The 108,016-nt window shown below is 33.8% G+C and overlaps 5 protein-coding genes and 1 pseudogene across 8 annotated transcripts; 4 read left to right on the forward strand and 2 right to left on the reverse strand.

Annotated features, from left to right (window-relative positions):
- The first annotated feature begins 678 nt into the window (after window positions 1–678).
- Window positions 679–2,419, forward strand: LOC134282771 (tetraspanin-17-like). The gene is made up of 3 exons (XM_062765164.1): window positions 679–730; window positions 1,430–1,561; window positions 1,973–2,419. Exons 1-3 carry the CDS (start codon window positions 713–715, stop codon window positions 2,081–2,083), a joined length of 261 nt encoding a protein of 86 aa, XP_062621148.1. The 5' UTR covers window positions 679–712; the 3' UTR covers window positions 2,084–2,419.
- Window positions 2,420–3,754: 1,335 nt separating this feature from the next.
- On the reverse strand, window positions 3,755–8,740 carry LOC134282775 (E3 ubiquitin-protein ligase RNF103-like). Its single transcript, XM_062765166.1, has 4 exons — window positions 8,318–8,740; window positions 7,124–7,370; window positions 6,213–6,310; window positions 3,755–5,851 (listed from the first exon to the last, which is right to left on the reverse strand). Exons 1-4 carry the CDS (start codon window positions 8,541–8,543, stop codon window positions 4,494–4,496), a joined length of 1,929 nt encoding a protein of 642 aa, XP_062621150.1. The 5' UTR covers window positions 8,544–8,740; the 3' UTR covers window positions 3,755–4,493.
- Window positions 8,741–16,219: 7,479 nt separating this feature from the next.
- Window positions 16,220–24,723, forward strand: LOC134282776 (succinate--CoA ligase [ADP-forming] subunit beta, mitochondrial-like). Its single transcript, XM_062765168.1, has 10 exons — window positions 16,220–16,309; window positions 17,713–17,869; window positions 18,759–18,870; window positions 19,387–19,546; window positions 19,851–20,021; window positions 20,447–20,546; window positions 20,768–21,072; window positions 22,823–22,943; window positions 23,470–23,558; window positions 24,123–24,723. The coding sequence occupies exons 1-10, from the start codon at window positions 16,241–16,243 to the stop codon at window positions 24,195–24,197; spliced, it is 1,359 nt and encodes a 452-aa protein (XP_062621152.1). The 5' UTR covers window positions 16,220–16,240; the 3' UTR covers window positions 24,198–24,723.
- A 5,526-nt stretch (window positions 24,724–30,249) lies between these two features.
- Window positions 30,250–64,001, forward strand: LOC134282777 (uncharacterized). 4 transcript variants are annotated; one of them, XM_062765170.1, is made up of 28 exons: window positions 30,250–30,375; window positions 30,728–30,930; window positions 31,260–31,352; window positions 31,496–31,607; window positions 32,094–32,250; window positions 35,523–35,613; window positions 35,788–35,865; window positions 35,958–36,112; window positions 36,868–36,920; window positions 37,397–37,502; window positions 37,664–37,813; window positions 37,986–38,130; window positions 38,722–38,850; window positions 40,175–40,226; window positions 40,986–41,180; window positions 41,649–41,737; window positions 41,943–42,065; window positions 42,473–42,524; window positions 43,406–43,476; window positions 44,484–44,606; window positions 45,269–45,320; window positions 45,526–45,666; window positions 46,457–46,606; window positions 48,662–48,732; window positions 51,145–51,267; window positions 51,480–51,531; window positions 51,787–51,930; window positions 52,421–52,871. In XM_062765170.1, exons 1-28 carry the CDS (start codon window positions 30,276–30,278, stop codon window positions 52,519–52,521), a joined length of 3,111 nt encoding a protein of 1,036 aa, XP_062621154.1. In that variant the 5' UTR covers window positions 30,250–30,275; the 3' UTR covers window positions 52,522–52,871. The 4 variants fall into 4 exon arrangements, 3 of the variants coding, with proteins under 3 accessions (XP_062621154.1, XP_062621155.1, XP_062621153.1); XR_009995351.1 differs by lacking the exon at window positions 52,421–52,871 and having other exon boundaries at window positions 51,145–51,314; window positions 51,787–51,846; XM_062765171.1 differs by lacking the exons at window positions 51,480–51,531; window positions 51,787–51,930; window positions 52,421–52,871 and having other exon boundaries at window positions 48,662–48,737; window positions 51,145–51,253.
- Window positions 64,002–66,932: 2,931 nt separating this feature from the next.
- LOC134282774 (melatonin receptor type 1B-like) lies at window positions 66,933–71,968 on the reverse strand (annotated as a pseudogene).
- Window positions 71,969–84,152: 12,184 nt separating this feature from the next.
- On the forward strand, window positions 84,153–89,057 carry LOC134282773 (uncharacterized). The gene is made up of 2 exons (XM_062765165.1): window positions 84,153–84,292; window positions 87,366–89,057. Exon 2 carries the CDS (start codon window positions 87,380–87,382, stop codon window positions 88,037–88,039), a length of 660 nt encoding a protein of 219 aa, XP_062621149.1. The 5' UTR covers window positions 84,153–84,292; window positions 87,366–87,379; the 3' UTR covers window positions 88,040–89,057.
- The last annotated feature ends 18,959 nt before the right edge of the window (window positions 89,058–108,016 follow it).

The raw sequence follows: 108,016 nt of genomic DNA on the forward strand, positions 1-108,016 counted from the left end.
ATTTATTACATTTTTACCCGTGAAATACTGTAATTTATTCATTCAATAAAAATGATATCCTGTCACAGTGTGAAAGGATATCAAAGTGATATCCTGTCACAGTGTGACGAATATCAGAAGTGCGGGAAAAATCTCGATTTCCCTTCCCATAACGAAGATTTTTGTAAAAAAAAATCTTCCTTGACCTAATATAAGTTAAAGATAGATGGAAATAAATAATCCATTCTGACAGCGAATAAAACTGTCAAAATTACCTAATATATGTTGCTAAATCCATGTTTACAGTGTATCTACGTCTCAACCGCTCAACTATGACGTCACGAGTCTATGACTGTATTACAAAAAGACAGGGGCAAAGGAAAAATCAAAGAATATTTTTTGAAAAATGTAATAAACAGAAAATTCAATGTTTTGTAGTTGAATATGGAATTTATTTCAATCGTGAGACAGGATCTTTCGATATTTTCACTCGTGAAAATATCAAAAATCCTGTCCCACTCGTGAAATAAATTCCATATTCAACTACAAAACATTGAATATCCTCTATAAGCTTGATAAGGAGGTGATTATTAGATTAGTTAATATTTTAAATTAGGATGCATTTCTTCACTACAAGAAGTACGTGTAAAAACCATATACTATTAAATCAAATGTATATACATGTATATTTTCCCAGGGAGAGGAAATAAACGTCTTATGTGGTCGAAAAGTGATGCAAGCAAGTGAAAATGTAAGTATCATAAGGTATTAATTTACCTATCAATATGAAATTGCAATGACGTGTATTATAATTGTTCTGGCAAAGTTAAGAAAAGTAATTTAATAAACATTATACATTTATTGACTGAGTTCGAGGACAACATGCGTTTTGTCGGACCCAAGAACCGAACTGTCTGCCTGAGGCCGTTAGGCCGAAGGCAGACAGTTTGGTTCGAGGGTCCGACAAAACGCATTTTGTCCGAGAACTCTGTCAATAAATGTTTTGTTATACCTTTCATTTTATTATATATTTTTTGACATACATATATTTTGTGCTATATTCCGTAATGTAACATTAGATCTTTCACTGTTTAAAACCAAAGAATGAAAATGAGATTAAGCTCCGCCCATTCTGTGACGTAAGCGGTCCAACATCTCTCCGAGCGGTCCAACATCTCACTCAGCGGTCCAACATCGATTTTTTTATGCCCGCTCAGCAAAACATTAAAAATGTTAGACTTTTTTCTGTATAGGTTTGTATAGGAACAAATTTTTAAAGGTATAACAAATATCTTCAATCAAAGATTGGGCGCTTCACATTTATCGACTGTAAATGCATATTTTTTTCGCGATGATTTGATTGTTCTAACCAAGGAAAACTTTGACACTGCAATTGGTAATGAGTTTTCACTCAAGTATTTATTTTTTTTTTCTGATATTTCGTTGTTAGGATAAAATCATATCAGACGGTCCTTCTATAAGCCGCATTAACAAGGCTGGCTGCGTCAGGGCCTTGGGGACGTGGATTCAGACCAATGCTATGGTGTTAGGGGGCATCCTGCTGGGAATACTTCTGCCACAGGTAAATCAAGTTGTATTTGTCGACCGAACTCAAAAACAAATTGTCTATCATCTGTTTAAAATTATATGAAGAATTTACGCATGAAAGTCTACAAAATTGTCATTTTTGAACACATGAATTCAGTTCCTAGAGGAATCTATCATCCTTGCAATGCCAGAGGTAACGATTGATCAACACATTGGACCCACAGCAATATGCTGACTCAGGATCTCAGGCACTGTGAGGATGGGAATCTAGTGACAGCAATATTTTATTGATAAATGTAACTTGTACACGAACATTCACGTGCGCATATTTTTGCCGTTCAAGGTGCCTACGTATTACATAAATTAATACTAGTATATATATACAGTAAAGCACAAAGTTACTCATTATAAAAATTAATGATTATTTTTTTACTCTGTAATTTAGATGTTTGTTATGTGTCTTTCCCGTACATTGAGGGATCAAATTAAAAGCCAGAAAGCAAAGTGGGGACGTCAACGTCGTTACCAAGACAACCCGGCTTTTGACAGACATTGAGCATCAACAGGAGGGAACGTCTTGTCTGAAGGGCATAGAGAACTGTGATATACGAGATTACAATAGTGATTCTGGGATTCCGAATGATTATGTTTTACAGTGAACGATACAGTCTATCAATATACACGGTACTTGTACATGCAAAATGGATTCCTGAAATTATAAATCTGTAGTATACATGTACGTATCATACCAGTTGTGTGTGTGGAGTGTGTTTTGCAGGTGCTTGTAAATTTAGAGAAATAGAGGGGATGAAAGATAATTTTTATTACATGTTTTAGATACATTAATTGTTCATTTAATATGAAAAATAAAAAAAATATGATATTCCAACAAGAGATGACTGCAAAATTTATTTTGTGATTGTGCAATCTGTTAACAAAATAGCCAAAAATCAGCAAAATAACAAAGGATTACAACCATTGAATGATACAGATATCCAACTGTTCTGTTGTTATGAGGAAGTACTATGAACATGAGGAACAATCATATATCATTCTCATAAAAAGACATTCCCGGTATCTAAATATAGATTCCAGGGATTCTAAAATTAACTTTGCAGAATAAATTATCACAATCATTTTTTTCCCTCAAAATTAAAATATTCAAATAATGCAGTAACATTGTATCAGCACTATAAATATAGTTAATATATCTATTTAAAGTGAACACTGCATCAGCGATATAAATAGATGGAAATTTTACATCTTTATTAAATACAACTCAGATGCCATTTTATCAATAAAAGGTGCAACTCAAATATTCAACCAATAATTCTCTAAAACTCATCTTCTCTGAGATTATAAATTTTTATCACATATTTTTTGGATGTTAAATGTAAAAATAGATAAATTTATACATAATAATTTACAATTTATACATTCTGTCCTTGTTTTAGGAGATTCAGGAGACTTTTATAATTTAACTTGAAAAAATAAAACAAACAAAATCACAGAAGAAAAAAATATGAACAAATATTTAGCAGTACCAAGTACACTGTACTAGTATAATCAAAGAAGTCACCCAATATGAGTGGATGATTATTAAAATAGCTAATAATAATTTTTAACAGTACACTCTAATAATAATACATGTTGTTTCATCAACAAAACAATAAAAACACATTTCCTATAAACCTCCCCCACCCTCCATTAATAACACTTGATTATATTAAAAAAAAAAAAAAAACAAGAAAAAAGGTCTTAATTCACTTGATGAAAAGGCTGTGCTTAATTTTTTTCTGTGACCTAAGATACTCAGTACATGTACTTAATTCTTGAAGTATGAAGAAGTTAAATGTGAACCTCAAATAATAAAATGAATATATACATGAAAACATGGAAAACCAATATTTTTAATGTGTATCCATATTAGATATCTAATGACAAATATTTAACAGAAGGAAGGCACAGGGGCTGATAACAAACTATTTAATTTTCATTAATGATTATCACTACTAGTACACCAGGTATATATACAAAAGGGATTACGTAAAATCAAATATAGAATGTTACCAGCCCCTTTGAGGGTTGGGTGTAAATATAGATAAATTAACCTTCAATCAAAACCAGTTTAGAAACATACATGCATCAATTAAAGTTAAATTCATACATTTCTCATTTCTGAAAAGCTAATGATTACTTACTTACGTAAACATGAAAATTGTCAAAATTCTCAAATAATATTTCATTTATTAGTCAAAGAAAAGAGCTGTGATCAATAATGTTGATTGTTTTAGAAATGATGCTGTTTATAAAAGCTTTGGTTGGTAGGAAGCAGATGCTTGTTTGGGGAGGGAATATGGATGTGAAAAGTTTTCATAGGAACTATAACAATGTTTTAGGACTGAGTGAATGTTGATGGGTGTAGTGATTTAGGAGTATATTCTGAGTAAATGTGGGTTGGTGTAATAATGTTTTAGGAGTTTATTCTGGGTAAATGTGGGTGGGTGTAATAATGTTTTAGGAGTTAATTCTGGGTAAATGTGGGTGGGTGTAATAATGTTTTAGGAGTTAATTCTGAGTAAATGTGGGCTAGGTTTAATAATGTTTTAGGAGTTTATTCTGGGTAAATGTGGGTGGGTGTAATAATGTTTTGGGAGTTAATTCTGGGTAAATGTGGGTTGGTGTAATAATGTTTTAGGAGTTTATTCTGGGTAAATGTGGGTTGGTGTAATAATGTTTTAGGAGTTTATTCTGGGTAAATGTGGGTGGGTGTAATAATGTTTTAGGAGTTAATTCTGGGTAAATGTGGGTGGGTGTAATAATGTTTTAGGAGTTAATTCTGAGTAAATGTGGGCTAGGTTTAATAATGTTTTAGGAGTTAATTCTGAGTAAATGTGGGCTAGGTTTAATAATGTTTTAGGAGTTAATTCTGAGTAAATGTGGGTTGTGTGTAATGTTTTAAGAGTTTACTCTGAGTGAACATGGATGGGCATTTGTTTGTTAGAGGGCCACCTACACACGGGGCAGTAGTGGTTATCCCTCTGTAGCCAGGTCAGGATACAGCGCTGATGGAAGCTGTGCTTACAGGGCAGCCCACACAACAGGACCCCAGCCTCATAATCCTCCAGACAGACCACACACTGGCTACACTCCAGGAAATCCCCCGGGGTCAGGCAGGGCCTCAGGCTCCTATCATAATTCTGAGTTAGGGTCTCTGATCTTAAATTCTGAATACAAGAGGAACTGTCAAGGTGTGTAACATTGTCTCTCTCTTTGGTGTGTCTGTCTGTTGGTGTATTGTCCTGTTCAAAAATGGTGTATTTTGAATGATGCGATGTACAAGTTTGTTCTGGTGTTACATTATTTGGGTCCACTTTGGTGTAGGGCCAGGTAGGCAGGTATTTAATGTACTCAGATGACATGTGAGCGGCCATCCAGAGAGATGGGATTTCTTGTTGGTTCCACTCCAGAAATGCATTACGATCCAGGTGACTCAAGCTGCGAGGATGTAAGGGGTAAAACAAATGTTCTAAAGTTCTGAAGCGGGCGAAATTCCAGTCTTGATTGGAGTCTTCCTCTGTACTCTTCTTATAAAACCCTACTCCTAGAGCCAGTAAGTACAACCCTAACCAAACTTCAACAATGATCATATGGTGAGAGTAAAATTTAAAATCAGCCCTGACCAAAGCCATGGTGTCGGTAACACCCAATAAACGGATCAGCTTAAGGCCATAGGGAATAAAATCAGCTAGAAAAGGAATCTGGAAGAGTGTTAAAAGGCCCATCCAAACAAGGATGTGTATAATATTATACTTTATGGCACAGAACAGTAACATTACAATCCTTTTAATAAACGAACCTTGAACTAAACTGATCTCAAAAATAGTGAGACTATTACAGATGAATAGTGTTAAAATAAAAACATCATTAAGACTTGGATATAAACATTTTAAATATGTTTCCATGGATTTAAAAGAAATTGATTCTGAAGGCCTGGTCCCATATTTGAACACTTTTTCTTTGGTTATAATGAAGTATGCTAAATTATCCCTTTCTGGAAGAAGCTTCCAAGCATTGCTTTTAACCAATACTTCTCTAGACGTTACTCCAAAACGAATTCGTCCTGGAAAACGTACACTCAGTGCTGAATAAAAAAGGGGAACTTGCGTTTGTTTTGAAACCATAATGATACGGATCTCAGGGTCTTCTGAAGGTTTATAAGAGATCCAGTTCTTGTTTAGTTCCAAGGGATCTTTAATGGTAAGGACTTTATGGTTGACTGTGTCTTTGATCCAATTACTGATGCTGAACAGTTTATAGTTACCTGAAAAGTACATAATTTATAGTAACCTTTATAGTTTGTAAATGTTCTGTCAAAAGAATATCTCCATAATAAATACTGTATACAGGGAAATTTTCATCCCCATTCTTTCCCCCCCCCCTTTCACACTTGTCACAAGTGGGTGAATTTAAAAAGAGGTGAATTTAAAGAACACTGCTTAATTTCTTAAACAGAACTGTGACTGGGTGAATTTAAATGGGGCAAAATTGTTAAACAAGTGTAAAAGGGCGAAAATAACACGGGGCAAAAATAATTCTGTATACAGTAAGAGCCTGCATAAGTAAATAGCAATACTGTGTACACCTGTGTCAGTGTGCAATACATTGTAATACATTGTACTTACCTGTATAGGTGTACAGTTGGACCTGAGATTTAGACTGAAATTTCTGAGGCAGGCCGAGGATAAGGCGAGTGGAATCCCAGTTCTTCCAATGACAGAACCTGTGAACATAACAAATTAAATGATATTATCTTTACAGGTGACTCATTTCAAATCAAACAATGGAAATTATACAATTACAAGAGACCCATGGGCCACATCACTCACCTCAGCACTGTGGCAAGTGGCAACAAAAAAAGTATAAATAAATCCAGTTTTGAAAAGCTGAAATGCATGTGGTCACAACCTACCCCTAAAAGGCAGAAGGGGGGTGGGTGATTGGAATTAAATTGAATCTACTAATGATACTTATATAATTTTTCCTGTATATTCCTATGTAAAACTTTGATCCTCTATTATGGCCCCTTCCAACCCCCGGGGGTCATCATTTGAACAAACTTGAATCTGCATTACCAGGTACCTGAGGATGCTTCCACATTAGTTTTATCTTTCCCGACCAAGTGGTTTTCTTGAGTAGAAGATTTTTAAAACAGGCAACCTTTGAACAAACTTGAACCCCCTTCACCCAAGAATGCTTTGTGGCAAGTTTGGTTTAAATTGGCCCAGTTGTTCTGGAGAAGAAGTCGAAAATGTGAAAAGTTTACAGACTGACAGACAGACAGATGGACAACAGACAAATTGTGATCAGAATAGCTCACTTGAGCTTTCAGCTCAGGTTAGCTAAAAAAGTCTAAGAACTGAGAGTTCTGATAGATGGATACAAATGGATAGATGATATGCAATATAAAAATGATTCACACACATCCTATATACGGTACATTAAAAACAACATCATAACTTGTTCAAGTGAATCAAAACTAACTGACAAATGAATCATGGATTTGAATGATGTAGGTAGCTGACTGCTTGTTTACCTGTAATCTGTTTTGCAGTTGAAGTTGCCCACCCTGACCCCAAACTTTGTCACTTTGTTGATGAGAGCTGACCAGGAGGCGTCAGAGAGAGGCTTAAATTCCCACTGTTTGGTGAGAATCCTGACCAACCAAACACTGTCTTTAGCATCCTCCACCTGTTCCAGAAAATGAGATCCCCCAGTGAAGTTTGTGGGGGTGGTAGATTCCTCCATGGCAGCATCAGTTACCTCCCCCTCCGTCACCAGTCCTGAACAGAAAAAACAACAACATATGAACAAGATACACATCAAAGGAATAGACAATTATTTATTGAAAATTTAAAGTACATGTGTTTTCAATTGGGTTTTAGATTGATTTACTTCTTTTTATCTTTCTTCAAACATTTTCAGTACAACGAACTAATAGAAAGTATCATCTAACAACTCATAACATAAATAGAAAGAATAGAGAACCGAAATTATTATTTTTTTTACTTGAATGATCTGGTGATGTTAAATTTATTGTATAAGGCATAATAAAAAAAATTTTGTTAACAATTACCCAACTGACCCTTTATTTTATCAATGACCTAAATTTTCGTAAAAATTCGGAAGTCACTCGCGGGTCAGTTTAACATTTTCATGCCTCTTAATTGGTCAAGAGTTTGATTCCTCAAACAAGATCCATTGTATATAGCAGACATGTAATCAAAATGGTGTGTTCTTGAAATATCTACATCAACGCCCGTATGGCACATCCAAAACCAAAAGTAACATACCACACAATGGTAAAACTTTTGTATTCCAACAAATTCATGTGAATTTGTGTGTATGAAAAGAAAATGCAATTAAAAAAGCCTACCTACCGACCCTCTTTTTTTTTTGCATGTAACCATAAACAAACATTTCTTGATTATGTCTTATTGTACATAATTTATCATACTACCGGGTATTTTGAATAGCTGCATTTAGTTATCCAGCTAAGACAAGAAATTTCAGCTGAACCGGACTGATCTAGTTATAGACTGCATGTTTTTTCTTTAAAATAATACATTTTATACCAATGAACCTGGTGATCAAGGGCTCTAGGCTTGTGCTGAGACACAGATTATTCTACATGTAACTGTAATATAATAAATCATGACTAATTTCAAAAAAGAATACACATTTTATTAAAAAAGATGAGTAAGGATTATAATTTATGATTGTTGTGTACCTGTGGCGTCTACAAGCTCACTGAGCTCGTGTTTCTCCACTACACCCTCATAACTGACCCCTCTCTGCTCCAGAAGCGTCTTCAGCTTCAGAACAGACAGGGTCATGGGGTCAAGCAGACGGTGTGACAACACCCCCGTCTCCACCCAGCTAACTGCCTCAAGCAACCGCGCCAGGATAAACAACACAGCTACATAGATCAGCAACAGAACTAACTTGAACCACATTATCTGATAATATGATCAAATGCACTGTGACACGTCAGCTCTAATCTTCTTTCACAGAATTCAAGACGTAAGATTCCATTCAAGAATGAAGAGAGCGAAAGTTGGGATCTAACTAAAAATACATTGCCTGTCGCTCATGCCAGTCTTTGGAAGTTTGAGAAACGGCGAGGAGGGGGCCAGAAATCGAACTTGACGAAAACTGTCAAAAGTTAACCGGAAGTAAACAATCAAATGAAGTACAAACTGAAACCACACAGTGTCCTTTAAAAATCCGGAATACATTTTATTCAAAGTATCGTGGAAATATTCAACTGAGTACATTATTCGTTTAAGAGTAAATTATATTATTACTTGAAATTTTCTTTATAAATCCCCTGCTATCAGACTTGATTAAGCATAACATTTCATTGGGGATGTTTTACAAAATTATACCGAAAAAATTATCGTGATTAGGGAATGTAGATTTACAGCTAAATTAAAACATCAATAATCTTTCTTTCCATAGGCGTCGGAAGCGGGGAGGGGGGGGGGGGGGGGGAGTCAAACTTTTTTTCCAAATATATACTTAGTACAGACATTGAACATATCTTCGTAAGTTTAGCCCCCCCCACTTTCCACTGATACGTCTCAGTATAGGTTAAAAATTGGGAAAGTGGTGGTGTTTGGAAGAAAATTTTTGGTACTGGAGTTCGAACCCCCCCCCCCCCCCCCCCCCCCCCCCCCCACGAAATAGGATTTTCGTGTTTTTTTTTTTTTTGCTTGTCAGGTTTATTTGGAGGTATAAAATTTTTTTTTTTTACACTTAGCCCCACTTTCAATTTGCTCCCGACGCCAATGTTTTCTATTTGTAATTTTATTCCCAGGAAAAGGAAGTTTTCGGGGTTATATAGTTTTTGTCGTGTCTGTCTGTCTGTCTGATTTCCGTACTTACAAGAAACTGTAACCTTGGTCATAACTTTTGAACCGTACGTAAGGGCTAGAGCTTTCATACTTCATATATTGTGAGAAGATCTTGTTCATTGGATATCAACAACTTTGACCCTTTGACCTTGATCTTGGAATTTGACCTACAGTATACTTTTTACAAACTTTAACCTTGGTCATAACTTTTGATGAGTAACTTAAGAGCTAGAGCTTTCATACTTCACATATGTAATCTTTGAGACAAGGCCTTTCTTTAGAAACCAACAACCTTGACCCTTTGATCTTGACCCCGGGGTTTGTCCTGCCTTAATTTAGGTACCAACATATTTGATCTGCATTTAAAGACCCAATTTTTTTACCGTACGGTTACCTGAGGAGGGGGAGTGGTCCAAGTAACAGTGGTGTTATTTACCTGGAGACCCCCAATACCCAAGATGTCAAAAATCTATATACATGTAACAGTACACAGGAAGTCTGTGTCTGGTGATCAGGGTCAACATTCCGTGTTTCGTGTCTAAATTTGAGTGAAACTACTTGAAATAATTGAAATATTTCAATATAAAATTTATTTATGAATACTTTCAGCGATATCTAATGAAGAAAAAAATTATAAAGAAACATCGTTTTTATATTTTAAAAAAAAATGACAAATTAAAGAAAAGAACACAGAGTAAATTAAACTACAAAGTAAGCATTTTTTTTTAATTAAACTTATAAATATCAAAATTAAAAAAAAAAAAATATTCCATTCATAGGTAGGCCTATCCGCCTAAAATACAATATAGCCGTTGAGATTAAAAGCAAATATTTTATGAAGTCATGTTTTAATTATCTACTCTCAATTGTTTTTAGAATAAAATTTTACCAAGTTTCTTTTTTTGACCCCCGTGTATACAAGGCGGCTACATGAAAGTGTTTGACGCGTGACCAGGCAATCGTTTTCAAAGGACACAAACTCAGACTATCAGGTAGCACGGGTAGCTGGCCTGTCAATCAAATCAGAAGCTATTGTTTTTTTAATGATTGACAGGCGGTAAATTATTGATCTTGAATCAGGTAGATTTTGGGGGCGTTAACATAAAATTGGGTGTTTAAAGACCCAATTTTTTTACCGTACGGTTACCTGAGGAGGGGGAGTGGTCCAAGTAACAGTGGTGTTATTTACCTGGAGACCCCCAATACCCAAGATGTCAAAAAGCTATATACATGTAACAGTACACAGGAAGTCTGTGTCTGGTGATCAGGGTCAACATTCCGTGTTTTGTGTCTAAATTTGAGTGAAACTACTTGAAATAATTGAAATATTTCAATATAAAATTTATTTATGAATACTTTCAGCGATATCTAATGAAGAAAAAAATTATAAAGAAACATCGTTTTTATATTTAAAGAAAAATGACAAATTAAAGAAAAGAACACAGAGTAAATTAAACTACAAAGTAAGCATATTTTTTTTTAATTAAACTTATAAATATCAAAATAAAAAAAAAAAAATATTCCATTCATAGGTAGGCCTATCCGCCTAAAATACAATATAGCCGTTGAGATTAAAAGCAAATATTTTATGAAGTCATGTTTTAATTATCTACTCTCAATTGTTTTTAGAATAAAATTTTACCAAGTTTCTTTTTTTGACCCCCGTGTATACAAGGCGGCTACATGAAAGTGTTTGACGCGTGACCAGGCAATCGTTTTCAAAGGACACAAACTCAGACTATCAGGTAGCACGGGTAGCTGGCCTGTCAATCAAATCAGAAGCTATTGTTTTTTTAATGATTGACAGGCGGTAAATTATTGATCTTGAATCAGGTAGATTTTGGGGGCGTTAACATAAAATTGGGTGTTTAAGAAGATTTAATCTTACGGGGGCATCAGTGTTTCAGGAACACATCTTATTTTTTTAATTTTTTTTTGCTTGTCAAGAAATTTTCGGTAGTTGATCCGACTGTAAATATATGACTGTGCCCCCCATCCCCCCGGCCACCCTAAAATGAATTGTTTCCAAAGGGCCTGTACTGAGCGACACAGTACATAGAGACTGTCCTTTATGCAAGATGAATCTAGAGGTACTGTGAGCACTGAGCTCACTAAATGATACCCCCGTCCCCATATGATTATACTGGCAAAGTCTATGATTTGCTCTAGGAGACGCGAAAAAAGTGTCATTTCAAAAGTTGCACCATGGCATTATGTACTAAAGAATCTGTGAAGGTATCATTAAATTTTATTCAGTGGTATGGGGGGAGTTGTGGATAAAAATGGGTACAGTCAATATGATAAAAAAAAAGAATGGCAGTGTCAATGTTTTGCCACGGGAAACCTGCAATATGTGTCTGATCAAAAATTAAAATATAAAGAGGTGCACAAAGGCACTATCATGACTATGTAACAAAAAGTCTGTGAAAGTTTCATTCATTGGTATAAGAGGGGATAGCGGATAAGAGATAGGTACCCCAGAGCGTAACAGACAATCGGACGGACGGCTATCCTGATCATTACCGGTATATACCCTCCCACTTTTTAAGCGGGGATATAACAAACAATATGTGTTTGTGAAACACTGATGCCCCCATATGGCAACATAGCGAAGGTTAATTAAGCTTTCTCAAATGCAGATCAAAAATGTTGGTACCTAAAGTAAGGTCTTTTCACAATAATACAAATGTGAAATTGAAATATAAAACCCTAGCACCACCTTTTCAAAGGTTATGACCAAGGATAACGTTTTAAAGGACGGACAAATTCCGCGGTCAAGGTTTTTGGTTTATAAAGAAACGCCTTGTCTCAAAGATTACACCAGATATTGGGAAATATGAAAGCGCTGGCTCTTACCGTTCAAAAGTTATGACCAAGGTTAAAGTTTTTTTCGTAAGTTCGGAAATCTCCAAGGTCAAGGTCAAAATTGCTGGTTTCAAATGAAAGGTCTTGCCACAAAGAATTATTTGGACTGTGAAATTCCAATAGTATCTGCCGTTTAAAAATTAGGGCCAAAGTAAAAGTTAGTATTCCGTAAAATGGGTCAAAGTCCAAGGTCAAAGGGTCAAGGTTCTTGATATCAAATAAAAGATTTTGTCACAAGGATTAAATATGTGAAGTATGAAAGGCCTAGTCCTAACAGGCCTAGTTCTACCCCATCAAAAATTATGGTCAAGGTTATATTTTAAAAGTAGGTCAAACTCCAAGGTCAAAATGTCAAAGTTCTTGATATCCAATAAAGCGTCTTCTCATAAGAATGACAATTACATGTACATACGGCAAGTATGAAAGCCCTAGCCCTTACCGTTCAAAAGTTATGGCCAAGGGGTTAAAGTTTTGTTTTTCATAAGTTCGGAAATCTTCAAGGTCAAGGTCAAAGGTCAAAGTTGTTGGTGCTCAATGAAAGGTCACGGCAAAAAAAAAAATACATATACATGACTTTGAAGTATATAAAATTCCTGGTATCTACTGTTCAAAAGATATGGTGAAAATAGAACTTTGGGATTTTTGTGTAAAAGTGGGCCAAACTCCAAGGTCAAGGCCAAAAGGTCAACTTTGGTGGTACGTCTTGTCACAAGGAATACACAAGTGAAGTATGAAAGTTAATTATAGGCAAGGTTAAAGTTTTTGCGGACAAACAGACAGAAAGAAAAACAGACGGGTACACACGATAAAAACTATATACTCCCCGAAACTTCGTTTACGAGGGTATAAAAAGTCTGGCAACAGATTTCATCTACGTTTATTGAAACGATGTATTAAATTGGGATGTATGGAGAGTATCGTTTCCACATTGTCCGCAGTTCAACACCAGCTGCAGCAGCCAAGGAGAATACAAGTACCTGAAAACATGGTAGCCCGAGGTGAATGACAAAATTATAGTCCCTAGAACATGGAGATCTAGAAGGAATTCTTTTTAAAACAAAGACGTGGATCTAAAAAAAAAAATGTTAAAAAGATCAAGATATCAGATGCATGGGTGCAAAAGATGCAAAACAAAATTAAAATTCTTTTAACTTTAAGTTTTAACTTTATACCTCACATAGTTTTGGAGCTATGGTAAAAATAAATTTCTGGACATGTACGTTGAGCAATGATAAAATCTTAATAAGAAACATGACATATGTTCAATTGCATGTAGATCATATGCAAAAGCACTTACTGTGGAAAATCTACAGGGAGCTTTTAGTAAGACCGGAATCTATCCTTTAAATGAAAATGCAGTCAACAGAGGTTATCTCCTTTCTTCTGAAGCATTTTAAAATCAGCATGAAGAAATTCAGTCCCAAGAAGTGCAGACTACTGAAGATGGAGACAGTAGGCACATTCCCCTTACACAGGGCCAAGATACACCAACTTTGGCGGGGGACTTCTTCAGTGACAAAATCGAGAAATTAAAGAAGATAAAATCAGAGAAGAAGGAAAAGAGCAGGAATACGTACATTATCGAAAATAACATCAGGACACTGTATTACTAAGGAAGAAATTCACAAACAGATCATAGAACACCAAGCACCTGCATGTACCAAGAAACGTAAATCATGTCCGAGTAAGAAATAAAACAGAAGAAAAGTATCCAAAAATGTTGATAATGATTCACAAGAAGCTGAGCCCAGTACATCAGGTTATCATAATAGTTATGCAAGAACTGTTCCTACAGATTCAGATACAGATGAAGAGGAAATTTCTGTGAAAGATAAATGCTGTGTGTGTAAGCAGTTCACCCCGGATGATGTGAAAAACAGTATATATGTTTCATTTGCCAAGCGGGTACGGTGTGACAGATGTACGCACTGGGTTCACCTAGGAGACTGTGCTGGGAGAAGGGTTGTCAGAAGAGGGGATGACTTTTTATGTCCACAATGTCAATGAAAAAAAACCTGAAATGTAAAAAATATTAATCACCATTTTCATGAATATTTAAATTAGGCAATTACTGATCTATTTAATCTTATTTCATCAACTTTGTCTAAAATATATCAGTAAAAACCTTTTTTGAATGTTAACGAGAAACAAATCGTACAGTAGGCTTGGCCTTTGCCAGAGGACGAAAATAGGGTATGACGTCATATAGTAAGTATAGAATACTCCATTTTGAATACGGCTCTAAAAACATCCAACAAGGTACGGTTGAAAAAAATGATAGGCACACATGATGAGTATGTTGATGGTAATGGTGCTTAAGAAAAAAGTTTATTAAATAGCACGTGCTGGCCGTTGCCATAACGCATATTGTCTTAGGGGGACGATTTATGGGTACTCTAGGATAGGCATTGAAATTGGGGTTTAACTTTTTTTTATTGGATTAGCCCCCCCCCCCCCCCCCTTTAATTTACATCCGACGCCTATGCCTTTACACACAGTCACTGAGCCAGATAAAGCCAAGCCAGAAAAAATGCCCAAAACAAGGATATTCAACAGATATCTGATATGACCTTGACCTCTGACCTAGAAAATTGGTTCATGAATATTCTATGCGTGAAATAAGATTCAAAACGAGAAAGGAAAAAAATAAGATCCATGAGAAGAATTTTACACAAATATTTACATAAAGTACTTGTATTTGATATATAGGGGAGATCCGTCCAATTCTGGACACTTTTGTCATGTTTTAATATGTTACACCCAACAAACGAAAATAAACACTCAACACACTCTGATTTCAAGTGGTAAAGTATGGAAACATTTTTTGGCAACAAACTGCAATGAATATCATCATGAAACACAATTAAATATCTTTTATTGATAATAAAATGAATTCAGGTGGTGAAATAGTGCAAGTCCGGACAACATGGGGTAATTCCGGACAGAGGCGAGGTAAATCCGGACAGGAGAGCAATATGTGCTTTGAAAAAAAAATTGTAAATCCGGACAGGAGAGCAATATGTGCTTTGAAAAAAAAATTGTGAGAAAATACATTCCAACAACATGCCACTTTGGTAGACAAAGCATGCTTGTTTTACATTACTTAGCATGTATATTGCACATTTTCACGAGAGAGAGAGAGAGAGAGAGATGCCAGTTAGGGACTTGCATAGAAATCATATTATAGAGCCCTCCCCCTTCCCAAATTGATTTTTATAAAGAAAATTGTAATTTTTTGGGGGGTCTTTAATATTGGCCGATGTGTCAATAATTTTGGCCCGACCTGTCCAGGCCTAGGTGTCAATCGTCACGGGCCGATGTGTCGTTAGGCCGAGATATCTGTCTACCCATAGAACCAGCGTCCGGAATTCCCCCACCTAGAAAAAAATCAGTGGGGGAAATCGGAACACATTGTTTGATAAAATTTAATGAAAAAATTAAATAACATTATTTTGTATTATTCGTCAAATTCTTTTCTTTTTAAATATATGCTCTCTACATAAGAAATTTTAAAATAATAAATGGAAATAAATATTTGTCCTAGATGTTGTTTGAATTTTATGTCAAATTGACCTTAATTTGATCAAATTTTGCCGCCTAATGGATTTCAGGAACATAAGAGTCCAAAGTCTAACTTTTGACGTAATTATAGCATTCAGAATACCCTAGAATCGTTATAATGTTTTTAAAAAAGACAACAATGAAACACCCTTTCCGAATGTACTTCAGTTATTTATGTTAAACAATACAGAATTACCAAAAAATATGACAAAAGAGAAAGACTGTATTATTTGTCCGGAATTACCCCGTGTCCAGAATTGGACGGATCTCCCCTATATCGGATCGTACAGTCATGTACACATTGTGTATCCTTTGATCCGCCAACATATTGAACCGGAAATTACGTTTTATTTAGGAGCAACAGCAAAAACATGGCGGCTGTTCTCTTTCGAAAAAGCAGACGGTTAGCGTCAAAATTAAGATTTGAAAATGTTTCAAAGGTATGTAAGCAATTTATGTTCATATTTGATAATTTATTTGTTTATAGATAAGTTTTATAGAACCTGCAGTAATTGATAAAGTTCACAATCTGAATGACTTTTCATGTCCTTGCTGAATGATCGGGACCTCGATGCCGATCATAATTATAAAGAAGGAAAATATGTTTTGCAGTATCAAATAATCTTTTATCTAGAATATAAGGTCCATTTAAGAGGGTTTTTAATTTTTTAAAGCTCAAAAACGTCTTAATTTTGGTATTGGTTGTAAATACCACTTGGACGACAATTCAATTTTATGTAGGCCTAGTTACAGGTCACAGGCGCTTGTTTCATACAATAGGCTATTTTTTATACTATATATAGTATAAAAAATAGCCTATTGTATGAAACAAGCGCCTGTGTTACAGGTGCTAGGGTATCACATCCATACAAGCGCTTGACTATGTTGATTTCAATCATAAGACATTATTAATGATCCAGGTTTAAATTGTCACGAAATTTACTTGAAGGAGAAGATGAATTATTTGTTCTATTTTATTTCCATATTTGCTACATTTTTTACCAGGTCTAGGCAGGGAGGGGTCTGTATGTGTGTAATGCTGTAGCCTGTATTAGTATCTTATAACAAATAGTGACCAGGTCTAGACAGTGAGGGATCAGCCACAAACAATGTTGCTACTATTTGTTTCCTTAATCCCTGTACAAAATTTATTTGTAACTTGGTAACCAATAAACGATTTGTGGTAATTTCTTTGTAGGGAGTATAGCATTGAAATGGATATATGTTTAATATTGTATTGAAAGTCCATGTAGTGTGTTTATCTATTAGACCATTACTGTAACTGAACTATGATATAAGCATTCAACATCGTTCTGCTGCAAATCCAATATATTAAAATTAGATCTTTAATTGCTCCCCAATTTTTTGTTTGTTGCAAGGATCTTCAAATAAAAAATGGGGGAGCAGATGGAAAATCTAATTTTAATTAGATTAATGCAAATTATATCACCTCAATATTATGCACAGCATTAACTCACTCATCCACAAAAACACACACAGAATTGCATAAGTGTATCCCCTCCAACTTTGTTAAGAACTGATAATAATATGTATAAATGTTAAAGTCATTTATTCTAGTAAGTTCATTTATTAATTACATATTTCACCAGAAATTGAAAGGTTTGCAGTTATGTAGAATCTAAATCAAACACATTCTTATGATAACCTTGTGCTCTTTATGAAGGAAAAGTAATAGATTAGTTTTTATGAGTTTTACCATTATGTGTGCAAGTATAAAATTGGAAGATTATAAATTGTTAAGTATCACACAGGGACATCAACACATCATGGTAAACATGTCCCAACTCCTTTTTTATACATGATTAATTTCTGTACATTTCAGGTGCTGGGTACTACTGGAGTTAATCACCAAGACAGACGCCACTTGTCGCTTCATGAATACCTCAGTTTTGGACTTCTGAAAGAGGCTAAAGTGCCGATTCCCAGGTTCAAGGTCTGTGACCATACAGAGGAAGTGGAAAAAGCTGCCATGGATTTGTGTATGTAAACAATGAGGAGAAAACTTCTTACTAGTAATATAGCTGTATAAAAATTCGGGCTGGGACGATATGGAACTTAGCCGATCTGATACATATCACGATACCTTAGGTGCAATACGATACATATCTTGATACATTTCAAACCAAATAAAACTAGATAATATTTTTTAGAACATTCAATTTGAACATAATAAACTAATTCAACAAATGAACTGTCGCTTACTGCCATTGGGTTTGTTAATTTAACTTAATCCGGCATGTCTGATGCCATTTGATGTTTATATTTTGAATTCTGTATCACCAAGACATTTGTACTTTATTTCTGTTTGTTAATTGTTTAAACGTCTTGATGAAACAGACAAAGGACTAAAAATTTCGAACTCTAAAGCCTGGACATTTTTGGAAATTAAAAAAAAGTGTGGTCATGCAGGTATCGTGATACTGAATTAGATGAATCGATCCGTAGATCATCAAAGTGAATACTGTGATGCATCGGTGCACCGGTGGATCGTCCCACTTCTAATAAAAATAAATATATTCAAAGTATTACATGAATATTTATCAAAATATTATACACCTGTACATGTTAGAAGAAGATTGTTATCAAAAACTTATTGAAATGTGGTAGAAGTTATGCTGAAAAAGTCATGTAAAGTTAGGACCAGTACATTAAATACAATGAAATATTTCTGTATGCTTATTTCAATATACATGTTTAACTATTATCATCTATTATCATCTTTAGTGTATCTGAAAGTTGAATACTTGTATAGAATTGCGTTTCAGAGATTTACTGAAAATTTCTACTCTGCCATGTTTTTAAATTACTCGTAAAATATGAATAGTCAGTTGAATAACTATTTAATGTTTATTTGACTTCTGTAAACAGTGGATCATACTGGATCTCCTGACGTGGTCATTAAGGCACAAGTTCTCAGTGGAGGGCGGGGTAGAGGGCATTTCACCAGCGGTCTCAAAGGAGGAGTTAAAATATGTTTCTCGTAAGTTAGTTATGATAAAACCAGCAGTGAAAGATTAAAGCATTAGGTTTTTTGTAGCTAGTTATTCATAGAATAGCATAGACTGCCAAGGACATGTTAATTCTTTTCATTTTCTTAATGAAAGTCTGGCATATTCCTTCTCAGAAAAGTGCAGACATTTGTACATAAGCATGTGTAATTTGTTGCCACTATAGTACAACTGTAGGGACAAGTTGACCTTCAGACTTCACATGTACAATACAAGATCACTAATCCCATTTCCTTGCTGAAAGGAATTAAGTGTGACCTTTGAATGCTTTATTGCTACTCACCATTATATCAGCTTTTGATTTTTTAGGGACATTCAGGAAATTCTGTCACAATGCTCTGAGTTACAATACAAATCATTGTTCAAACAATGTTATATGATCGAAGGATTTATGTGAAGTGTTTATGTCATTAAGAATATGGATAAGTAAATACATTTAACGATCAGTTTATTATGAGTTCTGTACTTTTTTTGGTTACACTTTTCAGAGCAGAGGAGGCGTCAGATATTGCATCCAAGATGCTTGGTTCTAAACTGATCACTAAGCAAGCTCCCATGGGTAGGATCTGCAATCAAGTCATGCTGTCAGAAAGACTGTACTCTAGGAGAGAGTTCTACTTTGCTATAGCTATGGAAAGGTCATTTATGGTAAGGAAAGACAATTAATCTGATCCATATGGCAGAATCTTCACATCTGTCCATGATGACCCACTTAAATGCATAAATTTTCCTGTTTGCTGTAATTGTCTGAAAGTAGAATTAGCAGGTATGCAGATTTTAAAAATATGAAAAACAGATTCAAAATATGAAAGGTAGAAGTTAAAATGAAACACTTTAGCAGAGCAGGGTGTGAAATCTGAATCCCAGTCATGCAATCTTTACCATCCATGTTACATGGATGTGTGTATATTGCATTAACTACACATTTATAAGTTTATGCTTTGACTTACAGGGACCAGTTATGGTCGGCAGTTCACAAGGAGGGATGAGTATCGAGGACGTGGCACAGGAAAACCCTACGGCCATCCTTAAAGAACCAGTGGACATTTTTGCGGGACTGACCAGACAGCAAGCCGTTAGCATGGCTGGTGAATTGGGCTTCAGTCCTGCATGTATAGATCAGGTACATTTTGAGTATTATTAATTGATTTTTTAAAAGTTTATTTGTTCCTAGATGTATACACAAAACTTAAAATATATTTAGTACAAACACGGATATTGCGAATTTATGGTTATAGCGAAGTCATCTTGGATCTCAAGCTATGTTAATTTAATGAATTTCTTGTATGGTTATAATGAATTACGGGTATAGTGAAGTAGTTTCATAGGTCCCAGTGACTTCGTTATAACCGAGTTTTGCTGTAATGGAAGAATTGTGATGTAAAACAGAGTAAAAAAGAGTAAAAGTGTAAGAATATTTCATAATTTTTCAAAACATGAAATTTACAGTCCAGTTTGAAAAATGGCAATGAATAGAGAAATATTGTTCAAGTTAATATACAAAGCTTCAATTCTTTGTGTTCAAATAAAATATACTTTTTTTTGTAGGCAGCAGATATATTTTTGTCACTTTACCATGATATTTTCATCAAGTATGATGCAACTCTGATAGAAATTAATCCAATGTCAGAATCTAATGATGGCACAGGTAACTAGTAGTATTTAGTTCAGAAATAATGATTTGCACAAGTAAATGTAGTTTGGTTATGTTTCAGGAATGATGTCTTGAATTAGTCACGGTACTTAGCTTTGTATTCTCCATTTTACATCATTATGCTTATTCAAGCATTATACCGGTAATGTAAAGCTGTGTATTAAGTTATAATTATTGCTAAAGTAGCTGTAATGACCATTTCTTTATGATTTCAGTTTACTGTATGGACTGTAAAATCAACATAGATGACAACTCTAACTTTAGACAAAAACAGATTTTCCAGCTGCGTGATTGGTCACAAGAAGATCCCAGGGAGCAGAGAGCAGCCCAGGCAGACCTGAATTATATCGGTTTGGATGGGAACATTGGCTGTCTGGTGAACGGGGCGGGACTAGCCATGGCCACAATGGACATTATCAAATTACATGGGGGAAGTCCAGCCAACTTCCTGGATGTTGGGGGTGGGGCCACAGCCAAACAAGTTATGGAGGCATTCAGACTTATCACATCCGATCCTAATGTAAGACTCAAACTGAACCTTAAAGTTGTAAATGATTTTAAAAGATCACTGTTGTAAACTAAGAACATCTCTATAGACTGTTTCTAATGACATATTTTGCCTCGGATATTTCTCCTTAGTCGCCATCTTTTAGGTCAAAGGAGTGAATTTTCCTCTTTTAGCAACCAATTTTAAACATATATGTAAGAAATATATGGGAGAAAATACTAACAATCTTAAAATTATAAATTATTAGAGGCTTTAACAAACGTATTATCATAAGAAAAATAGTGTTATCTTTACCTTAGTAATTAGCTGCAATAATGTAGCCCTCTCCCTTTTTTTTTTTTTTTTTTTGGGAGAGGGCTACAACTCCTTAGGATCTCCATAATGGTGCAGCTGCGGGAGTGATTTGCTCCCGCACGGATTTCGGCTCAAATTAACAGTAAATGGCTATTCTATTAACATTTCTTACCTTGACTCCAAATAAGTAGTCATCCAAGACGTAAACCAATGCAAAAATATACAGAACGATCCCTATATCGCTTATTTTTCGTGTATGTTAACATCACAACTCGAATTTATCCGCCATGTTTACTGACCTTGATAGATTGTATTTTGGGACAGCCAATGAGAATTTAGGTTCTATAGGAGCGGATCTTTTTGGAATTCCCTTATTTTAAACATAAATATCGCTGCTTGCATAAAAATAACACTTAAAATGGTTTTATATACGTATGTTTTTGTGATGAAATTCAGCACATACATTTATAAACACCGATAATTGCTTTATTCAGTTGTTCTAAATTTCAAGCGAAAGTCTCATTACGTCACGCGTGAACTGTCATGGCTGCTGAAGTAAACTACCAGGAAACATGCAGAGTTATTTTACAAGTTTTTCGCATTTAACTGGGTCTACTGTTGACAGTGAATAAAAAATTCGTCTTATTAGAAGTAAGTTGAATGTAAAAATAATTTATTTTGCCTGCAGTCGCTCCTATTAAAAAAAAATATTTGCACCATTACGGAGATGCGATGGAATTGTAGCCCTCTCCAGAAAACATCAGATTAAAAAAATCGGAGAGGGCTACATTATTGCAGCTACTTAGTAATCAGTATAACAAATTGAACTTGGTTGAATAATGAAGGGATCTGGGAATATTGACCTACAATATGGCAGCCATGGGGAATAACTCTTGCTTAAATTTACTCAATGGAAAACTATTATGAGGATCAAGTACATTCCTTTATCATTAGTACACATAATGCAGATAAATGCATGAACTAGTTACACACTAGCTTATGGCTTTTACATGGCATAATCTTTCATACTCACATTCTTTGATCCTCCCTGCTCTATATGTACACACAAGTTTGTGAAGTTATGATTGAAAAGAGCACATTGTATTACAAAAAATCGCCGTATATACATGTATAAAAGTCATTAAGAAAAGAATAGCTTATAATGCAAAAACACTAAACCATGATGAACAAACCAAAGAATATGATACAAAAGCACTATCATAATGAAGAATACATGACATTCAATGCACTTGTCCTAATGAAGAAATTACAGCATATAACGAAAAAACACCTTCAATGTCCTAATGAAGACACGTACCACAGCATATATTGAAAAAGCACCTTTTCCTAATGAAATAACCTTAGTTTAAAATTTAAAAACACCATCCTATCACTAATATCTGCAAGAGCATTTTGACCATATATACATACTTAACGAATTAATTTAGTTGTTAGATTTATTTTCAAGGTACAAGCAATTTTGGTGAATATCTTTGGCGGCATTATGCGCTGTGATATTATAGCTCAGGGCATCATTGCTGCTGCTGAGGAACTTCATCTAAAAATACCAATCATGGTGCGACTTCAAGGTAAGACTTCTTTTAATCAAATTAGGGATTCAAGAAAATATATTCTTAAGTATCTTCATGCAGTACTGTGGAATCATCTTAATTCATGGGGGTTTTCTTGGTAAGCAAGGGTTTACATATTCGTGACGAGAGGACATGATTTTGTTGGGACTTTGTTCATATGATGGATTCAATGACTCTTAATGCTGACAAAATAAGTTTTTTGGGATTTAAATTTGTGGGTAAGGGTGACCAACAAGATTCAAGAATATTGGTTTACCCATGAACAATGAGTTGACAGTATGCATGTTAAAAGTGTATAAATTTGATTGAAAAGTATAGATCTATCTGCCTGTTTTCTATTCAAAAAGTCTCTGTTTGTACACAGTTGATACTGTGGACTTAAAAAGAAAAATGGAAAAAAATATTTTGCAATTAACTTTTATTGAAGTTGACTGAAAATAAGTCAAACTTGTAATATTTGTAATTAGGCCTAATGCATTTTAAATCCATGGTAATGTTTCCATATTGACCCATTTAATCCTAGGAACAAAAGTAGAAGATGCCAAAGCACTAATGGCAGCCAGTGATTTAAAGATTATGGCTGATGATAACTTAGATGCAGCTGCTGCTACTGTAAGTGGATTTAATGTCAACATACATGTGTAGTTAAGGGAAAATCAAGCACAGAAAATATTCTGTAAAATAATATCACTTATCAGACAAAACTTGTATTACTTCAAAGAGGTGGCACTATATGATCCTTTAAAGAATTAAAAAAAGTATGTCAATATGCACATGTCAAATTTTAAACTGACTTTTCTTTTCAAACACCTACTGTATATATTTATAACATTTACTAATGCAGGAAAGCAAATTTCAGGATTTCTTTGTTAGTAAAATGTTTTATTTATATCCCCTCATCTACCCTTGGCTGATTAAGCTCATTCAATCAAATTTTGTTACAAAAAAATCACACACATTAAACTTTTGTTTACTATATCTGTTTGTGTCAAGAATGATAACAGTAATTAATTTGCTCGATGGAAGTAATGGATATATACCTACAAAATCTGCCAAGGGAAAGATGTGGGGGTACAAATCAGACACTTGACAAGCAAAGAGGAAAGATATAGAGATTAAACATAGATCTTTTGTAATGTAATCATCAGTGCATTAAATGTTTTCTTATTTTTCCAGGTTGTTCGGCTAGCTAGGATTGTTGGCCTTGCAAAAGAAGCAAACATTGGAGTGAACTTTGAATTGCCCCTCTAGAATAACCTTCTTTCAGCTTTTTAAGTTGCTTTTATGTATGAAAAAAATAAGAACTCCTGATCCAAGATTGATGTCCTACATGACACATACCTACAGATTGGTAGGTGATACATGTATAACTGAATTTTGCTTGGAAACTGATAATTTCTCAGTCATAATAAGTTTTGGTTGAAATTTATAATAAAACAGAATCTCTGCTTTTTTGAAAGCAATAGTTGAAAATGTAAACAATAATTTGCCATACAAATGAACAATAATTATGAATCACTTTCATTCATTTTCTTCAGATTTTTTTATGAAGTTTTATTTATAAGGAGACATGCAAATCAGGCTTATATTGCAGTCTTTGAATAAGAATACACCATTTATTGCATGCTGCAGTCATTCTTCTGAAGTTATAAATGTGATATCCAAAGAACACTTTAGGACATGTTTTTGTTATTTATTAATGTATGCAATGACATCTTGAAATTTGTTGCATATTTGATATGATAGGTTTACATAATAATAAATTTACAAAAATGTTGATTTTTAATTTTTTGCTGGGCTTCACTTGAATCCAAGGCATTACCATAGATGAGCGAGTATCCCCTGCCAACCGGCCACACCCGTCCTGTGCTCCTTGTCATGATGGGGAAATAACGAAAAAATCTGCAGAAATAGTATAAAAACGTTCATTATCATTTGACTTGATAATAAATTGTATATTTGCTGACAGGGTCATTGTAATTACCATCAGATTTGCGAAATGTTGATTTCAAATGACTGTTGATCGCGAAAATTTTAGTGAAATAATGTGATGCTTTACTCCCCATTTGTTTTGTTTCGGTTGACTTTTTCGGCTTTATTAGTCCCCTACCAGTGAAACCAGAGGGGACTATAGGTTTCCTCTGCGTCTGTCCATCTGTCTGTCCGTCCGTCTGTCTGTCCAGCTGTCTGTCAGTCTGTCCCACTTGGTTTTCCGCACTTTTTTTCTAAACGCTTGCAGATATTGAGCTGATTTTGGGTACGTGGGTGTATCTTGATGAGTTACAGATCAAGTTTGAATATCGTTCCGATTCAATGACTTTTTACGGAATTACGGGCTTTTCAATTTTTCAGGGCTTTTCACACTTTTCTCCTAAATGCTTGCAGATATTGAGCTGGTTTTTAGCATGAGACTTTACCTGAATTAGTTATAGATCATGTTTGCATTTCGTTCTGCTTAATTGATTTTTGAAAGAATTATGGTATTTTTATTTCTTTAATTTTATAATTGGGTTAAATATAGGGATCGTGATGCACTACATTTATGTCGTGATGCACTCAATTTATATTCTAAACGAGATTGTCATGAATTGAAACTTGCTGGATAGCTTGTATAAATTGATTAGTTATAGATCAAGTTTGCATTTCGTTCTATTTCATTGATTTCTCAAGGAATTGTGGTATTTTTTTTTTTAAATTGGGTTCACAAAAGGAGATTATCATGATTTGAAACTTGCTGGATACCTTTATCATGTTTATAGTGACAAATATAGATCAAGTTTGATTTTTCCTGGTATAAAATTGTTGTTCAACCATGTAAAATAAGTTGTTCTGACCAAAGCATTTGTGTGTGTTAAATGGCATTCTAAGACGTCACGAGTCTTTCTTTGTAAGGCAGGTCCAATACATTTGAATTTCATTTCTATTCAAGTAATAACTGAAATGTCCATATTTAAATAACATTTTTTTCATACACAGGCTCCAATAAAATGACACCCCAAAGAGAAAAGGGAACCCGGTAGGGGACATGTATTGCTTATGCAATACTCTCAGAATGCTTGTTGCGGTTTGTTATCTCCATAATTCTTTTTACACCTTTAATAAATTACGGTCTAAATCAGAATAGTACCATACACATCTAGCAGTATGGTCATTATTAAGAAAAAAAACCATTTGTTTACAAACTCTATGGACAACTATCGTATGTATACAATGCATATACAACAATTTTTAACAACAACAAAATAAATAAATAAATAAATACGGGATACTTGTACAGGGTGCTCTGGGTGTCCTTCCGTATGTCTGTTGGGAATCCATCTATTATCCTCCACTGAATCTTTCGTTTTAGTAATTGTACAAAAGTAGAGCATGCTCTTGCGTATCGTATCAACTGATAGATATAAAATCCGTATGCAGGTGATGAAAGTGCATGTACATGTATATTAATTGCTGCATAAGTAAGGGAATTAAAGATTGAAAAGTTAAAGTCATTTTTTTTTGGTTGTTAGATTATCATTAACGTCTTTTTCAAGTTAAATATCCAACAAGCTAATTCAGAGAATTCGTGTCCCCCGCTTAGGGAAAAAGTCGGATCCCCCTGACTGAATTTGTAGAATTATTAAATGTATACATGTATACTGAGGCAAATAAAATACATGTATGTCAATATGCATATAAAGATTTGATTCTTTATTATGTGTATAGAAGATTCTTTTTATATGGAATATTTAGCACACTGTAATGATGATTTTATAACCTCATAAATTTTTCATTTCACATGCTGAATACTATCATTTAGTAAAAAAAAAAAGAAGAAAAGTATTTTAAAAAAAAGAAAAAAAAAAGAAAGGAGGACCGGGATTCGATCCCGAAACCTCTCTCGTGTGAAACTAGAGACATAACCACTAGACCACGGAATCGCACTACACAGTGTCAAGTATATGCAGAACTAAAGTCACATACATGTATATATTCATGTTCGGTATTCTCAAAATTTTACACAGTCCATGGTGTTTGATTTATTTAGCCTTTATTGAACAGTTCTAATAGATGTAATAAGAACATAAAGTCCGCCGAGAACCTGTTTTATACGCAATAACTCTCCTCATGCCCCTGCGCTAAAAATAGCGACATGTAATACTATAAATACTCTTTGAGAGGGGCGAGAGACGTCATAGGGAGTTTTGGTATAAAATTACATTGCATAAGCTCAAAATCTTCCTGAAATATCGCCCGGAAATGATAGTGTTACACACAGACAGAATGTATAAATTTACGACCTTGAACTTTGACCTTTTGACCTCAAAATCAATAAGGGTCTTTATTAGGCCACAGGGAGTTGTTATGTACAAGCCAGAGAACTTAGGGAAAAAGCTCCCCTGACTGAATTTGTAGAATTATTAAATGTATTGTATACTGAAGCAAATAAAATAATGTATGTCAATATGCATATAAAGATTTGATTGCTTATTCTTCATTATGTGTATAGTTCTAAGATTTTTTTATATGGAATTTTTATCACACTGTAATGATGATTTTATAACCTCATAAATTTTTCATTTCACATGCTGAATACTATCATTTAGTAAAAAAAAAAAAAATATATATATATATTTAAAAAAAAAAAAAAAAAAAAAAGATATCGTGACCTCTCACACTTGAAGCGAGAGACATAACCACTAGAGCACTGAATCGCTTTGACCTTGACCTTTGACATGTGTGAAGTATATGCAGAACTGAAGTCACATGCATGCATATGTTCATGTTTTCATGTTCGGTATTCTCAAAATTTTACACATTCCATGGTGTTTAATTTATTTAGCCTTTATTAAACAGTTCTAATAGATGTAATAAGAACATAAAGTCCGCCGAGAACCTGTTTTATACGCAATAACTCTCCTCATGCCCCTGCGCTAAAAATAGCGACATGTAATACTATAAATACTAATAGGCCACTAGGGAGTTTTGATATAAAATTACATTGCATAAGCTCAAAATCTTCTTGAAATTGCCCGGAAATAATTGAACTTTCACCTTTTGACCTCAAAATCAAAGACGGAAGACGGACGGACGGACGGACGGACGGACAAACCCAAATTAATATCCCCCACTTTTCAAGCGGGGGACAAAAATGAAAATAACCATTGTTATTTGACAGTAAGTCGTTATAAAATAACCATTGTTATTTGACAGTAAGTCGTTTATATATCTATTTATTATACCTCTACTGTTTTTTTTATGTCCCCCTTCGAAGAAGGGAGGGCATATTGCTTTGCTGCTGTCTGTCGGTCCACTTAGTTTCTGTTCATTTTCTTCACAACCGTTGCCCATACTGAAATGAAATTTGGTATTCAGATATATCAGATGAATATATAGATAAAAGTTCTGTTTTGGGTACGATCGCATGCGCAGGTCTAGAGGGGGGGGGGGGGGTATAAAATTACATTGCATAAGCTCAAAATCTTCCCCCGGAAATGATAGTGTTACACACAGACGAATGTATAAATTTACGACCTTGAACTTTCACCTTTTGACCTCAAAATCAATAGGGGTCTTCATTAGGCCACAAAGAGTTGTTATGTAAAATTTCATTGCAATAGCTCAAATGGTTCTAGAGATATCGTGTACAAGGTGGGAAAAAGTAAAAAGTCACCCTTGCAGACAGATTCCGTAACTTTGTCAAAGTGTAAATTGTTTATGAAATAAAGTCTTGTTGGTACTACTTTGTATCTAATTGGTTCAAATGCAAAGACCTTTTATTGAATGTATTTATTTATTTTATCTACATTCAATATTGTCCCCCGCTTGAAAAGTGGGGGATATTAATTTGGGTTTGTCCGTCCGTCCGTCCGTCTTTCTGTCTGTCTGTAACGCTTTCGTTTCCACACGATATCTCGAGAACCCTTTGAGCTTTTGCAATGAAATTTAGCATAGCAACTCCCTATGGACTAAAGAAGACCCCTATTGATTTTGAGGTCAAAAGGTCAAAGGTCAAGGTCATAAATAAACAAATTCTGTCTGTTAAAACACTTTCGTTTCCACACGATATCTCTAGAACCATTTGAGCTATCGCAATGAAATTTAACATAACAACCCCCTGTGGCCTAATGAAGACCCTTATTGATTTTGAGGTCAAAAGGTCAAAGTTCAAGGTCGTAAATTTATACATTCTGTCTGTGAGTAACACTATCATTTCCGGGCGATATTTCAAGAAGATTTTGAGCTTATGCAATATAATTTTATACCAAAACTCCCTAGGACCTCTCTCACCCCTCTCAAAGTGCCCCGCCCCGTTTGTTTTATTAGTATTTATAGTATTACATGTCGCTATTTTTAGCACAGGGGCACAAGAAGAGTTGTTGCGTATAGAAAACAGGTTCTCGGCGGACTTTTTGTTCTTATTACGTCTATTAGAACTGTTTAATAAAGGCTAAATAAATCAAACACCATGGATTGTGTAAAATTTTGACAATACCGAACATGAATATACATGTATGTGACTTCAGTTCTGCATATACTTGATTCTAGTTAAAGTGACTCCGTGGTCCAGTGGTATGTCTCTCGCTTCACATGTGAGAGGTCCCGGGCTCTAATCTCGGTCGCTCCTTTTATTATTTTTTTAAGTACTTTTCTTTTTTTTAATATGATAGTATTCAGCATGTGAAATGAAAAATTTATGAGGTTATAAAATCATCATTACAGTGTGATAAATATTCCATATAAAAAGAATCTTCTATACACATGATAAAGAATAAGCAATCAAATCTTTATATGCATATTGACATACATGTATTTTATTTGCTTCAGTATACATGTACACTTTTAATAATTCTACAAATTCAGTCAGGGGGACACGAATTCTCTGAATTAGGTTGTTTCATTTATTTCCATTTCCTTTATAATTGCGCTGCGTTTAAAATAGAATTGTTGTTAATGGTTTGGTCTAATTTTTGTATCGGTATAATAAAACAGTTAAATTAATGTATATCTCTGAGGGAATCAGCAAGATTCCAGTTCCCCTCGAGCAAGCCTATTTCCTACGGATGCGCCTCGGGAAGTAGACTTGCTCTTGGGGAAATGGAATCTTGCCGACTCCCTCAGTGATAATTGTAGAATGTCGCATTAAAGGAGCAGCAAGTGTTTTCTCCATAAGATTTTGGACAAACATACGAGTGTAAAAAAGAAAAAAAAAGATGGAGGACCTCCGAGGATGTATTATTGAATAGAACTGAATTTCCATTCTTTGCGTAGAGTCTCTTATCTTGGAAAGATAATGTACATATAAAACCAAGAATTCACGATTTTTAAAGCGGAAGTTAATTCTAGAAGATGGTTCGGTATCTAGCGTTCGTGTTATGTGTACCTCTCTGCTTTTCTTTGGATCTCTTCGAAGTTTTCCACAGAAACATAAAGGATGTTGAACATGAAGGTTTAAAATATTTTTATTTCACTTTCACAAATATGTTATTTAAATTTTTAAGAATTTTAGGATAGTGGTTTAAAATTTGGATGTTGAATCAAGTGATAACAAATGTTATGAACGTAACACGTGCAATTGTTCCTAATTATATTACTTAACAAAATCTACTTATTCATAATTAAATACGTTCTTTATGAATTTTTAGTTTCTTTTTAATAATTGAATTATCTTTCTTTTTCAAACTGAATAACATTCTGAGGAAAATTACACGCCAATAATAAACGTTTGATATCAATGACTTTTAAATTATATAATAGCTCAAAATAAGTTTAAAAATAATTGTTTTTTAAATAATTTACAGAATTCTCAAAAATACTTTGTGAACCTTCTTCTTCCTCCAAAATATATGGCATGCCCCAACATTTGAAGTGCAATTTGAATTATCGTGGGAAGGAAATAGATCTGAGTCTAAATAGAAACCATCACGACAGATATCGTCTGCCTGTTTACTCAATGACAGACGGTAGTTTTGAAGAGGAAATACTAGAAGACCTTCAGACCAAGGTCAGAGAGCACTATCTTTAGTAAAGTTTAGATATGTCATTCTGAATTAGCCATGTACGTCTGATAAGCCTCACACCGAAAATTTCACACATACACAAAGTCATTCAAGATTAATATGAAGTTTAACATGAGCATAAAGGCTATAACATATTTACACGAAAGGTCATACATGTATACTACATGTAGTACTGAGTATATGAAAAACTGGGAACACTTTTTCCGTCTCTGGTTTGTGGAATGGAATTGTTTTTATGATTCGAATTATTGGTAAAAACATGAATGATGCTGAAAAACAAGAGATCTGTTTATTAAAATAATATTTTTCCCAGTCCACATCAGTTGCCTTCTACCAAAACCATGACAGCACAGCAACATTTAAAGTCGAAAAGATTACCAGCCAATCTTCCGTTCATTTTACTCTGGTGAGAACACTTTTCCTTATTGAATTTTGCTATAAATCATTTCTATTTTGATATATTTGAAACAATCGATATTCAATTATAATTTAAAACTGTGGATAGAACAGGTATTCTTGGATATTTATATAACTTCCATTTTTTTCCAGACAGGTTACATGTTCAGAGGAATGAGGCACGTAATAATTCACCCTGTACCAGGACAAATTGAGCATAGGATAGCATTGTCACGTCATAATGAAACCAAGTTTGATGTTGGAGGTAGCGCACAATTTTATTTTTCACTTAATCAAAATATTATATCCGAAAAGCTCCTAATATAAAGCCTGACCAATATAAAGCCTGACCACTAACTGTTCAGTAGACCGTCATGAAGAAAATTATTTAAAAGTTATTTGTACAGACCAGGGTAGTTTAGACTCGCAAAGGTTCATTTTAATTTCATATCTCAAATGCTAAAGATTTTTGTTTTGTTAATGATATATGCGTATGTTTTTGGCAATAAAACGCATCAAAGAATTACTGTAAAATCACTTATTTTCGCGGAGTCGATTTTCATCGAGGAGAAAATTTTGTTTGATTGCTTTCAATTTGCAATTCTTATTGGTAAAAAAAAAACGTGATACTATTGTAAGAAATTAACATTCTTGTGGACAAAAATGGTTTTTATACCACTAGATAACGAAGTTAATAGTAAACATCCATGAAAATTAGTAAATTCAGGGAATTCTTATACTTCCTTAAAAGAGCACTTGAAGAAACCTCAACCTACAAGTGGGAAAGCGGTACCATCTGACGCTAACACCTCTCGTCTCGGTATAAGGGCGGCACCACATGGCACCACTAACGCTCAGCTCAACGTAGCAGAGATTCTCGTCATGGTGGATTACAAGTTTTACAGCAAGTAATTCAACACTTCCAGTGGTTCCTATTAAAAATTGATCTCCCTGATAAACCATCCTAAGAAGATTTTGATTCTTAATCTTAATTGATGTAAAATGCAAGCGAATAATGTCTTGAAAATTTCAACTCACTGTTTTAGTGTTAGCCTAGGCAGATTTGTTTTACAAAATATACATGTATTTGAAACCTTATGCAGAAAAAAGGGATCTATCTCAGCAGATCATATTACTTGGTATCTGTTTTTACTAAGATTGCAATTTAACAAACAGAAATAAAAGTTGGTGTATTTATATATATATATATATATATATATATATATATATATATATATATATATATATATATATATATATATATATATATATATATATATATATATATAAAGCACTAAAAAACCAACAACACTGTATATCCTAAATGTCGGATCTACCAAGTAGATACAAGGTCACGGATGGAAATTTATATAAAGCACTAAAAATGACCAACGACACGAACAATAAAAATTGTCAAATTTTCGGGACGCCCTGTCCCTTCCTCAGGACAAAGAAAAAAGTTAAAAAGTCATAAGAACAAAGGAAAAAGAGAAACAAAAACAACTAGCACTACTACTAAACTACTAAACACTAGATATTTACATACTTAATTACATGTTGAATTGGAAATTTTTAAGAACACTAATAAAGAAAGAAATCCGGACCGCTATGAAATGCGTCCGGTCTATCGGGTATACTCGGGTGAAGTGCGATTTACATAATTGAACGAATTAATTATGCTAATTAATTACGAGAATCAGTAGATCGTACATTGTTTCATTCTCTCAAAATGGCGTAACTTTACTAAATAAAGAATAATCAAAGAAAAATAATATAGCAGGGATATTTAAACATATGAATTATGATCAGTTATAAATTTTGAAATATTTAAGGACTTATTATCGGGAAAAAATAATTAACAAAGGTGTAAGCAATACATAGTTATGTGGGTTGTTCGAGAGTTGGTGATGCAAATTAACTGTAGAGTTTACACTAAATTGAGAGAATAATCTTGTTTAGTATCATCAGGAATTGGGTCTAGTTTACGTTCATTCTGGTGAAGTCATTCAGTTTGTTAATACCATTAGGGCGGAATGACTTCAATCTGTGCATCCAGAACTTTTCTTTGCTTTTTCTCTGAGCATCTGTCCATCTTGGGTTATGGTCAATCACCACTACTGTCATGTCCTCCCATTTGTGACCCTCAAGGTTGAAATGTTCCCCAACGGGTTCACTCAGTTTTTTGGTCCTAATGGTCGAACGGTGGTTATTTACTCTCCTGCGGAGATCTCCTGTTTCACCAATATACTGTTTGGAGCAAACTTTGCAACTGATGAGATAAATGCAGTTGTCAGTATGACAGGACAAATTCTCTAGTATTTTGTTGCTGCGGCCTGTAACAGGGCTGTTAAAACTGTCTGTGTCACTGCTGTGCTTACAAAGAAGACATCTCCTGTCAGAGTAAGTTTTAAAGCCCCCGTTAGGTAATGGGTTGTTCAATCTGGTTCTTACTACCATGTCCTTTAGGTTCCTTGGGCGTCTGTATGCTGCCAATGGGGGTTCCTTAAAGACCTCTGCCATTGTTTGTTTGAATGGAGAATTAGTAGGTTCTTTTGAAGGATACCGCTAAGGTTCTTAAGGACGGGATGGTATGTGGTTACCAGAGGGACCCTGTCGCTATTGTCTTTTTCCTTGTAGCGTAATAGGTTTTGCCTGTCATGTTCCGCCATCTCATCAATAGCTGTTTGTACGGTGCGGGCATTGTAGCCTCTTTTGCATAAGTGGGACTTAAGAAGACCACTTTGCTCCTGATATAAGGCAGGGGACGAACAGATGCGTCGAATTCTGGTGGCTAGACCTTTAGGCACTCCCTTAAAAGTGTGTGGGGGATGACAGCTAGTGGACATAAGATATAGGTGGGAGTCTGTGGGTTTGGTGTGGAGACTGAATTCGATTTCACCATCAATCAGGGTAGATGTAGTATCTAGGAATACGTTTTTCGAATTAGATATGACTACTGTAAATTTGATCGACTGATCGACTGGCAAACGTAATGAATGCTTCGAGGCTCTCGCGACATTCCACCAACTTCATCTCTATATCGTCAATGAAACGCAACCAGCTATGGGGCCTAAATGGTGCTTGAAGTAGCAAGTTGCGTTCCAGTCTACCCATGAAGACATTGGCATAAGACGGTGCCATTTTCGTACCCATAGCAGTGCCATTAACCTGCAGGTAATGTTCTCCATTAAACATGAAGTTGTTGAACTTGAGAACATGTTCAAGGAGCTTAGCAAGGGACTCGGTAGAAGGAATTTGTATGGATCTACTATCCCAGACTTCTCTACAAGCTTCGATACCCTCATCGTGCGGAATATTGGTGTACAAAGACGTGACGTCCATAGTCACGAGGAGGGTATGATCTGGGAGGCCAGTAGAGGGCGTCTTGTTAATGTAGTCCGTGGTGTCCTTGAGATAGGATGGCAAATTCTCTACGTGTGGACGGAGATGTAAATCAATGAATTCAGAAATTTTCTCCGTGGGGTGTCCAATTGCACTGACTATGGGGCGACCTGGCATCATCATAGATCATAATTCATATGTTAAAATGCCCCTTCTATATTATTTTTCTTTGGTTATTCTTTATCAAGTATAGTTACGCCATTTTGGGAGAATGAAACAATGTACGATTTACTGATTGTCGTAATTAATTAGCATAATTAATTCGTTCAATTATGTAAATCGCACTTCACCCGAGTATACCCGATAGACCGGACGCATTTCATAGCGGTCCGAATTCTTTCTTTAATAGTGTTCTTAAAAATTTCCAAATCAACATGTAACTAAGTATGTAAATAAGTGTTTAGTAGTTAAGTAGTAGTAGTGCTAGTTGTTTTTTGTTTCGCTTTTTCCTTTGTTCTTATGACTTTTTAACTCTTTTCTTTGTCCTGAGGAAGGGACAGGGCGTCCCGAAAATTTGACAATTTTTATTGTTCGTGTCGTTGGTCATTTTTAGTGCTTTTTATAAATTTCCATCCGTGACCTTGTATCTACTTGATAGATCCGACATTTAGGATATACAGTGTTGTTGGTTTTTTTTAGTGCTTTATATATGTATATATATATATATATATATATATATATATATATATATATATATATATATATATATATATATATATATATATATATATATATATAATATTTGTACTGATATTTAGTTAAGATTTCTGCTCTTCAGTTTGGTTGTTAATGAGACTGGATTCACACACGCTACATCTGCTGGTGTGGCCGCTTTCCTGAGCGAGTACATAGCACTCATTTTTGACAGTGTACGTTGGAATCTTTTTTCCCATACATACCAGGAAAATTCAGTGAAATTGTAGATAAGTTGCATTAAAGGAAAATTATTCAACGCTAATACAATTTCATTTTTATTGCAACTTTCTATATGATACAAGATGAAAGCGTCTGTAATATGAATACATTATTAATATCCATTGTAGACTAATATCCCGTATAGAAATCTAGCTAAAAGTGGATTACACATTCTTCTAAAGCCGGTTGGAGTAATAGTTGCAAAGGTAGCCAACTCTTCTTTTAAAAAAAACCCATATACAATTTCAAAGGTAAATAAGAAAAAAAAAACAATGAAACTGTTGTGATATCTCTTCAGACAAAATCAGCATCGACATGGACAGAAAAGAATTTGATGACATCATCGCCTTTTCCCAATATGGTCAACGCCTCGCTTGCTTTAGATAATTTCCATGACTACATTGTTGGACACAAGGCTCTTCCCCCTCACGACCACGCCATGCTTTTGACAGGGTAACGTCTCCCTCATGTAAACTAAAGTTTCAGCAGGGTCACTGCAATTGGTCTGGGGATAATTAGAATATATGTAGTTGAATGAAAAATTGGGTTCATTATCTCAAATTATGTGGTTACATCAGCATTTAATTAACACTGATTTTCTCATCAGACCCTTTTTGTACATGTATACCCAAAAGACTTTAAAAGGACACCCTCCCCTTAGACTACTACCGGGTATATGTCAAACTTTTCACTCCTATTGTGTTTCTGAATATAGGTAAATTAAAATTTTGGCCCCATTTTTTAGATCCTTACACAATTCAGCCGATTGACTTATTTCTCTCTTATATAATATAAGGTAATTATGATAAATCGTTTCGAATTTAGCTTGTATCCTGGTCACGGCACCATATATATATTAAGAAGATTAAATAGGTTAGAAGCACTTTTCCTTTACTTGTTGATGTGATTTTCTTGTCTTTCATGTATCGTTTCATTTCTAAACTGAAGAGAGTGTCTTAAGAATTTGACGGTTCATCTTGTTCCAGTTATAATGAAAATATAGCAAATTGGTTAAAATTTTCGTGTCTATGATTTATTTTTTGAAAAGAGATATCCACTGCAAAACTGTCCAAACACTGATAAACATTTTATTGCTTATGATAATTTTAACTGTTTTTAACATTTAATACGTTCAGATAAAACCTTCATAAATATATTCAGATAAAACCTTCATAAATATATTATAATAAAAATATTTTTTCTCTTAGATATGAAATGAAGGATAGCACCATTGAGAAAAATAATTACACGGATATTTTAGGTGAGTCGTGCAACACACTAAATAATATAATTACACAAATATATAAGTTAAACGATCTGTTTTAACTGAAGGAAATAATTATTCAGATATATTACATGTAAGCTATCCAATATGCTACAAAAATGCACAAATATATCAGGTTAACTATCCAAATAATCCAATATACTAAAGGAAATGATAACAAGGATGTACTAGTTACAACATTCTATATACTACAGAAAATATTTACATGGATATATTTGGTAAAATATTTAATATATCAAATAAGATAAAAGTGAATTTTTAGATAATTCTTTTTGAAAAGTATAATGAGAGACTTAAAATTGAATAATCAAGTTTGTGCCAAAAATGACTGAATGTTAAAGTTAAAATTCACAACTTCAAAATGGTATCCTTTTTCAATATATGAATGTTTAGAATACATTTAGAACATTGTATTGGCATTACCTTTTTTATTACCTCTATGAAATCTTTAGGTATGGCGTCCCTGTCAGCGATGTGTGGATCTTATTCTCAATCCATCGTTTCCTCCCAAGTAGATTTTTCACCAGCTTTTACCATTGCACATGAGCTTGGACACAGGTGATTGACATTCAAATTTCAAAAACCTCCTTTCTTAGTTTGTAAAATATACCTGTTCCACCTTGAAAATATTACAAAATTATTTACAAGGGTAAACCTGTTCTGAATGCTATGATTATTTTAAAGAAGACCTATGTGTTGAAATGACTTTTTCTTGGCAGTCTAGGGTCAAAACATGACGGACAGAATAACACCTGCCTTGAGGATGGTCACGTGATGAACTCCACTCAAGCCCGGAACACGTCGCTCGTTTGGGAATTCTCGTCTTGTTCCGTAACCTACATTAAGACTTACCTTAATAAACTAAACAGGTTTTAGAATCAATTGAATTAATAACTTAAATAAATAATCTCTAACATTAGCAAACCAAAACTTGCTTGAATGCTGTAAAAATTGTGATAATGATTTAGACAATTCAACCATCTCATTGTTATTGGTGACGTGTTCGAATAATTTTCTTTGTTACGTTGGGAATACTTCCAGGTCCCCTCATAATTGTATGGTAACTCAGGAAAACCACGCCAATGACCACAAACTGACCGTCCATGAACACGAATGGTTCGGTCAGATCTACTCCGCAGACCAGCAGTGCCATCTCTTCCTAGGTCCTGACTCCTTTATGGAGAGGGTAAAACTTTGGTTTCCATAATAGCTTTAACTAAGCGTGAGATAATTTATTAAATGCTACAGATTGCAGATGATGATTTTTATACTATATATGAACATTTTTCTTCTTATAATATTTTTTTACATTTCAAAGCGACGCTCAGAATTGTTTTTGCTGTTAAAATACAAAGGCTATTATCAATTTAACGTGTGTCAACTGTTTTTTAACAATACAATAGAAAGTTTTTGTGTTAACATTTTTAAAAAAACTGAAGCTTCTTCAACAAAAGTGCTTTTAGTTTAGGAAAATCAATTTAGTAGTACAATTTATTTCAATAATGTTGTCACCCCTGGGAAAAAAATAAAGCCGACATCACGTAAACATTTTCCAGCAGTTGCACGTAAACTCTTTTGCATCAGCACATTGACAACAAATATGCAAGTCGTGAAGATTGATCTACATTTGTCAAGCGTTCACTACGTTGAAAATTAGTAATTGAAAATAATGTTATAAATCATGAATAACATAGGACAAATTTAATTTTTGGTTAATAGCTCAAAATTCTCATAATAATGATTGAAATATGACGTTGGTTGTTAAAAACTATTTCAGGACGAGTATAACTATACTGGAGCCTACCAGACAGCCTTCTGCCTACAGATGGTGTGTTTTGATCCTTTGGACGACGACTACAATAGGTATGCCGTGCCGGGAGATGGAACAACCTGTGGTCATCAAAAGGTAAGCATCCATGAAGGACCTCGTTATATCTCTATAAATTAAATGCTCCTTCAATGAGTTAAAGAAAGCGTATAATACTTTTTGACGTTGCTTGCATTAAAACAGAAACATTTACATGTATTTATAATCTCACTGAAGCTTAGGAAATATTCTTTAACAAAAAGGTTATTGAGATTCTACCCTAAATATAGGAAAGGGAGATTTGCCAAAAATGCTGTAAGAGTTATGTTAAAAAACAATAACAGTAAAAGATTTTTTTATTTCAAAGATTGATTTTCTTCCAAAATATTTCCAATTCTATTACACTTACTCAAAACTTTTATGTCTGATGAATAACCTAACTAATCGCAAAATTTCAAACATAATGTCACATTATGCAATAAATTAATTTTAGCTTGCTCTGAGTACGATAAATTTTTAAACTGATGCAAGCTATTTAAGAAATAAACAACGTTATTCAATGAACATGGCGTTATGAATAGCAATTGCTCTGCTGGCATATTCCATAATGCAATGTTTACTGAATAATAGAGGTGGGATCAGGGTAGCTGCAGATCGTTTTATATATTTGTCTTTGACCATAACGCTACAGATCCCGTAATGTAAAAAAGGTGCAATTTACGGCGCAATATTTTTTGCGCAATTTGGGGGGGGGTCTCCACTTTCTAGCATTGTCAATCAACTACCTTACACTCCCTAATTCTAGACACATTTTGTAGACAATATGTATATTTTATCCACCTCCCAACCATATACCGGTAGTTATCTCTACAGGCAATAAATTCGCTTGAAGTGAACTTTCAGCAATCTAACATATAATTTTAATCAAGCGAGTTTATCACTCGTAGAGACGACTGTAAAGGGTTGGGAGATGGATAAAATATACAGATTAGTTAAATAATGTGCCTAGCAGTTAGGGAGTGAAAGGAATTTAATTGACCGATGCTGGAAATTCTCCTCAAAAGTGCGCAAAAATATTGCGCCGTAAATTGCACCTTTTTTTGCATTACGGGATCTGTAGCGTTATGGTCAAGGACAAATATATAAAACCATAACGCTACATATCTGCAGCTAGGATCAGGGGACATGGAGAAGTTAGAATTCCTTATCGAATGGTAACACCCGCCGTGTACTTCTTTTCATGATCGGGCAAGAGGGAAAATCCGTACACAAATCAGTTTGAAAATTAATCATGAGCCAAAAACTGTTATGATAAACAGCAGTGAACACTCGACTTTAAAATAGAAATGTATTTATTAAGGCCATTAAAGAAGAAAAAGTGAGTTTAGATAATTCATGTATTTTTGTGTAATCTATTTTACAGTGGTGCATGGCAGGAGCTTGTGTTCACCAGCCAACTCTGACACACAGCAACGGTATCCTCCCCATCTTACTTAAATCAATTGAATTAGATCATTTATTATTACAGTCACAAGGGTATACAACATATACTTATGTATTTCAAAATTCATATATTTTGTTAGTTTTATAATAATATATTTAGAATACAGAATTTTCGAAATTTTTACTTGAAAAGTTTTTTTTGGAAGAAGCCACTTCTTAATTAATGAACTTCATTTTAATTGTCTATTTAATAATAATTCTGATACCATAAATAATCAAATTTGATTAATTCTGATACCATAAATAATCAAATTTGATTAAAATTCTGAGGAAAAATCAAAGTCCATCTGTATGCTTGCATATAACAACAAATTGAGGTTTGACATTTTCGTCTGATGATTTAATTATTCTTAATATTCCCTTCATCATAATATTGTTTAGCATCCTCTAACTTTTTCTACAATTTTTATAGAAATATTGAATCTTCATGGACTTCAGTGGTCTCTCTTATGGAACACATTTAAGTCATCCTAACGATAACTTTCAATGTATAGGTTCACTAAATTTTTTCTTCATCCGATTTATCCACAAACGTCAATAGAAATATGGACATATCCAGGATTTTTGACCCCAAGAACTTAAGTGTACATGTTCAAGTCATAATTTTAAGCTAAAATTGACTCAATATAAAATATATTTTAAAAATAAATTTAAAATAGGTATGTCATGGGACATACATGTATATCAAAAAAGAAATGATGACTCAACTGACCTATGGTCCTGTTGTGTAGATGTGTGCCCCCAGGGAGATGTTCCTGATCGCTGGTTGAGAATGGATTATTATGACGACGATCAGGTGATGCAGGCGTTCAACTTCACCTCCTCCTGTAAGGCCTACATACAAAACAGACGAGAACAGTGCTACATTCCCAAATTCAAATATTCTTGTTGTCAGAGTTGCAGTAACATGGTGTCTTATTCCAATGGTAAGATTGGGTTTCAAAAATTACATCAGAGAGAGAGAGAGAGAGAGAGAGAGAGAGAGAGAGAGAGAGAGAGAGAGAGAGAGAGAGAGAGAGAGAATGCTCTGGAGTCCAGTGGTAAGGAGTTGTTCATTACTTCTTGGGTTTGAATCTCGCCGCGAGACGTGAAGACTTGAGCGTTTCATGAGACCATTACATGTACACCGAGGTCCCTTGTTGCATTTCTCACTGCTAAAAGGCTTTGGTGCCGATTACTATGTGTACAGTTCAAAATTTGCAGCCCTCTCTTACCAAGTGGTGACATCTCAATATGAGTAAGAAATTCTCGAAAGGGACGTTAAACAAGCAAACGAAAAATAACTTTAAAAGCGGAGAACACATACTAAATCACAATATTTATAATGAAAGAGTATATACATGTACATGTATATACAATTGGTGGTATATCTGAAATGCTATTGCTATTTCAAGGTGCTCTTCCCGCTTCTGTGTACAACTCTGTTCTCCCAGAGGACTCTCAGTGTAAGCAGACGTTTGGCAGCAGCTCCTACTTCTGTGGAGTAAGTCATCCGTGCTGGTATTTCATTTTCCTTGACTGAACCGATACATTTTTATTAATGCCTATATGAATGAAATGAATTTCTCAAACCAAACACATTCTTTTAATAAATTTAATTAAATTTGTTTATTAAAAGAAGAACGCCTTTCTCTCTTTATTTTGAGGATGTGTAAGAACATTTCTATATTCACTCCATTTTCTGATAGAGAAGGATTTACGCAGACAACGAGACGGTTGACTTCTGTAGCGCATTAAGATGCTATATTCCTCAGGACGATCTGTGTCATTATATCGCGGCACAGGACGGTACAAGGTGCTCCTTCAACAAAGTGAGATTCTTATTTGTCTTTTTTATACCGTAAAAGCAGAATTTTTAGCGAAGATTTAATTTTGGCATTATTAGCGAGGGTGCTGAGATCGCTAATATTTAATATCGCTAAAATTTCATTGCAATTTATTTGTTATAACTTCTTTAGTGAACATTTTAAAAATTGCTAAAGTTACATTACATCTCGCTAAAAATAAAATACCATTTTTATGGACGAATTGCTAAATTTGCGCCTCGCTAAAATTTCCACTACGGTAGTCTTTACATGAAATCCAAACAATAATAAAATTTGTTTAAAGCTAGATATGTTGTTATGCATTTAAAATTTGCTCTCATGGTATAAATAAAACTTGATGGTATCGCACTTCATGCGTTTTATCAAAATGTTTAATTGTGAAACAATTGTAGTGGTGTGTCGCTGGAGCTTGCGTGGATGACCCTAGAGCGTTGCTTCCTCTTGGTAAAATCTCTCTTTCTTGCTTTCTGTCTATCTCTCTTTTTCTCTCTTCCACATCTAGAAATAATCTATTCAAATGAAGCAGAATTTGTCCAAAATTTTATTCGTGAAAAGAAGAAAAACTTGCAGTGGCCTTCAACTCGACATTTAGATATATCGACGATTCTCTTCTAATGTCGACACGATATATTCCGGAGAGCTTGAAATAAAAGATACCACAGAGTCATGTCACAAGCTTAGAAAGTTTGAATTTTTTCTCCTTAGACTTGGAACATGAAATAAACTTGAAAAATATTACATGTAATTAATATTTCAATAAATTACAAATTTGGACAAATCACACTCGGTAGAGTTTTACAGATAAAAACAAATTTCAGAATATGTTAGCTTGGTGCTAAAGGTGAAATATACACTTCAAAAATTATACCAAACCAGGTGAATTTTATGAGGAAAAGCAAAATGGTAAGAATCAGCCTATGTGATTTTTCTGATTTTTCACCATTTTGTGTTTCCTCGAAAAATGTTGCATAAAGGCAAAGGGAACAAAAATAGTCAATGCTGTAAATTCTTAGGTTACTGAAATAATCCTGTATTCAAATGCATCATTTTCTTGATCGAGTTTGATTAACATATTTCATACCAGTGGCGTGGTATATTGTTTCTTACCATTTAGAATTTTAATTCTGATGAATATAAAGGTCTCAGGGTGAATAAGACCTGTCGTTAGATACATGATCTCCCAGAAACCTGAACCCACTTTGGCGATCAAGAGGTCCTTGTTTATTTAATTAAATTTATTTACTAGTTTGAGATTTATAATTTTGTTCTTCTGTATCTGTTCACTAATAGTGAAATATTTACAGGATTTTCATTTCTTCTTGAAGATTACAGTGCGACCCCAAGTCCCCAGGAACAATGTCAAGTATCGTATGGTTCTGATGCCAAATTCTGCGGGGTATGTAAAATATACACCCGACTAAATAATGCTTTTGCAGAGGGCATAAACTTATACTGTATAAAAAAAACTTACAACGACACTAAGTCATGAATGTGTCAATATAGTGTTAAGGAGGAATGGAGGATATCCTTTTCAATAAGTCTATCGACCCGGAATTGTTCTCCTTCGTCTATTTTTTCTTTTTCTACAGTGTACTTTTCAACTGAACTTCTCTAAATTTTAAGCAGTATTGATGGTCGGCATATCAAGGCAAAGAAATGCAATAACTATCAAACTTAAATTCTTATTTCAATGTTCTAGCTACCATATTGTTAAATGAACGTCGTATGCATGAAAAAAATGAATACCATTTTGATGTGAGGTTTAGACCCTTGGGTGATTTGATTAGATAATTAAATCTGTAAGTATTTATATTATCTTTATACAAGTTGATGGAACAAGAATTTCAGCAATCTCGTTGAATGTCATCATTTCGTAAATTCTTTGGTCGATACAAAGACCTTGTCAGCAGATACAATTTATCATTGTGTCAAATACTGAGTGACGTTTTTCATACTATTTGTTAGTCTATTATTTATACACTGAATTGACGACGGATTTTCCTATTTTGACAAGGGGCACACGGCGGGTGTGACCGGTTAGCAGGAGATACTCACTCCTCCTTGGCACCTGATCCCACCTCTGATGTTTTGAATGTCCGTGTTTGCTCTGCTCCTAGTTTGAATTGTTTTATGGACTTTTGATCTTGAATAGTGTTCGTTATCTCCATTTATTTCATTTTATACACTTGGAGGTCTAGCAAAGCGAGTTACGAATACTGAATAATTTTCGAAACGTGTTCAGGAAATAAATTATAATGCAAAGCTTAACTAATAATATAATTAATATCCATTATAAATATTTTTAAAATAAATGATTCATACAAAAATTGATGTGAATGCTTATCCTTATTCACAATTCATTGTAATAATATACAAAATACAATAATATACTTTCATTTGCAGAATACGGATACATATGCCGATAGTTACCACGCCATTTGCGAAAAGCTGTATTGCATCCTTCCAGAACAAAAACTTTGCCATGCTATATTTGCTTTAGATGGAACTCCTTGTGGTCGCAAAATGGTAAGTTTCATACGAAGTTTTACTCACTGAGTATCTTGGTATATTAAAAAATATCCAATGTTATTTTGACTGATTCTGAATCAAATTTAATTAACTTTTGATATTACCAGATTATCCGTAAAAAGACAGGAAAGTAATTGTGACTTCGTTTACGTCCGTGGACCACAAAGTAGAATTCAAGTTTAAGATATTAGCTCTTAGCTCTTTCTTTTTTGAAAACCGATTGTATTCAGAGTTCTTGCCTACCAGGTTTTGTTCACTGCGGTTTCAGACCCATTGGAAGTTAAATTAACAAAAAGTTTATGGTGAATCTAAGTTTTAAGTTTTTGCTTTCACGTTCGGTAGAAAACTTTCTTTTTACTTAATCACATTTAATATTGTCTGTCAATATTATTTGGATAAAGTCCTCAAATAAGAGTATCGTATACAATATTCAAGCTTTTGAGACTAGAGACATCAAAAATTCATATTCGGTCCAGATTAAGTGTAATATGTACATAGTACATTGTAAATTTAAATAATGAAACATCAACGTTTTGTTCACGTGCGTTAATTATCCAAGTCTGAATATATTTTGATACAATTTTTACTACAAAAAAAACAAAACATTCCATTTCTTTGCAATGCCTTTGTATGGTTAAAAATCATTTTTCTGATCGTAGATTTGCAGGGAGGGGTCGTGTGTTCATAGTGAGCATGGACTTGATCTTCCTGGTAAGAAAATAGAAAAACAGCGTAATATTTGTTTGGAAATAAGAAATTTTAATACATGTATTCGTTGTGAAAGAAGTTTAATTAATCCCGGCTTCAATTAACAAAAACAGATCTCTACTTCACCGGGTACAACTTTACATATTTTTACTTAACCGAATACATTTTGAGATCGATATTGTAATATTAACGTGTTTTTCTGAATCAGATAACTGCCTATATGTAGACAAGAGTACTTGGTGCCCACAAAATATCATGGGGCCAGATACGGCTTATAAGTGTTCGTTTGGACATAACGCGGACCTCTGTTGTTTTACCTGTCAGAAGTATGCCAACATGTCTATGCCAGGTGAGCACATGTAAATAAGTGAATTTATAAAATTAGTTATCTTATTTTGACAAAGAGGTGAAGCTACATGTTGATTTTACCAAAACATAAAGGCTTGTTTTTAATTGAATAAGAGCTTTTCATCCATGATCTTCACCCTAAACATTTACACCATATATATGAAATAAATATGATAACAGTTTCCCTACTTACATGTATAACAAAAATGTTTGTCTAAGTGTAACCGAGCAGTAAGGCAGGTGTTATGTTTTCTTCAATTATTCACGAAATAAAGGCATTGATCTAAAATAAATGGTAAGGAAACACATAATCAAATATATCTGTTACATACCATAAGATGCGTATGATGGACACTGGATTATAAATATACTTCTTTCTTGAAAACGTAATACTACTCTGACATACATAGGTAAAGCGCGGCAAATTTATACTTATGAAAATGTATTATTGGATGAAAAAATAGGAAATAATCAGTCAAATGAAAGAGCCAATGAAATCATAGAATAAAACTTTACTCAAGCAACTCAATCCAGATGCGCAGTAGAACTTTTGGTTAATCAAATTTTAAGATTTTATTTCTCAAAACGATATGAAAAAATAAATAAAATTGAATAAATACATATAGAAATAGATTTCATAGTATCACATAAGGAGAAAGGGATCTTTTGTAACTTAAGTCTTTTTATATTTCTTCAGAATGCTTGATATAAATAACATATCTATTGGATTATTTGAAAATAGATATATTTTCTTAGAAACTCCAAAGTAAAAACTTAAAAATATGCTGTAGCCGATTGTCGCTTTGGAGACGAACTTTCCTACACGCGCTACGGATTAACCTGTATGCAGCTGGTATCACCGTCCCCTCAGCAGTGTTACGAGCCGCATGTTAAGGAGAGATGCTGTCAATCATGTTACAACGCCGCCCATTCTCTACCAGGTATATCGCCACTTTGCCACTCTATGTTGTGTCACTCTTTCTAATTTATTATTTCTTTAAAGGTGTTTGATCTCCTCACAACGATCTTAATATCATAACTACAAAAAAAAAACTATAAAAGGGAATAGAAAAATTGGGAGGAAACAACACGTTGCCAACGTAACAATGTCTCCTTCAGATTGCATTGCTGAAGCAAAAAATGAATTGCACGAATTTGAAGAAAAATATGGGGAAAAAAGTCTTGTTGATGAAATTTTTCTATTGCCTTGCAAAAGTTTATGTAAACTACAGTGTACTTTATCTATATTGCCACTAAGAAGAAAAAATAAAATGCACATGTATTAGTAAACAGGTATCACAGTACAGTAATTTTTCTTGTGGCAAATTCATCTTAATTTAGAAAGTACAATTTACTAGTAATCAGTTACTTTGTCTTTATATTCTAAGGGGTGTTAAGAATTAAAGTTCGTTCCATACTGAAATATTTTTGAAAATGTCAAAGAAATTTTTCACTACAGAAATTAATTTTTCATATAGAATATACTTTGATCTATATAACCATTGGTGTTATTATTAACTCTAGATATCAATTCATTTTTAGTTCACCTGAGCCGAAGGCTCAAGTGAGCTTTTCTGATCACATTTTGTCCGGCGTCCGTCTGTCCGTCTGTCTGTCCGTCTGTCTGTCTGTCTGTAAACTTTTCACATTTTCGACTTCTTCTCAAGAACCCCTGAGCCAATTTCAATCAAACTTGCCACAAAGCATCCTTGGGTGAAGGGGATTCAAGTTTGTTCAAATGAAGGGCCACGCCCTCATTCAAGGGGAGATAATTGGCAATTAATGAAAATTTGGTGGCATGTTTTAAAAATCTTCTTCTCAAGAACAACTGTGCCAGGAAAGATGAAACTTATGGGGAAACATCCTCAGGTAGTGTAGATTCAAGTTTGTTCAAATCATGACCCCCTGGGGTAGGGCGGGGCCAAAATGGCCGACCAAAGTTTTTCATAGAAATATATAGGAAAATTCTTTAAAAATCTTCTTAAGAATGACCAAGCCATAATTCATCATATTTATATGGAAACATCCTCAGGTAGTGTAGATTCAAGTTTGTTCAAATCATGACCCCCTGGGGTAGGGCGGGGCCAAAATGGCCGACCGAAGTTTTACATAGAAATATATAGGAAAATTCTTTAAAAATCTTCTTCTCAAGAATGACAGAGCCATAATTCATCTTATTAATATGGAAGCATGCTCATGTAGTGTAGATTCAAGTTTGTTCAAATCATGACCCCCTGGGGTAGGGCGGGGCCAAAATGGCCAACCAAAGTTTTATTTAGAAATATATAGGAAAATTCTTTAAAAATCTTCTTCTCAAGAATGACAGAGCCATAATTCATCATATTTATATGGTTTACATGGAAATATATAGGAAAATTCTTTAAAAATCTTCTTCTCAAGAATGACAGAGCCATAATTCATCATATTTATATGGAAGCATCCTCAGGTAGTGTAGATTCAAGTTTGTTCAAATCATGACCCCCGGGGGAAGGGCGGGGCCAAAATGGCCAACCAAAGTTTTACATAGAAATATATTGGAAAATTCTTTAAAAATCATCTTCTCAAGAATGACCAAGCCATAATTCATCATATTTATATGGAAGCATCCTCAGGTAGTGTAGATTCAAGTTTGGCGGGGCCATAATGGCTGGCCAAAGTTTTACATAGAAATATATAGGAAAATTCTTTAAAAATCTTCTCAAAGATAGAAAATCCATGATTGTTTATGGGACTACTTTTGGATTTTACCTTTTCAATAATAAACTAATTCATACTTTTACAAAACCACAGTGCTCAGGTGAGCGATGTGGCCCATGGGCCTCTTGTTCTTTTAGTTACAGTTCTTTGGTTACTTTGTGGAATGAGCAATTCTAGATAGAGCTGATTACCAAATATGCTCTGAAAATATTTGCAGATTTACTTCTAACTTGGAATACTGATATATGATAATATACTGAGTATTTGATTTACAAAATATTGGCAATTGAATTTTTCAGGTAAAATAAACCCTCCAAGTTTAGATGACCAGTGCCGTGTTTTATTTGGTGCGAATTCTCATTTCTGTAAGGTAATGTACGTGTATATATAAATGATATGTTCAATATATATGCTAGTTTTCATGTGTTATTGATCCATGATCATTGTGTATTGGGTAATGGCATAAATCTGTATTAACGGAACGAACGTCCGTGCCATTTACATGTAATGTATTTTATTTATTATAAACAGTATTCATAAAATAAACAAATTGCCATCCACACACAAGTCGCTTAACATAAAGTCTCCCTTTTTAAGGTCAGACGAGACGTTCCTCAATTGATTTTAAAATCTGTTTTGTGTACCTTCGTAATGTATAAAAAATATTCAAAATTTTAATAATATTCTGATTTCTAAACCAGTTTCTAAACGTTTTTTTAAAAAAAATCCAAACACCAAACATTTGAAATTGGAAAAAAAAAATTTCTTCCCCAAAAGATTATAAAAAAAATATATATGGTATATATATAGAAATGCCTATATATATAATTTTTTGTATAAACATGTTTAAGTAGCAATACTTAAATGACAAACTCCTAGAAAAAAATTATCGATTATTAAGGTAGTCCGATCCTCAGATGTATAAAATTAGCAGTTAAGTAATAAAAAATACTCATAAAAGTATATCTGAATCCACAAATTTACATAAATTTATCCACAATGTTTCTTTTAAATTAGAGATTAAAGTTAATCATATTATTTAGGAAAAATTGTCAAATTTCCAATATTTTTTCAGAAAAAGCGAATTGGAATATCAGCAATGCATTTTCTAATTGCAAATTAATCAGCAAATATATTTTAGGTTAAAAAACAATAGGTATCCAGGCATTCAGAGAAATTGTCATGATTTTTATACTTATTTTGGTATTTTTTGTTTTCTATTTTCGTCATGTATTCTATAATACATAGTGTAAAAGGCTTTTGCTATTATTGCAAGACATAACAAATCACTTCTTATTTCATATCATGCTAATAAGCATTGGTATCTAAGGCTGGATTCAAGAAAATCTTATTTCTCTAAAAGTATATTTTTTTTCTCCTTTTAAAGGGCACAAATGTCAACTTTTATAAGACCTTTTCTAGGACTTCCTAGGACCTTGAATCTTATAAAGATGAATAAAATGAAAATTGTTGCATGAAAAAATTTCATTTTCAAGCTTCAGTTTGATGCATTTCAAATTAAATATTAATTTTAGGAGTTATCCTTAAGGAACGTCTCGTCTGTCCTTAAGTAAACATACAGTATATCGTTTACATTTTATTTAAAACAGGTTTTAAGTTCTGATTTATTTCCCTTTCACCTTCATTGAACATTTTCAATATGAATTTCATCACATCGAAGATGAAATATACATAGAAAATTTGCAACAATTTGTTGCTATAAGGAACTGAATAATGGATATCATTTCATAGCATCATCTAGCGTCATGTATCAATATTTAATACACTGCTGCTTTAAACTCTAGTTAAAGCCAACGATGTAAAATTTGTGTCAAAAGATTCCTTCCTCCGTCGTGTTTGATTGTTAAGAATTAAAAGTACATAAAGTAGTAAAGGATACATTATTAATTTTTGCATATGGAATTTTCTTGCAAGAGATAATGAATCAGCAAATCATTACGATGAATCTTGATTATTTCAAAATATAAACAAACTAAAACAACTTTCAGTTTTCTGAACTGAGCTTGCTTACCAAATGTGAAACATACAACCTGACATCAATTCGTTATTATCATACTTATATAATAAAAAGAAATTGCCCAAAGGATTTATGTTCAGATGGAAAGCTTGATTGTTTTTTAGATTGCAAGCACAGAATATCAAGGGGAAAGCTATGCAAAAATATCTCCAAAGAATGTCATTGCGATAAAAAATGTCCATGTGAAACTTGAGGCATTTAGTCACATAAGATATATCATCAAATGTGCAAATAGCACTGCAACCATCAGATCTCAACCCCCTTTTCTGTTTGTTTGAATTTCATTGGCAATGCATCAAATTCTTTTGATATAATATATTTAGACATAAAATGACTTATACCGGTAATAATTTTGATTTAATGGACCCGGCGAAATGATTGAAAACTGCAGAACACCATAATATACAGATAAAAGTAACACTCTCAAATATTTTTATGGAAAAAAAATTAAATTTAAATATTTTTAAAAATCCTTAAACGAGCAAAATTCAAATAACGACAAGGCCAAAAATCTTTTACATGTATCTCAACATAAATTTTCTGGCTGATTTTTCTGACAGTCATTTGATGTATTACAGTATATGCATACTTGTGTGCTGAGCATTTAAAATAAAAAAAACATAATTAAAGGAAATATAATAAAAGGAATATATTACTTTGGTATGTGAAATTACGGTAACTTATATGTTGATGAAAAAAGTTGCAATATATATTTGTTTAAATAAAAAATGTAAACGTTTTCAGACAGTAGATACGTATTCTTCTTCATTTGAACCCCTGTGTGGGACTATGTATTGTGCTGAGGCTAGTGGTAAAACGTGTCACGGAATCCTAGCGGCGGACAGAACACCCTGTGGACCAAGGAAGGTCAGCTCTACTGGTTCAAGGAGTATTTAACATTTCATGACGCCATTGTAATAATTATAACAGTTTGAGTTTTTATTTCAAAATTTATACTTTTCTTCTTCATGTTGGGGTAATTTCAAGCAATTGAAATTTATCATTTCTTGAAATAAAACAAATTGAGTTTATCTTTCATTCTGTATTATGGCTACTTTATTCTTTAATATTTATATTAGTGGTGCTTGAATGGAACTTGTGTACATGATGATAATGCTCCAAATATACCCAGTAAGTATCAAGATAGGAATTAACACAATTTCTTTCACAGAACTGAAAATTACCGGTATCAATTACACATAGAAAATAAACAATTAAAATTGACCAAATTAATAAGTAAAAAGACTGTATGAACAATTAAAGGAAGGAATAAAAAAAGGAACTGTAACGTATAAATTCACATTCTTTTACAATTAAACACAGTTGACTGAGATGTAGAAATAATTTAATATGAAAATATATAAACCGCTCTGGTGTAATGTTTAGATTCTTGTGTGGCTGGTGACGTACAAACCTGGTGTTCCACAAAAAAGGCAGACGGATCATACAAATACACTTATGTCTGTTACACACATCAAAAGGATGAGTGCTGTGATATGTGTAACAAAGTCCATAATCCGTCTCACAAAGGTACAATACCCATACACAAAAGTGGCTTACATAAATTTTACATCAAATTCTAATGAAATTCATGTGAATTCTTTGCATGAAAAAAAGATATGAAAAACAAGACATGTGAAATTTATGTAAAAACTTCATTTGATTTTGACATAATTTTAATATGAACTTTACATGAGGAGCATATCGCATTAATATCGTGCAAACAAAATGTTACGTGAAAATTTTAAGAAAAAAATTACTCAAATATCATACAAATCAAGTAACATATGCAAAAATATCTATATAATTTTTACATTTTCACATGATTTTGTGAAAATTAACGTCCCAAAGTGAGATTCATACTGACAACCTAAGGATTGATCTTAAATCAGCGATTCAAAAGCAAACGCTCTACCACTGCGCCACACGTATTGGTTGACTGTCACAGATAAATTATTTCCCGCATTGTTGTTTGCATCTTTGCATTAAATAAGTTTTAGTTAATTACTTCTGATTTTAGGTTGTGAATACGGGGATCATTCGAGTTCCTGTGAGAGATCGAAATGTTCTACGTACAATGACCATTCCAGAAACGTACTCTGTTGTCGAACATGTGCTTAACCTTAAACACCTCTAATAAAGATATTTTACGTCTAGATACTTTTTCTTCAATTTAACATGCGTATGTTATATCATTCTAAACATGTCCAAAACATGTATGTGCAAGATTTAGAAGTATGGTGTGATAGTTTTGTAACCGTATTTAGACTCTGCTCGCTCAAGTAACTGGGACAGTACAGTTGTACAATACTCCTACACCCCATCCGATACTTATTAGCTGATACTATAACAAGCTTCTTAGTGTTATTAGCATTTCTGTAAAACTCATAAAGTCACACTTTTAGACCGTGCGGTCTACTACGGTATATTATTAGTTTCAACTAGCAAAGCCTAACCGTATCATATACAGTATACCGTCCATTGTGTATTATTGTGTGTATTATCTTTGAAAAGAACCACTGAAAATAACAGCAAATCAACTCTAACATATTTAATGTCAGGGGTCAACGCTTCGAAAACATAAAAATAAAATTTATTTAAATCAAAGTTAAACAAAGTTTACTTATTGATTTGTTGTTTTGTTCAAATATTTAAAAAAACTGAAAATTAAAAAGAACAAAAAGTCTCGTTGCGTCACACGACGAGTGAAGTTCGCGGGAATATTTCACGAGATTTGGGTGACTGAATGTCGCGGTTCTGAAAGGCAATCTTAAGAAAGATGTTTAAGCAGAAACGTAACGTTATATACTTTAAGTAAATTGTAGCGAGAATCTTCGGGTGTAAGATGTCAAATATCCTGGTACCTGCATGTTATCAAGTGTCTATTTGAGGTCTTGTTCGAATTTCCTCTAGCACCAGAGGAAATAACGTGTAATATATGATCAGATACAAGAATTATATACAAGCATCACAGGCTCTTAAGGTGCCCCCCCCCCCCTCCCACAGCACACATTTGATTTAGAAAAAAAGAAACAGTTGCTTTTTTAAAAAAAAAAGAGCCTTTCCATGTCCGAAACAGGTCAACAATAATTTGTTTAATAATTATACTTTCTGTGACTTTTAGAGATTGCCCATACACCAATAAGCATCAATGGATTGTTTAAATTTTACCATGGGTTAACACCTGCATGGTAGGCCTGCTGGTAACATTTTTTGGGGGCGAGGGGGTGTTTCTCTTCAGCAAAAACAGACTTCTATGAAGATGACCACAAGTCCCTGGCCTATGTCTACATGTAGCTTAGGTTTTCCTTATTTCAGTTAAAAGAAATTGCTGTCTAATCAACCAATTGTCAATATAAAGTAATGGCCCATTTTCTTCCTCCCCAATCATTCAAAAACTTACAAAAATAAGAGATGGGGAGGGCTTTTTGTTTTTAGGCCACCAGAGTCACTCAATTGGTAGAGCACCTGACTTGTAATGCAGAGGTCCCTTGTTCGATTCTCTATATTTTCTTCTTTCATGTTGCAGATTTAGTGCCATTGACAATCCCTGGAATTGCAGGTGAAAGTCCTGCCATGGAATAATAAGAACTTAATTAGGTCGTGACTTTGACGGCAAAACCAATTTTAGGAGGATGAAATGTAATGGCTTGGGACAGTCAGAGATATTGGCCTAATGGTAGCTCACTAGGCAGAGCACCTGGCTAGCAAGCAGGAGTCCTAGGTTTAGTTCACTGTTCAGTCCTACATTTTCTGCTTACCTGTTTCAATTGCACAATTTGTACTAAAGCAACACCCAAGTTACATGGTCAGTAATTCACAAGTAAGCGTGAACTGTTGCTGTACAGAAATAAAGATTAAGGATTATAAGGATAAAAGTAAAGAAAAATTCATCGAATATATACCTGATTAGGAGTTTACACAGTATTTCATAATGCATATGTGCATCGTGATACAGATTATACACGCATCTAAAATGATCAAAGAGGACTACATGTATATTGCCAGTATTACTAACACAAACGTAAAATACTTATAACATGAAAAACGTAATATATTGGTACTCTTATGCCCGTAGATTGAAGACATATTGTTTTAGTTTCTTCTGTCATTCCGTATTGCAGTTAATCGTCCACAAACTGTTACTTTTCCTTCTGAAACTGATTTGATTGAACCTCTCTTTATTACATAAACGTTTCAATGGCGTTGTACAATAAAACTGAAAAGAAAAATTCCCAATTAATATATACAGATATCCATGGAGGGTAATAATTAAACTCAGAATCCCTAAAGAAGATATTTTTCAAGTTGTTTTAATAGATTTTGTTTGTTCAATATGCAAAGGTAGTTTGTTCCATGAGACATGGCCCTCTGAAACACTTCCGGCGCTGACGATATTCCAAATGGAGGTCTCTCGAACTTAAATCTTCCAAAGGGTGTATTGAATGTGGTGAGCCACGAACTCTCCTCGGTCAGCTGTATTTGATAGAATCCTGAAGCACCATCCAAAGTTGTGAAATGCTTGGCATGCTTAAGGTTAGCAGCCACTTCTTCGACAGTCTGAAGTGGACAGTGTTCCCTTAAAATAGCCTTATTCAGTTCTCGCGGATCCAAACAAATCCTGACTTTCCCATTTGATTTCTTGACGACTACAATAGGGCTGACCCACTGAGTTGGGGTTTCCACTTTTGAGATAATCTTCATAGATCCTTCCTCTGTAGTTCTTCTAAAACTTTGTCCTTCAAAGTGTGTGGTATTCTCCGAGGTGGCTCAATAATTGGTGGTATGCTGAGATCAAACTTGATGTTATCTTTTCCTGGTAGACATCTAATTCAATGAAATAAATGATTGTATTCTTTCAGCAGTCCTTCTGCACTTTTAATACTTTGATTCTTCTTCACTGTAAACACACGATTCACTAAATTCAAGTCACTGGACTTGAGTCCAAGAACAGATTGGACGTCATCATCAACAATCTGTATTTCTAGAAGAAAATACTGGTCCTTGTGTCTCACTGACGTACAGACTTTTCCACAGGCTTTCACAGCATTTCCAGAGTAGGGAACTAATTTACTGTTGCTACGCATCAATTGATTAGTGTCAATGTTGGCATATTTGCACGCTTTGAGACTCATGACGTTGCACTGGGCTCCAGTGGCAGTGTCAATTTTAAAGTTTATAGGTTTTGCGTCATTGACCAGTAGCTTCACTGTCCAATCATCATCCTTGTGTGTGTCAATTGAATACATGAAAAAGGCATCATCTGAGTCTTCACGGCTCTCTTCAATATGATGAACTTTTGCTTTCCTAGGGTGTCTGTGTTTCACGGGATGTGTCCGCATCTTAGACTTGCACACGATTGCAAAATGGTTCTTTTGTTGACACTTGTTACATGATTTTCCATATGCTGAGCAATGATCTGACCCCTTAGGACGATTCAAGCCACATTATTTACACTGACCATTATGCTGGGGTTGCGCATCCTTCTGTTTGTACCTCTGCTTCTTGTCTCTGAATGCATAAACGTTTTTCTCTTCTCTCATTTCTCGGAGCTGTGATTCCGACACTTCCGCTGCCCTACAAATGTCTATGGCACTCTGCGAGTTCTCGTTCTCGTAACAATCTGGCACGCACAGTATCACTTCGAATTCCACAAATGATTCGATCTCTTATTAAAGAATCTCTCAATTCACCAAATCCACATAAACTTGCCTTTTGTTTGAGTTCAGTCACAAATGCGTCGACCGGTTTTCCCTCCTTCTGTGGTCTCGTGTTAAAACTGTGTCTCTCATAGGTTACATTTTTCCTAAGATTGCAATATTCCTTAAATTTCTTTTTGATATCTGCTTCGTCGTTTTCCGTCCACGTGAATGTGTTTTAAACATCAATGGCGTCCGGTCCCAACACGTGGAGTAGGGTCATCCCCTGGACTTTGTCTCCTTTGCTTGCGACACCGCTTGCTACAGCGTAAACATCGTACTGCTGTTCGAATCTTCTCCACTTCTCCGCTAAGTTTCAAGTAAGGTTAAGTCCGGGTGGCGGCGGTAACCGATTTCATTTTCAAGATTTTTTTTCTTATGAAACCATGTAGCGCTAGCGGTAGCGCGCATCATGGAATATGCCAGCAGAGCAATTGCTATTTATAACGCCATGTTCACTAAATAACGTTGTTTATTTCTTCAATACAACGACTAAATTCGCTAAATATAAATATAAGAAATAAAATCTCATTTTTAGAGTTTCATTGGGGTATGACATGAAGTCGGTACGTTATCAAATTGACTATAACGCCCTTCATGTCATACCCCAATGAAACTCTAAAAATGATATTTTATTTCTTAATTGACAGGAAAGGCATAATTTGTCGTATCTGAAAGAAACGTCGTAAACACGCCCTTAGCATGCATAGTATTCCATATTGGGTTCAAGACATTACTTTTATTTTGCTCTCTACTAAAAGCGGTTGTTTTCCTGATAGGTTCTTGTGTGGCACAATTCGAGCAAAGGGATATTTCTAGAAAAAAAATGTTTTCCTTTCAGGGTAAGAACAAATTAATGTTTATATACGATTTTTTTTATTTTCTAAGATTATCCAATATATTGGTTTTTTTTTTAACATTTCCCTCATTGTTGCTGAAGAATAAAAGGTAATTAGCTGGGATTTTTTGTCCTTGTAAAATAATTGGTAAATATTTGAAGAAACCGAAATTTCAAGCAAACTTCTCATCTTGTTAATTAAGAAAAATAAGTAGAATTAAAATATCTTGAATATTTTTTATTACATTTTTGAGTATGACATTTTATATGATAAATGATTAGAATTGAGGTTTCAAGATGAAGCAAATTACAATTTCTCACATTTACATGCATTTTATTTACACTTGCTTTGGCCTTCAACTCGACATTAAGATATATCTTCGACGTATTGTCAATAACAATTGTAATTTCCATTCTTATGTCGATACGATATATCCTGGTCAATATGAATATTTTTCTGGTGAATAACAAACCATATTCAACACCAAAAGAGTCCATAATTGTTTTATTATATAGTCGGGATTTGAATAGATAAGACATTGAAGGCAGTATGACGACACAATTTTCATTAGCAATATTCCATTGTTAAAAATGAAAAAAAAATCTCCAGATTACTGTTTGTAACCTCCTTGTTTTCCTTTCCGAGTTTCGCTATGTGTAAGATGTCAAGATGTTAAAAAATAATCCTGAAATAGGTTTAAATAATTGTTTTCCTGCTCATTTACGTAGCTCGCTGTGGCCGTTGCAACCATTGTTTACAACGTTGTTCGATGTTTTGATTGTGACGTCACAATGCCGCTGCACGCGCATTGACCCTCCGGTGAATACGGCCTAAAATCCGGTGAATATGTAGTGTTATGAAATGTTTGTGTTTGTATAGATTATATAGGGACTATAAATAGACTATATAATAATTTGAATTCTTTCCTTAAGGATGACGTTTACTCAGGCAATGGTATTAAAATTAGATGTTAGATCCGCTTGCATACTCGCTGTTTCAGAAAACAGATAAGAAATTTTTGATTTAATATTTTATTCTTTATTTAACATTCTATGAAAAAAATGCTCAAAAATCCACAAAGAAGCAAGATTTATGAGGGACTATTTTTTGTGGTGCAAGGGTATTTAGCAGAAAATTAGGATGCTTTTAATGTATTTATCCTTTTTTTCTTTCTAACAATATTCACTTTAAAACGTGACATTTATTCGTGACGCGGCGACACCCCTGATGTTTAATGTTTTAAACGTCTATAAAATTAATTTAATAAAACATTATGAAATGAAACTTTCAATTTTGATTAGATTTATGTTGATGTATCTTTTGGTACATTATTTTTGATAATATGACGACAAATATTATAGATATGGACACAGTGACATTACTTTTGGATCAACCCGCGTATTTGTAAGTCCATTACTTATACACTGAACTGACGACGGATTTTTGCGTAATTCTTCCGCTTTTTATACTGAAATTACGCAGTTACGTTATTTCTATTAATTTTACGCTTTTGAAATTTTGGTTTAAAAATCTTTAATTCTTCATTATGTGTCGGCTAACGGGAGGGGGGATAAGTTACAACTCCAACATTTTTCTGTAATATTTTTACACTAACTTTTAAAATACATCAATTACATTAGCAAAGAGTGTGGGGGTTTCGACAATCATTTCTATAGTAACAAGAATAGATATGGGTTACCCCATATCCAAAGATATTCGACTGTTAGATTTAATATGTTTAACAGTGTTTATAATGACGTTAATAAAAAAAAACTGCACTGTCTAATTATGGAACTGTTGTAAATATCGTGATTCCATAGCATTACGGTCACTCAGTCTCCTAACAAACAGTACACATAGGCCTACATGTACCTATAGCCTTGGTCTACACACGTGCAATGGAGCTGTCACACGCATCCAGCGAGATCGGAGAAACACGTTTTGTTTTGCCGAGAAGTTACGGTGTCAGACAAAACTTTTCTTTTCTTAATTAGATCATATAAATACGAATTCTGATTAATAAAAATTATACAATCCCTGTTGAACTTTATATAGTTTGTTCTAACATTTGCATCTGCAACAACTTGTGTTTAAAATGGCCGGGTTGGGAAAATCAGGACCGGGTCGGAAAATTCTAAACTGAATTTAAAACATGGAAAACCTTTTTTGTTTTGAAAATAACTGAAATATACTAATATATTTGTCGCAGAAATTACTTACATTATTCAAGTTCTATATATAATGGTATGCTGAACTTCAACACGAACCCGAATCTCCAACCCATGCAGTTCTCGTTTTGCCACACATACCCTACAGTTTACGAAGTGTACACACAAGCAGGCCAGGGATTGAAAATTCCGTCATTTAATAATACACACACACAGAATGATTAATTTTTTCTTTAAGAACAAATTGTATGATAATTAACGGACTATAAACATGTACTTAATACAATTGTTGATATAGTATTATCAATTCATTGGTGAAAAGATATGAATCGAAGAATGACCTAATTATTCTCTGTTATCAAACACGTAAAAAGGCTCAATAAAAAAAAGGAGGGAGCGAGCGTAGGAATATTGATATTTTTTATTTGCATTTCGGGGGGAAAGTGACTTTCTAATGATATTTTGACGTTATTTTTGATTTCTTTAACGTATGACATACACAACTTTACTCTTATCATGAACAATAATGTTGTATCTACTTATCATGATGGAATTATTTTGGTCGGACCAATATGTGTGAGCTGCCGCTGAAAACAGTTATATATCTTGCAAAGATAGTATGCATTGATCGAATATATAGAAAAGGTTATGTCTGTTTGTGAAACAATATGCGCCCGGCGGCAAAAAGGCCAAAAAGCTATTTTTAGAATATAGGTCACAGTCAAGGACAAAAAGTCATTGATACTGGTGACATTAAAAAAGAACTTAATTAGTGGAGTATGCATACAAAATATGAAGTCTCTAACTCCTATGGTTCAAAAGTGATGGCGAAGGTTAACGTTGACAACAGACAGACAGATAAACAGACAGAACAGAAACAATATCGATTCGGACGCATAAAAAGGGAGTATTTGATATCGAGATGGCAAGAGAAATAGTCTGTTCCGATTTACAGAAAAAAAAAAACTTCTAACGGCAAAATTAAGAGAAAATTAGAAAAATTGGATGTCCGCCATTTTGAATCGCCATTTTGACCTCTTTAATGCCATTTTCATGAAAGCCAGCATATTTTTTTCGGATCTAGCATACTCGAAATAGGTTAAAAAACTATGCTGGACCAAACAATAATTATTTGCCGTTAGAAGTTATTTCTAGCCTTCTTTTGAAAAATCAGGACCAGACCAAAATAAAATGTGAAAAATTCTAAACATTACGATTAGAGCAAACCTTTTCGGCAATCTCTAATCACCCCTACTAATCTTGTCGGAATTTTATTTTTCGGTGTTCTGCAAAATATAAAACCCGATGAGTTCAGAGTAGCTCTGGCAGTGGCTCTGGCGAGAGTTAGCGAGACTACAGCGAGATAGGATAAATTATTCACGGAAATGTGGCTAGGAAGTGTCTAGCACGTGGAAACATGGTAAACAGAAAAGTTATGTAGCGTTTCAGGTTTCACCACCCTATAATATCTGTTTTCACCACTCTATAATATATGTCTAGTTAGTACGTATTTTATAGACCATCGCATGAACACGTGCAAGTTCTAATTAAGGGTGTGCATGAGTCATGAAAATATAGTTTACGGTAAATTTTTATTAGATATGACGAGTCTTCAATATCAAGAATATTGCTTTAATATCTGATTTATACCAAGTCTAGCTTATTTCTTATCAATAAATTTTCCGTTTTTCGTTCCGTTCCGCGTTTCAGAAACACCCGGCGATTTTGTGCAGTATTTCGAAAAGTCTCTTAATTGTCCGTTACGTGATCAACAATCATGTGACATTACAGAAATGCTTTACAATAATTCTTGATTAAATTCCCGTGAGCGGGCTGACAACTTCACTGTAAATTCATACCAAAATTGCATAATGAAAATATATTCTAGCCCCCCCCCCCCCAAAAAAAATCCGTATTACATGTAAGCCTATATATTTCGTCTGCCTTAACATAGCTGTATATCACGAACATTATGTGTTTATTTTTTATGCTAAGTACACTGAAGGAATTTTGGTTAAATCCGCATGCAACTGAAACAGGTGTTAAAAAAATACTGTCCGAATTGTGCAAAACTGATTGCCAAGTATAGCATAAAGGTAGAATTGATGGGAAAATTACACATTTGCTAGAACATATAGATTTAATATCGCTCGTATTGCTCATATATAAAGGATATCGAATACTACCTGTTTATATTGATCAGACTGGTTTTCAAAAAAAGTTTTTCCACACATCGATATTTTATCACGGGGACAACGCCATATAACATATATTTATGACATTCAATATTTTTCCGTACATTATACTTTGCCTACGAGTATGTTTAGGGATCTTGATAATGAGCATGACTAAATTAACTCACTGAAAGGTTTGATAATCAAGGTTTAATTATGAAATTTATAACTTATATACTAGTACTTTCTATTTTTTTTATTTTAAGTGATTTAACCTAAAAATATGCTTTCCGTTCCGTTTTCTGATTTACTTTAAGCAACATTCAGGGTAGCCAAGTAATTACCTGGGGGAGGGAGTTATGCCAAAACAGATCACTACTTTTATCAATTTAACTCCTTCCTTTTTGCATAAAATGAATAGTAAAGCCTGTAAAGAGATTTTTCTTTTATTATTTTATTTTCTTTCTTAAACAGGAAACTTGAAAAGAGTGCTGTGCGCATGCGTCTACATAATGACGCTTTTATTACAAGCTTGTCCTTATCCTGAAGGAACGACGGAGAGGACAGCCGTTCCATCTGAGAGATCCTTGCGTTTAAAAGTCGCTGCAGATTTCTTTCCTTCTAATTCATTATTGTTGTCCGAAAATGGAAGAAATGACTCAGCGTCTGAAGCACGATTCCAAGAGGTATTTAAAAACATTAGAAAACAACTTGAAAGATGTTTTAAAAACGGGTCTTTGATGTCTGAATGCCTTCTCCTAGTTCAACCAAATACCACCTTCAAAGTAGGTAAAAAGGATAACTCGTTGGATACTTTTTTCAAAGATTTGTGTTCCTCAACTTCATCCGAACCCCCAATTGGTCGGAAAAATTCAACTCGATACATGAGAACAAGGTCGGAAAACTACATTCCCCACTTTTCCGAGAAATTTGACTTACTGACATTGTTAGCTTCGACTTTTTCTGGCTTAGGAATCATTTGTAACTTATCAACTATTATAGTGATTTTAGGGAATGCAAAGCTTAGAAAACCATTTTACTTGAGTATTCTAAGCCTAGCCGTTGCTGATGTATTGTATCAGGTCAATTTTATTCTCAATGAATTTCTAAAACTTCCTTCGAGTATCTGTGAAACTTTATGGTATAAAAACTTTTTTGATTTATCGACATACACAACGAAAATGTTTTCTTCCTTGAAATTTATGGTACTTTTAACATTGAGATACATCATGTTCGTGCATCCATTAAAATGCCGTGCCTACGTCACAAATCGTAAAATATATATCACTGCAGGTATTTGTTTGATTATAAGTATTGCATACGGGGTCCTTATCGTAGAAGTACTATGGTCTCTGAACATACCTGGAATGCATTTCTTGTTCATAGCAGATGACGGACTCATGCTCTTCGTTATCGTCGTTCTTAACATCTATTTTGTCGTCAATCAATGTAAAACGATCAGATCATCGTTGGCCGCCAGGAATTTAGAAAAACGGATGATGTTTATGGTTTTGTTAATTCTTTTTCTGAGAACTGTCGGCTCTATATTTTCTATTGTTCAAAGCACCTTTTCACATGGAACCAGGACGGAATCTGCTTGGAATTTCGATGACGATATCATTATGATTCATGCATGTAAGGTGTTGAGGGTTCTTATTTACTCGGTAAATCCATTCATTTACTTCTTCAGCTCTGCGCGTGTGTTAAAAGTATTTTCGTCTTGTTTCCGATGTCGTAATGAGTGACGTCTTCTGGAAGATTTCATTGCTGCTTATACGCACAGTTAACTATTTGTATGATGATTCTTTGTATGTTGCTTAACGTCCCTCTCCAGAATTGTTCCTGCATATGGAGACGCCACTACTTTCGACAGCTGCAAATTTTGGCCTATGCTCGGCACCTAGGGTCATTTAATAAAAGGGGTCTTTTTCGTGCAGGAACCTACTGCGACCTCAGTGTATACAGTCTCGTCCGAAAGACCATTCGTCATGTCCCACATTAGGGTTCGAACCTGCGACGTAAGGATCAATTCCTTACTTCGCGATTCTAGAGTACGATTTATACAAGTTGGCGATACACAATGTCAACAACCCTACTAGAGTCATCAGAATGCAAATAATGGGAATGTTATGACGCACATTGAGATGCTTAACACTAAATTTTTGTATGATTAATGTGAAGATTTATCATGCTTAAGGTAGCTTTAAGCAATATTGATCGGAATCGGATCAAACTGAAACTAAGAACATTGGCAGAGGGATCAGGTGCCAAGAAGGATATCATAACCTATTTAGTGAACTTCCGTTGTCATTTCTGATAATGTATACAAAACATTTTTATGGACCGAGATTGATAGATCCGAGGCGTATATTGTTTTTGTCTTTTCTGTTCGTTTGTCTTTTTGTCTGCAAACTTTAACCTTCACCATTACTTTTGAACCATGAAACATAGAGACTTCATATTTGATATACATACTGCACTAATTAAGCTCTTGCAAATGACACCAAGGTCAATGACCTTGTAACCTTGATTGTGACCTATATGCTTAAAATAGCTTTTTGTCTGCAAACTTTAACCTTCGCCATACCTTTTGAACCCTGAAGGATAGAGACTTTATAATTAGTATGCGTACTCCATTAATGAAACTCTTCCAAATGACACAAAGGTCAATGACCTTGTGACCTTGACTGTAACAATATGCTGAATATAGCTTTTTTGAACCTTCACCATAACTTTAATACCATGAGAGATAGAGACTTCATATTTCATACAGATAAATATTTGATATAGAAACCTCATATCTGGTATGCAAACTCCACTTATTAAGTTCCTTCAAATAACGCCAAGGTCAGTGACCTTGACTGGTACCTTTATGCTAAAAAAGCTTTTTCTAATTTTGTTGCCGCCGTGCGCATAGTGTTTCACAAACACATCTTGTTTTTTCTTGTCTAGAAAATGAACACTGCAAACTTACCTGGATCCTCTACGTCATTGATACAATAAATATAGATTGAAAAAATACTGCATACCAGAAATCGGATATCAAAAATTAAACAAAACCGGGTAAAACTGGAGTTGTTTACTTAACAATGTTTCTTAGTTACAATATGTTTGTATTTCTTTCTGTAGTGGATTTATATTTATGTATTTTTTATTATCTTTCTGCAAAATAAGAAAACATGTATGATTCCAATATTGAATGAGTGTGTGAGAAAGTGTGATTAAATGGCGTGTAAAAATTATTTAGCGCTTTATATTGTTGATTTGTTGTAATGATGCCTGCTGGGATCAGCCCCGGGCATGGTTTTCTTGCTCTCAGATGCCTGCTGGGATCAGCCCCGGGAGTGGTTTGCTGTTTCTTTGATGCCCGCTAAGATCAGCCCCGGGCGTGGTTTGATGTTTCTGTGATGCCTGCTGGGATCAGCCTCGGGCATCCATGGTTATTTGTTTATTGATGCCTGCCGGGATCAGCCAGGGGCATGGTTGGGTTACTTACACTCCTGGGATCAGCCCGGAGCGCCATCATTGTATGTTAGCCTCAGGCAGGTTTTCACCTTACTATTGCAGATAAGTCAATATTAGATTCAATTTAGATTTTTATTTTTCACTAGTGGTAAGAGTTGTTAAAGAAGGAATGAGTAGCCCCCAAGACGCCAAATTGTTAAATACATGTATTGTAATGTCAGTGTATGTATAGAATGTTATATTACAGCTTTGTTTTATATGTAGTTGTATTGATGTTTGAGGTCGTAAAGACCCAATAAATTCTAAATTGTACTCTCTGGTTAATTGTTTATAAATATAAATTTAATAGAATTAAATTATTATTTATAAACAATGTATTTTCTATCCCACTTTGTCCCTGTTTAACTATTGTTACTATTAAATATGTTATATAACATGAAAATTTGCATAATTCTGTTGTGGGGTAGCATTTCTAATTACAGAATTTTTGGTCAGATAGGGGAGATGACATTGACCAATGAGAATGGAGTAACCGGGGGCATTGATGCCTAGAGGGGGAGTCTGTTATTGTTCCATTTGCATCTAGACGCTTGTGTTTGCAGCTACCCACCCTCCATCCCCATCAACATCCCTGGTTCTCTATGGGGCTACTCGTCTATTCCTGGGGAATTCTACCCCATAGTCTATGTTTGTTTTTGTTCATAAGTATGATATATATTACACCTTTATCATGCATTTTTTATTCATGTACATAAGTAGTTGGTGAATTTTTTAAAGATTTAGACTAGTATTTAGTTTCCACTGGAAATTACAGAAATTTTGTTTAGGTCTGTTCTCAGATGCCTGCTGGGATCAGCCCCAGGCATGGTTTTCTCGCTCTCAGAGGCCTGCTGGGATCAGCCCCGGGCATGGTTTTCTCGCTCTCAGATGCCTGCTGGGATCAGCCCCGGGCATGGTTTTCTCGCTCTCAGATGCCTGCTGGGATCAGCCTCCTGGCATGGTATAAATAAATAAATCGCTCTCAGATGCCTGCTGGGATCAGCCCCGGGCATGGTTTTCTCGCTCTCAGATGCCTGCTGGGATCAGCCCCGGGCATGGTTTTCTCGCTCTCAGATGCCTGCTGGGATCAGCCCCGGGCATGGTTTGCTGTTTCTTTGATGCCTGCTGGGATCAGCCCCGGGCATGGTTGGGTTACTTACACTCCTGGGATCAGCCCGGAGCGCCATCATTGTATGTTAGCCTCAGGCAGGTTTTCACCTTACTATTGCAGATAAGTCAATATCAGATTCAAATTAGATTTTTATTTTTCACTAGTGGAAAGAGTTGTTAAAGAAGGAATAAATATCCCCCAAGACGCCAAATTGTTATATATTGTCGGTGTATGTATAGAATGTTATATTACAGCGTTGTTTTTACATGTAGTTGTATTGATGTGTGAGGTCGTAAAGACCCAATAAAATTCTAAACTGTACTCTCTGTTTAATTGTTTATAAATAAATAAATTAAACAAAAAACTTTGCTCCAGTTTTAAGAGGACAGTCATTCGAAAAACGGTATTCTCTGCATTTAAAGTTACATTTAACATATATGTTTGCTCCTATACGGCAGACATTTAAATTTAACTTGAATTTAAAAAAAAGAATTTTGATTAAGACAAGTGTATCATGAAACAACTTTCAAACAATTGAATTTGGTTCGTGTTTTAAACAACAAGCCATGAAATTCAGAATTTTGAAAGATGACATCATTGTTACCATAACTATACACTTAGCATGCTTTTTTTGGTTACTCAGTACTTAATCCCCAGAGGTAGATCAGAGTATCAAAGAGAAAATGCATTTCCACTTTAATTTATAACCACCAGTTGTGCAACCCTGCCCACAGGAACCACTGATCCTAGGGCCACATATTTCAGTTGATATTTTATCATAAATTTTATGTCATCATAAATGGTTGATCAATATCAGAGAGCAGATTTCAAAGCGTTAATTTATTTTCAATAGGCTTACTAAGTGATACCCTCGCCTCACATATGAATATAGTGGCAGTGTCCATGTTTTGCTACGGCAAACCCAAAATATGTGTCGGATCAAAAAGCGACGCAGACAGACGGACGTAAAGACTGGCATGCGGTGACGTCTCCATATGAGTGAAAAATTCTCGAGAGGGACGTTAAACAATATACAATCAATTAATCCAAACTTTTCTCATTCTCAAAGGATTGTCAATGTCCAAAATGTATATAAATGTTACGTTTTGTTTCCCAAATATGCTTAAAAATAAGGAGTTAGCAAACAGCCATTACAAAGAGTGGCGCACCAATCAAAATAATTGAAACAAACATGATGTACGATAAACTTGCAGTCCGATCTCAGATGCACTGGTGATTTCTGTGGTCGAAGAAGTGTCCTCCCTAACAAACAAAATTAGGTAATTCGAACAAGAAAGCAACCACCCAGCATATAAAACAAAGCAAAATGCTGGTGACACGCTTGAAAACTCTGTCATACACATGGTTGTGGCGCAGGTATATAAAGCGTGACATCGACATAAGGAACAGGCTGAAGAATGCACAAAATCAGGCAGTCAGACAAAGGCTCGCCACAAAAATACATAGCAGTTTCCTCCCCTGGAAAAACTGTTCTCCATGTGTGACACCTTAAATACAAATTATAGCGTAACTATTTTGTATTGATATAAAAAGACTGTGGTTTCATCAATATTCGTCGAGCACCAATTTTCGAGGAATTCGTTGTTGAGCAGATCCACATAATTAGATGTTCATTGAATTGAGATATGTGTTATTCATTTGTATAGACAATGCTTTCGTCCACGAAATTACGTCTCCTCGAAAATGTATATTTCACATAATCCATGAAAATTGATGGCAACGAACATTGATGAAACCACAGTAATTTAGCTTTAAACTCAGCTATTCAAAACAAAGATAAACATGACAAAATATTAAAATATACCAAGGATACACATGGGGTCGGCTATGGCAGTGACACAGAGATCCGCCAGTGCCAGGTTTACGGTGAATTCTTTCCCACGTTTGTTGAGGTCTCTGAGGACGGTCCATACCAGGATAATGAAAGTGTTACCAAGTGTCCCTACCAGTAAGGCCGTGCTGGTTATGATGATGTACAATACAGCTAGCCGCGTGTCAGTCTGTAAAAGAGGCGGTATCCTTTTCTTTATGGAACTGTTAAAGCTCTCGAGGTTATCGCGGGTATCGTTGATATAAAATGTTCCATTCTACAAACGAATAAAACGATGCTAATTGGTGCTGTTCTTTTTATGATTAATGACTGCATCATATGGACAAATGAAAACGAACATTCTTTTAAGGTATTCGATGTATAACCACCATATTTTGTACCCAGTAAATGAACAGTCCGATAATTTTAATCAAAGTAGCAATTTAAAGAGGTCATCAAATAAAAATGCTCCACCAAAGGAATGTACAAAATTCTGATTATTGTCCAATTAATTGCACCTTGAATTTTACATTGAAGTCTATAGGCAGCACATGTTTTTATCAAATATTGTAAAAAATGTAATTTGAATTTCAAACAAATCTCTTGGTGAAAATATGCATAAACTCCCTCTTTATTATACTATGAAATTTAAATTATTTACCACAGAAATTTTGAGAAATCAAAAATTTTCTTATTTTCATCAAGGGCAGATAACTCTTCAAAAACTTTTGAACGTGCAAAATGACTGTCTCCTTACATGTACATGTTATCAGCCGTGTGAATTTGGTTAATTTCACTTTTATCGTTATCTAGCAATGCATTTTAACTAGGTTAAAATTATTTCAAATCGTTCAAAATCCCTGCATTATATACATTGAATACCTTAATGAAGAAGAAAAGTACATTTATAGACGGATTCATTCAATAATCGAAGATTTCTTAATATTGAATATAAGAGTTTTTGACATTAACGGTATTCAACCAAAAAAAAATATTCCCGTATAAAATAAATGCAGTTTTCTCCCAAGACATTAGTTTAAACAGTAAAACTTTTAAAAATGTCTGTTATAAAGTCACAAGGGTGATTGTCATTGCTTTTTTTTTTTTTTTTTTTTTTTTTTTTTTACAATATTTAAATCTTAAAAAGAATGTTGTAATATTTAAGGAAAATTAATCTCAATATTTTATTGTTAGTCGACCAAAATTAAAAAATTATATTTGCTTTCCCTCTCCCGACTCGGGTAAAATTATTAGGTCGGTAGATACAATGTAGGTTGAAACATTTTTCCCCCGGAAAAGCAGAGGAGAATTAGAGGTAAAGAATTGTGTCCTTGAATGTCCGCCAATTTTTAAACGGTCGGTCGGGATTGAAAGGGAAACAAAATACTTTTAAAAGATGACGTTAGTATGCGTTATATACAATAAGTAAAATGTCACTGTAAGAAAATGTCGTGTTCTTAAAAGGTATTACTATGTAAAACAGTGTTAGATATACCGGTAGGGAGTCATATCCGTTATATTGCAGATTATCTCCCATTTCAAGAGGGCAAACTTGTTGATCGTTATATTATGGAAAAAGTACAAGTGAAATATCTTACCAAGTAGTTTACCAAGTCGCCCATAGTGATAAGCACTAGTCCTGCGACTGCAGATAATAATTCGAAGAAAAAAAACCCCACTGGAAATGACTACATACTCTAATTAATCAAAACACAGAATCACCTGATTCCATCTACTAGATCACAGTAAGAAAATGAACTTTTTATATATGAAGCAAATTACGTATCAAATGACGCTGCAAGACCAGATTTATTCCGGATTTTTATTATGTAAATCTTAGTTATGTACAATTTTTTACTACACCGGAAAATAATGAATACATGTACGTGATGTATTTATAACACTATCTTTGGCAGCAATTAGTTTAATTATTCGTTAATTTGATTATTACACCGTCTACAAAAAATACATTAAGTAAACGTAAAAAAAGTAATGAAGATGATCCTTTTTTAAAATGTATAAAGCCTTTTTAAAATGAAGAAAACATATTCAATACGAATACAATCCAATGCTCAGGGTTAATATGGTTTACTATTCCTTGTAAGGTTTTGTAAAATATCTTTGAAGTCCAACCATGGCGATCAAGTGAGAAAATTGTCAAAAAAAATTTAGGCATGACCATTCCTTAAAGTATTACTCGTATGTTTCCAATTATTACAGATTATTGAAAATTCACTATTACAGAAAATGTTCCAAAACAAAAATATTGCATAAGTTCTTCATTCTTTTTGTATGAATAAGAAGAAATTAAGTTACCAAGACACAATGCATGAATTCAGGTAGTTCTTTCAATACTTAATGGAAAATTATCCAAGGAGCAACAATTAGTAAGGTTTCTTTTTCATTGATAACCTTTCTAATGAAGAAAAAATATCCAAATAACTGCATTCCACACATTAAGCTTATTACTCGAAATAATGCATAATGCATATGTAACTTACCTTTAAATGGCTATATAATCGATAAAGAATATATGAGCGAGATAGTCTAGAAAGAATTGTGTTCGACTCGCAATCCCACACTGCTTAGTCGAAGGTTCGAATCCGTGTTTTAATTTCACCTATCCTTTATTTATTTTTTTTACTACGTATAACGTATTTTTAATAATTATAAATCATTTAATTTTGTTTCGATTCTAGTCTCTCATTGGTTGATATCCAAAAAGGAACGCAAATTATTTCTCAGTAACCTGGTTTGGTATGGGGACACATCCCCTTGACAACCAGCTGTATCATTTGTATCCATGCAATCCCCTCATTTCCAGTCCTTGGGATTCATGGAAAATTCCAGATTTAATAAATGTACCTTTAACTTTAAACAGTAGCTCGATCTTACCTCATGTAAACAAACATCATGGCTTCTAGATCTGTGTTTCAGTTATTACCTCCCCTTGTTTCATATCACTTCCGTTATTAGTAATTATTACTGAGCGGCAAATTTGAACTCATAAAAAGCAGCACAATTTTACACCCACAGTTGTTTAATTATTTTTAAATTAAATTATAAGGAATGACTCAAATTCTTGGCCAAATTATTCGATTATAACCTGGTTTGGGTCAGTTTACGCTTTTTTATAATCCGCTTCCAACTTATTTTGAAACTTAAAATTGTACTTACTTTGTACCATATGAAATTTGTCATTACAGTTAAATAAAAGATGTATTATATTTTCAATATCTCCATAGTTAGCACAAAATTTCTGTACATTTGGATTCCACATACTCACACTCAGGTTATTGTAATAATTTGTGAAATATTCTGCTATATGCTTATCAGACATTTTCGAGATTTTCACATTATGAATGGGGGTCCATAGATAGCTAGGAATATGAAACAATTCACTCCAGTAATTTTCCGTTGGTCTCAAAATTTTTTATTCGATGAATACGAGGGCCGTTCAAAAATTACGCGGACTTGTTGCACAGAAAAAAAATATTTGACATAATCCAGCAAAATGTCACACATAATATTAAAGAATCTTTATTTACATGGTCTTCAAAATTTCATATCAAAATGTTGTAAATTGGTATCAATTTTGAGTGATTTTTCCGGACATATCATTAAGTCAAAGAGCAGGAAAATCGTCGACGTCACAGGCATTTTAAAAAAAAATGTGATTGAGCTTTCATTTTCTCAAAATTTTCCCAAGAGTACCTGAATAGTTTGAGTTACCTCATCTACTCAACATCCAAACACCATTTCTTGTCAAGCTTAAAGTATATTAAACAAGTAAAGAATATTCTTTTTTTTTGCTTTAAAATAAAAAACTACAGGTATTTATGAGATATACATGTAGTGTGATATTGGTGACTCAATCACGTTCTTTACAGTCCGGATAAAGTTGTTTTTTTTTTGTATAGTATAGTATAGTATAGTATAGCCAACCACTGTCGAATCAGCATACATGGTCAATGAGTCAAACAGAGGAGTGGGCGGTATACTGGTAATCAGGGGACAGATTCTAGAGTGAAGATGGTATTCAATGACTCAAAAAATCCAACATACAGGTTTCCATTCTTTTCAGACCGCCACATGATTTCAGTTAAGTGCCCTTCAAACTTTGGTCCCAGACATGCGCCGAATGAAATGCTCTTTAGCATGTTTCCAGGCTCCCTCTATCTGATTGGTGCAGACACTGACAACCTCCTCCTCCAGGGCTGTGGCTTTTTTGAAGGAGTACATGTGCATTTAAGGGGGACTTTGAAGTGTCTGGATCCAAGGTCATTTAGGTCACAGTAGGTGGTCCAGCAATCACTGTAAATGGTAGCAAATGCAATGGGTTCAAAGTTTATTTGGATGAGGGGTATTAAAGTACCCGCAGAACGATCTGTTTCCGGGTAGATGATTGCGGCGTTGAACTCGCGCTCGACCATCCCTAAAATTCAAACTTGGAAAAAAGAGGGTCATTAAGAAAAAGTAAGCAGCATCATTTATCCTAAAATTTACTTTTTTTATATTTTGTATAAGTGTTCTATGTTTATTTAAACCATGCATGAATTTAAACCTTATCCTTGTATTATTTGAATATGCAAAAGAAGTTACCTTACTAAAAATGTATTTATTTATTATTTATTATCATAGTCGTTATTATAGATTTAAATAATATCATTCCTCCAAGTGGATTTGCATCCCCATCTTTATAAGATACTTCTTATAAAAGTTCTCTGAAAATAATACAGTTTTAGAGAAATAAGAGGGATACCAATGTTTTTTAACATAATATGAAATACAACAATGCCAGAAACCTTCTTGTAAAAAAAACCTTGTATGTCATGAAAATTCTCTTTACAGTTTTTAAACCTCTCTCAACAGAAAACGGAGATCCTATATACATGTAATATGATTAACTTTAATCTTTAACTTTAAAGGGGTCAGAGATGTACTTAACTGCCATCCATATGCTATGCCTACGAATTTAGAAAGTTGCAGCAATGTTAGCTTGTCCAAGTAACTATTGTTGAAAAGCATGCAGTCTGGGATGGTTAGTGTTGAGCCCTTAAAGAAAGAATTCACTCTCTGATTTGCCCTCTGATGGCTGTGGTTCTTAAAACAGCGCAAAATATCCCCTCTAGTTCGGAATGCTGACTCATGCATTTCCATTGCATATCTCCCCTTCAGAGCTCCTGCTGCTGAAGTACGTGGAAGCTGTGTAAAAAGGAGGTCATTTCTTCTGCAGCATCCGTTGACTTGGGCCTCTTCACTCATGAACAGCCTGAGGAGGTTCTGCGGATTTTCAAAGTCAGCAAAGGTGATGTCTAATTTATTATATATTACTTTGTGGAGCTCGGAAGTTTCCAACAATTTTTTCTTCCATTCACTGCCATGTCTGCTCTAAGTGCTAAATTTTAAGGGGGAAACTACACAATTTTTGTTGAAACACTTTACTTAATATCTAGGATATTAAATAATGTCTTTCATTACTGTTGGCAATTTCTGAAATGAAGAATGAATATAAATAAATTAGAAATTCTTGTACTTAACAAATTAATGAAATATAATTTACTATAACAGAATGTACATATCCTCATGTGGAAGATATCTTCCAGGTATGCCGTCCAGTCACTTGTATCGTCCAGTTGACACATTCCATGAGTCATGAGTCCTGCCTCTTTCCACAAATCAAAAAAGTTATGGATGTGCCTAATAGCATAGTCGTGCTCCACAAGCTGCTTTTACCGAATCTATTCCCGTAAAACCTCTGGATTTGGTATATGCAAAGGTACATATTAAAATTCTGTCCCAGTGGCGATTTGGTCTGATCCAAATCAAACGGGGAATGAAACGCAAGCATAGATTTGCTAGACCACCTATATCTTGAATGTCCATCCAGAGACGACAAATATTCGAGTTCCTCGATGCCATGATGTGAGAAAAGGTGGTCTTTCACACTATATACATTTACCTCGCAAACAGGTTTTCTAATGTCATAATTGCACGATAAAGAACCCTCACTGCTCAATGGCCCTCAGTGCCGAGTATAGGCGGTAGACTTGAGGCCCTCAGTGCCGAGTATAGACCTGTTTTCTCTGTAATTAGAGCTGAACACGATTCGTAAAAGGAATCTGTCCGCCATTTTTGTTCCCGACTCTCCCTACTCTGCAGACTCCTATAAATAGGGCAGAATTTGGTCACTGTTCAGTCTAATCAGTCGACACCGGCGAAGACGGACGTATGGTATAAAGAACTAATGCAGGAAAATAAGATACCAAATAAGTTAAATTATAGTTGTATAAGTCAGTGCAGTATACAAACATCACAGATAAACGTAACTGCAATAAAATATAAACAAAGGTAATGCAAGATAACCAGTACGAACACGGGTCGCCATTCCACGCCGATACCCGTGACAATAAAGCAGTCAGGTGTAACGAATTCGACGAGTATACCCCAGTATTGATGTATCGTAGATAATGCTATCGAAAATGGCGTATGCATATTTACTAGTCGTGTTCAGCTTTAAGTTTTCGTCAAGTGCAGCTTCGTTCGAGCGAGTGACCGCTGTTGCTCTTAAAGAGTGATTGGTAAAGTGCCCCTTGAACCCTGCTCGTTCACATGGATTGCCTATTGTTTTCGTCAAAACGTGAACACCGACTGGAGAATCTGCATACCATGTTTCGGCTTGTGCGTACATGTACATGTAAGTACAGGGCGTCGCATTTACCATCCTTTGGCCTGAAAGAAAATTCTTGTGTTAAGTTGCGAATGATCTGATACTTTAATTTTTTTTTCAGTAAGTTGTAAATTTTTCATTAGAGTAATAAGCTTACAATAACTTGTACTTGTCTCAAGCTCAGGTATTTCTCGTATATACATGTAAGAACAGGACATCTCTCTGGTACTCGATGATTCTCTTAGGCACGTGTTATTTTATTTCAGATTTCTGTATTGTAGTCCACCTCTATTAGTTTTAAATACATCCTCTTTGTACTCAAGACCACAAGATTCCTTGATGATCGAAATTTGACTATTTCTGCACACACAAGATACGGTGCTCTTGAGCTGCTCTAAGTGCAAAATTCAATCCAAGCACGAATAGCATAGTATCTAATAGTTTCTGTGGAGTGTCAGTTCAAAGAATATTCATTCTCCACATTACTTCTTCTTGTTCCTCCAAAATGAGTTCTGCTTTTTTCTTGTCGATTCCTAGACCAGGCCCTAACAATTCCTTAATTTTGGAATCGAGAACATTTTTAAATCCGTAGAATGTTTCTTCATAAAAAAAACTCGCAAATCTTCCTGTTTGTCTCATGTAGTAATGAATGGAAAAAAACAAGTTCATCAATTGTATTAGGCATATAATCTTCACCTTTCTGATTTCTTATTTCTGCAACATAGTAGCCCATCGTCTTGTTCAATTCCTTAACTGACTTTTCCAATATACTTTTGTTCGATATGAAAGTCTCTTGCCATTTTATCTTCTGCTTTGTTTTCTTTGAGAGGCCCATCTTCACTACAGTCCCTGAAACGTTCTACTTTCCTATTTTTCCTTTCACTCACCGTTCGTTCAGCGTGCGTTCACCGTTCGCTCTCCGTTCACAGTTTTGCGCTCGCGTTCACCGTTCATAAAACGTTCAGCGTTCACTCTTCGTTCCGTTTACTTTGCGTTCACCTTGTGCTCACCGTTCACTTATCATTCAGTCTTCATTGTCATTCGGAACTCCGAAAATTGTGAATTTCATAGTCCCTGCACCCCACCCCCGTGGCCTGGGGGCGGGGCCAAAACCACTAAAATTATTGCAATCTTTAAAAATCTTCCTCTTTACTCCTGGACAAAAAGCAGTCAAACTGTTGGTATGATTGTAATCAGCATTGAGTCATCTACCAAAATTTTAAAATTCATGGCCCCAGGGTTAGGGGTTCTAGTGCTAGTGCGGGGCTATATACATTATATAGTGAAAATGCATAAATTCTTTGAAATTACTCTTCTCTGCTCTTGGGCATTAAATAGACTAACCAAGTGCATAGTTATGTTGAATAAGGTTGCCTCTTCCAAAATTGTGAAATTCATGGCCCCAGGGTTAGGGGTTCTAGTGCTTGGGTGGGGCTATATACATTATATAGTGAAAATGCATAAATTCTTTGAAATTCTTCTTCTCTGCTCATGATCATTAAATTAACTAACCAAGTGCATAGTTATGTTGAATAAGTTATGTTGAATTCTAGTGCTAGGGCGGGGCTACATACATTATATAGAGAAAATGAATTATTTGTTTGAAAATCTTCTTTTCTGCGCCGGGGTATTAAATCAATGAACTTTGTGCATAGTTATGAGGAGGAAGGATGCCTCTTTGAGATTTGTAAATTTCTGGGCATCTGGGTGACAGGGCTTCTTGTGTTAGGACGGGGCTCTAATGTTTATGTAATGAAAATGCATGAACTCTTTGAAATCTTTTCCTTTGCTCCTGGGTATTATGTCAATGATCTAAGTACATATTTAAAATGAAGAAAGCTACCTTTTGCATAATATAGTTAATTTTCGGGCCCCTGGGTTAGAGGTATATGGAAAGGGGTGGGGGGCTTACATAGTCTGCAAAATAAATAGTGCTTTGAAATTTGGTATTAATCAACAATTTATGATGAAATAAAATTCATGATAAAATTTCCAAAATTTTCAAATATGTAGCCCCAGGGTCCGTGGTTCCTGTGGGATTGGTTGCAGAACTGGTTACAAGGTGGAAATGCATTTTATCTTTGTTACTCTGATCTTCCTCTGGATATTAAGTAGCCATTCTAAGTAAGCAAAAGTAAGCATTCTAAGTGTATAATTATGATGAGGAATGGCGCCTCTTTCAAAATTGTGAATTTCATGGCCTCAGGTTTAAAACATGAATCAAATTCAATTGTTGGAAAGTTGTTACAAGATACTCAAGTGACCTATAAGGCCTGTGGGCCTCTTGTTAAGTACACATACAGTATATCGTTTACATTTTCATTTTAAAAAGGCCTTTCTACCTCGGTATATTAATGGAAGTTTTAAGTACTAATTTATTTCCCTTTCACCTTCATTGAACATTTTAGATATTAATTTCATCACATCGAAGATGAAATATACATTGAAAATTTGCAACAATTTGTTGCTATAAGGAACTGAATAATGGATATCATTTCATAGCATCATCTAGCGTCATGTGTCAATATTAAATACTCTGCTGCTTTAAACTCTAGTTAAAGACAACGATGAATAATTAGTGTCAAAAGAATCCTACCTCCATTGTGTCTGAGTGTTAAGAATTAAAAGTACATAAAAAAGTAAAGAATACATTATTCGCAATTGGAATTTTCTTGCAAGAGTTAATGTATTGGCAAATCATTACGATGGATCTTGATTATTTCAAAATACATGTATAAACAAACTAAAACAACTTTCAGTTCTCTGAACTTAGCTTGCTGACCAAATGTTAAACATACATCCTGACATCAATTCGTTATTATCATACTTATATGATAAAAAGAAATTGTCCAGACGATTTATGTTCAGATGGAAATCTTATTTGTTATTTAGGAGGAAATGGAGATGACGAACAGTATTCAATATCAAACAATACAAAATAGAAGCAGAGCAAACACAGACCTCCAAAACATCAGAGTTGGGATCAGGTGCCATGGAGGAGTGAGCATCCCCTGCTGACCGGTCACACCCGCCGTGTGCTCCTTTTCATGATCGGGAAATAACGAAAAAATCCGTCGTCAATTCAGTGTATAAATAATGGACTAACAATTAGTTTGAAAAACGTCAGTCAGCATTTGTCTCAATGATAAATTGTATTTGCTTACATGGTCATTGTATCGACCATAGAATTTACGAAATGATGACCTTAAACGAGAATATTGATATTGTTGTTTCATCAACTTGCTTGTCAATAATTTACCTCGTTGTAGAAATTGTTCATACGTAGAGCATGCTCTTGCGTATCGAATCAACTGAGATAAATACACTCCGTATGCAGGTAATGAAGGTGTATTGCTGCATAAGTAAGGGAAGTTGACGATAGAAAAGTCACCATAATTGCAAGCACAGAATATCTAGGGGAAAACTATACAAAAATATCTCTAAAGAATATCATTGTGATAAAAAATGTTCATGTGAAACATGAGGCATTTAGTCACATAAGATATATCATCAAATGTGCAAATAGCACTGCAACCATCATTTGATGTATATGCATACTTGTGTGCTGAGCATTGAAAATTTAAAAAAAAACATAATTTAAGGAAAACTTAATGAAAGGAACATATTACTTTGATATGTGAAATTATAGTAATTCTATGTTGATGAAAAAAATGTGTTGTTTATTTGAATAAAAAATGTAAACGTTTTCAGACAGTAGATACGTATTCTTCTTCATTTGAACCCCTTTGTGGTACCATGTATTGTGCTGAGGCTTGTGGTAAAACGTGTCACGGAATCCTAGCGGTGGACAGAACACCCTGTGGACCAACGAATGTCAGCTCTACTGGTTCAAGGATTATATTACATTTTACGATGCTATTTATCACAAGGGAACCTTTTATTTAAATGACTTTGTTTTTACAATGCACGCTTTTAACCTTAACACAATATTTATATTGTTTCTGGGTGATTTTTAATCTTTTTTTTTAATTTAGTCTCTCTTCTTGTGCTCTAAAGGCCACAAACTTTTACTATCTTTAAAAAAATTTCGACTTTTCATTTTTGAATTTTTTAAGCATTCTTCTCCAATTGCTGGGGTAATTTTTCCATTTTCTTATTAAGACTTTCCAATATAAAAGCGCTTTTTTAATTTAGAAATTTAGTGTGTGCAAGGATTCATTAAGACACTATATGATCAAATATAATTATTAAGCTATTGAAATTTATTATTTCTTGAAAGAAAACAAATTGAGGTTATCTTTCATTCTGTATTATGGCTATTTTATTCTTTAATATTAAATTAGTGGTGCTTGAATGGAACTTCTGTACATGATGATAATGCTCCAAATATACCCAGTAAGTATCATAATTGGAATATTAACACCGTTTCTTTCACAAAACTGAAAATTAACGGTATCAAATACACATAGAAAATAAATAATTAAAAATGATAAAATTAATAATTAAAAAAAACTATATGAATAATGATTAGAGAAAGGAATTTAAAAGGGAATTGTAACCTAGAAATTCACATTCTTTTGCAAGTAACTTTTATTTTAAAAAAAAGAGAAATGAAGTCCAAAAATTAATCCTCCAAATCTATGTTAAGTATATATAAATTCTTTGGTACTTCCGGTTTGACCGGAAGTGTAATGAAAATTAATATTTAAGCTTGTGTGGACATGTTACCCCAAAACCTGTCAAAAACGGCAAAAATGTGCATTTTCTGACTACTTCCGGTTCGACCGGAAGTGACGTCGCCGGACGTATATTGACGACCCTATTAGATAAAGCTTGATATTTTGAACAACTTTGCTTCTTTGATGCATAATGTACTTTGATATCTGGAAAAAACACACATCAAAAGGGTCAGCCCTTTTTTCGACATATCATGTGAAAGACAATTCTGCACAAATTATGTTCTATATATTTTAACATAATATTTTTAGTTTAGAAGATAAAAAGAAAAATATGAGTAATTTTTGGTTCTTTTAAGCGTTCTAATTTTTGACCCCTATATAGCGCCATTTTGAATACAGAAATCGAAAAACAAAAACCGATGTGCACAACTTCAATCCTTCTATTATCTAAAATCAGTAGAATTTCTGCTCCAGCTTTCATCAGCCTTTGTGTGACAAAGCCTATAAATTTTCCTTTAAAGGGAAATAACTCAAAACCGGAAGTGGCTTTTTGAAATGTTAGACATTATTCTGATAGAGTTTATTAACGTCTATAACGTCTGAAAATTTGTCCGTGAAATGAGTACATAATCTTCAAAGTTGCGGTCTAGGAAGCAAAGAAAAAAAAGAATAACAGTCTGAATCGTTGCAAATACATTCTTGTCCTGTTTGATCAGAAGGATGTGTGAGAAAATAAGAAATACCGCCCAAAAATGCTTTGAATCCTCTAAAACTATGTTAATTAATGCAAAAATAAGCCATTTTTTGCTATTTCCGGTTTGACCGGAAGTGACGACGACGCACAGAAAATTAATTTTTAAGCTCCCAGAGACATATTTTGTGTGACAAAAATACGCGTTTTCCGACTACTTCCGGTTTGGCAGGAAAGGCTGGACGTTTTTTGAACTCCATTGGATTAAGCTTGAGATTTTCAACAACTTTGCTTCTTTGATGTATAACAAATTCTCAATATGTGTCTGGAAAAAACTTTTGGCCCCATAATCCCTTAATTCAGCCCTTTTCAAAGATATCATTTGAAAGATCTTTTAATTCTGCACAAATTATGTTCTATATATTTTAACAAAATATTTTTGTAGAAGTGAAGCAAAATCCAGTAATTTTTGGTTCTTTTAAGCGTTCTAATTTTTTACCCCTATATAGCGCCATTTTGAATAGAGAAAGAAAGACAAAAACCGATGTGCACAACTTCAATCCTTCTATTATCTAAAATCAGTAGAATTTCTGCTCCAGCTTTTAAATTAGCCGTCTCTGAGCCTTTGTCTGGAACGAAAGCCTATAAATTTTCGTTTAAAGGGAAATAACTCAAAACCGGAAGTGACTTTTTAAAATTTTTTGTCAGCATTGTGATAGAATTTATAAACGTCTATAACTTCTGAAAATTTGAGCGAAATCCGTTGAGAAATGAGTGAGATATGACCCAAATAGGAACACAAGAAAAAAAAGAATAATAATCTTTACCAACAGAATTCTAATAAAACTTGTGAAATCTTTGCATAATCTTTACCAACAAACAGTAGAAGGTCTTCCGTTGGAAACGGAAACCTTCATAATAATTTTCATAGAAATTCACACACTTAATATTAGAAATAATTTTAATATGTAGATATACATAACAAAATATTACCTGAAAATTATGAGAAAAAAAATACGCAAATATCATACAAATCAAGTAACATATGCAAAAATATTTATGTAATTTTTACATGGTTTTCACATAATTTTGTGAAAATTAACGTCCCACAGTGAGATTCGAACTGACCACTAAACTACCACTGTATTGATTGACTGTCACAGATAAATTATTTCCAAAATTTTTGTTTGCATCTTTGCATTAAATATGATTTAAAAAACGTATATTTTAATTACTTCTGATTATAGGTTGTGAATACGGGGATCATTCGAGTTCTTGTGAGAGATCGAAATGTTCTACGTACAATGACCATTCCAGAAACGTACTCTGTTGTCGAACATGTGCTTAATACATAACTTAACCTTAAACACTTCTAATAAATTATTTTTTTCAATGATCTAGATACTTTTTCTTCAATTTATCATGTGTATGTTATATCATTTTAAACATGTCCAAAACATGGATGTGCAAGATTTACAAGTATGGTTTGATAATTTTGTAACCGTATTTAGACTCTGCTCGCTCAAGTTACTGGAACAGTACAGCTGCACAATACTCCTTTCACTGCTGTAAATATTTTAGTGAGGAGTAAATGCAATCAAAATCTGGCACATGTACAGGGTCTTCGCAATTTAAAGTACAGTACACATCTTATGGCGAAGACCCTGAACTTTCACCAAATGAGATTTGCAAAATTTTTCAAACTAATCATTCGTCGTCATTTTTCTGAAAAATACATTTTTCTCTTTTTATGCAGGAAAGATGCATGCAATATTTATACGTTATTCAATCCTATGAAACCCATTTTAACTTTATCTGAGTAAACAACCTCCTTTTTTTGTACCGTTAGTTTTATGAGAGCAAGTCAATCAACATACCCATCCTTTACATTATGTCCGTTTGACATTATTATTCCTTTTTAATTAAACTTCTAGTAAATACATAAACATTCATAAAACAAGTTAATTTTCTAAATAGCTCAAAATTTTAAAAAAAGATATCAGTTTAGTTCAATTATACTGTATCATATTTCCATGTTGTGGAAAGTGTTTTAATTTATTTATATTTGAGTCCATATAATATTCATAAAAGACCTAAGTAAACACTATCTGCGCTACAAGTGAGAACAATTACATATGTTACCAATGAAGAAAAAATCAATCTGGTCCTATTATATCAGACAATTAATTCCCTCAACCTTATCAATATTGATTATTTTAGTTCTCTACGGATATGAATTTTGTCAAATAAATTTGAGATCTTTTTCTATCCAAAAAGCTTTACGTTAAATAGATTACACAAATGATCAAAAAGAGAATTAAAAATTCAACAAAGTATTTGTTATAATTTTTTTTTAAAAAAACGTAAAATAAAATAATTCAACTTTGTAATTTTAAAGAAAAATACTAATATAAAAGATTAAAATTTGGCGTTTCTTTCACGAAGAACAAAATAACATCTGTAAATTAAACACTTAATCTATTCTAATAAGTAACCTTTGCAGATTTATCTGAAAATGACACTGTACATTTTGACAACTCTTTTGATTTGAGCATGGGAGTAAAATTTTGTTTTAAAATTGTCATCTTTTGTAAGAGCTTTGAATCCGGGTTTTAATTGAAACCAGCTATACTTTAAAGAACATGTGTGTCAATTTATATATAGAAACAATGCCTTTCTTTTGTATTTTGCTGACTGAAAGTAAACAAATATATCTACAACGTAAAGGATTTTATTTTGCAAGCTACTAGATTATTACATTCGAAAATCAAATGCTTACTTTTATAATTAACGACATGGTTGAAAACTCTGTAACATCAACTTGGTTGTCAGTAACAGTCTATGTTTAAATCATATTATACTTGGGTCATGCTCTTGTGTATCGAATTAGCTGGAGACATCAGTTTAGAAAAATCGAATAAACAAGACGTAATTTAAAGTTAATCTGTACTTTTCATGCTCGGCGTATACTGTACATGTATTATGCTTAGCATGTACACTGTACTTTATTTGGCGGAAAATAATTTTTGAACAAGTTGGCGTAAAGTTGATTTAGCGCATTTCCTAAAAGCCTTTGTATTTGGGTCAATTCATAGGTAACTTTTTTTCTTTGCCTAGAGATGACTCGCGTCATAGAGGGCTAACAGTGATTTGACCAAGCCCTCAGGGGAAGCTTACTCCTCTAAGACAACTTATCCCGCCTATAGATCGTTTTCTGGCCCTGTTCTCATTCATTAAGTGGACTTTTGAGAGTTATCAGTGCTTCTTATTTTCATTTCTTATGTTATATTCAATGAATTAAAAACATGTTTAAAAAGTACTACTAAACAGAAATATAAGAAAATGATTAAAAAAAAAAAACAACAAAATAGCGAAAACGGATACAAAGAATATAAATCTAGGTTTTATATTCAAAGTTTGCAAATAATTTTTTTATTAGAATAGAATGAGATTGGGAGTGACAAAACCGATGAATGTTTGCATTTAACAATTATAAATAATGTGAGGCTGTTGCTCTAGGAAGTATCACTACCTGATCAATATGTGCGCCACGGTGCAATAAGTTCCGATATTCTTTCCGCTCTTGCATCTATTGAACAAAATGAACGGCAGTTAATGAAATTGTCATGAGCTCTGTACAATATCGATTCCCTGCAATAGCTGCCATCGCAAATCGAAATCTAACATCTCGTAAAAGAGTAACGCCGGAATGACAAATTTATTAAAATAAACTTTTAGGTCTTTCATAATTTATTTCTATCCTAATACATGCATTATTAAAGTTTTAACATTATAATCAATCCTTTTTACTAAAGGCTCTATCTTCAATAGTCATATTCACCAAACATCATAAAATATTAAAAAAAGCCTTCAAACCAGGTGTACTTGATTTCTCGTTTTCTTAAGCTTTTGAAGTTTTAGAAAAAGACCTTTGTTGCATGGTTTCCATTTATGTAATAAGTGTGTTTAGGTTTATGTTATCTAGTCCACCTTTTGTACATAGTTTCTCTCTTTCTTGAATAAGCTTGCTTTCCAACTTTTTTATTACTGTTTGTTGTTTCTAAAAGCTTAATATCATATTTTGTTGACAAGAATTATAAAGTTGTAAGTGAGAGGTGTAATGAAAAGCTTGTGCTTTTTCCAGGCATAGAGTGTACTTGTAATTAATTAAATATATATAAATCTTTTAAAGAATTCTTATTGCAGTTTTTAAGGTCGGGCATTTTTGTGATACTTATTTGCAAAATGTCAGCTAAATCGATGAAAATCAATCAAGAGACAATTTAATGTATTTACAAAATTTGGAATTATTATAATTTTTCGTGTTTGTTACGGATCATAAAAGAAGATACGTAATTGCACTGTGACAACATGAAAAATTGATAGGTCGTATTATTTAAAAGCAATTATCTTTATACTCGAAAAGAAATCGATATTGTATTGAACAAGCATCAGTTGTTATTCAGAAAGATGGTGCCTCTGTAACAGGTACTGTTTTCTGTGAAGAGGATCAGTTGCCATAAAAACTAGAACATTCACTGTGCAAAGTATTGTTAATTTTTCGGGTAAGTATTTTTATCTGTGGTATGTTTTTAGTTGTATAACATAAACAATTTGCAACTATTTTAAGAATACTCACATGTTTCATATTATGTTTTATATCATGTTTCTTACTATGATGAAAATATCTTTTCTGAATGATTTTTTTTAAAAATAGACCTCATTGGTATTCCGTTATTAAAAGTATTAGTAAATGTATCTGATAAATAAAGTAGAAGATGCAGGTTTCTGGTAATGTTTTTTTTTTAAGTTTGGTGACTGGTTAAATAACAGGTTAACTATTATATCGATTGTTTGACTAATAATTAGCAATTATTTATAGATAGAAAGGTAAGGTTTAAAGTCTTTTAAGTTTGAACAATATTAATTCCAGGGATAAAAAATCTTTTTACATTCTATGTGTCTCAAAAAGACTGATTACCAAAAGATGATAATTTCAGACACGTACAATTTAACGAAGAAATGGAAATGGTTTGAAAGGAAAATATTTTACAGTTACGCCGTTAGCTGTAGCCTTTTTTTTTGTCTTTTTTCTTCTCTGTTCAAGAAAATTATTGTTTAATCTTCAAGAATAAATTGACTGATTCACATCCTAAACAAATAAAACAGTTTAAATAAAAAAGATAAAATGAGATACGGTTACTGTAGTCTCATTATCATTCCAGTGTGATATATTATATACGTAATTGCATTTGTTTCAAACAATTAAACAATAAAATTCTTTTGTTGTAAGTTCGGTGAATAATATTGCAGCAATTGTTGAAGAAAAAATATATAACCCACATAAGCGGTTATGTAGTTTTTTCTGCTTTAGCTGCAACGTAATTTCCGCACTAACAAACAAAGAAAGAGATTTTATTGTTTTTATTTATATCTGTACAACTAATCAGTAAGAAGTAGGATTAAGAAAATCGAATATTGTATTAATGTATATAAATGCAATTGTATGTTTAATCGATGGAATAGAAAATGAATGAAAGGGGTCATAAGTGACTTATAAAAAACGGCATTGTTTTTACTTTTAAGGAATAAAAAAGATATTTAGTGGATGTAAATATCATAATATAAATTAAATCAATTTAAATATTAATTTCTCTATTTTAATGAAACTAACATTTTGCGTAGAATATGTATGAACTCATTTTTTTTTCTGACTAAATAGATAATCGACTAACTAACATTTACTAGTAAACTATACTATAGAATAGCTGGCTAAGGCTGTTGCAACGTCTACCCCTTTTTTAATCGTAGTATTCCACAATAATGCATAACGTGATTATGTCTTCTGACCGATGAGGTACGCAAAAGTATTGCCTGAGTATGTTTTATTTTCCTAGCGAGGCAGTCTACTGACAAATAAGCTTGGTAAACCTGTTTTACAACCATCTTGTTTAAAGTCAACATTTCGCAAATTTTGTTTTGGTTATAATAAACTTGATTGCAAAGCAACATGTTGTTTTTTGACTAACAGGTTTTCCATCAACTTTTAGGTCATTGTTTTCTATACCAATTTGACTAAGGATAAGTGCGTTTATCCGAAATATACAGGGAGCTCATGGCGATTGTGAATTTAGGGGATGCTTACTCCTCCTGTGCATCTGAATACCTGTTATAAGACTTTTCCATATTATCCGATACATCTTGATTGCCTTCTGAAAAAGTGCAACACATTTTTGATAATGGTATTCATTTGTTATTTATTAGAAATATATTTTTTAAAGAAATGTTTAACCCAATAAGAATTAAAGTTTAACGGATTTGAATGAATTTATGAGAACTTCGCATACCTACATGTACAATATCGAAAAAAAAACCCCATAAATTCAATATATTCTCAATTCTAAAAAGTAATTTGCATGAGTGCTGATAAGATGATATTCTGTTTCATTTTGCAGCCATGAAATTTTGATGAAACTAAATTATTTATAATTGGGTAACACATAGCCAAATATTTCAATGTCGAAAAGCTTTTGGCTTCAGCAAATGAATTATATTTCATTGATAACTTTTTTGATTTCCCGGTTAAATCCTTGCATACATCCGCAATTTAATACCAACTTATCGATCAAGAGTGTCAATTTTAAAGGGTGGATTGACTTAGTTTTTCATGCTCGTTCCTTTTTTTTTTATCTCTCTCTTATTTTGTGATTATTGAAGTATTGATTGTTATGTATTTTTCAGGTACTTAAAATTTCACCAAAAAAAAATCAATGCATGAAATACAACCAAATAAGACACCAGGGTATACGGTTCCCTTTAAAGCTCATCAATATGCATAATGGGAGATAATTATTAGGGAAAATATATTAGAATTTGCATATTGTCGTTTTGTTTACAATTTCAAATTTTTATTAAGAAATAATTTAATAAATTGAACTTACCTGAAAATTCCATCCAAAAAAAATTTGACAAAAACTCATTTCATTATGTTAAGCTTTTTTATTACGTTTTACCGGGAGTGTTTAATTCGTTAACTCTTTACGCATGACTTGTTCAACACTAATTGACAGCATTGTTATGTTCGTTTTGTTTTCCAATCGTTAACCTTATTTTTTCTAGATTATTCTTTAATATTTAAGGATTAATTATTACTTTGATAAAGTGTAAGGATGTGTGTCAATCAAAGGCTTGTCAAATTAAAGATTTCATAAGTTTCAGGCTAAGCATTTATAATGTATCATGTATCAGTACCAAATGCTTCAGCAACGTAAAAGTCATGATACTTCATAAAAAAAAAAAATAAATAGCCCCTTTATGTTTTGAAACTGTAAAGGGGAAACTAAAGATAAGTAGTATGTTTAAGAGGACTGATAAAAAGAAATGGAAGATCAATCAAATTATTGACTTTTTCCCTTTTCTCAAAACTTCTTAATACAATTGACCTGTAGATGTACATTTTCCTGCATGGAAGTAATCTAGGATATTTACAGAATCACAAATCTAAACATAAATTTGTTTTGCATTGTGACAGATCATAAATTGTGTTTCGGGGATATTTAAGCAATATATCAATCGTTCGTTTGATCTCAACTATTTTGTTTACATCAATGACAATTTGTTTAATCTTTTTTTTTTTAGATAAGTAACCTAACATGGATAACCAGACAACAAATTTTACCATTGTGGCTGCAGAAAAATCACTCTGGGGTAAAATAGAGGAATTCTATTCCGACAATAACAACATGGCGATGTACCTGGTCCTGCCATTGATTGTCATAGTATACGGTGGATGTAGTCTAATATTCTGTATTCACAAGTGCATGCAGTATTGCAAAAAGACGAAGAGAAAGAAAGACAAAAAAGCTTTAATCAAAGAAAACCGCAGAAGCAGCATAGTTACTGAGCGTCTGGTGGGAAGCCGACCGAGATCTCTGGCGAGCATTCACCCGGAGGTCAATCAAACAAACGAACAAAAACGCGAAACAACCCCGTTACCATGGCAAATTCTAGATGAATCTGAAACAGAGCAGAAGAAAACAGAAGAAGCTCCGCTCAAAGAAAACAATCGTTCACATAAGGTCACGCGGACACACACTGGTAAAACTCCCCCTCCGCCCTACAAGGAGGTAGACGACACGATTTATTTGAGTGGTCCTCAACATCCGGGGTACCCAAGTTCCGGCCACAATTACCACACAAAGAAGCAAGATTACTCGCCATTGGAACTCACCAAGCAATTACTAAGGATTGGGGACGACGACAAGAATATAATCAAAGGAAGAAAGAAAAGGCTGGTGTTCACTACAGACTAATATGTGCTACGTCCAATGCTTTGAAGATCCAAAATGTGATATGTATATATATTCGTTGCTGAAATCTATTTTTGATGAAAAATATATATTTCAACATAATGATAACTTTTCTTGAAGCCTTTTTGTTTAAATTATTGTTCTTCATAGCATTTATATATTTTCAAGAAGTTCACATTGTCTCACGTGTTATATTTTAAAAGTGAGGATACTTGATTGTACCTGAACAACAAACTTTAACCGGAAATCAGTGTAAATTTCAAAGCCAATGCCTGTGAAAGTTTGAAGAATTCGTCAAACTAAGAATATTTTACACGAGAGGGCAGATGGTTTTTGTTTTAAGAAAGTAATATATTTATCATGATGATATGTATTCACATTTTGAAGTCATCTTTAAAATAACGAGGAAAAGCACTTTTCCTAGTGAGTACAATTTTGAAATTCTAATATTTATCTATCGATCATTATTTGATTTTGATTCATTTTAAAAAGTTTTTAACTTTTCACAACTTACTGAACTGTTATGCAACATACACTTAATCTTCACGTCATAGAAATATGACGTTACTATTTCCCCGCAAGCATTTTAAGCATGGTACAAGTTTCTCTAAAGTTGAGCTTAAATAATATTATGCCGTAATATTTTAATAAGAAAACAACTTTTCTTATTTTATGAGGTTTGTAGCGGGTATAAAATAAAAGGAAATTGGCATTAAATTAAAAATTAAATGAACTTTTTAAAGTGCGTGAAAATGCGTGATTACGGGGAAACGGTATATATATGCGTGATTTTGCGTTAGAAATAGGAAATGGTATATGCGTTAAAATACGTGACTGCGGGGAAGGGGTTAAAGAAAAAAATAATGAAAAATTTTATATAACAAGTGCAAAACAAGTGTTGTATTGATTAATTTAAATTTAGACATTTTATTTGAATCGAAATTGATTTTCTTTTGTAAATACATGTATATAGTGTTTATTTATAAAATACGAGGGTCATTAAAAAGACGTACCTAGAAATTCTTCTTCTTCAGACTTTTTTTTAAAGAAAAATAAAAATCAATACTTCATCAAATGGAACTTTTGTTACATTATTTTAACATTTTTTCCTTCAGCACTTTTGTCGATGAAGCTTCAAATACATAACGTCATGACAGTTAAAAAAAAAAAAAAACTTCATATGACAAAAAGTGTATGCCAACTTATCACTTTATTTAACAAAAGTGTCTCTACCATTTGTAAATTAAATATTTCTACTAGATTTGGACAAAACCAGTTTTGAAAAGGTATTTGCATATTTCGAATAACCCTTGTATTGGGAGCTTCATACATAATGATAGAAATCTTTCAACAAAATATGCGTGTTTTAATGTGCTTGTAAGTACGTCCTATCATTGAGTCTATGACATGTTTCAGACAATTTATTTCGTCATTATTATACCCCCGCTTGAAAAGTGGGAGGGTATATAGTAATCGGGATTTCCGTCCGTCCGTACGTCCATCCGTCTGTTACGCTTTATCTCTTATCCGCAACTCCTCTTATATTACTGAGTGAAATTTAATGAAACATTCTCAGAATCTTTATTACATATTGCCATTGTGCACCTATTTTACTTTTTGATCCGACACGTATTTTAGGTTTCCCATAGCAAAACATGGACATTGCCATTGGACATTGCCATTATATGTTTACCTATGACGTCACATATAGAAGCTTCTGGATAACATTTGATAGGACGAGTTACTCCTCTTTACACATTACCGTAAAACAATAGATAGCAACACATGGACATTATGGGAGGCGGGGGGTATCATTTAGTGAGCTCATTGCTCACAGTACCTCTAGTTTTAATATTGTATTTGGTTACGAAGTACTCTGTTTACCTAATCATTACATATGCTCACAGCGGTTATAACCACTCCTCACTGGATACTCACTACTTCTTGGCACCTGATTCCATCTCCTTCCTTTCTAGGATCCATGTTTTGTTGAACCTTGTAACGATTTGTTGTTTATACTGAATTTATCACTGTTTGCTTTCTTCGTCTTTACATTTCTTCATTTGTCTACGGTCAAGCATAACAAAAGTTATCAATGAGTTGAGTAAAAAATGTATACATTATATTCTAGAGTCATAAATGATTGTAAAAAAAAATATATGTGTATTTGTATCTTAATAATTATGAGGTTCCGAGTATATTAACCCTGGGATCATGGCACAATAACTATCAACTGTAAGATATAAACTGTATATAGTTAACTAGCCTTAAATGTACAAATATTTAAGTTTGATTTTTTGAGCTTTGCATGAAATCCGTTTAATTTAAATTACAACGACATTCTCTAGAATGTCACGTTAAACATAAAGTGTGTATCTGTAAACATGGGCACGCACATTGTTATTGTTAATGGGGTGTGTTAATTTGTTTACTCTGCACAGCTCACTAGACAAGGATCGAAAGTTGATGAGTTGGTTTGGGTTTCTCACTTGTCTCCTCTGAATTAAGAGTTTTAATATTTTCAATTGATACAGAACCATTTGTCACTTTTCTTAAATATTAATGATCAACTTACCTTGTGAATTAAGTAAAAAAAAAGTGTGTGTTAATCATCTCAAAATTCGTTAAGTGTTATTCAAGAAGATCCTAACCGCACTTTTTAATATATTGGTGTGAAATAAAAGTTTTGAAAATATTGAAAATTTAAGAAAATACTAACCTCAAATCCAATCGAAGCCCCTTTAAATACTATTAAATAATTTTTAAGGATCAGAAAACAAACAATATTATTAGTACATGAATTTGTATCTCTTATTTATAGTTCAAGAAAGATTGTCCAATTTCTCGGTACATCTATTAAACCAATTTAATTATGACAACTCATTATTGAATCAACAGCATAACACTAGATACTTCCTGTTCAATTTAGCCAGGAAGACAAATATCGATTTTTACGTCTCCTCTTCCAATTTGTCATACTTTAGTTGACTTTGTTTTTGCAGAACCTGGGGACTTTTGATCAGTGATTCCCTTCTAAATCCTTTTTCTGTTTCTCGTTATGTAACGGACAATGCCATTGACATATAATGAAACATTTATTATTTGTTTAATTTTCACAGAGGAGTTTGACTTTTTTAAGGTCTTCCGTTTCCAACGGAAGACCTTCTACTGATTCTGATGATTAAGATTATTCTTATTATTCTTTTTTTTTTCCTTTTCCTATATTTATCCTCATATTTCACTCATTTCTCAATGGATTTTGCTCAAATTTTCAGAGTTTATAGACGTTACTAAACTCTATCAGAATGTTATCTAAAATTTCAAAAAGTCACTTCCGGTTTTGAGTTATTTCCCTTTAAACAAAAATTTATAGGCTTTCGTTTCCAGACAAATGCTCAGAGACGGCTAAAGCTGGAGCAGAAATTTTATTGATTTTAGATAATACAAGGATTGAAGTTGTGCATGGCGGTTTTTGTTTTTCGATTTCTCTATTCAAAATGGTGCTATAGGGGTCAAAAATTAGAACGCCTAAAAGAGCGAAAATTTACACATATTTTGCTTTTTATCTTCTAAACTAAAACTATTTTGTTAAAATATATAGAACAAAATTTGTGCAGAATTACAAGATCTTTCAAATGATATCTCGAAAAAAGGACTGACCCCTAAATTAAGGGATCTAGAGGGGCCAAAAGTTTTTTCCAGATATCTCAAAAAGTATTGAGAATTTGTAATACATCCAAGAAGCAAAGTTGTTCAAAATGTCAAGCTTAATCTATTGAAGTCGTCAAAATACGTCACTTCCGGTCAAACCGGAAGTATTCGGTAAACGGGTATTTTTGCCGTTCTTGACAGGTTTTTGGGTAACATATGTCACTGGAAGCATAAAACTTCATTTTCCGTCCAAATGTGACATCACTTCCGGTCAAACCGGAAGTATTCAAAAATAGTTTATTTTTTGAAGTTTTGATGCAAAATTGAAATTATAAAGTGACTGGAGAATTAAGCTCATTGCTTTCTTTTGTTGACTTTCACTTCCGGTCAAAAGAGCTTTTCGAAAGACCTATGTTTTTTTTCGTTGCTTTGCAACGAGCTTTGCTCTAGTTTTTATATATACATTTCGACAAAACCACGACGAGTATGGAAAATTTGCAAAGTACTTCGAAAAATACTCATCTTTAAGATGTCAATGTGAAAATTTCAAATAAATAATTTCAAAGAAAGCTGGATAAGTTTAATATGTAAATACCTATTTGAAAGTCTCATTTATACATGAGGTCCAATTTAAAACATCGACTTTAAAACTTTAAGATTATGAGTTTAAAGAAAATGTACCTTTGACATGAGATTTTAAATACATATTAGGGCTATGTCTCGTTTTAAAGGTCGATAATGTTTATTTTATTGCAAAAAGAATGTGACCTTAATTTGTGCGAAAAAACCATGTGAGCTTAAAAAGTGCGTAAGCTGTATACTATGCGTTAAAAAAGTATTTCAGAAACAAGTGCCTGTGAACCAGATCCATTTAGAAGTTCATTGCACTGGAGAACTCGAAAAGGGCTTTTCCGCCTACACTTCATTGTCACAGGTGACGACGTAACAAACACCACAAAAATCAAACGATGTCTCTTTTTAAACCGTTTTGATAATAAATCGCTAGCATCTTGTAAAATATAAAATGCCAAATAATAAAGTATAAACATCCAGATTGTAATTTATTTCATTGGTTTAATTACTTTTATATATTTTTTTTTGTTTCATTCTTTGTAAAATTCCTTTAATTATTTTCTACACCTCTCTATAACAACTTAAGCAATATGCTTAAGAAAGGTAAAGACCATGCTTAACTTTAAGCATATACTGAGCATATACTAAGAGTTGAGAAATTTTATGCAACACGCTAAGCAGTATGCTAAGTAAAACTCCAATATGCTAAGCAGAAAAACAGTACTTTATTTATACAAAGTCCTTTTAAGAAAGTTTCTGCATACAGTCTCTTATACGAAATTTATATATTAATAAAAAATACTTCACAAGAAGATAACTTGTGATCTTAATTGTATCATGACCATTACTCCAGGTCTTTTGGGCAAGTTTAAGGTCAATGGGAGGAAAATAAAATTGTTACCTTTTCATAGAAATATTGGATATTATGATACATGTATTAGAAAAGTTGCTGATAAGTATAATTATTTTGTTAGCTCGCTCGCAACACTCCAGTTAGTTTTAGATTGAGAGACTACAATGGCAGATCAATTGAATATTGGAAAAGGTTATTTGAAAGAATTGTAAACCACCATTTGATGGACTTATCATAACCACATTTCACACATAAAAAAATTCCAGGTTAAGACTAGTAGCATGCACAAATGTATGTTAAACATGCACAATAACCCAAATACTGTACAGAACGTGTTGAAAAAGGAATTATGAAAGAGTTTCAGTAGAGAACAGATTCTAAAGGTCGGAGAGGAGAAGATTTGTGAGTAAAAGGGAGATCGTGTATTGGAAAGATTGGTTAAGAAAAATCGGCAATAGACTTTGTCAGATTTAACCAGCAGTTTTAATAAATCTGTAACTCAGCAAGTTTCCAGGACGACATTTCGACGAAGGTTAAAGAAGCAATGATTCCAGCAATCCTGTGTTTCCTAGAAAATTACAATTTCCAAAATTAATCTCCGTTTTCGATTTTCCGAAATTGGCCTGAACAGTTGAACAAAGCTAGTCATGAGTTATTTTCAGTCATGAAATAAAAGTTGTTTCATTCGGGGACAGGAAATTCTATGTCTGGAAAAAAAAACCCGGTGAACTCTTTCAGCCAGCATGTCTCGGTATGTATAATGTACAGTTATTTCGCCCCCTACTCTGGTATATCAACCATGTTTTTGGGGCTGTTTGGTTTACCATGTTCAAAACTTAAACAGAAGTCCAGTGAAATGTTAATTCTGAAAGAATATCTCTGTTTTTGGATGACAATTTGGGGCCCATTGTTGGTCCAGAATTCGTGAAAGTCCGTGGATGTTACAAGAAGACAACTGCCCTGTTCACATATCTCGACATACCGTTGCTTACAAAGAAGAAAATAATGTTCCTACCCTTACCTGGTCAAATCAATTGCAAGATAGTAACATCATAGAAAATGTATTGAGAACTATCAACGTTAGACTAGAACACCGGTAATTTGACATCAAGAATCAGCAAGGCTTTATTCCAGTCGTGAATGTCGATATACCCAGAGACAATAAAAACTTTAACATGTCTTTTCCGACGAAACTGTGGTATATAACGAAATATTAATAAAATAAGACATATTCCATTTCATTCTTTTAAAAAAATAACGAACGAAACCTCAGGTGTCAATATATTTTATTGAAACAGCCGCCATATTGCGTACTTTATTACGGCAGTATTGTATATTAATTTCATTTGATAATCGTAGTCTCATTGTTAATCCTGAAACAAATAAAAAATTAAAGTACAATAAATTCAAACAGTCACTAAGGTATTCATACGCAAGTTTTTGAAGCAGTGAGCTAATTTCCTGCAAATTTCAAATATTTTGTAAGCATGATGATATACTATCGAGAGAAAGAGAACATTTTTATATTCTTGTGAGTTTCTTTGACATTCGAATTGTTCACTATTATGTTTAATTATGGGTAAATAGTTCTCGTGAAAGTTCGATAAAAAAGAAACCACTGCAAAATGGTCTCCACATTTCTCTTCTTTTTCTTTGTATTGAATGTTGTTAGGTCACCTGAGTCACTCAGGTGACCTATTACTATCCGTTTTCGTGCGTCGTGCGCCGTCCGTCGTGTGATAACATTTGAACATTTTTAGCTTCTTCTCTGAAACCCCTAAACCAATTTCAACCAAATTTTGTATACAGCATCTATGAGTAAAGGGAAACAAAAATTTGGAATTTCATGGTCCCTGCCCCCCCCCCCCCCGGGGACTGAAGGATGGGACCAAAACCACTAAAATTAATGAAATTTTTAAAAATCTTCTTCTTCCTGGAAATCAAGCAGGCAAACTGTTAGCATGAATGTAATGTCTATTAAGTCCTCTGCCAAAATTGTGAAATTCATAGCCCCAGGGTCAGGGGTTCTAGTGCTAGGGCGGGGCTCTATTGATTGTATAGTGAAAATGCATTATTTCTTCGAAATTCTTCTTCTCTGCGCCTGGATATTAAATAAACTAACTAAGTACATAGTTATGATGAGCAAGAGTGTCTATTCCAAAATTGTGAATTTTATGGCCCTAGGTCCAGGGGTTCTGGTGTTAGGGTTGGGCTCTATTGATTATATAGTGAAAATGCATTAATTTTTCAAAAAATTCTTTTCTCCTCCTGGGTATTAAATAAACTAACAAAGTACATGGGTATGATGAGCAAGAGTGTCTCTTCCAAAATAGTGAAATTCATGGCCCCAGGGTCAGGGGTTCTAGTGCTAGGGCGGGGCTCTATTGATTATATAGTGAAAATGCATTATTTCTTAACTAAGAACATAATTATGATGAGCAAGAGTGTCTCTTCCAAAATAGAGAATTATGAATTTTATGGTTCCAGGGTCAGGGGTTCTGGTGTTAGGGCGGGGCTCTATTTATTATATAGTGAAAATGATTTAAATCTTCAAAAATCTTCTCTACTCCTGGGTATTAAATAAACTTACAAAGTACATAGGTATGATGAGCAAGAGTGTCTCTTCCAAAATTGTGAAATTCATGGCCCCAGAGTCAGGGGTTCTAGTGCTAGGTTGGGACTCTATTGATTATACAGTGGAATTGCATTATTTCTTAACTAAGAACATAATTATGGTGAGCAAGAGTGTCTCTTCCAAAATAGAGAATTTTATGAATTTTATGGATCTAGGTCCAGGGGTTCTGGTGTTAGGGTGGGGCTCTATTGATTATGTAGTGAAAATGGATTAATTCTTCAAAAATCTTCTCTGATCCTGGGTATTAAATAAACTTACAAAGTACATAGGTATGATGAGCAAGAGTGTCTCTTCCAAAATTGTGAAATTCATGGCCCCAGAGTCAGGGGTTCTAGTGCTAGGTTGGGACTCTATTGATTATACAGTGGAATTGCATTATTTCTTAACTAAGAACATAATTATGGTGAGCAAGAGTGTCTCTTCCAAAATAGAGAATTTTATGGACCTAGGTCCAGGGGTTCTGGTGTTAGGGTTGGGCTCTATTGGTTATATAGTGAAAATGTATAAATTCTTAAAAAATGTTCTTCTCTCCTCCTGGGTATTAAATAAACTAACAAAGTACATGGGTATGATGAGCAAGAGTGTCTCTTCCAAAATTGTGAAATTCATGGCCCTAGGTCCAGGGGTTCTGGTGTTAGGGTTGGGCTCTATTGATTATATAGTGAAAATGCATTATTTCTTTAAAAATCTTCTTCTCTGCTTCTGGGTATTAAGTAAACTAACTAAGAACATAGTTATGATGAGCAAGAGTGCCTCTTCCAAAACTGTGAATTTTATGGTCCTAGGGCCAGGGGTTTTGGTGTTAGGGTGGGGCTCTATTGATTATATAGTGAAAATGCATCATTTCTTTTAAAATCTTCTTCTCTGCTCCTGGGTATTAAATAAACTAACTAAGTACATAGTTATAATGAGCAAGAGTGTCTCTTTTAAAATTGTGAATTCATGGCCCTAGGTCCTTTGGGTTCTAGTGTTAGGGTAGGGCTCTATTGATTATATACTGAATTGCATTAATTCTTCAAAAATCTTCTTCTCTGCTCCTAGGTATTAAATAAACAAACAAAGTACACAGTTATGATGAGCAAGAGTGTCTCTTTCAATATTGTGAATTTTACGGCCCCAGGGTCAGGGGTTTTAGTGCTAGGGCGGGGCTCTATTGATTATATAGTGAAAATACAAAATTCCTTTGACAATCTTCTTCACTGCTCCTGGGTATTAAATAAACTAACTAAGTACATGGGTATGATGAGGAAGAATGTCTCTTCCAAAATTGTGAAATTCATGGCCCCATTGTCAGGGGTTCTAGTGCTAGGGCGGGGGTCTACTGATTATATAGTGAAAATGCATTATTTCTTCAAAAATCTTCTTCTCTGCTCCTGGGTATTAAATAAACTAACTTAGTACATAGTTATGATGAGCAAGAGAGCTTCTTCCAAAATTCTGAATTTTATTGGCCCAAGGTCAGGGGTTCTAGTGCTAGGGCGGGGTTATATAGATTATATAGTAAAAATGCATTATTTCTTTAGAATATTTCTTCTCTGCTCCTGGGTATTAAATAAACTAAATAAGTACATAGTTATGATGAGCAAAAGTGCCTCTTTCAAAATTGTGAGTTTTATAGCCCCAGTGTCATTGGTTCTGGTGTCAGGACGGGGCTCTATTGATTATATAGTGAAAATGCATTAATTCTTTAAAAATCTTCTTCTCTGCTCCTGTGTATCAAATAAACTAACTATTACTAAGTACATAGTTATGATGAGCAAGAATGTCTCTTCCAAAATTGTGAATTTTATGACCCAAGAGCCAAGTGTTCTGATGTTAGGGGCTCTATTGATGATAATGTGAAAATGCATTTATTCTTTGAAAATCTTTTTCTCTGCTCCTGGGTATTAGATAAACTAACTAAGTACATAATTATGATGAGCAAGAGTGTCTCTTTCAAAATTTGAGTTTTATAGCCCCCGTGTCATTGGTTCTGGTGTAAGGACGGGGCTCTATTGATTATATAGTGAAAATGCATAATTTCTTTGAAAATCTTCTTCTCTGCTCCTGGGTATTAAATAAACTAACTAAGTACATAGTTATGATGAGCAAGAATGTCTCTTCCAAAATTGTGAAATTCATGGCCCCATTGTCAGGGGTTCTAGTGCTAGGGCGGGGGTCTATTGATTATATAGTGAAAATGTTTTAATTCTTCAAAAATCTTCTTCTCTGCTCCTGGGTATTAAATAAACTAACTTAGTACATAGTTATAAAAAGCAAGAGTGCTTCTTCCAAAATTCTGAATTTTATTGGCCCAGGGTCAGGGGTACTAATGCTAGGGCGGGGTTATATAGATTATTTAGTGAAAATGCATTATTTATTTAAAAAAATTCTTCTCTGCTCCTGGGTATTAAATAAACTAACTAAGTACATAGTTATGATGAGCAAGAGTGCCTCTTTCAAAATTGTGAGTTTTATAGCCCCAGTGGCATTGGTTCTAGTGTCAGGACGGGGCTCTATTGATTATATAGTGAAAATGCATTAATTCTTCAAAAATCTTCTTCTCTGCTCCTGTGTATCAAATAAACTGATTAAGTACATAGTTATGATGAGCAAGAGTGCTTCTTCCAAAATTGTGAATTTTATGGCCCCAGGGTCAAGTGTTCTGATGTTAGGGCGGGGCTCTATTGATGATATGGTGAAAATGCATTAATTCTTTGAAAATCTTCTCTGCTCCTGGGTATTAAATAAACTAACTAAGCACATAGTTATGATGAGCAAGAGTGTCTCTTTTCCAAAATTGTGAAATTCATACCCCCAGGATCAGGGGTTCTAGTGCTAGGGCAAGCTCTATTGATTATATAGTTAAAATGCATTATTCCTTTGAAAATCGTCTTCTCTGCTCTTGGGTTTTAAATAAACTTACTAAGTATATAGTTATGCTTAGTGGCTCTTCCAAAATTGTGAATTTTATGGCCCGAGGGTTGGGGGTTCTGGTATTAGGGTGGGGCTATATAGGTTGTATAGCGAAAATGCATAAATTCTTCAAAAATCTTCTCCTCTGGGTATTAAATAAACTAATTAAGGACAAAGTTATGATTAGCAAGAGTGCCTTTTCCACAATTGTGAATTTCATGGCCCCTGTGTCAGAGCTTTTGCCATTTGGTGTAAGGTGGGGGGGCTCTTTTGATTATAGAGTAAAAATACATTAATTCTATGAAAATATTTTTCTTTGCTCCTGGGTATTATGCTAATGATCCAAGTATATATATTTATGATGAAAAAATGTGCATCTAGCAAAATGGTTAATTTCATGCCGCCCCCTGGGTCAGATGTATCGGAGGGGGGAGGTTTACATAATCTGAAAATAAATTAATGCTTTGAAATCTGCTCTTTGGTATTAATCAACCATTCATGATGAAAAAAAATTATGAAAAAATTTCCAAAATTTTGAAATATGTGGCTCCAGGGTCAGTGGTTCCTTTGGGGTGGGGTGCACAAGTGGTTATAAAGTGGAAGTGCATACTCTCTTTGTTAGCCTGATCTACCTCTGGGTATTAAGTACATATGTAAATAGCATAAGCATGCAAAGTTTATAATTATGATAAGAAATGGTGTCTCTTTCATAATTGTGAATTTCATGGCCTCTGGTTTAAAACACGAACCAAATTCAATTGTTTGAAAGTTGTTACATGATACTCAGGTGACCTATAAGGCCCCGTGGACCTCTTCTTTTATAGTTAGGACTTGATTATACTTACTCTTTGACAGATGTAATTATCAACTTTATCCTTGCGATATCGTGGTGAATGACATTGGTCTTTGCGTGGTGGATGACAATGGTCTTTGCGTGGTAGATGACATTGGTCTTTGCGTGGTGGATGACAATGGTCTTTGCGTGGTGGATGACAATGGTCTTTGCGTGGTGGATGACAATGGTCTTTGCGTTGTCCCGGTGAATAACTCTGAAAAAGATGACCAAGGCTCTGAATAAAGTTTACGTCGTTTATTGATTTTATTACATAAAATCATTGGTTTTATGTAATGTGATCACTAAACACCTTAACTCTAATGTATTGTTGCACAGTGCAAAGGCTTATCGTTTTATTACTTATGTACTTACATGTCACATTATATCTTGACTTTTTGCTAAAAACTCATCAATAATATAAGGCTATTAAACTTATATTGGTGAATATTGGCACAAGTTGGCTGTAAAAATGGACGAGCTTTCACAATATGTGCCAATATTTACCAAAATAAGTTCTATAACTCTTTTGTTATATAGCTAAAACATATCCTAATAATTAGGTCTTTCCACCTTTCTGTGGAAAGACCTATTGAAATTCTTCTGTTTATTATTATTCTTTTTAGGTCTTTCCACCTTTCTGTGGAAAGACCTATTGAAATTGTTCTGTTTATTATTATTATTATTATTATTTTTCCGCCGAATGGTTTTTTGTTTCTTAAGTTATCGAAAAGATTTATAGCTTATATGAATGTACTTCTTAAATGATTTTTTAGTTAAACCCTGCGTAAATGAACTTCGAACCCCTTCGAAGTTATTGCCCCTTTCGCAAGAAATGTTTGTTATCGCTACTTCTCCGAAACCATAAACCGCAGAGATTCCAAACCTTTATTAATGTTTACGACTGGTTTAGTAGACTCTCCAATCAAACATTGCGAAAGGATTCGTAAACTCTTATAATGAATTATTGCCCCTGAATGTTTGCAATGTTTACGAATATCAAGAACTTTTCCAAAACGACAAGGCGTAGAGACATGGGACCAACTGCAAAAGATTCATTGACCTTTGACCTTAAAATCTAGGTCAAGGTCAAAGGTCAAGGTCATTCAAAATATGTAAAATTAAGCTCTTTTTATAGCTCTTTTGTTCTTAACCAAATTCTCAACATCTTTGCATTTTTAGTATGTACTCTTAAAACCATTTTAGAGATTCCATGCTTGACCCCTAAGATTGAACCCTCGAAAAGTTAGTGCCCCTTTCAGTGTAAACCTTTGTTATCGCTACTCCTCCGTAACCGTAAACCGTAGAGGTACAAAACCTTCAACAATGTCTGCGACTAACTTTGTACACTTCTCATTCTATTAGTGCGAAAGAATTCGTAAACCATTTTAAGTAGTTATTGCCCCTGCCAGTTTATGATGTTTACGAAGAACTAAAAACTTCTTAACGACAAGTCGTAAAGACATGGGCCAAACTGCATGAGATCTTTTGACCTTGAAGAGTAGGTCAAGGTCAAAGGTCAAGGTCATTGAAAAACTAGAGAAATTGTCGATTAAAGCTTAAAATCCAAATGACCTTGACCTTTGACCTTGATATTTGACCTTGACCTTTAATCCCTTACTCAAAAAGTAATAAAGAAATATTCATTACCTTTATCTACATTCAGCTTCAAGTATTAATCTCAAGTTTATCTCTCTCTTTTCTTTCTTTTTTTTTTGATGACCTTGACCTTTGACCTTGATAAATGACCTTGACCTTTGACCTCCTATTGACCCAAAGGAAGTGTCCTGAGAGTTTTAAGGTGAGTCTCTGAAATATAATGAAATTCTAGTGAAAATCGGCAAAATCTGCATTTTTTTTTCTGTCTGAAATTTAGTTATTGCTGAGCATAAAAATTAATTAAAGCCCGTATTGGCTATTTCTGCAATTGTTGTTAATATCACTCGATTCTCCTGCTCTATTACGACATTTTAATGCCAAGTATTCTTGCGTTCTTTAGTGTATGGAATTTATTTCAATTTTATTTGGATTTAATATTAATGGAATGAATCATGATTTCATCTGAAATTTGATTTTTTCACCCCCTAGAATAACACAATCCCAAGAAATAGCGACTTTCAGCATAGTAAAAAGAAATACGTGTTTATTCCCTGTGTTTCCCATCTAGAATTATATGTTTGGAATTTTATTTATGCTACTTACATTGAATTCCATGCCTATTTCGGTCAGGAATGTTAAAACCCGAACCCGATTCTCTGTTTTCCTTTTCCATAATTACAAACTGCCTTGCATCTCTCGCTCATCTTTCTCACATGCTCTTAAATAATTTATAGCCATCCATTTCAAACATAAAACAACTCAAATCGGATATTTTCAAACATCTCTTTAATACATGTATCATGCACATATGATGCAGGTACACATGGGACATTTCACAACGTTTTCACTTACGCTTCCGTCTTGATGCGCAGATCAAATGCATGTTATTCATATTAATAGGTATATCATAATTTTAATCAGTCCCTACCTCTTACATCTTAACTTGAAAACAATCTCATTCAAGCTCATATATACACATAGCAGCGTGTTACAATGTTTTTTATGTGCTCTCTTTGCGTGATCAATGGATTCGTGCTTATCCCCGAGTCGACTCGTATAAACCAGGAAGTCTGTTCAGAATATATTTATACCAACTGCGAGCCCGATCTAAACTCCTAGTAGAGAAATGAGAATTTTGCTGTTTTATTTATTTTCTTGCTTTTTTCCTACTTTTTTCAGCCCAAATGATATTGAAACACTTAAAAAGGTGGAAAGACGTCTCATTGTTCTCTGAACAATTAGTTTACTAGTTATTCTTTTTTTTTATTATTTTTCCGCCGCATGTTTTTTTGTTTGAAGATATATCGAAAAGATTTATAGTTCATAGGAATGTACTCCGTAAAAGATGTTTGCAGTTGACCCTGCGTAAATGAACCTTAACCACTTTCGAAGTTATTGCCCCTTTCGCAAGAAATGCTTGTTATCGCTACTCCTCAGAAACCATAAACCGCAGAGGTATGAAACCTTCATGAATGTCATCGACTAATTTAGTGGACTCTTCAATCTATTCATTGCGAAAGTATTCGGTGACCCCTTCAATGAGTTATTGCCCCTGAAACTTTTTGAATTTTACAAATAATTAAAAATTTTCAAAACAAGAAGTCGTAGAGACATGGGACTACCTGCATAAGATTTATTGACCTTTGACCTTAAACTTCATGTTAAGGTCAAAGGTCAAGGTCATTCCAAAAATGAGAAAATAAGCTCTTTTTGTATCTCTTTTGTCTTTTAATATATACTTAATGTCTATGCATCATTAATATGTACTCTTAAAACTGTTTCAAAGATTTCATTCTTGTCCCCTAAAATTAAACCTTTTAAAAGTTATTGCCCCTTGTGCGAAAAACCTTGTTATCGCTACTCCTCCGAAACTGTACACCCTAGAGACACCAAACCTTTACTAATGTCTTAAGGGTCTTTAGACCTAACTTCATAATATAAGTGCAAAAGATTCTGATGACCCCTTATATGAGTTATTGCCCTTTAACTTCTTTATACTTACTATTAAACCTTGTATCTTGAAAACTATAAATGGTAGAAGCATGGGGTTAATTGCAATGTGACTCTTGACCTTTGACCTTGAATATTTTTTCAAGGTCAAAGGTCAAGGTCATTCCAAAAATGAGAAATTAAGCTCTTTTTATATATCTTTTGTCTTTTAACATATGCAATCAATCTTTGCATCATTAATATGTACTCTGCAATCTATTTCAAAGATTTCATTCTTGTTCCCCAAGATTGACCCTATCAAAAGTTATTGCCCCTTATGCGAAAAACATTCTTATCGCTACTACTTCAAAACCGTAGACCGTAGAGGCATGAAACCTTCACTAATGTCTTAGGGGTCTTTTGGCACACCTTCATTGTATAAGTACTAAAGGATCAAATGACCCCTTATATGAGTTATTGCCCTTTAACTTCTTTGCACTTAATATTTAAACTTATAACTATAGAACTAAAAGTCGTAGAGGCATGGGATCAATTGCATTGTGACCCTTGACCTTTGACCTTGAAGATCTGATCAAGGTCAAAGGTCAAGGTCATTTCACAAAAAAAAATTAATTTTCATTTTCTTTTTTTAAGCCATTTCCCTTAAAATTAAATTAGAGAGTGAAATATAAAACTAAAAAATTTAAAAAGGTGGAAAGACCTCTTATTGTTCTGTGAACAATAAGTCTCCTAGTTATTTTTTATTATTTTTCCGCCGTGTGATTTTGAGTTTCAAGATGTATCGAAAAGATTTTTAGTTCATAAGAATGTACTTCATAAAAGATTTTCGCAGTTGACCCTGCGTATATGAACTTTGATCCCTTTCGGAGTTATTACCCCTTTCGCAAGAAAGCTTGTTATCGCTACTCCTCCGAAACCATAAACCGTAGAGAAACGAAACCTTCACTATTGTCTTCGACTAATTTAGTAGACACTCCAATGATTCATTGCAAAAGTATTCATTGACCCGTTCAAAGAGTTATTGCCCCTGAAACTTTTTGAATTTTACAAATAATTAAAAATTTTCAAAACCAGAAGTCATAGAGATATAGGACCAACTGCATAAGATTCATTGACCTTTGACCTTAAAATTCATTTAAAGATCAAAGGTCAATGTCATTCCAAAAATGAGAAATTTAGCTCTTTTTGTATCTCTTTTGTCTTTCATCATATACTTTATGTGTATGCATCATTAATATGTACTTTTAAAATTATTTCAAAGATTTCATTCTTGTCCCTTTACATTAAACCTTTTTAAAGTTATAGCCCCTTTTTGCGAAAAACCTTGTTATCGCTACTCCTCTGAAACCATGAACCGTAGAGAAATGAAACCTTCTCTAATGTCTTCGACTAATTTAGTAGACACTCCAATGATTCATTGCAAAAGTATTCATTGACCCGTTCAAAGAGTTATTGCCCCTGAAACTTTTTGAATTTTACAAATAATTAAAAATTTTCAAAACGAGAAGTCGTAGAGACATGGGACCAACTGCATAAGATTCATTGACCTTTGACCTTCAAATTCATGTAAAGGTCAAGGTCATTCCAAAAATGAGAAATTTAGCATTTTTTATATCTCTTTTGTCTTTTAACATATACTTAATGTCTATGCATCATTAATATGTACTCGTAAAACTTTTTCAAAGATTTCACTCTTGTCCCCTTATATTAACCCTTTTAAAAGTTATTGCCCCTTGTGCGAAAAACCTTGTTATCGCTACTCCTCCGAAACTGTAGACTGTAGAGACACCAAACCTTCACTAATATCTTAAGGTTCTTAAGGCCTTACTTCACTGTATAAGTGCAAATGGATCTGATGACCCCTTATATGAGTTTTTGCCCTTTAAGTTCCTTGTACTTACTATTAAACCTTATAACTTGAAAACTTTAAGTAATAGAAGCATGGGGTCAACTGCATTGTGATCTTTGACCTTTGACCTTGAACATTTCAAGGTCAAAGGTCAAGGTCATTCATTTTTTTTTCATTTTTTCTATGCTTTAAGAGAGTTCTGGTTACTTTTTCATGGAATTTAATTTTTAGGAGTCAGGTATAAAACAAATTTAAAATTCAAAGAAGGTGGAAAGACCTCTTATTGTTCTGTGAACAATAAGTCTCCTAGTTTATTTTTTTTATTATTTTTCCGCCGCATGTTTTTTTGTTTGAAGATTTATCAAAAAGATTTATAGTCCATAAGAATGTACTCCTTGAAAGATTATTGCAGTTCACCCTGCGTAAATGAACCTTGACCCCTATCGAAGTTATTGCCCCTTTTGCAAGAAATGCTTGTTATCGCTACTCCTCTGAAACCGTAAACCGTAGAGGTATGAAACCTTCACCAATGTCTTCGACTAATTAAGTGGACTCTTCAATCTATTCATTGCGAAAGCATTCAGTGAACCCTTCAATGAGTTATTCCCCCTGAAACTTTTTGAATTTTACAAATAATTAAAAATTTTCAAAACGAGAAGTCGTAGAGACATGGGACTAACTGCATAAGATTCATTGACCTTTGATCTTAAAATTCATGTAAAGGTCAAAGGTCAAGGTCATTCCAAAAATGAGAAAATTAGCTCTTTTTGTATCTCTTTTGTCTTTCACAATATACTTAATGTCTATGCATCATTAATATGTATTCTTAAAACTGTTTCAAAGATTTCATTTTTGTCCCCTAAGAATAACCCTTTTATAAGTTATTGCCCCTTGTGCGAAAAACCTTGTTATCGCTACTCCTCCGAAACTGTAGACCCTAGAGACACCAAACCTTCACTAATGTCTTAAGGGTCTTTAGACCTAACTTCACTGTATAAGTGCAAAAGAATCTGATGACCCCTTATATGAGTTATTGCCCTTTAACTTCTTTGTACTTACTATTAAACCTTATAACATTAAAACTATAAGTCGTAGAAGCATGGGGTCAATTGCATTGTGACCCTTGACCTTTGACCTTGAATACTTTTCAAGGTCAAGGTCATTTCAATTTTTTTTTATTTTTAATTTTTGCTATCCTTTAAGACAATTTTGGTTTCTTATTCATGGAATTTAATTTTAAAACAAAATTGAAATTCAAAGAAGGTGGAAAGACCTCTTATTGTTCTTTGAACAATAAGTCTCCTAGTTTATAATAATTATTCCAACCAAAAAACTCAAATACTCGTATACGTTATACAAACACTCAGCATAAAAGAAAACTCAATATATAGAACACAAAAATTCTCTAGATTTTTGGTATTATTTTATTACAGACTATTTATTAGCTATATAATTAATTCTGATACCTAATCTTGTCCAGATAACCTTGAATGAAGATAATAGCAGGATCCATTAACATAAGATGTTGTTATATCTACAGTTTAGCAAGGTTAATATTTTGGAAAGTGGACAAATATAGCTCAGAAGAGCTAGATAATCAGATCAAGTCTATAACCTAACTCCCATTCTAGGACATCAGAATTTTATGTACACCTCCATTGTTTATCCCTGGTTTATTTTTACTTTGTCTTTTATAAGTAATTTATTTCCATTTACTTATTAAAATTTATTAAACGCCATAACCATTGTGACTTTGACCTTAAACGAAAATAGTTTTAAATGATTTATAAACCTCGGGTGGAGGCAAAGAGGACAAAAGAAATTGTGAACCCAACACGTGAATGATACCCTCATGTAAAAAAAGTACAATGTGATAACAAAAAAAAATAATAATAATAAACAATTTCGGTAGAAAAATCGGTCTCCATGTCCCGCAGTGGGATCCGTACAGGCGACATAAGTATCAAGGACAATCGCAATTTCTCGGGCCTTTCCGACTTTAGCGGAAAAACGACCTCGAATGTATATGGTAGACGCCATTATAACTCCCCCTTTTCACGATCTTCGAAATAAATGCATGGAGACCTTTCATCTGTGGAATATGGGGTTCAACTTTATTCAATGTATTGATATTACCTAAAATATACCATAGAAGGAACTTCTATCTCCGTCTATCCTATATTTGAATAAACAGGAAGATGTATAAATTTTTAACATCCGGTGATGTAAATACATTCGAGGTTGTTTTTCCGACCTCTGACGGAAAGACCCGAGATGATGCGATTGTATCAAGGACTCAAGAACAACCGCACGAACCACTGCGGAATGTGGGCGACTTCTGCAGTACTAGTATATAAAATAATAAACACTTATATATAAATTACCGCAATTCTCCCCTTTGTAACCTTCCATACAGTTACATTTGTAACCACGTGCACTGGTCATATCTGCCTCACACGTTCCCTTCTGACAATCATGTTTTTCGCATACTTGGACTACAGAAACAAAACTTATGTTTAAAAGATTCATTGTTTTATCTCTCTCGTAAGACCTCATGATTTACAAACATTGAATATATAAGAGAATGTAGCTTATACGTTAAGATAAATTACCGTCACAATTATCCCCTTTGTAACCTTCCATACAGTTAATTTGTAACCACGTGCATTTGTCTTATCTGCCTCACACGTTCCCTTCTGACAATCATGTATTTTGCATACATGAACTACAGAAACAAAAGGCTTTATTTAAAAAGATTCATTGTTATATCTCTTTCATAAGACCTCATGATTCACGAACATTGAATATATGAGAGATAAAGCATATTACGTTTTATGATCTAAGTCGAGGTTTGAAATCAACTTCTTTTAGTATTTTCAGCATTTAGATGATATTACTTTGTCTATTTTTATAAGTGCACAATAATAATATTAAAAGAAAAATGCCTTATCGTATTTTTAAAACACAAGATGCCTTACACTTATATACTATCCCATAATACCCCTCAGGACAGGTACATGTAAACTTAGGCCCCCTTGGTGTCTTGGATTTTCTCCTCGAAGTTTCGGATGTTTCTAAGCGTGTATAGGTCCCACCATGTTGGCATGGGTTAGGATTGTGGTCAGTGTCTAAAACAATACACA

Source organism: Saccostrea cucullata, unplaced genomic scaffold (assembly GCF_032062105.1).
Source record: "Saccostrea cucullata isolate Sc308-1 unplaced genomic scaffold, CSIRO_AGI_Scuc_v1 ctg4684, whole genome shotgun sequence".
In the NCBI taxonomy this organism is placed as follows: domain Eukaryota; kingdom Metazoa; phylum Mollusca; class Bivalvia; order Ostreida; family Ostreidae; genus Saccostrea; species Saccostrea cuccullata.

Excerpts from the sequence above, each read along its gene's own strand:
- LOC134282771 (XM_062765164.1), top strand. Across the intron at positions 1,562-1,972 it reads TGGGAATACTTCTGCCACAG|ATGTTTGTTATGTGTCTTTC; the intron begins GTAAATCAAGTT and ends TCTGTAATTTAG.
- LOC134282775 (XM_062765166.1), bottom strand. The coding sequence starts at position 8,543 with ATGTGGTTCAAGTTAGTTCTGTTGCTGATCTATGTAGCTGTGTTGTTT. Across the intron at positions 7,371-8,317 it reads TGAGCTTGTAGACGCCACAG|GACTGGTGACGGAGGGGGAG; the intron begins GTACACAACAAT and ends TTTTCTGTTCAG. Across the intron at positions 5,852-6,212 it reads CCAACTGTACACCTATACAG|GTAACTATAAACTGTTCAGC; the intron begins GTAAGTACAATG and ends TGTACTTTTCAG.
- LOC134282776 (XM_062765168.1), top strand. The coding sequence starts at position 16,241 with ATGGCGGCTGTTCTCTTTCGAAAAAGCAGACGGTTAGCGTCAAAATTA. Across the intron at positions 17,870-18,758 it reads AAAAGCTGCCATGGATTTGT|TGGATCATACTGGATCTCCT; the intron begins GTATGTAAACAA and ends TTCTGTAAACAG. Across the intron at positions 20,547-20,767 it reads AGAATCTAATGATGGCACAG|TTTACTGTATGGACTGTAAA; the intron begins GTAACTAGTAGT and ends TTATGATTTCAG.
- LOC134282777 (XM_062765169.1), top strand. The coding sequence starts at position 30,276 with ATGGTTCGGTATCTAGCGTTCGTGTTATGTGTACCTCTCTGCTTTTCT. Across the intron at positions 37,503-37,663 it reads GCACATGAGCTTGGACACAG|TCTAGGGTCAAAACATGACG; the intron begins GTGATTGACATT and ends TTTTCTTGGCAG. Across the intron at positions 43,477-44,483 it reads CTGATGCCAAATTCTGCGGG|AATACGGATACATATGCCGA; the intron begins GTATGTAAAATA and ends TTTCATTTGCAG.
- LOC134282773 (XM_062765165.1), top strand. The coding sequence starts at position 87,380 with ATGGATAACCAGACAACAAATTTTACCATTGTGGCTGCAGAAAAATCA.